Source organism: Bubalus kerabau, chromosome 23 (genome assembly GCF_029407905.1).
Source record: "Bubalus kerabau isolate K-KA32 ecotype Philippines breed swamp buffalo chromosome 23, PCC_UOA_SB_1v2, whole genome shotgun sequence".
NCBI classification, from domain to species: domain Eukaryota; kingdom Metazoa; phylum Chordata; class Mammalia; order Artiodactyla; family Bovidae; genus Bubalus; species Bubalus kerabau.
Window position 1 is genome coordinate 33,701,228 of NC_073646.1, and position 144,179 is coordinate 33,845,406.

The 144,179-nt window shown below is 42.8% G+C and overlaps 2 protein-coding genes across 4 annotated transcripts; both read right to left on the reverse strand.

The window, feature by feature from the left end:
• Positions 1-3,120: 3,120 nt before the first annotated feature.
• On the reverse strand, positions 3,121-17,565 carry NCF1 (neutrophil cytosolic factor 1). The gene is made up of 11 exons (XM_055561576.1): positions 17,138-17,565; positions 12,555-12,635; positions 9,729-9,804; positions 9,412-9,577; positions 8,352-8,407; positions 7,175-7,297; positions 6,315-6,422; positions 5,337-5,454; positions 4,285-4,392; positions 3,603-3,745; positions 3,121-3,384 (listed from the first exon to the last, which is right to left on the reverse strand). The coding sequence occupies exons 1-11, from the start codon at positions 17,207-17,209 to the stop codon at positions 3,257-3,259; spliced, it is 1,179 nt and encodes a 392-aa protein (XP_055417551.1). The 5' UTR covers positions 17,210-17,565; the 3' UTR covers positions 3,121-3,256.
• An 8,289-nt stretch (positions 17,566-25,854) lies between these two features.
• GTF2I (general transcription factor IIi) lies at positions 25,855-107,980 on the reverse strand. 3 transcript variants are annotated; one of them, XM_055562405.1, is made up of 35 exons: positions 107,611-107,980; positions 88,758-88,861; positions 85,488-85,626; positions 82,602-82,736; positions 80,482-80,665; positions 80,284-80,312; positions 77,243-77,297; positions 76,740-76,783; positions 74,197-74,274; positions 67,738-67,797; positions 65,532-65,588; positions 63,421-63,483; positions 55,670-55,780; positions 54,227-54,292; positions 52,780-52,963; positions 48,944-49,002; positions 48,105-48,176; positions 44,282-44,465; positions 43,221-43,279; positions 40,162-40,233; positions 38,855-39,038; positions 37,813-37,871; positions 37,406-37,480; positions 36,223-36,324; positions 35,401-35,466; positions 34,897-35,080; positions 33,845-33,903; positions 33,393-33,473; positions 32,886-32,969; positions 32,332-32,515; positions 30,830-30,858; positions 29,089-29,130; positions 28,275-28,316; positions 27,729-27,804; positions 25,855-27,007 (listed from the first exon to the last, which is right to left on the reverse strand). In XM_055562405.1, exons 2-34 carry the CDS (start codon positions 88,854-88,856, stop codon positions 27,746-27,748), a joined length of 3,000 nt encoding a protein of 999 aa, XP_055418380.1. In that variant the 5' UTR covers positions 88,857-88,861; positions 107,611-107,980; the 3' UTR covers positions 25,855-27,007; positions 27,729-27,745. The 3 variants fall into 3 exon arrangements, with proteins under 3 accessions (XP_055418380.1, XP_055418379.1, XP_055418378.1); XM_055562404.1 differs by lacking the exons at positions 25,855-27,007; positions 27,729-27,804; positions 30,830-30,858; positions 76,740-76,783; positions 77,243-77,297 and having other exon boundaries at positions 28,301-28,316; XM_055562403.1 differs by lacking the exons at positions 25,855-27,007; positions 27,729-27,804; positions 28,275-28,316; ... (2 more) ...; positions 76,740-76,783; positions 77,243-77,297 and adding an exon at positions 30,877-31,856.
• Between the last annotated feature and the right edge of the window lie 36,199 nt (positions 107,981-144,179).

The following is a 144,179-nucleotide window of genomic DNA, read 5'->3' on the forward strand; positions in this document are numbered from 1 at the left end:
CTTCTGTGCCTTAGCAATGGCCCCAGGACGGCTATTGTCAGTTAAATCTGGAATGCAAGATCAATTATATTCTTCTATTTATATTTTCCAGTTTAAAAAATGTTTATTCAATTTATTTAAACTAAAATAAATAACCAATTCACCCATTTCTTCCACCTTGCCACCTCCCACCTCTTACAGCCATCAGCCTGTTTTCTATATGTTGTTTTTTGTCTTTTAGGTTCCACATATAAGAGAGATAATATAGTATTTGTCTTTCTCTGCCTGACTTCACTTAGCATAGTAAATAGTAGTAAATGTCGCTCAGTTGTGTCCGACTCTTTGGGACCCCATGGACTGTAGCCTACCAGGTTCCTCCGTCCATGGGATTTTCCAGGCAAGAGTACTGAAGTGGGTTGCCATTTCCTTCTCCAGGAGATCTTCCCACCCAGGGATCGAACCCAGGTCTCCCGTTTTGTAGGCAGACACTTTTACCGTCTGAGCCACTGGGGAAGTCACTTAGCATAATGCCCTCAAATTCGTTTTGTTGCAAGTGGTAAGATTTTATTATTTTTTATGGCTGAATAATATTCCATTTTATATTTATGCCACAATTTCTTTATCTGGTCATCCACTGATGGCCACGTAGGTTGTTTCTATATCTTGGCTATTGTAAATGATGCTGCAGTGAACTTAGAGGTACAGTTATCTTTTTGAATTAGTGTTTTCATTTTCTTCATATAATACTCAGATTCTGATGGAATTCCTGGATCATATGGTAGTTCTATTTTTAATTTTTTTTTTTTTTTGAGAAATGAACATGGTGAGAACACACATCATTTCCTTGTTTCTGATCTTAGAGGAAAAGCTTTTAGCTTTTCACCATTGAATTTGATGTTAGCTATGTACTCCATATACGTGGCCTTTACTATGTTGAGGTATGTTCCCTCCATACCTGCTTTGTTGAGTATTTTTATCATAAATGGATGTTGAATCTTGTCAAATGCTTCTTATTCATCTATTAAGATGATCATATGATTTGTAGCCTTCATGTTTTTAACATGGTGTATCATTGACTGATTATTCAACCATCATTGCATCCCTGGAATAAATCCCACTTGATCATGCGGTGTGATCAAAGGTATTGTTGAATTCTGTTTGCTAATATTCTTTGAAGAATTTTGTATCTAGGGTAGTCAGAGATATTGGCCTGTAATTTTCTTGTTTTGTGGCATCCTTTGTCAGGGTAATGGTGGCCTTGTAAAATACATTTGAAAGAGTTCCCGTCTCACTAATTTTTTGGAAGAGTTTGATAAAGATTGATCTTATAGTAACTGTTCTTTGAATGTTTGGTAGAATTCACCAGTGAAGCCATCTGGTCCTGGACTTTTGTTTGTTGAGAGATTTTTTGTTTGTTTGTTTATTTTGCTGATTCAAACTCCTAATCTTCTTGCTAGCAATTGGTCTGTTTCATTTGAGATTTTCATTTCAGATTTTCTATTTCATCATGATTCAAGCTTTGTAGATTGTTTGTTTCTAGCCATTTATCCATTTCTTCTTCCAGTTTATCCATTTCACCTAGTTTGGCATATAATTGTCCGTAGTAGCCCCTTCTGATCCTTTGTATTCTGTGGTATCAGCTGTAATATCTCCTCTTATTTCTGATTTGAGTCCTCTCTCTTTTTCTCTTGCTGAATCTAGCTAAAAGTTTGTCGATTGTGTTTATATTTTCTAAGAACCAGTTCTTAGTTTCATTGATCTTTTTTATTGTCTTTTCAGTTTTTATTTCATTTATTTGTGCTCTAATTTTTGTTTCTTCCTTCTTTCTACTAACTTTGGGCTTCATTTGTTCTTTTTACTTCTAGTTCCTTGGGGTGTACAGTTAGGTTGTTTGAGACTTTTCTTGTTTCTTGAGGTAAGCATTTATTGCTAAGAACTTCCCTCTCAGAACTGCTTTTACTGCATTTCATAAATTTTGGTATGTTTCACTTCCGTTTTCATTTATCGCAAGGTGTTTTTGTTTCTCTTTTGATTTTTTCTTTGACTCATTGGTCATTTGTAACTTGTTTAATCTCCACATTTGTGAGTCTTCCAGTTTTCTTCATGTAATTAATTTCTAGTTTCATACCACCATGACTGAAAAAAGTGTTTAATATGACTTCAGTCCTCTTACATTTGTTAAAATTTGTTTTACAATACATGATTTATCTTGGAAAACATTTACTGATTTTCTGGGCAGATGACCTGTCCATTAATGTAAACAGAGTACTAAAGTCCCTTCCTTTTATTGTATTGTTGTCTGTTTCTCCCTTTGAAAGTGAAAGTGAAAAATGAAGTCGCTCAGTCGTGTCCAACTCTTTGCGACCCCATGGCCTGTAGCCTACCAGGCTTCTTGGTCCATGGGATTTTCCAGGGAAGAATACTGGAGTGGGTTACCATTTCCTTCTCCAGGAGATCTTCCTGACCCAGGGATTGAACCTGGGTCTCCTGCATTGTAGGCAGACACTTTACCGTTTGAGCCGCCAGGGAACACCCTTTAGCTCTGTTAATATTTGCTTTGTATATGTTAGTGCTCCTATGTTGGGTGCATAAATATTTACAAATGTTCTAGCCTCTTATTGGATTGAGCCCTTTATTGTAATGGGATGCCTTTGTCTCTTAATACAGTCTTTATCACAAAGTCTATTTTCTCTAAGTATAGCTACTCCAGCAGTCTTTTAAGTGTCTATTTGCATGAATGTCTTTCCATTTCTTCCCTTTCAGTTTATGGTATATCTTTACATCTAATGTGTGTCTCCCTAAACCTAAATTACAATTTTGGGGGGGCATTAAAAGTGTACACACAAGGTCAACTACAGCCCTGACCCCCACCCCCACCACCCCGCCCCTCCCCAGCTATGCACTGTGTCCATTCTTCTTCAGGACTCTTCTGCAGTGAGGCCAGAGTTCAAGCAGGCGGTCTGTCCAGGCTAGCGCTTCCTCTTGCACTTGGCCTTGTGCAAACTTGGTCTTGGCCAAGGCCAGAAAAGTATGCAGCTGGACTTCAGTTCTTGCAACTTCCCCAACAGAGCTCACAGCCTCCAGTCCTAAGTCTAGAAATATCAAGGGTGTTGCCCGCGGCGCAACTTTTCAAAGCATCAGTTCCCTCCAAGCAACGTTTATTACGGGTATCGAACAGCTGGGTGGGGCGGGGCCAGGGGGTGCTAACCTCAGGCTCTATACACGTATATACAGGTTTAGGGGCTGGGGGTGGGGAGAGCATCAAATGGGGGCGGCCTCAGACGGCGGAGGCCAGCTTCCGCTTGGTGCTCTCGCTGCAGCGGTGCAGGATGAGGTCTGCGCTGGGCCTGGGGGGCACGGCCGGCTGCGGCTTGGGGCGCTCGGTCTTGGGTTGCTGCTGCTCCTCTGCGGATGGACAGCACCAGGTGAGGCCCGCCCCGCCTGCTCGGCCCCGCCTCACTTCACTTTTCGGGCCCCACCTCATGGCCCCGCCTCCACCGCCCGGCCCCTCCCCAGACCCCGCCTCCACGACACAGCTCCGCCTCCATCGCCCGATCCCGCCCCAGGCCCCGCCTCCACCGCCCGGCCCGGCCCTCAGCCCCCAGCCCCCGGCCCGCACTCACTCAGGGCGCTCCTGGAGCTCTGTGGCCCCGGCCGCTGGTGGCGGCGCTGCTGCATAAAACGGACGCTGTTGCGCCGATAGGTGTCCTGGCTGAGGCGCTTCCGTGACCGCTGGTGGATGCTGTGAGCGTTGCGGATGGACGACCTGGATGCAGCAGGAGGGGGACTTTGGTTAGCGGCCCGCGTACGCACCCTTGCCGCAGCCCTACCCGAGGGGACTCTCATGGCCAACCCTGGGGTCCAACGACTAGGCCGAGGAAGAGCAGCCGGTGGAGGGAGTCCTGCCCAGCCCCGATAGGCATGAAGGCCACTGCCCTTCCCCGACACGGACCCCCTGCCCTGACTCAGCGCCCAGGCCCATTTCTCACCCGCCTTTCCCCGCCCGCCTTCAGCCTACTCCCTCCGCTGGAAGCCCTCCGGCCTGCCCCAACCCTCAGGAGCCATCCCAAGGACGGTGGGCATCGGTGCCCGCACTTCCATCTCACACCCCTGCTTCCCTGCTGCTCTTGTGCCGGCCCCACAGTGTGGGAGGGCACTCCAGCCTTCGCTCAGGGAGAGGGCTGGCGCCCCGTCTCCCCCGCCCTAGCACTGTCAACCTAGGGCCTGGACCCACAGAGGGAAGCCGCGGTACACCCTCCTCAGCCCCGCCCAGCCTACCCCCACTGCCCCGGGACTCTTGCTCACCTGCGGGGCGGCGCTCCCCGGCTCTTGATCTGGCTTTGGGCCTGGGCCACGTCCTGCCCTGCCTTCTGCAGGTACATGGATGGAAAGTAACCTGTGACGTCTTCTTTCCTGTAACAGAGGCAGCCCCTGAGGTCTGGGCAGTCGCGGCGGGGGGTGGAGCCTCAGATGTGGGGTCAAGGGTCCCTTAGGGTCATCTGGGGTCAAGGCAGCTGGGCGGTTGCAAACACAGCAGCCAACACCAGTCCCTGCACCTGTGTGCCTCAGTTTCCTCATGGGTGTGACACAGGCCTTCCTAGTTGTGACGCTGAGAAGAGGAGCAAATTAGCAGAGCCAGCTCTCCCGGGACAGGTGTTTGCTAGGAAACCTCTGCAATCTTGTATTTGTCAGTTTTTTCTCTTAAGAGGACTTAAGAGGGAAAGGGATTACAGGGTCTGCTCCAGCAGCTGTCAAATATAATAATTCATTCAGGGACTTCTTCTGGTGATCTAGCGGTTAAGAATCTACTTGCCAATGCAAGGGACATGGGTTCTATCCCTGATCCGCCACTAAAGCACTACTAATGCCTGAGCACCTGGAACCCATGCTCTGCAATAAGAAGCCACCGCAAGGAGAAGCCCGCACACCGCAACCAAGAGTAGCCCTGGCTTACCGCAGCTAGAGAAAGCCTGCGTGCAGCAACAAAGACCCAGAGCAGCCAAAAGTAAATAATAAATAAATCTTTATAAAATGGTATTGTGTTTTTTTTTAAATGTTAATTAATACAATTAATTGTGTTGCTGGAGAATGAATAGATGGACTGGTCAGGGGACGTGACCCCAAGTCACAAAGGAAAGAAGTGCCCACTCAGACAAGGACGAACCCCACAATACGAGCAGGCTGGGGTGGAAGCAGTCTGCTTCCAAAATGGAAACAGCCCAGAGAGAGACAGTGGCGTGGCCTACCCAGAGTCACACAATCAGGTCAGCAATGAGCCCACACAGGTCCAGCCTTGGGCCAGGCTGACTCTCAGGACAGGTGCAGTGGGGGGGAGAGGGAGGGCACGACTCTCCTACCTGATGACCCACCAGCCATCCAGGAGCTTATGAATGACCTCAATGGCTTCACCCTCCTCCAAGGATATCTCGTCCTCCAGTACAGCAGTGTAGGCTTTGATGGTGACGTAGGGCTCACCTGGAGGGGGAGGGGCATAGTGAGAAGGTCCACCCAGCACATGGCTCCCCGCCCTTCCCCTCCTCTCTGGGCCTGGGGCTTCCTCCAGCTGGAGCTCAGGACACCATCTCCTCCAGTTCTCCCCACTCCTCCTGGGGGCACCTGGACTTCTGTCCTCTGCCTGCTGTATTCAGGGGAGCTCGCCCACTTCCACCCACCACCATCCACACCAGAGGCTAGGAGCTCCCATAACCCCAGAGACCTGGCCAGCCACCTGCATACAAGGAGTGGCCAGACAGGAAGTGAAGAGGAAGAATACCCGTCCAGTGGTACCTGAGCCATCACTCCAGCCCACTGTTCACATGTGGGGCTGCCAGCCCTGTATACACATCTTGCCCAGTTTTTAAAGAGAAGCCACAAATCTGCATAAAATTGTAAACTCTTTCTATTAATATTTGAAGATATGGGCAACCAGAACTTTTTAAATCAAACCCCACATGGGCCCCCTCCAACCCAGAGGCTGCCCATTTTCCCATTCTAGTCAGCCACGATACCCCCACCTCCAGGCAGCCCTCCTTCCTGAGACTCAGGTTAGCTCACAGTACCACTTCCCACTGGACCCGGCCCCAGGCCTGCAGCCACCACATGTCCCAGATTGACCTCATCACCCTCTCTCCTCTATTCTACCTCCTTGTTCCCCCGTCCTGACCAAAGGCACCACCTCCTACCCCAACCTAGACTCTGGGGTGTCAGCCCTGCCTCCATCTCTGCCCAAGCCCTCAGTCATGTCTGACCCCAAAGCAGTCACTTTGGCTCCTCAATATTCCTGAGCCCCTCCTGCCCCTCCTCTCACCCCTGCAGCTGGGGAGGGCAGCAGGTACCTTCATAGTTGGGTTCTGGGTCCTCGGCTTCATCAGGACTGTCCAGAGGCTCCAAATAGGACGCTGGGACCCAGCCACGCTTTGTCTTCATTTGGCAGAACCACCAGCCTGTGCCAGGGATATGGGGTTAGTAAGTCTGGGCGGGTCTGGGAGCCTCCCTCAGCCATCACCGGGTGGGGAGGGGTGAGGACAGTCAGACACAGACAGACATCCAACTCTCGCATTCAGACTGATTGTGTGTGTGTATGTGTTCAGTCGCTCAGTGGTGTCCGACTCTTTGCGACCCCCTGGACTGTAGCCTGCCAGGCTCCTCTGCCCATGGAATATTCCAGGCAAGGATACTGGAGCAGGTTGCCAATTCCTACTCCAGGGGATCTTCCCAACCCAGGGATTGAACCCGCATCTCTTGCATCTCCTGCATTGGCAGGCAGATTCTTCACCACTGCGCCACCTGGGAAGCCTGTCACCTTCACCACATTCCATGCCAAAATTACACACACCGGTACACAGAGGACCACAGAACTACAGCTCAGAATCCACTTCATAGGTGTGATGAGAAGTTCGCCTGCCCACCCAGCTGTATCCCGCAGAGGTGCTCCATCACGGCCCCGAATGTGTGCAGATCCCCAGAGCCGCACTCTCAGAGAGAGGGTGATGCCCCCCCGCCCCACCCCCTACCCCCGCTCCGCCCAGTGTGGGGAGGATAGTCAGGGCCCCTGAAGGAGCCGGAGCCCCGCTGTGGGCCAGGCGGGGAGGAGGCCCAGGGCTGCTCTCCGCAGGGGGCAGAGCCTTGGTGGGGGCTTGTGGCCGGGGGCCTGGGCACCAGGGGAGGGAGGTCCAGGCAGGGTGAGGAGGCTGACCGCTCTCGTTCTTCTCCACGACGTCCACCACGTCGCCGGTGGCCAGCGCCATCTGGGAGCTCGAGCCCTTCTCGTAGTCAGCAATGGCGCGGTAGGTCTGCAGGATGATGGGGCCCGTGATGTCTGGGCAGAGGGAGGGCAGGGTGAGTGGACACGGTGGGCGCCTCCTCTCGGGTCTCCCCTGCGGGCCCTGCGTGGATCACCAGGACAGGAACTAATGTCCTGTCCCCACCGGCTCCAGACAGGCCGGGGGTGGACACGCCCTGTGTACTGGCAAGCAGCAGAGACAAGCTAGGCTTCGCAGCCCTATTCAGCACCTTCTGTGTGCCGGACACCGGCCGCACGCTTTACACGCTCTCTCTCATTTGATGAGGTTTGCAAGCAGCCTTTCTCAACATTAATGTGCACAGGGGACTTCCCTCGTGGTCCAGTGGCTAAGACTCCATGCTCTCAACGCAGGGTCCCTGGGTTTGATCCCTGATCAGAGCACTAGATCCCATATGATGCAGCTAAGGGTTTGCATGCCTCTACTGTGCTGCCAAATAAATACGTATTTTTTAAAAACCTTTAACATGCAAACAAATCACCCAGGGATCTGGCTTAAACACAAGCATTGATTCCATAGGTCTCGGGTAGGACCTGAGGGTCTGTATTTCTAACCAGCCCCCAGGTGATGCTGCAACTGCCTTTTAGGCACTGACTGGATCCACCCCTGCCACCAAATTCATATATTGAAGCACTAATCCCCAGTACCTTAGAATCTGAGTGTATTGGGGCCACTAAAGGCCACTTTTGCCCCCAAATCTGATCATTCATTCAGCCAGGACATTCCCTGGCTGTCAGAAGCCAGGGTCTGTGCTTGGCACTGCGGCCACAGAGGTGAGCTCCCAAAACTCCAACTTTTTTTTTTTTTAACTTTTTAGCTATGCCCCACAGCACGTGGCATCTTAGTGCCCCAACCAGGGTTCGAACCCACACTCCCTGCATTGGAAGTGCAGAGTCTTAGCCACCGGACGCCAGGGAAGTCCCAAGACCTCAACTCTTTAGTGCAACCACCAAGATCCTTCACAGCTGTTCTCTCCTCCTGCTCTTTTCCCTGCATACCCCAAGCTCAGGGTCCCTGATCGTGTCAACAGTCCCTGAGGGTGACCACGCTGGGCTGCCCCCAGCCTCTTACCCGCAGCGTTGTTCTTGCCATCTTTGGGCATCAGGTATGTCTCTGGCTTTTTCACCCTGCAGCAGAGAACAGTCTGGGTTAGACCACTGGGCTTCCCCCTGGGATGCACAGGATAGACCTACAGAAGAACTTCCCAAGACAGTTCCCAAAAGGGACGTGGGAAATGGGGGCCACTGCAGAGAGAAGGTAGAGGCTGGACTGGGAGGAAGGGGCTTTGAAGAAAGAAGGAGCTGCTCAGAGCCTGAGGGGGTTGCCCAGCTTCCTGCAGACCCAAAGGAGAAGGCTTGTAGGCCAGCTCCCTTCTGCTGGAGCCTCGAGAGAGAAGCCAATGGGGGTGGGCGCCCTGTCCCACAGGGGCCGAGGGGAGCTGCCCTGCCTGGGACCAGGGTTGTGTTCAGGGGTCCATAAGCACTAGCTGGAGCGCTGCTGTCTGTCTATGGCAAACCCTGTCCTCCAAGCATCCCCTAGCACTCAGTACCAGTGAGGGACAGAGAGAGGGACATTCTGCAGCACATTCCCCTGAGATCTCACTCAGCTTCTCTGATGCCGTCCATGCAGGGCCCTGTGTCCAGGAGACCCCTAGGGCGAGGGCAGGCAGAGAATGAGGTGGCAAAGCAGAGGAGGGGCCTGAGACACACTCAGGAATGAACAGAGGCCACTGAGCCCCATATCCTCTCGGGGGCTCCTTATTTCCCAGTTTATAAGCACTCTCCCGGGCACCCACTACTGCATTTGGCCCTCACCACTGGGTCACAGTTGGAGAAGCTGCTTTCAGAAGGCTCCAGGTCCCATAGCCAGGCAGAGCCAGGACAAGGACTGAGGACCTAGGACCCCCAGCCTGGAGTGCCTCCTCCACCCCACCCCCAGCATCCTGAGGCTCAGAGGGGTGCAGGTAGAAACCTGGCAGGGATGCTGGGGACGTCCTCCTTCGCTTTCTCACTGTGTGACTTTGGGCAAGTTGCTTGCCCTCTCTGATCCTCAGGCTCTTCCTGTGTAACATGGGGAAAGCCCTGCCCTCTCCAGGTTGAGCCAACCACCCCTTCCCTCTCCCACCACTCACTGGCTGTCTGTGGGGAGCTTGAGGTCGTCGGGGCGCACCTTGAAGAAGTTGAGGAGGTGCGGGCAGCGGGAGATCTTGACAGGCAGGCTCATGAGCGCGCTGCAGTACTCGGTAAGAGTGCCCTGGCGGCTCTCGGCCACCCGCTGCCCATCAAACCACCGCGGGGCTGGCGGGACCAGGGAAGGACACCAGAGGACCAGTGAGCATACTTGCAAGGTCAAGTCCAGAGACGATGGGAGTGGAGGGGACAGTCAGAGGGCAGATGAGGGGATCCAGGGCAGGGGAGCCCACCCAGCTGACTCAGCCCCACTCCTCACCTGGCAGGTGCGGGATGATCCTATTCTCTGGGTTGATGTCCCCTGCCTCAATAGGAAACATCTCCTTTAAGATTTTCTAGACAGAAAAGCAGACATGGAGGAATCCGTTTTATTAGAGCATTGTAAAGGCACAGAATTGGACACGACCTAAATACTTTCCAATCGCTGGGGCTAGAAGCTGCAGTCCAAAGAGTCGGACACAACTTAGCAAATGAACAACAAGAAAAAAGCTTCTGGTGGCATCCTGGGTTCTTCTTTCTCTCCTGACTCGCATCAACCCACCAGCCAATCCTTTTGGCTCTGCTTCCCAAATCTGTTCAGAATCTGATCCTTCTTACTATGCCCGCTTCCACCTGGTTTGATTATTACAACCTTCTTAGGTCACTGCCCCCTCTCTCCTGGTCTGTCTTCAATCCACCATCCAGAGGCATCCTCTTAAAACCCAGGTTGTATCCTGTCTCTCCTCTGCTCCCTCCCTCCCTCAGAGCCTCACTGCCTCTCAACTCACTCAGAATGGAAAGAAAGGCTGCATTATTCCCCGCGGTGCCCGTGACCTGCCTCTGCCTGCCTTGCTCAAACTTCTCCTGCCACCACTCTCCCCCGTTCCCTCTGCCCCAGCCACCCTTGGAAGCTCCAGGCCCACTCCTGCCCCGGGGCCTTTGCATGTGTTATCCCCATTCTTCCCGCCCCCCATGGGGATCAATAGCTCATTCTCTCACTCTCTCCCTCTTTCTCCTTCTTCAAGTCCTTGCTCAGCTTTCTCCCCCTCACAAGGCCTCCTTCCTGACAATCGCCCCTCCTCCCATCCTTCCCACCTCCCCTCCCTGCTCTGTTATGCTCCTTCTAAGGACCATCTAACACACTATAGAAATTACTTATTTTGTTTGTTTGTTTGTCTGTTATCCTGACTTCACTGGAACATAAGGTTTACAAGGATTTGCACCTGTTTCTTATAGCTTTCAGCAGCATTGCCTACTGATCAAGAAGAATGTGCCTGGCACTTAGTAGGTGCTCAATAAATAGTGGCTGGATGAATGAATGAGTCTGCCGGGTAATAAAAGGGGTTTATCCTGGGACTTCAATGGCAGTCCAGTGGCCAAGACTCCATGCTTCCACTACCGGAAACGTGGGTTGAATCCCCCAACAGGGAACTAAGATCCTGCATGCCACGTGCCGTGGCCAAAAAGTTTAAAAAAAAAAAGCAAGGGGGAGTTGCTAATCCTACAATAGAACAGTTTAAGTAGGTGAGATGAAGCCCCACGATATATCGTCATGGACTGGTCTCAAAATTGTAACCCAGTGACAGTGATAAGATGGAGAAACAGGCAAAAGGCACGCTGATGGCATTTACCCACACCTCAGAAAGTGCATGCTCCACGCTACTGTGTGTTGTTCCTGGGCTCTGTGTGTGTGTGTGTATGTGTGTCTCTGTGTGTGTGTTTGTGTGTGTGTGTGGCCACGTAGGGTAGGAGCTAGTATGGGCTATGAGATGAAGGGAGACTTCCACTGCTTTTGTAATTTTAATTGAAGGATAATTCCTTTACAATATTGAGTAGGTTTCTGCTGCACAACAACACGAATCAGTCATAATTACATATGAACTGTGCTGTACTTAGTCGCTCAGTCAGGTCCGACTCTTTGCGACCCCATGAACTGCAGCCTTCCAGCCTCCTCTGTCCCTGGGGATTCTCCAGACAAGACTACAGGAGTGGGTTGCCATTTCCTTCACCAGGGGATCTTCCCAACCCAGGGATTGAACCCCAGTCTCCTGTATTGCAGGCAGATTCTTTACTGACTAAGCCACCAGGGAAGCCCAAGAATAGTGGAGTGAGTAGCCTATCCCTTCTCCGGGGGATCTTCCCAACCCAGGAATCGAACCGGGGTCTCCTGCATTGCAGGTGGATTCTTTACCAGCTGACCTGCCAGGAAAGCCCAGAATTGTGTGTATATATTTAAATATATATATATCTCCCCTCCCTCTCGAGCCGCCCCATCTCCTTTATCTAAAAGCCTTGTGCAAACAGCCCAGTGACATCAGCTGTGATTCCAGGTGCTGGTGTACAAGGCTGGATATAGTTTTTCTTCACATTTATCTGCATTTCACTTTAAATAATTCAAATAAGAGAAGTACTTTTGTGGCCCCTCCATTCATCTGACCTGTCTTAGACCAGGACCCAGCAGCCAAGCTCCACACACCGTGACCCCCCATAAGCTCCCCCCAGTTTTGTCCAAACAGCCTCTGGTGCTGGGAACCCTGGGGGATTCTCCCATGTAAACCCTGGTGATAACAGGCACCCACAAAGCAAGGAGACCAGGTTCCACGGGTGTCAGGATTATCCACCCTCCTTCCGGTCCACCAGGGTCTTCGTCAGGCCAGGGACCGTGGGTGAAAGAGCGAGCACCTGGGCTGCCCCCTGCGGGGACAGAGAGAGCAGGGGGCCCTTGAGACAGCCCCCTTGAGTTCGTGCGCAGTGGGTGCAGAGTCTTGGTTTGGGAAGATGAGGATGTTTAGAAATGGATGGTGGTGACGGTTGCGTGACAGCGAACACGCTTCAGGCCACTGGCTTGTACACTTAAAGTAGGTAAAATGGTAAGTGTATGTTACGTATATTTTCACAATAAAAACTACCTTAAATGTTTTCTTTAAATTAAAAAAATATAAGGCCAACAAAATTGTGAGTCAACTATACCTCAATTAAAAAAAAATGCCCCCTTAACTGTGGGCTGGGAGGGGAAGGGGTTTCCTAGTTTCCGTCCTCAAAGGCAGAGCTGGGGCTGGCGTGGTGTCTCCCCTTACCCCCCACCCCACACACACAGGGCACTCACGTGGAATTCATAGATCTCGGCGAAGCGCCGATAGACCACCTTCTCAGACAGGTCCTGCCATTTCACCAGGAACATGTAGACCTGGAGGGGGCGGCAAGAGCAGGGGACCTCGTTCAAGCATGCATCTGGGCAGTCCCCGCCCACAGTGGAAACCCACAGGACTGGGGGTGGGAGGGAGAGTGCTATTCGGGGTAACCTGGGCCATAGAAAGAGCATCAAGTTCACGGACCCCAGGGCAAATTAACTCTCAAATTAACTCAGACTCCTCTCCGTAAACTAGAGGCAGGCAGTAGGACCTTGCCGCTAAGGCTGCTCTGAGAGTAACAGGAGGTAAGATACACAAAGGGCTGGGCTCAGATAGCAAAACTCAGCACAACACAGTAAGATGTTGTGTGGCTGGATTTATATGAAGTGTCCAGGGAGTTCCCTGGGGATCCAGAGGCTGGGACTCCGCACTGTTACTGTTGACGGCCCGGGTTCAGTCCTAGGTCAGGGAACTGAGATCCCACAAGCCGAGGGTGCAGCCACAAAATAAAAAAGAAAAGGAAAGAAAGAGATGTCCAGAAGAGACAGATTTATTGAAACAGAAAGTAGATTTGTGGTTGCCAGTGGCTGGGCGGGGTTGGGGTAGAGGGGCTGAGGCTTGACTGGGAATAGGATTTCTATGGAGTGATGAAAAAAAAACAGATTGTAGTCATGATTGTGCAACTCTGTGAATGTGCTGAAAACCACTGAATTGTGCAATTCACATGAGTTTATCATATGGCATAAGAACTGTGGTGGTTTAGTCTCTAAGTCGTGTACAACTCTTGCGACCCCATGGATTGTAGCCCGCCAGGCTCCTGTGTCCATGGGATTTTTCAGGCAAGAATACTGGAGTGGGTTGCCATTTCGTTCTCCAATATCCAAAAAAGCCATTATATAAAACAAACAAACAAACAAAAACTCAATACAGAAAAATAAGCCTGTAAAAACAGTTTAGAGAACACCACTCAGCCACACAAAAGAGCAGATAACTGATATTTGCAACCACGTGGATGAATCTTAAAAGCACTGTGCTGAATGCAAGAAGTTGGGCATGAAAGGCTACATACCGTTCCATGTCTGTGAGATTCTAGAGTGACCTCAACTAATTCAAGGTGGAAAAAGACACCTCAAATAGTTGCTTCTAGGGGCTGGGAAGGAATGACTGGGACATGAGGTGGAGTGAAGGTCACGGTCAACATTTTGATGAGAGTTTGGGTTCTGTAGGGACTCCCAGGGTCAAAACTCAGTAAAGGTATCTCTAAGATTTGTGGGTTTCATTCTACACAAATTTTACACCAAAAGAGAAAAAACTATAAGCAAATGCTTAACTCTGGCTGTGATATGCATGCTGAAATATTCAGGGCAAAGTGCACTGATATTTGTGGTTTGCCTTAAAGTGCATCAAAAATAGGATAGATTGATGGGTAGATGGATGGTTTGTATCATAAAACAAGTGCTACAGGTAACGTTAATGGAAGAATCTAGAAAGTGAGCCTATGACTGGTTAGATTTTTTGGTTTTGTTCTGCTGTGAAATTTTTCCAATTTCTCTCCATATTTGAAGTTTCTCAGAATAAAATATTGGGGAATCAAAAGAATAGCTACCACTGGGGAAGATTAAAATACTCTAAAAAGTTAGATAGTTGTGAGAGTTGAACAACTTATAATATACCAAAAATCACAGTGCACTTTAAATAGGTGAACTTGCTAATATTTTACATATTTAGAAATAAAGTTAAACCAACAAGGATTTTTTTAACTTTAAAGTGGAAAACAAAACCAAATGAACTTAACAGTATATAAAATGGGTAATAATCTAAATTTTTTTTTAATGGAAAAGACTCCAAGTAGCTTTTAGTTACACCACTGGCCCTGTTCTCAGTCCAAAAGGACAAAAACAACTGCAGAGAAAACTTAACTTTGACCGATTAGGTTAGTAGGTTTATTGTTAATAGTGGTGTGGGTGTAGTGACTTAATACGTTAGTAGTAGGTTTATTGTTGACAGCCGTGTGGGTGTAGTTTCTCTGAAACAAATTTATGTTTATTTTAGAACTGAGCAGAGGAGTGATACACTAATCTCCTTGGAACCCACTGTTCCCACAGCGAGAGAAAGGAGCTACAGATATAAAACGCTGAGAGGCAAGCACGAGACGACATGGCCACTGAAAAGGCAGTCACGAGCCATGACACCTCAGTGGCAATGAGCACACCTAGCTTCCAGATTTTGTGTTCTAATATCACTCTCACTAAAGAACCAGGGTTCTTTACTGAAATAGTTGAGTCCAGGCCTAGGGCTGAAAGAGTCCAGGTTAAGCTGGACCACCTTGTGCCGTAAGAATGAATTCTGGTGCCCTCTCCAAAAAAAAAAAAAAAAAAAGGTGCTCAAAGAATGACATGGTATATCCCAAAAGAGCACAGAAGCCAACCCAAAGGAGCTCCCAGTCACCAAGTCTGGAACATTCTGAGCATCAAAGTAAGTAATGATAGTAATGGACTCTGACCCACTGAATCCATGGATCCATTCGGACATAAACAAGGAAGAAGGGAAGACACTTACGGGAAAATGTTAACTAATGCATGCAGAAGGACCAGTAGAGTTTAAAAATCATTATTTGGCAATCATGATAGTCATTTGATGCAAGCAAGAGTCATCCAGTTTCTGTAAGGCACAGGATACTCACATAGCTTTCCATAACCTCCCCCACAGGTTCGTTATTAATTTTGTTACTTGTTGTAGTCACTAAGTCTTGTTCAACTCTCCTGCGACCCCAATGACTACAGCCCGCCGGGCTCCTCTGTCCATGGAATTCTCCAGGCAAGAATACTGAGGTGGGTTGCCATTTCCTTCTCCAGGGGATCTCTTCCAGATCCAGGGATGAAGCCCACATCTCCTGCATTGGCAGGTGGATTCTTTACCACTGAGCCACCAGGGAAGCCCAGTTATGAATTACAAAGGGGGAAACAGTAGCTTTACAGCAGAGAAACTTGGAAGACACACTTAGGATTTAGTGATCAAACATCACTAATATAGGAATAAATAAAAATCACCTGCCAGCTGATGGGATCAAAGAGAAGAACAGAGAGTCACTTCCGGGGTGTCCTTGAATTATTCGGATCTAAAGTGAAAAGTGAAAGTCACTCAGCCATGTCTGACTCTTCACAACCCCAGGGACTATACAGTCCATGGAATTCTCCAGGACAGAATCCTGGAGTAGGCAGCCTTTCCCTTCTCCAGGGGATCTTCCTAAGCCAGAGATCAAACCCAGGTCTCCCATATTGCTGGTGGATTCTTTACCAGCTGAGCCACACAGGAAGCTCAAGAAGACTGGAGTGGGTAGCCTGTTCCTTCTCCAGATCTTCCCAACCCAGGAATCAAACCAGGGTCTCTTGCATTGCAGGCAGATTCTTGACCATCTGAGCTATCAGGGAAGCCATTGGGATCTAAGGAAGTATCAAACCTGTGTCTCCTGCATTGCAGGAGGATTTTTTACTCGCTGAGCCATTCGAAAGCCCCTAAGACGTATCAGAAACACGGAAATTGAGGGGCGTTCTACAAAATAACTGGTCCCATCTCTTCAAAAAGTCAAAATTGAAAAGGACAAAGACTGATTAAGACCGATCCGGGTTAGAGAACACCAAAGAGATGTGGCAACTCGGATACATAGGATAACCTGGATTGGATCCTGGGCCTGAAAAAAACGTCCCTGACGAGGGACAAGTAGGACGATTGCTGAAATCCTAATCCAGTCTGAGGGATGGATGACAGTGTTTTATCAAGGTTAATTTCCTCATTTCGACACCTTTGGTTATGTAAGAGAGACTTCTTGGTTTTAAGAAATACACACTTGTAATATTTAGGGGGTAAAGAAGCACAATGTCTCCAAATAACTGTCAAACAATTCAGAATATATGTATTCAGAGGGAAAGGGAGGGAGGGACAAAGGAACAGAGAGAGACACACACAGAAAATGCGGATGAAGCAATATTGGAGTAATTGGCATTTTCCGGGGGGCAACATTTCTGTAAATCTGAAATTATTTCAACATTAAAAGTTAAAAAAAGACGAAAGGTCTCTGCATATACTCTGAATGCAGCCCACGTGCCAGTTTATAAGGTGGATCCCTCTCTGGTCTTCTGCTGGGTTTGGAGACCATATGATGGATGGGGTGGCCGGGTCTGAGCCAACACTTCCCCAGATCCCCGGGGGCAGGAAGGGGGATTCTTCCAGTCCCTGCAGTGGTGTTACCCTACAGGAGGGGCCCCAACTCTGATGTAACTGATCACCACCAGCGCGCCCTCCCGGGAACCCCTCCCGGAGGGGCCGGCAGAGACACGTGCCAGCGGGGAGAGCAGGGAGTGGGGCGGGGGCGGAAGGGCATCATCTGAAGGGCTCACAGGGACTGCGGCCCCGGATGCGCAGCCTGAGGCCCGGGGACCGGAGCCTCGGTCACGACCCTGCACCCTCTCCCAGGGCTGTGTGGGGACCCGCACGTGCGCCCCCCACCCACTCCCAGGCCTGTCTCCACGCAGGGCGCTCCCAGCCGGTAGGTACTCACGTAGTGCTGGCTGGGGACGAAGCGCTTCTCGAAGCCCAGAAGGGCAATGTGGCGGATGAAGTGGTCCCCCATGGCTTGGCTGCGCGCGGCACCCTCTCCTCCAGGGTACTCAGGGGTTGGGACTTAAATTGGCTGGAAAGAGGAAGTCGCCTCTGTCGCGGAGGGAGGGTGGTGGGGTGGAGGAGGTGGCAAGAGGGGGCAGGGAGCGTGCAGAGAGGGCTCCGCTTCTTCTTTCGTTTTTGTGGGATTCCTGGGGCTCCCGTGGTGGGACGTGGGCGGCCACACGCACACAGGTGTGCAGGGACACTCTGGCCCCTGTCCCCCCGTGGCCTCTAGGGCCCCACAGGTGGGGAGCCCGACTCCTGGCTCTCTCTTCCTGGCTCCTCTGCGCCAGCCACGTTGGCTTATCTGCTCTGGGAACTCCCCCAGCACTCACACCTCAGGGCCTATGCACGCCGGTTCCACCTGGCCCATCTCCGCAGGCATGTAACTCCCACCCTCATTGTCTGCAGGTTTCTCCTCTGAGAAAGGGCACCTCCTCCGAGAGGCCTTCCTTGACAACCTCACATAAAATAGCAACACTTCATGGGCCCCTACTCCTCTTTCCTTTTTTTTTTTTTCCCCAGAGCACTGACCACTGTTTTATTTTATTTTTATAATGTCTTTCCCGAACAGATTGTGAGCCCGTGAGAGAAGGCTCTGGCCAGTTTTGACATGGGCTCTGGCCCCAGTGCCCCAGAGCTGGTGCCTGGCATGCAGTGGGCCTTCTGCAAGTATTCAAATAGTAACTGCATTGCTCATGGAGTGATGAGCACACTCCAGGGGAGTGTGTACAAGCCTCCCGTGCCCACCCTGGGTGAGTGTGATTGAGAACAGTGGTGGGCGGGCAGACTAAGACCCAAGTTCAAATCCTGGTCAAAGAACGGCCCCTCAGAGCCGGCTTGGTTTCCTCTTGAGTGAAAGAGACCCCATCTCTGCTGAGAATGGGGAGAAGGGGATACAGGATGCAGGGGTGAGGGAGGAGCAGCTTGCTGGGAGAGGATGGGCTGTTGCTGTTCAGTCGCTCAGTCGTGTCCAACTTTTTGGGACCCCATGGACGGCAGCACGCCAGGCTTCCTTGCCCTTCACTGCCTCTCAGGATTTGCTCAAACTCATGCCCATTGAGTCGATGATGCCAAAGCCTGCGGTGCTTGGCCAGGGAGACACGGGGTTCCGGGAGCTCAGAGGTTATAGGGCTGGTTCAAGGTCACAGAGCAAGTGGTCTTAGACCCAGGAAATTTGACTGCAGGTTCAGGTGGGCAGGTCACTTTGTGGCCCAGACTCTCAGATTCCAAGAGGGAGAGATGGTGGCCAAGGCCATCAGCACCAGGAGCACTCTGAGAGCCACGGGTCCCCTGGGACCACCAGGGGCAAGGCTTGACGTTTGGCAGGGGGTGTTATCTTGGAAGCTTGGGGTCCATTTCTTTCCTCTGCTCTGGAAGAGTTGCTTGGCAGGTCCCCTCTAGACACTGCTGCTCCCCAGTCACCCCGAGGTCACCAACCCTGGGTGTGACCAGCCTTGCCAGTCCTTGCTCTGGTCATTTCCACTTACACAGCTGGGATCTTCCTGCATAGAAGGGTGCACGGCTCAGCGATGGGAAAGAACTGTCCCACACAACACGGGTGAACCTTCCAGGCACAATGTGGGGATTGAGAAGCGGACAAAATGCCCCTCCTGCAGGATGCCATTGACCCCAAGCTCCAAAACTGCCAAGGCCAGTCAGTGGGGTTGGAAGCCAGGGTGACCTCCAGGGGCAGGGGCGGGGGCCGGCAGTGAGCGGAGGGGAGCCAGAGGCGGCAAGTGATTCGCTCTGTTGATAAGGACGCCAGTTCCACAAGTGCGCTCACTTCCTAAAATTAGCCCGGCCCTAGGCATGTTGAGTTTCGTGCACAGCCCTTCTCTGTGGGTGCCTTTTACCGCAACAGAAAGTTGGAAGCAAGAATAGACTGAGTGGGGTCCCATGATGATGGCAGTCCTCCCTTAAACCCACAGCACATGGGACTTGGCTTACAGCTGAGTGATGGTCCTTTAATCATTCACTAAATGCCCCCTCCCTGAGGGATGCTCAGCTTGTCTCTGGTCTTCCTCATCTCATGTGGTGCTGCCTTGCGGTCCCCGCACTGAGGTCAGACTCTCAGTGCTGCTCACCTGGGAAGGGCAGAGGAAGTGGCAGGGGGGCTGGCTGCAAGCGGTACCCCCTCCCGGGCACCAGTCCAGGTCATGGCCTGCCACTGACTTCCTTTCTTCTCAGAAGTCTTTCCACTCTTGCATAACCGCCCGGCCAGACTGCCCTGTCCTGCAGACACCAGGCACGACCCAGTGGTCTGAGCCGTCAGCTGCCACCTCTCCACTTCCCTTCTGCGGTCTCCCCGAACCCCGAACCTTGCCTTGTGCCTCACCATACCCGGGGCAGAGAGGAGGGGACCAAAGTACGAAGTGCTAAGAACTCATGTTTACCTTGTAGGACTTCCCTAAGGAGGCTTTTTGTCAGGATAAGATAGGATTTATTTTAATGCATGGGTGAAACAAGTGACCAAATGATTACTTTTTTTTAAATGAGCAAAACTAGAAAGAAAAAAAGATAAAACATACAAAATGAGCAAAATTAGACATCATTAATAAATAAAAGTTTGGTTTTTTTGTGGGGGGATACAAACTTAAATATTTTAGAACTTTCAAATTGTGATATTATAGAACACTGCAGAAAAAAATGAAATTGAACTAAACAAGATTTTAGCTAGCATTATGCAGATTTATGGGGTTGCAGAGAGTCGGACACGACTGAGCGACTGAACTGAACTGATGCAGGATATCCCCCCAGGCATTAGAATACCAGAGCGCAAAGAATCCCCAGAAGGGATAGATAGTTAGGGAGTTTGGGATGGACACATACACACGGCTATATTTAGAATGGATAATCAAAAAGGACCTACTGGAGAGCACAGGAAACTCTCCTCAGCCTGGATGGGAGGGGAGTCTAGGGGAGAACAGATACTTGTGTATGTATGGCTGAATCCCTCTGCTGTCCACCTGAAACTATCACAACATTAATGTTAACCAGCTATACTCTGATATAAAAGTTTTTTTAAGTTAAAAAAATTAAGTGATTATTGATAGGTACGTAAAAAAAAAAAATAATACCAGAGTCCCTAGAATCTCCCCCACCCACTTCCCATCAAGGGCGAACAAAGGACTTAGCCGGGGTTAGGAGTGCCTTACATTTATGATCTCCTCTCATCTCATCTGCACAGTGAGACTCTTGGGAAGACACTGTAATTCCCCCACTTGATAGATGGGAAGACAGGTGCAGAGAGGTTAAACAGGCTGTCACCTCTGCAGAGCAAAAGGCTGGGTCTTGAACCTAGGCAGTCTGGACCCACGCTCTTAACCATCGGCCCTGTGAATGAATGAATGATATTGGGTGGTTCACGAGGGAGGAGCCAGACTTCGACCTCCCTGAAGAGGGAGGTTCTCATGACAGGCCTGACGGGAGGGGAGGCAGGGCTTCCCGGTCTGGCCCAAAGACCTTGGCCTCGCTCCGGATGCTGCCTTCCCCGGATGGACGGGGCTGGGCAGTCCTCAACCAGGAAATCCCCAAGGCTGGGCCACTGGGACGGGTTTAGCCTGAGAGCCGGAGGCCCAGGCAGTGCCCTCTGGGGCCTCCTGTTGGGCTTCCCAAGATGCGAGCACAGCAGCCCTTACCACGCGACAGTTTTCAGAGGCCAAGTTAAGCCTCCTGCCAGGCCTGTGACGAAGGCCTCCCGGGTCAGCCCACAGGCCCAGGTCTCACCTGGCGCCAGGAGGTGCAGGAGGGGTCCCGGAGCTGCTGGTTGAGGGCTTCCTTGGCCTTGAGGTTGGCTGCATGGGGTGGAGGCTTTGAAGGGCAAGCAGGTGCCTCAATGTGGATATGCACGCCAGTAACCACCCGTTCCCAAGGGACCTCGAGTCTTCTTTCTCAGCAGATCAGACCAGGGACGGGCTCTGGCTGGGTTGGGGTGGGCCTTGCGGCCTCATCAGAAGAGAACCAGGAGCCTGTACTCAGCAGTGGAGCTAGGACACAGCTGGTCCACACATCCTGCGAATTCCTTCTCCCCTGGGCCTGATGACACAGTCCTTGGCCTAGGGACACAGGAGTGAGCACCCTGGACACCACAAGAGTCAGCCTGAGCCTTTGGTCTGCAGGAGGCCATGCACACACCAACTGCTGGCTGTGGGCACAGTGGCCTGGAGCCCAACCCACACTGACCTATTCATACAGGGTTGGGTGCCCTTGGCAAGCTCCAAGCCTTTTTTTCATCTGTACCTACTCCAAGGACTGTAGAATATTTAGGGAGGTGCAAGGCAGTTTCTTGCTGTTTAAGCTGGGCCTGGAATGAGGGAAATGTCAGGTGAATGAGAGCCGGCACTGCAGGCTGCTGGGCAAACGGTACAGGGCTCAGACCCAGGGCAGGTGGCCTGTGTTCTGCTGGAGCTGTGGCCGGTGAGCTGCGTGGCTTGTGGGGCAGCCCCCGGTCTAGCCCTGGGAGAGCTCAGCCTTGGTTGTGCCCAGGGTCGTGGGGGCTTTCCCAGGTCAGGTAGGGGAGGATGGTAGACAGGAGCCTGAGTTCCAGGGGTGGGGCCGGGGCTCTCCCTTCTGTACTGTAGCGTCTGGTGGACGTCCTGATACCAAGTGGGTGCTTAGCCAAAATTAAAGGGACTCTACCATCTGGTCCCACTCCAAAGCCAGGTCTTCCCTGGTGGCTCGGATGGTAAAGAATCCCCCTGCAATGCAGGAGACGTGGGTTTAATCTCTGGGTTGGGAAGATCCCCCGGGGGAGGTAACGGGCCAGAATTCCGGGCTTGAGAATTCCATGGGCGGAGGAGCCTGGCAGGCTGCGGTCCACAGGGTCACAAGGAGTCAGACACGACGCAGCGACTTTCACTCGCTTCACTACCATTTGGTCCCGCTCGAGCCGGGAGTCCTGGGGCCTGCCTGCGCCCTGCCTGCTCCCACCCCACTTCCTCACTGGGGCCAGATGCGTCATGTGGCCAGTCATTTGAAGCTCATCAACCATCAAGGCTAAATCCAGCTGCGTGCTACCACCACAGGGGGTTTTGCGGTGAGCTCTTCTGAACTTGAAGCTAATTTCAGTAATGAGAAAAATCCCACCTCCTAAATCCAGTCATCAGGGCTGGGTTGCCATTGTCTCCCCCATTCCGCCCAGAGACTGTGCGAAGGCAGCTGGCAGCATGGCATCAGTCCAGGGCTTGGCCATGGACTCGGCACCTCTGCCCCGTCTGAGGGGCTACAGGGCAGTGCAGACACACAGGCCCGGGGTGAGGCGCTAGTCACCTGCAGACAGCGGGTCTGCTTACAAGGGTGTGTGGTGGCGGCCCGGCTTGCATCAAGCACCAGGGGCAGCGAAGCCACTCTCCTCGATCGAAAGCTCCTCTCTTGCAGGCCAGCGCTTGCTGTGGCTTTTTGACCTGCGCCACGGGGTGGGTGCCTGCTCTGACGTAGCCTTTATGCAAACCTGCACCTGCTCTTTCATTAAGGACTTTTCCTTGCAGTTCTAGACTGGTCGTTATAAAGGAGAAGACAGTTTGTCTAAATCACAGATGATGCAAATCTATAGATTCTTTTGGGATTTATTTGAAATCTTCCTAGAGCCTTGGAGGTAGCTGTCTCTCCTGCTGCCTCTGGTTGGGGTTGAGTGGGGACAGTTCTCACTCGGTCCCCCCAGGCACTGACCAGCACATGGTCTTCGGTAAGGATCACACTCGCTTTCCAGGTGAGGAACAATGGGCATCAGCAGGCAGCCTGAGATCTTGCGGGAAGTCAATGCTACAGAAGGCCCACCAGCCACCTACTCTGGCTTGAGAAACCTGGCAGGAAACACTGTTACACATACGGGTGTTGTATCATAGCATGTTTTCAGTGCTACCTTTCCTGACAACTTCCTCAAAATAAAACCACAAGAGAAGCGGGGTTGAAGGGTGGGATGGGGCAGGAGGGAGCTGACACACAAAACCTTTGATCGGAGTTGGGAGCTGGGAAGACAAGCAGCTTTGCTGTTTTTCATTCAGTTCACAGGGATTTGAAGCCAGGGAGCTGCAGCAGCCAGGCTTACCCACTAATTTGTCAACTGGCCACCATAACCTGAGGGACTTGGGACTTCAACAACCTGCTTTCATTATCTGCCCTTTCAGCCAAAGCTGGCAGTCACGAGGTGAAGTTAACCACCCCTCAGTACACGTGGGAGTAAAACAGAACCCAAACTGCAGGGGCTGGAGAGCAACTCCATGGGGGTGTCTGGTTAGACCTGCACAGCCCCACCTGTGCTCATCCGACTGGACTCAGGGCTGGGCAGAACCGGGACCCGAGCAGAACGAGGGGCCAGAGGTCGCCTCAGTTCCCCATACTCTGTCCCCTTGTCTGTACCACAGGGAAACAGGCATCTGTGGAGAACACTTCTTTCAAAATACACACACTTGGCTTCTTCCACTTAGGAAGGAAGGTGTCCAGAGGTGCGCTGTGGTGTGTGGCAATTACGGTCCACTAATGGTTAAACCAACCAGCAGCTTGAGCTTATTCAGAATGGGGCTTGAGCTCTGGACACAGAAAGGTCTGGTCTCTCAATCTTCCTCTCCAATGGACCTTTTTGGTCCCTGGTGGGGAGGAAAAAAAAAAAAACAAAACGGTAGAAATGTTGCTGGAAGGACGCTCAGAGAGATGACCTACTTCCAAGTAGGACTGGCTGCCTGCTGTAGGAGACAGCTCTGTCCTGGGCACACTGGGCACTCTGCAGTCCACGCCGGGCACACCCGAGCCCAGTCCACACTGCAATCTCAAAGGTAAGATTGTGGCCATGGCTGGATTCTTGGTCTACCTCTTCTCTCAAGTCCCAAGGTGACCTGGGCACACGATACGAATGCACTTCAGGTATCACAGACAATTTAGACCAATGAAACGAGAAAACGTCTTAGGATGTGCTAACCGCTCAACAGGGAAAGCTTACGTGCACTGCACAGTCCGAGTGGTGGGTAAACGTGAAGATTTCTCTTGGAGGTGCCAGCGGCCCCACCTGCAGCAGCTCTGCTGCCCGCCCCAGGGCAGAAGCTGACCCAGAAACAGAGCTCGGCTCTCCCTGCACCCAAGGCCCAGAGCTGGGCAACAGGCTGTAAGTAGTTGGCCCAATTTCACCATCAGGGTCTAACTGATAACGATCCTGCAATGGTACATGCTTCTTTGGTTTTACTGTTGGAAATTTACTCAAGATCACAGCTGTCCAGAAGCATGGCTTGGAGCTCGTCACAAAGCCTATGTCCCTGGTCATTCTGCTATATTTCCTGATAAAATAATGCTGAACCATCAGCCATCATAGGATCAGGATATTGTTTCAGAAACACAGGGTGCATTAGAATTACTGATGGGACCTATGTGAGCTGTAGCTCGTGTTTCAGTCTGTTCTCCAGGAAAGACCTTGGTGGGAGAGTTTTACATCCCTCGCCCTCTGAAGAACCACGCTCTTTTGTCAACTGTCTCATTCATAAAGGCAAAATCTATTCGCTAACACACGCAGTGGAAAGCTTCCTCCTTAGACGGTTCCTGGGCTCCACATGAGCAAGGCAGGGTGACCCCAGACATTTTTAAACAAGCCTGTGGTGCTGAAACTAGGGCTCATCTGACCACTGCAGTTAAGAAGGCAATTTGCTAAGGCAGTCACCTTGCCAGGAGAGGCTGCTGAGACCCCTGACTGTGGGTAAGCAGAGTGAACAGAGGTGTGTGAAAACTTCTAGGAGACACAGTGAGTTAATCAAACGACTTCCTCCACCTCCATGCTCTTCTGCTCACAGACACAGCTTCAACTGAGATTCAACATTTCTTAAAGGAACCTGTAAGCTGTTCAGAGGCAGGATGGGACCAGACCGTATCTTTATACCTAAGTTAGCAGGAGGATGCCACACTGACTCTGAGCTGTGGTCTACAATGCAGACTCATGCGCTCATTTTTAGCTGTAAAAAACCTAAAAAATCCCCAAACATACGTGTATGCATAGATACAGAATTTTCATACTGGAGATATATATACTTATACTGAGTAGGAAAAAGTCCATCTCCTCCCAAGTCTGTGCTCCTGCAAAATTCCGGTTGAACGGTTATGTGTACAAGTGTAACTCCTTTTAAAAAGCAGCCTTTGTTTGACTATGAATTCCCAGTGACTGGGACGGGATGTGTGGGTGGTGGCAGCCAGACGGGGGTTCCTGAAAGGAACCCCGGGGGTCTACTGGAGCAGCTGACTCCCCTAGGTGGTCGGCTGCTAAGTTTGTCGACAAATCAGTGTGGCTTTCCCTGAGGTCACACGGGTAAGGGTCACGGAGAGGCAGAAGGTGATGTGGAGAGACAGAAAGGACCTGGAGCCAGAGTTTCATGTGGGAGGGGCTCACAAGAGGGCTCCATCCGGGGGGGATTGACCTCAAACATCGCATGCAGTTGGCAGGTCACGGACAAACAGGTGGGGGCTCCAGCCCCAGCTCAGACCAGAGGCACAGTGGTCTCCGACTCAGCCCCGCAGGGGTGTCCTGACGAGGCACGGAACCTCTGGACAGCGGTGACCTGACCTCACCTCACAATCCGCCTACCGCCGAGCCGCCCCAGGTTTCCCGACAGTCATGAAAACACCTTAGAAAGAAATGAATTAGTGTGTGAAAGGCATGGATGGATTTTATTTATTACCCTATATCTACAATTTAATTTGAGGTAAAATATAAGCAACACATAAAAATGCCTATTTCTGCTACCATGTAATATAATTCTCCATTGTGAATATTGTGATAAAGCTAATGAAAACTCTATGCCATCACATACTCTAGCTCTTCGTATAGCTGGTATTTTACATCTCTTACTGTTGGTGAAATCTCAATACATGTAAGATTCTCCTACAGATGGCGCAGAATGTCAGAGGGTGCCTGGTCAGCTGACGGACCCCTCGCTGCCCACACTGGGCCTCAGGGTCACCGGTTCAACCGCAGAGTAAAGAAGGCAACGAAACCCCCCTCCCCAAGTTCTGAGCCGAGCTGGGGTGGTGTTCCACAGAATTCCACACCGCGACTGGGCTCACGGCAGTGAGGCTCTACGTCGCTCAGCTTGCCCCAACACTCAGACCTGACCTCAAACTTCTGGTTCGCCATGCATTTTATTTGGATGAAAAGTAAATGTGGATGGAAGAGGGTCTCTGTATTCCATCTATAAGCCACACGCTGAGATTACCGACCTCTTACTGGCTGTTAGCTGGTCCTGATGGTTGTGTTTTCATGATGATAAAAAACATATGAACCATGATAGAGAGCTTAGGAAAAGGTTTAGTCAAATATACAGATACTAACTGTTCACTCAGTCATTAAGGAGAGCCGTGAACAAAAGGGTCATTTAAATGATTTTCTCCAATAGAAAAACTAAAGAGCTGAACTATATCACAGGGGTTTTCTTCACTGCCGAAGCTGAGATGTTCCAGTAGGAGATATCTTCGCTTGATTGGAAAACAAACACCATCGCTGAAGGCTCTGCTGAACACGTAAAAAATCTGATGAGCTCCACCCCTGCCATTTCCCTGTCGTTTTCCAGCACTGCCGTAAAATCCTTATAATACATTCCCAAGGAAACCAGCCATTCCAAATCTACAGTCACTCTGCTCTTTAATTCAATTCACAGAACTGCTGAAAAAGTAGACATTTCTATCTAAAAGTAGAAAAAAAGGTTTGTATAGAAGGTATTTCTGTTATACAAGTATATTACACAGCCTGGGGCAGTAACAGGTCCGAAAAGCTCTTCTCACCCACTGATACTTTAAGCTAAAACAGGAGAGAAAACAGACAAGCGAGAAAACAGGTTAATCTGATTATAGGAATTTATGATTTTCACTAATATCACAACTTAATTACCACTTCAGTCTAGGGACTGGAGGTACATGGCCCATTCCATGACCAAAAAAGTCTCCGTATAAAAAAAACCAGAGGGTCAGCTACAGGTGAGAGATAACTGTACCCTCTAACTACCATGAAAACAGTCAATGCTGGGGCTGAGTGAGGTTCAGCCTGACATGAACACCAAGTCTCACTAACTCCTGGTCTAGGAACGCCCCTCTGGAAAGGTTTAAGATGTTTGGAATGACTGGATCAGGCCAAATCATACCAAGATACACCATGGATTGTGTAGCTCGGCCAGACTGCAAATACTGTCATGGTGCTCAGGGGAGAGCCAGTCTGGCGACACTGACTCACAGCGCATCCAACGGCAAGGACAAGAGTTAACCTACAGACCAGAAACAAACACTTTCCACGGGAGGCAAAGTGCTTTAACATCTCTGCCTGACAGACATGCGTTGATCCAAGGAAACTCTCCGTGCTCGAGCCCGCTAGCTCAGACCACCCAGGATGCTTACACGTGGTCCTCACGTGCCCCGAAGGTGGGCCACCGTTTACGGCTGAAGCAGGGAAAGCACTTCAGCTTACGGATATGCAGGGAGGCTCTCCCAGACACTACATGGTGTCCTGGACACAGAAGCTGATTTACCCTGGGAGGGAAGAGTTCTACCACGTAGGGTCTGGTTCTTGCTTGATTTGGGAGTTTCCATCAGTCTCCTTTATTTCTATCAAGAAAAACAAAAGGGAACCGATTAACTATGCTACGAAGGCAGATCTGCTTGATTATACAGCTACTCATACCAAACTATTCATTACAACTCGATAGGATACTAAAAATGGTAGCAACTAGAGACTCTTCTCCAGCAGCCAACTTCTAAATTTTGTTACTTAGATTTTCAAAGTCACAAATGCCTTATTAATTATGCATGTAATGGCCCCACACCAGCTGGATCCAGGTTACACAGCCGTCATTCAACAATTTCAGAATTCATTAAGAGTCATTTGGGGAAGATGGAAGAAAAGAACCTGTAAGTCATCTCTAAATACAATGCTTCTGGGCATAAACGACAAACCCACTCGACCCAGAAACCAAGGAACAAAACCACCACGTGGTTCCAGGTAAAGAGCTTCTAAACCACAATTAATTCTTTGTCTTTGGCACTTCAATTTTTGACAACCAGGCTACCCTTTTTACCTTCGGTTGCAGGAACCTCCACTTGGGCTGGCTCAGCTGATTCTGAAGAGAAACACACGAAGATTTTATTAAAACACTGATCAAAAGTCGACTTCAGTTATGTAAAAAGCCTAGAGGGAGGAAGCTCTCTAGACATACACAAAGCCCCCATCTAGGATGAAACAATAGCTACAAATTTGGGGAATTAAAAACACGGTTACTCAACTGGACTGTCAAAAATCTGCTTTCCTGAAACCTGCTATCTTACACAATCAATAACAATCTTAACACAGGTCCAGCAGGAAAGCAGGAGGTTCTCTATGTCTTTTCCCCTCCCTTCTGCGGGATCCCTTTAATGACAGTCTTTCATTGCTTTCAGTGAATCACACAGCAGGCCTAAACAAACACTTGCTTCTAAGGAATCTTTAAAACTACAACACATGCATTTTCAGCCAACAGTCTGGCTTACAGCAACCATTAGAAATGAATGGCATAAGGCACCAAGTTAAAAGACAACCTTCTCGTCACACAACCACACTCAACGCCACTGGTCTCAGTGCCTGAGCTTGGCTTGACATGGGAAGGCAGAGCCAACGGCATGCGGTCCAGTTCTCAGTGAGGACCTACGTGTGAGCCCACCTAGGCTTTCAGACAAAGGAGTAAAAGGAACCGAGTCTGCGTGTGCTCCAGTGTGTGCACACATGTGGACATGTGTGCTGTGGAATTAACTTTCCTTAGAGTTAGGTACACATTAGCACGTGAGGCCACACAATCGATGTGATCTGGTTTACTGCGTAAGCAGGAATATTTCCATGTTTCACCCTGCTTAATTTACCTTGGATCACTGGGCCTTCTGACTCATTCTGATCAACCAACTCTGAAAAGAAAGCAGATTCATTTAAGTAATAATGATACACTGCTGCATTTGAAAAGCATTTTTGCATACATTCTCTACTCTGATGCTCTGACTCTGCTATAGGAGACGCTGTTTTCCTTATGAGAAGGAGGGAACAAAGATGAAAAGTTGCGGTAGGTCCCATTCAAGTAACTAACTCATAGTAATTACCATAAAATTCTGTAAATTATTACCACACAAGGAAAAGAACAACACTGAACACTTTACACATACGGTAAAGGGGTAAGGAGCCATAAGATACAATGTCTTTTGAAATTAAAAGTTACATAGAAGAGAGATGAATTGCAATCAAAAAAGTTTTCCAAACAAGACAAAACAAAACCCCCACACCTTATCATGGGGTTGGTCATTTAAGGATCTCTGGTATTAATTAAAGCTGAATGCCGAAGATGACTGAAAAATCTGCGAAGCAAGATTTCCTTTCATTCATTATTGACATCCCCAGATATTGACACACTTGGCCAAGATAGAGAGTATAATAAAACAGAATCTATTGAAAAAGAACTAGTGGCTTGGGGGAACAAGCAAATAAATACATTTTAGGATAAAATGAAACTCAAAACTGGGAGGCAGAAGAGACGAGACCAAATCCGTGACGCTACAGGCAAGGCAGCCAAAGAGCATCGATAGCGTGAAGCCCAGCGGGGCAGCGGGGACAGGCACAACAGCCGCGTGACTCAGCTCAGGCGGGGAGCCAACGACTCCCAGGGCTCAGCTGCGCAGCGGTCCCTGAAAACTCCCGGACACTTTCCCAACAAAGATAGAACAGAGCGCTCAACGTAGATGGATGTTAAAGAGCTGAGAGGATACCATCTGGAAAAATGACTGAAATGCTAATGGTGTATCAATTAAGGACAACTGTCACTTTGGAAAATTTTTAACAAGAAAGGTAACAGAAGAACATAAAACATATTAGCATAATTGTTTCACACAAAAAACCCCAACAACATCACACACACACACAAAACCTGTTTAAAATGACAGGAATATCAGGGAACTGGAAGAACACTTACACTTGTTTGTGCAAGATTATCTGAGAGCCCAGTGACTGCCAGACACAATGCCTCAATATTAACAGAAGCTGCTAAATCATGTTAGAAGACTTGCTTTTTCTAGCCCGGTAATCAGAAAATAATAGTAATAGTAACGGTAAAAACAGGAATAAATATAGATTGTGCTTACTGAACACATACTATAGATCAGGAGTCAACAAACCTCATCACAAAGAGGCGATGAGTAAATGTTTTAGGCTTTGCAGGTTGCTCTGTTGTAATTTCTGAAGTCTGACGTAAGCAAATGGGTCCAGCAGCGCTGTATTACAACTTTATATTCACACAGTGAGGAGCCTGCCAGTCAGTGCGTTAGAGGCTTGACACACAACGTGTCCTTTAAAATGCTCTAAAACTGCCCAAATGGATGCAAGTATCATTACTATTTGATTACACGAGTAAGTAAACAGATTTTCAAAAGCGAAGCAACTTGCCCAATACCACATCCTCAAGTGACCGGTGCTTTATACTGAGGGCTAAAACAACGCCTTTGAATGATTACTGCTGGATTACGTCTGTAAGTGTACACGCAGACCTGCATAAACCCACCCATCCCCCTTTTCTCAAATCCTAGAAAAGGAAAAAAGAAAAAGACATCCAGAAATACTCACGGTTATTAATCACAAGTCCTGGAAATGGTCTAAAGAGAGAAACAGATGGTACAAGTGTTTTTTTTACTCTATGAGAATTTACATGTATATTTTTATTCAACTAACATTTAGCCCATGTTACTTATGTGCTAGAAACACAAAAGCTGTCCACTATCATTTAATCTTCTACTTTTAAACCTACAGACAGATAAGTAATGATTAGGGCACATTATTAGAAAATGCTACACCAAAGATAGTAGGGAAGAAATAGGAACAAAGTAAAGGGAAATAGAGTAATCTTAGTAAAATGTGAAAAGGCTTTGGGAGAGTAACATATGAGCTATTTCTGAGTGTCGGTCCTAAGCAGACAGTGGGAGTTGGACAATGAATGCGTATATTTAACCACAGCTAAGTTCTGGGGAGGTGGAAGAGTGAAGGGGAAGGAGAGGGAGGGACGAACAGGCAGAGTAGCATGGAGACATATACACGACCACGTGTGAGCTAGACAACCAGTGGGAATGTGCTGTATGACTCAGGGAACTCAGGGGCTCTGGGACAACCTAGAGCGGTGGGATGGGGGGCCCGTGGGAGGGGAAACAGGTGTACCTATGGCAGATTCATGTTGACGTATGGCAGAAACCAACACCATACTGTAAAGCAACTATCCTTCAATTAAAAACGAATACATTGAAAAAAAACCAATAACCACGACTGTTTTCCACACACACACACACATAAATAATAGGAAATCAGAGTAATTTTAGTGAAATGAGAAGCAGCTTTGGGAGGATAAGACATTAACTATTTCTGAATGTTGGTCCTAAGCAGACAGTGGGACCTTGAAGTTTGGGGGAGGTGGAAGGGAAGCGTGAAGGGCCCTGGGAACTTCTACTTGGGTGACGGCAAAGGGGACGTGTGTAGCACTTACTGTGACAAGCACATATCAACGAACGGAATCCTCACAGTGCTGTGAGTGCGCAGGTGCGGCAACCATGCCTACTCTGTGGGTAAGCAGCTCACACTCTCAAAGGGAACAACTACCACCTCACTGCACAGACAAGGAGACAGAAGTGGCTTAGCACTGGATCCTTGTCTGACCTGAAGCCCGGGACGAGAGGCCGCAGGCAGGGGCTGGCAACATTTTCCTGAACAGGGCCAGACATAAATATTTCCAGACCACGCTGTCTCTGTCCCAGCTACTTAATTTTATCACTGCAATATGAAGGCAGCCATAGACAATGTGTAAACAAGCAGGAGTGACTGGGTTTTAACAACATATAAAAATAAAAACGTGGCAGGCTGGAGCTGGTCCACAGGTCACGCTGTGCTAACAACACCTTGCCTTAAAAACCAGAGAATGAAGAGTCAGCATAGGACGGAAGAATCTCACAGTGACTAAAGGGCTGTATTAGTTCATCTCATCGCACAGTAAACTTACTACAGAGGATCACATTTTGGAAGATGACTTGGCCTCAGTGATCTGCAGGTTCATTCTTATGACCAAGCAAGTCACTCTCACGTACCTAATGACTGTGAATTTAATGAACTCAGCAGAATCTAAGATCCTTCTCATGGAGCTGATTTCCAGATAGCTGGGGGCTTTGAATGACACTCCGGGGGGCATGCCATCAACCACCACACAGCCAGGGTTAATTGTGATTTTCCTGTAAGGAACCTTCACGGGGAAACCCATCCCAATGGCTTCACCTATAGTGAGACAAATGGCATAAAAGCAGAGAGTCCACCTTAGTGAGGGTTTACAGAAGCACAGATGACAACTACTTGAGCATAATTCAGTTTTAAGATCTAACTGAGTCAAAGTTTTCCTGGCTTATTGCAAGCTGTACTATGCGAATGCCTGCATCCATGCTCAGTCATGTCTGACTCTTTGCAACCCTATGGACTATAAGAGTCACCAGGCTCCTCTGTTCACGGAATTTCCCAGACAAGAATATTGAAGTGGGCGGCCATTTCCACCTCCAGGGGATTTTCCCAACCCAGAGATGGAGCCTGCGTTTCCTGATTGGCAGGCAGATGCTGAGACACCTGGAAAGCCATACACAAATGTAAAACTTACCAAATTTTCGACTGAAGAGGTCATTAACTTGCTCTCTTAGCTGTCGAGCTTTTTCAACTTTTGATAGTCTTTCATTATCATCGTCTAAAAAGGTTAAGAGAAAGCTGTAACTTAACAATGCTGTTTTAATACCAGATACATTTTTAGGTGCTTTATGTAATTTTATGTTTTGGGAATGTTTTTAAAAAAATCAATCAAGATTGAAATGATTTAACAAAACAATTTAATAATAGCACTAAACTGAAAATGCAACATCATTCCAGTTATAAAGAGTTTTGCTTGCCGTTTCATACAAATTTTTTAAACACACTAGGCATCTGGGTAGCGTACAGGTTTTAGCTCATGTTGAATCTAATAATTGCCAAGCACTGTTTATAGATATAAACAGACATGGTGATGTATTTGGTTAATAATTTCTGCAGGGGCTAGGGGAACAACAGACAATGTACAGTATATTCAATCTTCATGAAGCCCTAACAAGCTATAATTAAGGCAGAGAGATCATACCTGGAATTGTCACCTGAATGATATTAAGGTCTTCAACACCTGATGCAGTAGTATTAACACTGGGTGATGAATTGATTTTTCCTGAAAACGGAAACCTCAGATTAAAACATATACAAAATGTAATTAAATCTTCCCTAATGCTTACAATACAGACTATAAAAGACCATATTTTAAGGCAACTTTGTTCCTCATGACGTGTTTTCTTGTTCTGTGACACTGGGCTTCCTGAAAGATGTTTTTCATTTTTTGTCTTCCTCATGCTGTTTTGTGGTGCATCAGACATGTAGAGATCCTTAAGTTATTAAAAAACTTAAAAATCGTAAACTAGACACAACCCCAACTTTGAATGCACTTTCCAGATTTTATTTCAATAGCTACTCTCGCAATAATTTTTAAAATTCCTCCTGCAAAGTAAGTGTCTGACAAAGTGTTTTCTGTAGCAAAATGCTTACTTGGAGGGCTCTTAGATGAGGAGGTGCTCTCCTTAATTGCAGTCTCAAACATTTCTGGCCTAAAAACAAGAGAAAAAGCATGTGTGTTAGTATTCCAATAGGAAAACGTTAAAAATTAAACAAGTAAGTTACTGAAAAAGCTAGTAACTTTCTATACATACACATTCTTAGCAGGAACAGAAATAACATGGATATCTAAAGAACACACACAAAAAGACGAACTATAATTGTGATTTTAACATCCACCAAGCCCTCTTTAAAACTAATGGTTTCAATATATCCTGGAAAGATGCAGTGCTAGGCTTGAGAAGGAAACACAAGAGTCCTGCATGCAGGTAGCATGGAAATATAAAGACAGGCTGTGAAAAGTCAAGCACCAAGACTCTGTCTCTCTTGGGTCTTCCCTGGAGATACTGGTTAAGACTTCAATAACAGGCTTCCAATAAAGGAACGTAGGTTTGACTCCTGGCTGAGGAACTAAGATCCCACATGCCTCATGGCAAGGCCAAAAAGTAAAAGTTAAACAGTCTGTCTCTCTGAGGAAGCAGAGGCAGGGTCTTAGCCTCCAGAGACCTGGCTCAAAGTACAGAGGGTGGCCATTAATAAATAAATAAACCCTAAAATTCCTTTCAACTAATTTTGAACAATTGCTGAACACTGACACATATTTTATTAACTCCAGTTACTTTCATGTGCTTCAGCTGTGCTGGCGTAATTCACAGATCCCAAGCAAACAGAAGAGAGATTTAAACTATTCTGTAAACCGGAGAAATAAAAAGGCTTTAGAACACTGAACCTCCACTTAAGATTCCAGCCGTATCAACCAGTAAAAATATGACTATAAGGAGACTTTTGCAAAATCAAATTGTTATCCCTCTGGTAACTCACAGCCCTCCTTACCTCTTTTGACCACTTACAAAAATTTTTAAATATATATAGAAGTATAAAGAGCTTCTCTGACTCTAGGGCCCCAAAGCTGAATCCACATGCCATCTCCCAGAGTCAAACTGTACCAACTCAGGGGGCAAGCTCGTTTCATCTTATTTCCTTACTTTTTAATGATGAACTTAATTTTGGCTTTGTTTCTGAGTATCTTCTCCAGCCTTGGAATGCCAAAAGTAGACGGTCGTCGGAATGGCACGCCCTCGGGTAAGCCTTCCACATAAAAGTCTTCCGGGAAAGACTCAAATAACGCGAATGGCACTTTCACAGCTTGTTTAAGGCCAAGAGCTTCACCTAAAAAAGCAAAACACACTTATCGTTTCTCATATACATAATTTTTTGAAAAATTAAACCTTAAAAAAAAAGCATTCAAACTACATTTTGCAGCTATTCAAACTACTCTTTAATAAAATCACATGAATTTTAATTTTAGAAAAACATCCTCAATTTCTTGAAGAAATGTGGGAAAAACGATCAAATTCATGCCTGCAAAGCCCACACACATCTGATGATAATATTTAAATGTTGAACATTTTTACACTGATCACATTTTTCTGTTTTATAAAAAAGCTATCTCATATTTTAATAACAATAATACTTCAAAATAAACTTACCACATTTTTCATTGAAAAGATTTTCAACTTTCTGTTTTAGGTCTGTGATTTTGGCATTCCAGGCCTCTGCATGAAAAAAAAAAAATGCAGAAAAAAATGTTAGTAATAGTTACTAGTATACATCCAAGGTTAGGAATTTCTTCATCTTCTTTTATTGTGCATCTTTACTCAGCGCAAAATAAAAAATACATAGGTTTTCAACACAGTCATGTCTTGATAACTATTCTAATCCTAATGCATTATTTAACTGTTTTATTATATAACTGGGATTCCATGGTGACAATAAAGGAACTGGGGTTCCCTGGACAGACGATAAAGAGTCTGTCTGCAATGCTGGAGACCTGGGAAGGTCCATGGATGGAGGAGCCTGGTGGGCTACCGTCCATGGGGTTGCAAATAGTTGGACACAACTGAGCAACTAATTTAACTTATTATATTACTAATATGTCAGCTACAAATTAACAAAATAAACAAAGAACAAAATACACCCCCCCAAACAATTATAGTATCTACTCCATGCCAGATACAGCTCTACCCTATTTGTCATCTTAAAAATCACCCTATGGAACCGGAAATAATGTTATCCCCATCTACAGGCAAGTAAACGGAGGCACAGAGTGTGTAAGCAGCTTGCTCAAGGTCATGGAATCTTCAGTACTAGTGCCAGATTTGAACTCAATCTGGCTCTGTAGTCTTCGCCTTTAACTGTTAATATATACTAATTCACCAAATAAAAAGACAGTGCAACTAGTAAAATACAGTAGTTTACTAATTCCTTTTATTTGAAGTAATGAAATCAAGAAAAATGAAGTATATATTTACCAAAGGAAAACTCTCTCCCTCGAGGCTTGAAGGGAACATTAGAACCATTCGTCTGGGTAGGGGTTCGAACGGCTGAGGTTTGAGGATTGCTATTATTAGGGCCTAAAGAAGGATAAAAAACAAACAAACAAAAAATAGTCAGCACACACAATCAATCACCTGCTAGTGAATTCTGCACAACCTGCTCTTGAAGGCCAACCTGTGCTGGAAAAGTTGAGTCCAATGAGGACATAATCAGTCTGCAAAGGAAAAGGCCACTGCTGTGAGTTCTACAGACCTCTGTCTGTTTTTCTATGTCCGTGCCTACAACGAGGCATTTTCCCCCAGAACACATCTAGCTTTCTGGCTGATATGAGGAACTTTCAGCTCACTTCATGATTCATTACACCATTTTGAAGCCACTGGTCACTTATGTTTGCCTTTAGGTTTTTCTTTCAGCCTCTGAACATAAACACAACTTTAGATACAAGTATATCCTCTACACTATGAAGCTCTCCTTTGGATTCTCTAGCTATTTTTGACATATCTTTTCTTTGAATTCTAAGAAATACACAGAAACAATGCTATGGGTTCTGAGTTGTTTTCCACTAAAAGCCTGACTATGGCCTCAGAATTCAATAAAATATGAAGACTCAACATTCTAATCTTTAATTACTTCAAGCTACTGAATAAAAACCAAAGCTTTCTTAAATGGCATAGTGATAAAAGCAAGGTATTTCTGAGAAGCTAGATCTCTCCACCCCATCACCCTGAAGGCAGGAGCCTTTCATTAACCCACCACTGCCCTTGTACATGAATACTTAGAGTGGCATTACTCATAAATAGCCAAAAAGTAGTACAACCCAGATGTCCATCAGGTGATGAATAAATAAACAAAATGCGGTCCACATCCACACAATGGAATATTACTCGGCAATAAAAAGGAATGGACACTCATTAGGATGGATATTATCTAAAAGCAGAAAGTAACAAGTAGTGGCGAGGCTGAGGAAAATTTCATCTACTTGAAACTGCTGATTAAAAACATTTAGAACTCTAGACTTACCACAGGTTAGCCTTCCACACCTAAAACAAGTTTTGTGAAGGCCCATTTTCCTAAACATGTCAACACTAGAGTGAAGAAGCAACAGCTGTAATCAGTGAACTGGAGAGTGGACAGAAACGGGCCACAGCGCAACCTCACCTTCCACAGTGACCTCAATTTCAGGAACTTTCGAATTACTCCCAGGGCTTCGTGGTCTTTTCGGGGACTGCAAAGCTGTAAAGTGAGCAGATACCATTTCTTTTGGATATTGTAAAAAATCCATAAGGAATACTCTATAAAAGCAGAGTACTGAAATTCAGTTTGGCTCTTGTCAAAGAAACCTGAAGAGTCAAACTGATGGTATAACACTCCACATGAGTCTCAACAAAGCTGTGGACACATGAGTGAAGGATGACTGCAATATGAAACTGCCAATGAAATGTTTACTTTTGGGGGAGGCAGGCATTAAATAAAAGATCTTAAAAAGCTCAAAAACAAATCAAAAGCCACCCCCTCCCCAATTTCTGCCACACCGAAGTATAATAAAGGTATACATACTCTCTTACCTTTAGTGTTAATTTTACTAGCCATTCCAGGAGGCAAGTAGGAAATAACTAGTTCAGGTCTAGAGAGAAAACCAAGAAACGTTACAGTGGCCAGTATAATACTGGTCTTCATATCTAGTAAAATTTGTGATGACCAATTTTTTTTTTTTAATGAAGGTTACCACAAAATAACTCTGTAAGGCAAAAGTAATCTCTATCATTGTGGACAAAAAAAAAAAAATCACTTTTCCTTCCCACAACGAGCTGCTAAAAGATTTTAGGAAGAGTAAATGACTTCTTTCTTGATAGCTCAGTTGGTAAAGAATCCGCCTGCCATGCAGGAGACCCCAGTTTGATTCCTGGGTTGGGAAGATCCCCTGGAGAAGGGAAAGGTGACCCACTCCAGTATTCTTGGGCTTCCCTTGGGGAACAGCTGGTAAGGAATCCACCTGCAATGCAGGAGACCTGGGTTCAATCCCTGGGTTGGGAAGATCCCCTGGAGAAGGGAAAGGCTACCCACTCCAGTATTTCAGCCTGGAGAATTCCACAGACTGTACAGTCCATGGGGTGGCAAAGGGTCAGACACGACCGAGCAACTTTCACTTTCATGAAAATGAAAACTAACAGGAGTTTAGTTTCTTCAGCTCCTGAAATTCTGGAGACATATAAACGAGAAACTTAATTGTTGAAATTCAGTTGCCCATAAGTTTAACCAGGAACAAACAGAGCACATTAAAAATCAGCACTTTCTTTCTTTCTTCAAGTATGTATGGATAAGATACTTATAGCATCATAGCATCTCTCAGCAAATGTCAGCACCACCGCTGTGGGGCAAGTACAACTCTCCTTGTACTGATGAAGAAAATCAAGGGGAAAAAAAAAAATCAAATGCAGGTTAAAGAACAGCAGCAATGGAAAGGTGAGGTCCCAGGATCATGCTACACTTTCTATCATGGACCTCAAAGGCTTAGCCATAACCCGAAGTTAGAGAAGATTTTCAATAGAAATACAACTTTATTGCCTAAATTCCAGAAAGGATTGCTTAATGGCAAAGAGAACTTACTTTTTAACAACAAACTTGATTTTATTACTTCCACGGACAATCCTTTCCAGTCTTGGAATTCCAAACCAGGTAGGGCTTCGAAAGGGAATTCCTTCTGGCAAGCCTTCTACATAGAGGAACTCGGGGTTTGATTCAAACACCGGGTACGGTACTTTTACTGCTTCTGTGAGTCCAAGAGCTTGAGCTGAAAGTGTAAGAGAAGAGAACTTACGAAAGGTGAAACTTTATAGACCATCTTTTACTTCTGTCTGACAGCAGTCTCTTTTTATGCTTTTATTATGTGTATTTTTAAACTGTGATACAATGAACATATAACAGTATGTTAGCTTCAAGTGTATGGCATAATGACTTGCTATTTGCATATATTCTCGAGTGATCAGCACAGGAAGTACAGCTGACATCTGTGCATGCTCAAATACATTGGGCCAAAGTTCCCAACAACCTAGCAATTTCCACTTAACACTGTAGGTATCTTACTTAGTACATTGGGGAAAACTGAAGAACAAGCCTAAAAAAAATAAAAGGAACATTTTAACACTTCAAAGGACAGGACAATTAACTATCCCCACAGGACAATCAAAATTGTCTCTGTGCTCTGGGAGGAAATGAACTACAGCCATATGGCAAGTACCTAGCCCTTGAACCCAGCATCTTGTTTAAAAGATAAGAGGGAATCCTTGGTGGTGCAGAGGCTGGGACTCTGCACTTTCACTGCTGAGGGCCTGGTTTGATCCCTGGTCAAGGAACTAGGATCCCACATGCCGAAGGTAAGAGGTGCGCAAGAAGATGCACCTGAGCAGACTGGTCAAGTGTACTCAAGGTTCCTGATCCAGGACACAAACGTTAATATCAGATATTAAAACAATGATGGCAATGTCCCGGGAATACTGGGATCACTCTACGCCTTCCTTCCTTCTCCATGAGACATACCCAATCAACTGAAACACTTGCTGAGCCTTGTCAGAATCCTCAAGACAGCATTCCAGGAAACCATTGTCAACAAATCTACGTTGAAACAGATGATCAAACCCATGTGTCACATGGTGTCAGCTAGGTTACAGGTACAGACAGTGGGACTGAGGTCCCTCCCGAGACCTCCCACACTCTCCCGCTCTGATACACAAGAAATCGGGAGTCCAGGGGACAGAAGGTAACTTGCTCAGTTTAAGCAGCCAATGTCAGAGCAGAAAGAAAGTCAAACCCAGTTTCTGAGATCGTCCCTCTTTAGGTCCTGAACTGCTTTAAAATGTTCATTCAGAACACTGCCTTTCCTTAACATTGTAAAACTAAGACTATGTTTTACTTACCAAATTTCAAATTAAAAATCTCTTCCACTTGCTTCCGTAGCTTGGTAATTCTGACATTCCAATCTTCTTTGACTAGAAAGCAAAAACCAATCTGATTAACCATGTCCCTTATGGGTGCGGACACAATCAGATTGGATGCTATTCTCTCCAGTGATGCCATTTTTTAAAACCTGAGATATAATCAGCATGTCACACTGTAACCGTGTCAGGTGTATATCCAGGGACACTCTTCATATAACTTTGCTTAAGAGCAAAAACTTCTGTTCCTAAGGAAAAGAGTGATTTCCTGCACTTGTCAAGAAGTTCAGGAAGATAGAATTCCAATTTAAGTGTACAATGTAGATAAAGAAGAACTTGTTCAGAAGCATTTAGAATGAATAGTTTTTAAACACTGCTCCTTGGAGGTACATCGAAGAACCCTCTCAGGAGTAGGAGGACCACCTGTGTAAGGACCCAGGCCTCCAGTACCAGGTTCAACTAGAGGAGCTTCAATTGTATTCGCTTTTCTAAACAGGCATTCCTTGTTTTATTGAACACATACATGCCTACAGATTTACACAAAGAAAAACTTCACTCATCACAGCAAGAAATGAATGATAGTGTGATTAGGGAGGTGTCACTGAGCACTATTCACATCTGTAATCTGGTTTATTTCCTTACCCTTTATTTGTAAGACAACCATATCCCTTTAAAAACAACATACAAATAAAGAAAAAATAAGCTATTAGAAAAGATAGGCAGGGTTATTATCACTTGGACAGATTATCGGAGCTTGTTTGGTGGAGGTGAGGATGCAGAGGACAGAGGTGATCTTGGGGACCGTGGAGGATGCTTGGAGGTGTTGGATGAGGAAGGAGGGTGAGAGAGAGTAATTTAGAGAAAAGGGCAGAGAGTGCATGAATCGTCCCACGAGCAAAAGTCAGCCATGTCTGTGGGTGAGGTGGCAGGAAACGTTCTGAGGCTCAAGGTTGGGACCCTCAGAAACTCCTTCTTTTCCTTTATTTTTAACAAGAAAGTACTTTAAAACCTTTTCTTTAAAAGAAAACCTAGCATCTCAAGGGTTTAATATGGTAACTCAGCCATTCAACTAGACAAAGTCAGTCTGATATAAAGCAAATCGGAATACTACTATCCCAATCGGCAGTCTCCCTTCTCCAAGGTCAAGGGCGTCTGTCAACTTGGCGCTCCCCTTCTGCCTCACCCTGCACTTTCTTCTCTGGTGTTTCTATGCCAATACAAACAGATCTCTGCACCATTCCACACAAGCACCAACTACCTTCTCTTTCTTCCCCTGCAAAGCTCAATTACCTGGCTAGTGCACAACTTTCGCACACGAGACCTCTCTGTTTCCCCAGACTGAGAACCAAGTGCCCTTACCTGTGTTTCAGCATAGAGCTGTCACGTACGAGTCAGGCAGGCATCTCTGATGGCAACGACTAACACAACACTTTTGTCAGTTCCTCAAGGACCTGAATTAGCCTGGCAAGACTAACACCCAGGGCCCTGGCAGATCAAATACCGTTTTGTAGGCATGAAGGAGGACAAGCTTTGATTCTTTCCAAGGTCTACGAGTGGCCGAAGGCCAAGTTCTGTTAATGACTGAGAGAATGGAGTGTCTTCAGATACAAGGCCTGTAACTGTCTATGCCAGAAAACAGCAGATCAAGTACTGCTGAAACTATCACTTAATCCTCAGAGTAACTTCTACAGTGCCTCAGACTGTTCCACTGATACAAGCTTAACATCCTCGGTTCAGTCACCATGAGAAATGCTCCTAATAAAATCAGTCATCACAATAATCGCAAGCTTCAACTTGAGGTCTGTCTTGAGAAATGAAGTCTCACACATAGACTTCCTTCACATTCAGACTAATGCATACCACAGCTCTACCTTTGGGAATGTTTTTGTTTGAACTACGTTGCTTAGTAAAGTCTCTGTCACATCCAGTCTCCAATCTGCCGCGAATATCTTGTTTCTTTGCCTAAGCCAAATGCATTCTGAAGAACTTGCTGGACTGATGAAGCTGCATTCAACCTGAGAAATTAAGCATTACCTCTTCTCCCCGGCAGAATTCTGGGCACAGGATGGTCTGCTTCCCTAGTCTAGTTTTTTTTTTCAAATACTTCTCATGCCGTGATGAACACAAAAAGATTATACCATCTGTTGAGCATACTGAGGACTTTCACCAGTTGCACCCAGGAACCTAAAACTCAAGAATCAGTACTCTAGTACAGACAAATAACCACTTTGGACAGCAGTTCACCTTAGCATTAGGAGAATGATTAACTGCAAAGACAAAAGAAAGAAAAAAAAAGGAATGGGAAAAGATTTAACAACAAAAATTCAGAAGAACCCATTATTGGTTCTTAGCAACAGAAGTTCCTAAGGTTGCAGAACCTACAGAACCTAATATGCAGACCTACACGTTATGGTCATTTTATCTGACATTATGGAATGGAAAATAAAAACATCAGAAAGAAAGAAAAGCACAGTTATATACCTCAGATAAAGAAAACAAAACCCTTCTGCTGACTGAGACCGAGACTTTTAAAGCTCTTTTCTGGGCAGGATGTCAGCACAGCTGCTGCGATCACAGTATCTGCCAGTTTAAAACCAAGGTCCTCGTGAAAAGACGAAGGTCTAAATCTCGTGGTCTGGCCCATCAGCCACGTGTGGGCAGCTGCGCACTTGAAATGTGGCCACCTGAACTGGGAGGTGCTGGAAGTATACAATATACACCGGAGATTCAAACAAAGGATGTAAATCCATGAAATGAAAAAGGTCAACTAACACACCATGTACAAACTTTCAGGACATACATGGCTTGCGTTTGTGACACGTATTTCTACTGAACACCATGGATCTAAATTCAAAGCTCAAGTTTGTTCCAAACTGGTATGTTCATCTTGATAAAACAAGGAGTGCCTGTGTTGATCTTCCAAACAACATTTTTTTGAGTGGAAGGGAGAAAAGAGCAATTCTATGGCATTAAAAGTTTAATGAAAGCTTAGAAACTATCTGATTTACCAGCTTTTAAAAAGGATCTCACAACTTTCTTACCTGGTGTATTCGTTCTGGGCTGAGTAACTTCAGTAGTGCTGTGTGTCAGAAGCTCCGGTCTATAAAAATACAATTGGTATCAGGATGAGAGCATTTAAGACCGCCTTTACTTCCCATATGGTTCATTCTACCTTCAACTGCAGTGAATAAAAAATCATCTTGGTGACCAGATTATTCTGAAAATAGCAATTTACAAAGATTCAGGTGGGACCACCTATTCGTCCTCAAAGGCATTTTAGGCTAACTTGTGGCAGAACAGCTGTGTCTGGCCCCATCCCAGTTCAACCTCGAGTTTCTATCCTTCAGGTGAACTAGAGTACAATACAGGTAGATGTATCTGGCTTTGTCACCCTGAAGCTTGTCCCAACAAATAGATACACAAATGCACAAATAGATACACAAATTAGCAAGCAAATTCTACCTCAAGGACAATTCTTTTGTATTAAATGGGCCTTCTGCTCCCATACTCTGCCCTCAAATTATCCATTCTGCTATCTTCCAAACTCAAGCCAGATTGACCCTTTTAAGATCCAGTTCAAATTGTTTTAAGAGGAATCAGCTTTAAAACCTCTTCAACCCTTCACTGACTGTACAGGACATAAAGCTAGGCTTCCTCCCCAGGGCCATCTCAGTGTATCATGCCCTCAAGGGCATCACTCCCTTCCACACAGACTGCGTGGTTATCTGAATATTCAAGGCCATCTGACACCTCCCTGCCCTGACCTACTTATGCTATGTCCTTCATTTGAACCCCCTTTCTTGCATCCTCTGTGCACAAGTGAACCATCTGCATGCTACCCTGGCCCTCTTTCCCAAAGCTGGCGCTTTTCTGTATTGATCAATGCAATAAGCCTCCCAAGGACGGAGTTTCTGTTGGATCCAATTTTGTGTATCTGGTACCTGGTACTACAGAGACATCTGCTTGAAAACCGAATCTAAATGTAATACCTCAGTTTTAAATATGGGGAGTAAAGTCCAATTGGGAGGGGGGAAAGCCCATTTTTATGAAATTAACTTTTCTTAAAGACAACATTAAATGTTTCTGCAAATTATAATCCTACCTTTTAATAACAAATTTAATTCGATTGCCCACTTGAATAATCTTTTCCAGCCTTGGGATCCCATACCACGAGGGACTTCTGAAAGGAATGTTTTCTGGCAGTCCTTCCACATAGAGGTCATTAGGGTGTGCTTCAAATTTCTGGTAAGGTACAGCCTTAGCTTCGGTGCTCCCTAAGGCTTCAGCTTTATGAAAGAAAAGCAATTCAGAAGACTGGAGACTAAATTTTCGTTGAAATTACATTAAAAAAAAAATCCATAATAACGGACATGTCAATTTTTAAATAAGCATCTTTAAAATGACCTTAACAATCACTGAATACAAAAACAGGAATATAGGAATGCATCTTACTATTCTGTTTCTGAATAGGCACAGCACTGAAACTTTAAAATGTAAAAATGTAATTACTAATTCAACTTTAAACCACATCCAAACAGAGGTGTAACAAGAAAGAATCAATTTACAAAATATCGGCATTTGTAGGTGTCCCTTGTATTCTGTGTGTTACATTTAAATATTTTATAATCTGACAGTTGAAAAAGAGAGTGCCTTCTTGAAGAATCTGTATTTCTTTGACTCTCACTTTGACTTTCCTCTCAAATTCAAACGCCTTCTGCCTTAATTCCTTCCTTCGTTTCATCAGTACCAAATCTGAACGGTTCTACTATATTATAGGATCCCAACAACATAAGTAAGGAATGTGTATTTGAAAAACCAAATACAATGTAATTTAGATCAGAGCTGTTTAAATACCTCTGAAAACATGGTAAAGGCTTTCACACTCACACTGGGAGTAATATTTATTACAGTTACTCTGCTAAATATAACAATAAAGGACATAAACTTAATTCTAACAAAACTTCCTATAAAATAAAAAAGAACCAAATTGTTGGAGCTAAGAAACAGCACAAGTTACAGAAAGGGGGAAGGTCAAGTGCATTAGCATTCATCTCATCATGAACAAGGTCTCCTCTATATTAAGTAACCGTTCCTGTCTCCAGAGTCATTCTGCTTAACTTTGCTTAATTTTTTCCTGAACACTTAACACTTTCTAATATACTACATATTTACTTGTTGCGTCGCTATGCGTATCACCCTAATCTATAAACGAATCCTTGGGGGGGGGGGGAAGCATTCACTATCTTCTGTGGGGCTGAGTTCTCAGCACCAGATACACAGGGGTTCATAGGTGCTGATCCGCAGTATAACTTTCAAGACTTGGGTTTGATATGAATAATAATCTTAAGTTTTCCTCTTTCCTTGTCAGGAGGCTTGAAGAAAGCAACAATTCTGCTGGTCTCTCTCTCTCTGAAGTTTAAGTAAAGGCCAGGAGCAGAATTTTGTTGTTTGTAATGTAATAATGCATAAACTCTTATTTATTTTTTAAATTTTTAATTGGAGGATAACTGCTTTACAATGCTGCGTTGGTTTCTGCCCTACAGCAACTCAACTCAGCCTTAAGTATAAATATATCTACTCCCTCTGAAGCCTCCTTCATCCCCCGCCGTCTCACACAAACTCTTATCTATTTTCTTAGCTCTGCTACGATGCCAAAGTATTTCCTACTGGCCAATTTTTCTTTCTGTGACTACACTATCACAGCCACAGCTTTCTTCTTCCATGAGGGAAAAGTCAGCTTACTAGCAAGCACCAATGATCTACTAGGATTGGCTGTTTCTTACAGACCAGGTTCGATTTCTAGAACTAAACGTCCTAGAGGCTAAAGTTTAAGCCTGTTCATGTAGATGCCCGTTATCTATGCCAACTAGTTATGAATTAGGACAATACCATGGTGGCATCTCTAATGATAACGTTCGCAATCTTCTTTCACTAAATGACTTGGAAATATAGTGATTTTTAAAGCATAGATTCTTCATTGTTCCTTAGCTGATTTCTGACCAGATGCACACAGAGGTAAATTTTCATTAAGCTACCCAAGTAGCTTAAGGGCAATCAAGGATAATGAGGGGGGAAAACTTAAATCCTGACTCTTCCTCAAGGCATTAAGAGTCTAAGGGAGCTAAACCATGTAAGTAAAACTGAAGTACACGGATTCTGAAAACAGCAAACAATTAAACGGACTAAGTTTGTAGTTGCCACTTGAAGTGCACCTAAAAGCTGGTTTCCTGGGTCTGTAGAAGCCAGAGCCATACGCCACTCTTGGAAACCAGGGGAGGAGCAAGAATCTGCACCCAGGAGACTTCAACTTTTTGTGGTAAAACTCACATGGTTTCTTTCACAAAACTGAGAAAAGCCCTGTGTCCTCGTGATTCTCTGTGGCACTTCTGGGCTTCCTTTGATCTTTGCAGTGTTATAATTCAGTGAGGCCCCAAGTACACTGTATGACTGAAAGGTTCAGTAATTTCTCATTAGTTTTTAATGACATTGGTCCACTCAGTATTTGTTGATCATCTATCTGCTCAGGCACCAAGCACTGTTCTACAAACAGTCAAGACACACGAGATGTGGGCTGTTGTACAAATTGTATTACAGGGGAAGGAAAAAGGCAGCCATCAGTCCTTTAAGAAAAATTAAAGCGTGATGACATAGGGTGTGCTTCGTGGTTTATGTCAGATGAGCACCTGGTGAAGACCTCTCCAAAGACACTGAGATGAAGGGCAGGCACCACACATCTGCGGGAAGAGCACTCCAGAAACAAGAGCGCTGACAGGGCAGCGGCCCAAGGAGGGCGTGCCCTGACAAAGTAAAGGGCAGCAGGAGGCCCTTACAGCTACCACCCAAGTGAGCGAGCAGGAGGGCGGGCTGGCCGGGATCGGGCGCTGCGGGACTCACTCACAGCAGAGGGAAGTCACAGAGCACAAGCAGTGACAAGCTCCACTGTAAGTGCTCAGTGAGAGTGAAAGCCGGCTGCTTTGGGGCACGGCTTTGACTACAGGGAGACAGCAGTGAGGAAGAGAAAGACACCGATCTGCACTGTGTTGTCCGTGTCGAGTCAGCAGGGGGCCTGGTGGAAATGAAGAAATCACGCGTGACTGCAGGGGGTTGGCCTGGACGCCCGGGGGAGGCTGCTGGCGCTGGGAGGATGGGGAAAGGGACGGGCTGCAGGGGGCATCAAGGACTCGACTTGGGATGCATGGAGTTGGAGGAGCTGCCAGCCAGCTGGGTGAATACACAGGTCCAGTGTTAAGAGTTTTCAGGGCTAGAAACTTGAATGTGAAAGTCACTATTCAATACAGACGATACACCATTTTTAAGGTAGACAGAGTGAGACTAACTGTGGAGAAAGCACAGCCAGAGGGCTCAGGACTGAGCTGTGGAGTAGCGTCCAAAATGTAAAGACTGAACTTCAGGCAAGAGCTGAGGAGGGAATGAAGAGGACAGCCAGTGAAGTGGAAAGAAATGCAGTGTCAGTAACATCTGAAACTCTCCACAAGAATAGTTGAAAATGCTTAAGAAAGAAAGAAACAAAAGCCGCCGCAACGATAAACCAAAGCTAAGGGCTGTAACTGTTTGGGGATACGAAGCACAGCAAGCACCGCAGACACCGCCTGCCTCCAGGACAGGGCGCCTCTGGCGGCCTCCACACTCCCCGGGCACACTGCTACAGGGGCGCCCTGTCTGCGAGCCGCTCCGTGCCGAAAAGCCTGTCCGTAGTATCAATAATTTAGTCCAGAGGACATGGGGGTTCAACACAATGTTCTCTCCCCTTCCACACAGGTTTAAAACTTTTCACAATGTATGTTCAAAAAGCAAACAATAAAAGAGAGCTGGAGATGAGCCATCCATGGTATCTACTTTCTTAAAAAGCAAAATTTGGAAAAATTATTCTGTTAATACTTTAGCTAGGGAGGAAATTAACTTACCAAATTTTTTACAGAAAAGCTGATCTACCATCTTTCGTAACTTAGTGATTCTGGCATACCACTCTTCCTTAACTGTAAGAGTAACATACACAAATTCTTTAGTTTGATGACATTAATAAAACTACTAAATATCATGAAATAAATTATTAAGTAGGCAGTATTGTTTTCCTGTTCTAAAATTATTTCCAAGATTTCATAATGTGTTTATTAAAACAGTGCTGACACTGAATGAAAAGTATAAAAACTCACAAAACAATGACAAAATGAAAATTTATAATTTAATAGTAATATTACATGGTACTATAACATGTCATCATTAAAGCTAAAAAGAGAATCCATTTTACTAAAGAACAGCTAGCAGGCAGTCTTGTTACATTTGGGGCTATGATAATGCTGGCAATCCTTTTATTATACCAACTGTAAGTGATAAAATTGTCATTTTATGTCCCTATCCAAAGTCCTCCACTACAGAGCAAAAGCAATAAGGGAGCAAATCATGACTATATTTCCTTCAAAACACATTTACCCAACAAGTGATGATGCTCATGGCTTTCTGTGCTAAGTCTTTACGTTGTGGGTATCAGGATCAATGATCATTCAACTGATTATCTAGACCAGCATAATAAACTGTTGAACACATTATGCCAGATAAATTTTTCATTTCAATGGAGAACAGACATTGTCCTTTTATAGTCTACCCAAAAATGTGATGTTTACATTTATTTATAATGAGTTATTGAGAAGAAAAGCAGATTATTATTCTCGAGAATCTAGAACAATATTCCTTGTATATCATGTTCTGATTTAACATACAATTTGACATAAGACTGAAGACCTACCTCCTGAAGCTGGTTTATCAAGCTGTAAGTCTTCACGTGTTGAATTCAAAAGTTCATGCCTGAAAGGTGAGAAAAATTACTAAATATTTACCCCATCAATATTCAGCACAAGTAGTAACTGCTAGCACTTATATAGTAATTCAGTTTTCAAGGCCAGTTTTCAAAAGATAGCCTGGACTCCTGAGCATAATTAAATCCTAAGATATTTAAGACAACTTGGTAACTGCACGTTGTTTCATAATGGTCTTCATGGAACATATGTCCTCAAACACACACACACAAAACAGTTAACTTGGTAAATCAAAGGTATTTTACAAAAGCAGAACACCAAAAGAATCAAACTACAAAATTTTAAATGAGATTCTTCAATTTCACTTTACATTCAGGATAACCTTACTTTAACTTACCTATAATCTAGTTATAAAAATCCTAAACAAATTTCAAAACTAACTGAACTAAATATATTTCAGAATACACATGCTTTAAAAATTTTCCCAAATACATAAACACTCCAACGAATTTGCACAATCTGACTTATGTATCACTATTTTATTGTAATATCCTCAAGTAACAGAGCAGGGGCAGGAGAGTGGGATCACAGAGAAGCATGACAATGTATTAACTGTAATCTCAGAAATGCTGAAAACTAATACAGGATTAAGGTAATGGAGGAGCTGTGAAATAAAACATTTGCTGAAGTATAGAATCACCCCTTTCAATAAACAAATAGTATATGTGTATCAAGACTAATCACATTTAACATTTGGGGCAAGGGTTACTAAGTATTTTCCAAACGTGGAAGATGGCTTCCAATAAATGAGGATATCAAAAGGACTTGAACAGAATGTGCAAGGCATGAGTACCTTATGATGAACTTGTACAAAGATTTAAACACCAAATATATAGTTTTATCTGCTTTAATATTAGCAACAAGCAAAATCTACAAACTAATCTGCATATTTTCCTTAGTTATTAAAAAAAATTGAAACTTCTAACAAATTAAAAATGAAGCACTGTAAGAAAATGACAGTATGAGAGTTTTGAAAACTATATGCTTCTTAGTATCTCAGAGTGTGTGTGTGTGTGTGTGTGTGTGTGTGTGTGTGTGTGTGTGTGTGTGTGTGGCGGGGGGGAAGGCTGTTTACGATTCCTGCCCAGGACTAGTGTCAGGGTTTTACAATAAGCCCTTTTTGTTTACCACTCAGTTTCATGAGAGACTATGAAATATTTACTTCCTCCTTCTCATTGCCATAGTCCCTCATCTGTTTAACAAAAGGAAAAAAAAGGCGTGGACAATCAGGTAAACTGCTGGGCTCTACTGGACACACGGTGCTGGACTGCCGGTATCACCATTCGTCCTTCAGAGCATGTTCCCCACACCCAGGAGCCTCCAATTTTAATAAGCACTGGAATCACCGGGGGCCCGCAGCACAGACAGGCTGGATCCAGAAGGTCTAGGTAGGATCTGAGATTCGGTGTCTTCAAAGCTCTCGAGTGATGCCAATGCTGTTGGTCTGCGTGGCTGCCTACCACATGGTCCCGTGTGAGCAGAGTTACACTTGACAGCACTTGATTGATCATGGAAAAATGGAGGCCAAAATCTTTAAACTATCATTTGTTTGAAAGTAGAGTATCTGTTAATAACAAGCTTCTCTGTAGAGGATGGCTCACCTATTAACTGAGGGGTCTCCAGTGTTTTTCATCCTTCGTTAAATTCTGTTGTTCCCTTATTTAATACCAACGCAGAAGAACGTCTGCTTGGTTGTACTCTTTGGTCAAGGTGTTTGTTAATGTCTCCATTTTCCCAGCCAGAATAAAGAATATCAACATTTCTGCAAATGACTATCCTGCTGCTGTTCTGACCTTACTATTTATAGCCCAAAGTCAGGAAAAAATTAAATCAGTTATAATATGCGCATAACTCAAAAAGACATCCATATTAGAACTTAAAAATCAAAGTCACGTATATAAGTGAACCTCTCCCCACCCCCGCTGAAAAGTGAGGACTACAGAATAAATCCATCACGGTGTTCTTGTTCCCAGGCCTGCGCCTGACTGAGGAATAAGCATTTGACACAAACTGAACCAAAGAGAAGTTGGGTTTTCCTGCTCTCACAGGCAGCTAGCACCTCTCCTCAGGAGATGCATCTGGCTGCAATTCCTGGAACTGCTGCATCCAGACTCAGAACTAGTCTAAGGAAGCTATCAGCGTAAGGAGGAAGAATCTAGAGAGAAGCAGAAGCAGAGCCTCACTGTTCTAATCCTCCAATCTCCCAGCTAGGTGAGATAAGAAGCTTACTGACAATATCAGTCCAACCTGAAGGAGGGTTTCTGTTATTTACTGCTGGAGACATCCCAACTGCTACCCAACCTCTTTTATGCTGGAATCTCTGTTTGTCTGGCTACAGAACTGAAGGTTCAACTCATTTTCACATAGAACTTGGAAAGAATGACTTAACAGTGTTATATCTGTTACCTCTCAAACCAAGGATATGACATCAGTGTAATTTTCATTCCTTATTGTGACATGGTTTTGTTCTCTGGAACCTAGTACCTTCTGCCTTTATCCTTAGGGCACTGAAACTTTATGAAATGTGACTAGGCATATATCTTTGTTTTCTTCTCATTTCTCCTGCCCCACATGTTTTTTTAGGCTTGGAAAATAAATGCTATGCGTTTTTGACACTTTCCTTCTCTTTTCACATTAAGTCAGATGTCACATGCATTTGAGCAAACTCCAGATCAATAGTGGACAGGGAAACGTGGTGAGCTGTAGCCCACGGGGTCACAAAAAGTCGGACATGACTTAGCGATGCAACAACAAACAGATGTCACTAGATAAGGACTCACTAGTCTTTCTCATGTCTCATGTACATAATCATCTTTATAATTTATAATACTAACAAATCTTCTAGACTTTTCATTGAAAATTCTAGTTCAGCAATTATATTTAATAATTTCCAGAGACAATTAGTCTCCAGTTGTTCCCATTTACAAATGCATCTAATACTTGCTTCATGTAGCTAAGAGAAAGTTTCCATACATCTACATTTGCTGAATATATTGATAAATGTCCTGATAGCTATTTAAAACTTTTATTGTAATATTAATAAAATTTTAGTTGGTAGAAAATATGGAAATGTGTTATGTGGTTGCCATTTTTAAATGGAAGCAGATACACTTCCAAATGATACACGTACTTAAAAAAAAAAAACCTTCTTGCTACAACCCTTATGTCAGTACTGAAGAACTTATAGCATTCAGCTATTTTCTTTCTTTTCATTCTTCTATTGTTTATTTTTACAACCTACTTTATTTCCACATACGTTTTTTAAAATTCAGACCTAAAAAGTAAGACAGTCATACTTCAGTGTTTTCTTTAGTATACTTAGCAAAAAACTGGAAAAGAAAGTACTGGTTGTGTATGAGTCAGGTTTGGACAGGTGTTCATATTCCAAAAGCCAACTCTGTCAAAACTCACACAGACACACTGAAAAGCAGAAAATAAAACAACAACTTACTTTAAATATAGCCCCTAGTGGCTAGTAGACTTCCCTGGTGGCTCAGACGGTAAAAGTGTCTGCCTACAATGCGGGAGACCTGGGTTCGACCCCTGGGTTGGGAAGATCCGCTGGAGAAGGAAATGGCAACCCACTCCAGTATTCTTGCCTGGAAAATCCCATGGACAGAGGAGCCTGGCAGGCTACAGTCCATGGAGTCGCAAAGAGTCGGACACGACTGAGCAACTTCACTTCACTTCAGTGGCTAGTGAATATTTGTCAACAATATAAAAAGATGCAATAATCAAGGTCAAAGAAAAAGTTTAAGAGTCTTACTTCTTAATCACAAAACGAATCCTTTCCTTTGCAAGTAATATCCTCTCAAGGCGAGGGATTCCGTAAGTTGATGGCCTTCTAAAGGGGATTCCTTCTGGAAGTCCTTCTACATAAAGATCTTCCACGTGGGACTGGAAAAGAGGGTACGGGATCGTCACAGGACCTTTGGCTTTTATAGCTTGAGCTTTAAGGGTAAAAAGAGAAAGGAAAAAATTATGAAGTGACAAGGATTCAGCACAGATGGCAGAAAAGACTAATAATCGAATACACAGATATTACTCTGCAATTTTTATAACTATTTTAAAATTCCATTTATTATCTTGGCATCAAAAGAAAAATAGCACAAAAGAACTGAAAGGAAAAGAACACCAAAGATGTCAGTACTTTACTTAACCCAAACTGCAAGGATATATTAACAATATATTATTTTGAAATAATATAGAGGCAGACCTTCCTTTGAAATTTTAACTACAAATGAATCCAGAAAAATATACCAGTTAATATCAGCCAGTACAAACAGCATATAATGAAGAAGCAATATTTTTAAAATATGCTTTTGTAAAAAGGATTTTTCAGTAAAATAACTGAAGCAGAACATTTCTCCGAAATGTAGAAATTATAAGATTTATGTATCCAAGAGGGCTTCCCTGGTGGCTCAGATGGTAAAGCGTCTGTCTGCAATGCAGGAGACCTGGGTTCAATCCCTGGGTCAGGAAGATCCCCTGGAGAAGGAAATGGCAACCCACTCCAGTACTCTTGTCTGGAAAATTCCATGGATGAAGGAGCCTGGTAGGCTACAGTCCATGGGATGGCAGAGTTGGACATGACTGAGCAACTTCACTGGTTCACTTTCAACTTCACTATGTATCCAGGAGCAAAATAATACAACAGGTGCAAAAAGCCAAAAGGATGGGAAGTGTTACACATCAAATATAATGAACAGACACTGATACTTTTATTAAACTACAAAGAGTCAGTTTGTCTAAATAATAATGGACTTGTAAATGCAGTTGGGTGTTACAAAGTACATAGACTGTTCTTAGGTGTGACAATAGAACAGATTAAGAGAACACCTTCCTCTCACTGAACTCAGCGAGAAGTTTTGAGAGATGACATGACACGATGGCTTGGACACCAGAGTTTTAAAATGCTTTGCATCAAAGTCTACAACAAATATATATAAATAAACTCTCAAATATGCAAGCTGAAAGTTAAAAGGAAATATGAGTTGACAATTAAATAAAGGAAACTTGTGTAAAACTTTGCTATAATCTAGAAACAAAATTTCTAAGATTTGGATAGCCACCATCCAGGGCCTTCTCAGGGACAGATTAAAAAAGGCAGGCACCACACTGGTAGAATGGGACTTGCTCATGTTAGATGAACAGTCCAATGTTAAAAAGCTCGAGAACAAATTGTCACAAGAATTATTGAGTTGAAGACTTACCATACTTTCTTTCAAACAACTCTTCAACTTGTTTACGCAGATCAGTAATTCGAGCATTCCACTTCTCTGAAAATTTAGAGAAAAAGTTAAAACTCAATAATAAATCCCTGTTTGGGGCACTAATATGCTCTTTAACATGACCCAACATCTCAAGACTTATTTTCTACATAATATATCCTAATTTGAAACAGTCTATATAATTTTACTGCTTTCCTAAGAATTTTTTTTTTTTATGGTACTTATAACTGGTTCAATAAGAGATTGGAGTTAGGGTGTTTAAAGTTTATTTTCAAAACCCTTCTTACTGAGTACTTCTTTTTAAAATCATAAATTCTGTAAAGCAGGCGGGCAGAAAAGACCCATACAATTAAACACTACAAAGTGAGGCAAAAATGAGAGAGAGAGAGTCACCAAGACTGTGCAGGAAACCTTCCAACACGTGTCGGAGTTGTATGGAAATACGAGTTTATGCATAGTTGTAACTCCTAATAGCATGCGAAAAAACACATGTACACTTAGTATGGGTGTGGTGCACCGCATGCATGCTCAGCCGTGTCTGACTCTTTGTGACCCCATGGACTACAGTCCACCAGGCTCCAATTTTCCACAAAAGAACACTGGAGTGGATAGCCATTTCCTTCTCCAGGAGATCTTCCCCACCCAGGGGCTGAATCCGTATCACTGGCGTCTCCTGCATTGGCAGGTGGATTCTTTACCACTAGGGCCACCTAGGAAGCCCAGTAATTATGACTATAAGACAAGTTAAAATATATTAAAGTGCTATTTTTTTAAATGTATACGCTAACTGTTCTGTCTATTCAAAATAAGGATCACAAACCCAATTTTCCACTAATATTTCACTTAGTCCCTTCAAATGAATACACTGTCTCCATTGGGATTTGATTAGATCAGAGGCTAGTAGTTACACAAAGCAAGGAAAATTAATATCAAAATTGTATCTGGGGCTTATTCGTTGAGAATCCACCTGCCAACGCAGGGGATGTGGCCCTGTCCCTGATCCAGAAACTAAGATCCCATATGCTGCAGGGCAACTGACCCCGTGAGCCACAACTACTGAAGCCCAGACCCCTAGAGTTTGTGCAAGGCAAAGAGAGAAGCCCGTGCACTGCAACCAAGCCCCACCACAGCCAGAAAATAAAATCAATCTTAAAAAAATTATATCTGAAATTAAAAAGTGGTCTAAATCTCAGACAGATAACTGAATTACTAAGTCAGTAACAATGATTTTTAAGCCTGCCCATTCTTTTTCTTTTTTTTGGTGGCTGTACCATGGTTTGTGGGCTCTTAGTTCCCCTGACCAAGGACTATAAACCTGGGCCCAGGCAGTAAAAGTGGTCCTACCTACTGGATCACCAGTGAATTTCCTTAAGCTTACCAGTTCTAATTAACAACGGAAGATACCACACTTAACCGGGATCTTACCGAAGTTGAACTCCCTCACTTTCCGTTTGCCGGCATTCGCAGGTTCTGTGACGGGTGGCTGGGGAGGTTCACTGCTCTTTGGTCTCTTGGCAGGTGGAGGATAGTCATCATCTTGAAAAAGAAAACCATCATCACTGGAGGGACAGGCAAAACGAACGACAGCCACTGCCTGTAAAGATCTCAACACTTGAAAGACGTGGGGGGTTTAAGTATGACTGGAACGTCAGTTGTTAATTTCTGTATTGCCATTTCAGCATCATTTTCTTCCAGTTACATTTCCAGCTTTCCTACTCTTCTGGGAGCTGATCAAGTGAATCATCCTCAATTTCCTTTGTCTTCTTTTTTCAATTTGCTTGAAATTAGTTTGAATTAAGTCATTAGAAATTTCCTTTTCTCCTAACTCCTCTCAGAGGGCTGTCAAGAATTATAGTGTATTTTAAGTCTTTCATGAAAAAGGTTTCAATGGAGACAGCTAAGGAAACCATACAAATATGTAAGAAAGGGGGAAGAATATGTAGCTTGAATGGAAAAATATTTAAACTTATACAATATTCAAGCACATAAAGGAGGTTAGATAACTAACTGTACAGATAACTTTCAATATACAAAACTAGAAGAAATAAGATTACATTATTTGTGAAACAAGCATTGTTGATTCATCCGATACAATACCTATGTATGGAGATCATATACTTAAGCACAGAACATAGACCACCCAAGAAATCTGTAGTAAGCTTTCTTTGCAGCTATGACTACAACTCAACTCTGCTATGATGCTTCAGTATATCTGGTGCTAGAATTAAGGACATTGGGTCAAATAAGAAAAGCTGTCACTGTCTTATTCTTCTGATCCCTGGAAAACACCAGTGGGCACACAACTAAGATTTCTATTCAAACACCATCTGTAAATTATTGAAAATATCATTTTAAGAAATCTACACTTAAACGTGGAATGAAGAAGAAAATAATTATTGAGTTAAAGGAAACAGCAGTAACAAAGAGATACCATAAGATACAATAAATCACCCTTTTCAGGGTAATTTTCATTCTCATTTTATAGCTAACAAACAGGATCAGAGAATGTTACAGACTTAACTATGTTATGAGATCATGAATATAATTCTTTAAGCTATTAACTAATAGATAAGCTCTCAAAGAATAACATGAAATCTAAATTTAGTATCATACGCCATGTTGCCTGGCACAGCAATGGGTGACTTTTATATACTCTGTATATTAATCAAGGGAATCTACGCGTAAGCCTAAAATACTTAAATGTCATTCCTCTCATAGCATCAGAGGACAGGGCACACTGATTCTCCTGTTCACTGACTGTGGGTTCTTCCTTTACAGGCTAATAGGGACTGGTGCCACAAACCCTGTGGATACCAAAATCCACGGATGCTGACGTCACTATAAAATTAGCATATTATTCACATATAACCTATGCACATCCTCCCTTATACTTCATATCATCTCTACATTACTTATAATACCTAAGACAATGTCAGTGCTGGACAGATAGCTCCCTGGCACGTGGCTAATTCAAATTTTGCTTTTGAGAACTTGCTAAAAAGATTGTTCCCCAATACTCTTCATCCATAGTTGGTTAAAGCTTGGAGATATGGAGGGCCAAAGAAAATGTCAACAGATTTCTAAAAACCTGAAATCATTTACTGACCATTCAAACCAACAGGAGAAAAAGGTGTTGAGTCACTGGGGCCAGATAAAGTCATATTAGGACTTATTTACATGCTAGTAAATCTGGAAAAGGAAATGGCAACCCACTCCAGTATTCTTTCCTGAAAAATCTCAAGGATGGAGGAGCCTGTAGGCTACAGTCCATGGGGTCACAGAGAGTTGGACACAACTGAGCAACTAAGCACAGCACACGCTGGTAAATATAAAAGTACTACTCTAACGGATACTACTTCAGACAAAAGTTTTCATATAAACAACATACGACACTATAAAACCTTTCAGTATTCAATTCCACTGTAGGAAAGCACGTTCAAAACCAGAAAAAAAAAAATCTGTAGTAAAGAACAATTTTAAAATGACGAACTACCAGTAAAATAAAAACTTGACTATGAAGAATTCTGGGCTCATAAGTTAGTACAAGGATTAAAAATAGTCAAAACATTCCCTAATAGGTTTGAACCTAATTATTTAATGCCCTATGTAGATGTATTTTGGAAAACATATTAGGTATCTCTAATGTTTGGTTTCTGAAGACAGACAGACAAAATCCTTCTTTTCCAATTTTCAAAGAGATTTTTAGAAGCCAAAGAATATTTTTAGGCTAGTTTGCAAAGGATAAAGTGAAATATACTTATCTGACCTATGAATATTGTCCAAGCATTTTAACTGTTCAGTGTATTTCTTTATGAACATTAAGCAATGATATTTAAAACAAAAACTATTTTCCTTACAGGCTAATATAGCCTAAATATTTCTATAAATTGAAATTTTAAATGATTATTAATTAAATTAGATAAAATGAAAACTGAAAGAGTATAAAATAAAAAAGAATATATAGCTTATGATGGTAACAAAATTCATCCCAACTGTAATCTGAAAAGTTTGACACTGAGGTGAAGGGGAAAGGGCAAGAGAGCTTTGCTTTTCTTTAGTGTCCAAAAACCACATTTCTTCAATCAGATTAACTTACTTTAATACAAAAGGATTTAATAGTCTAAATATATTTTATAAAAATAACCTCCTTGACCATAACTAGAAAAAAGATAAATCTAGTAGAGTATTTTTTAACAAGTTAACAAATGATTTAACAAAGACTATAAAACATTAAAAAGCATTTATCATATTTCTCTCGAGACAATAATGAAGTCAATCTATTAAATGTGAACAGATGAAGTTATTTGTGATAATAAAACACCACAACATAAATTCTATTAAAAGACTAACCCATTTCATATACTTACTACATAAACATAAAGAGTGCTTTAATTTATATGAAATATGGAATTATGTCAAGAAAAGCTATGAACTCAAACACACCTATTTTTTTTCTCCACTACTACAGCAAAAAACTGATTCTGGGAAAGTATGAGGAAACGTTACTCTTGACCTCACAGTCCATTTCACAAAGGATTAAAATTATTTCTTTGTCGCAGAAATCAGTCTGCCTCTAACAATCAGTTCAGCAGGGAGCACTGTTTTCTAATTATCATGGCGCTTCCACATTATAAACAATCACTTCTGTGTAAAAAAAAAACAACCACGCATCTCTGGATGCTTCAAATTTAAGCCCAAACTAAAAATGTTTATACCTTCAAAACTAGAAGCTTATAAAATGTATTTCAAGGTATTTTAGCATGCAAAAGCTGCAAATGAGTGAGGAATATGGCCTAGCTATGCCGCAATGCTAAAAACAAGCCTCCCACCCCATGAAAGAAGGGCAGAGATAGTCCCCAATTCAAAATTTCTATCGAGAAAAACCTGGTTTTCCTTTTTGCAACATACTACTTACAGATATGCCCATAGAGAACACAGAAATCAGAGCTCAAATGTGTTACTGAATTTATCTAATTCTTGATGAATGCATTAATATATAAAAACTCTTTTTTCTGATACTTATTTTCAACATGATCAAATTGGTAATTTTATCAAATAATCTGACACCTATTCAAACTAAAAGAAATGAAATAAAAATAAATCAGGTACTCTTTCTCTTGAAATTATTTGGAGCTATTAATTACCCTCCACATTTCAAATTAATTAAATGGCATTTTTCACCCATGGATCCAGGTCCTAACGCCTCCAAAAGTCTAATTTTTATATAATAATTGGATGTCAACTAAGTGATTTGTTAGCAACTATAAAATTAAAAACAAAATATTCAAATGATAACACACCCAATTATATAGATTCTACAAACTCTCAAGTAACATTTATAAGAATAACTAAACAACGACCAACCAAGACAATTGCTCTATCTTCAAAATACCCTCAATTCAATCACTCCTTGTTCCTACTGTCACCACGCAATTCTAAAGTATCTCCCTCTGAGTAACTATAATCGCTTTGCTTCCATTATGATCTGCTCTCTCAGTCTTTACAGTAGCCCTGTTTCTTCAAAAAGAAAGAATTTATTACTTCCCTGTTCAAAACCCTCCAATGGACTTGCCTATCTTGTTCATTCCAAAATCTTTAACACTTATTCCAGCCGTCAGTACATACAAGGTGTCTGATATTTGTGGACTGATAAATGAACGTCTGAATAGCACAATCCTGAAAATTATGTGCGACAGTCAAAAATTTCTAAATTTCACACACAAAAAAGGATACCATGAGAGGATGAAATCCAACTACCGAAACCCTAAAGCAGTGTTATCCAAAGAGGGGTCCATGTATATAATATGCGGTGTTATGAACTGCATTCCTATGTGTAAACATTTATGTAATTTATTTACCGAAGAAAACTTTAAATTTCAAAGAGTTTTACTTAAGAAGACATGAAATTTAAAAAAATTGTAAAACAAGAAGACATGAAACCCTTTTAATCTATTTAAAAGCAATCTGAAGACAAATAATAATAATCAGGGGGCTTTGCCTCAGCCAAATAAACACGGGTGAATGGCTCAAGTTGCGGAAAATGTTTGAAAGTGAACTGCATATAAGGAAACCTCTTTTAAAGAACAATACTTCCCATCTTAAGCTCATTCATGACAGCCAGACTTCAAATAATTCTGAGGCAAGATTTTCTCTGCCCTTATCAAACACACGCCTAAGCCAAAGACCTGACAACAGTCTGATTTTACCCAAAAATGAAGTCATGGTGTTCATGAAATCAAGGCATGCACAGCCATATAACTCTAACTCTCTTCCACACGTGCACCACTGACTTCAGTAACAAACGGATCAGCACAAATGGAAGGGAAGCCTAGCATGCTGTGGTTCATGGGGCTGCGAAAAGTCCGACACGACTGAGAGACTGAACAACAGCAAATGGAAGAGCAGATTTCAGCTCAGGGGACTGTTTCTTGCAGGATAATGTGTCTGCATCGGTCTCAATTAGACCCTTAATAACAGTCACATAGTGGCAAATAAAGATATCAAGGCTAATGTGGAAAATCTTACAAAACTCACTTGAAGACTAAGTTTCTTTTTTCTTTTCTATAAACTTTTTGGGAAATGCAGGAATATACAATAGGAGAAAACGAAAGTCACCACCACGCAAGCAGGATTATCTTATTTCAAGTACAGGGATTTTCCTAAAGAAAACTAACATAGTCCTCTAGGTACACTTCTCCTTTTAAAGGTGCCTTGTTCGGGAAAGGAGGCTCCTCCCCGCCACCCTGCTTCTAAGCGTATTACATTAGAGGTCTTTCTTCAGATCTCAAAGTTACCATTTTAATGCATGATATATTTTTCTAATATTAGAATGTATCAAAATTTAATTTTCTAACCATGGATATTTTTCTAGTTTCTACCATATGTACTTGTCTTTCTAGAAAAAAAAAAAAAAAATACAATATACTTATCAAAAAGATGTGGATGTGAGTTCTCATTTGACCTTCCTTGTTAATATCACAGACTTAAAATTTACCTTCCATAATGTATGGATAACAATTAATTAGCAATTTAATTAGAGTTGGTATATAGTTTGTGAGCACACATTCCATGGAAAATGTTACTAGGAAAAGTAATTACTTTACACAGACCTGGTATTTCTCTGGTCTTCTGAACATAAAGCAGCAGCCTCAACAGCAAAATTCTACTAGTTGGAAAATATGGATGATAAATCAACACTTTGGAACTATGTCTTAGTTTAAAAGAAATGGGATTTATCATTCCCTTTAAAGAATGAAAACTGAAAAGACTGACACACGTTTCAGGTTTGTAAGCTATTGATTTCTTAATTATTTTGACATCCCTTTAAAGGTTTACACTATGAAAACCAAGTGTTTATTTTCTAAGCAATTCTAATATAGCCTTTATGGGTTTTAAGGTTTAAGATAAATCAATGTGGTTACTAGTCCTATTTTAAAGGTTTATGCTAATACTTTTATAAAATATTTATTTGGCTGTGCCAGATCTTAGTTGCAGCATGTGGGATCTAGTTCCCTGATCTGGGATTCAACTCAGGTCTACTGCATTGGGAGTGCTCAGTCTTAGCCACTGGACCAACAGGAGAGTTCCTATGCTCATCATTTTAATCATCATCTACTTTTCTTATCTCTATAGGAAGGAAAAGGTTCTGAGTATTTATAATATCTAGACTTTAACTTATAATTTTAATTTGTAATATCTAGATATTATATAATCTAGATTTTCTTCTCATAATTGAGCTTCTAATTTAAAGTCAATTATTATTTCCTGACAGTCCAGGGGTTAAGACTTCACACTTCCTCTGCAGGGGGTGGGGGGGCACTGATTCAATCCCTGGTTGGGGAACTAAGATCCCACAAGCTGCCTGGTGTGGCCAATGAATAAATGAATGAATGACTAAATGAATAAATTAAATTATTAAATGCTAGACTAGAAACAATTCAAAGCAATTTTAGGTTAGTAAAATTATGCTAATGATAAAATATGTATATTAAATTAACTGAGATGTTAACATGCAAAACAGGAGAAAATTTCTGATACTGGGCGAAAGCTACCGATCAGCTTATAATTTAGAAGCAATGAAGACAAACGTTTTCACTAGTCTGAAATAGCCAAACACCATAGATAACCAGTGGACACCAGGAGAGGACAGGCTATTATAAACAAAGAAGAAAAGGAGAGACAGAGATGGCAAAGCAAGACAGGTTATGCAGCAGTTAAACAAAATAGTGAAGTACCAAGATGTAAAGTTACGAGAAAAACACTATGGGAAATGTGATATATGTGTATTTCACTTGCTCATTATAAAGCTGTACACTGAAAGCACCTGTGAATTTTTGCCAAACTAAATGTATGTGTACACATCTAGCTTATTTTTAGGTCTCACAATAAAGTGACATCTACCGCTGAGTACAGGGACACTGGAGCAGGGCGGGGGTTAACAACATTTTTGCTTTAGAAAAGAATCACTTTGAGGAGAAAAAAACTTACAGGAGTCATGTGAGATAAAAAAGAAAAAAAATCAGTACACTTAATAATTATGAAATATAAGGCATGCTCCTGTTAATAATTAGCTGAATCTTTAAATAATGCAGGATACACTGGCTCATCTGAATTCATGCGCTATCTCCGAAGAAGAAACTAGGTCTGAAGCAACTTCATATACATTAGTTTAGAATATTTTTACAGCTGCTGCTTCAAAAGTTTTGAAGGACACGTTATATGTTAGCATTTTAAGGGGAAAACCCGCTTTAGAAATTGAACTATTGATACTTTCTCCTCCACTTCACTAAGGTTGACAACCGGGGTCCCAGTACTAAGTAAGTCTCCTATGTCACAGCTCAGTAATAGGTTATAAATCTATTTCTGTGTGCACCCGGTCTGGTCATAGTTTTCTCTTTTTAAAAATTCTGTTTCCCAATGGTAGAAAGTACCAGTATATAGCCTGGTCCACCACTCCTCTTCACAGCTTACTTTTGCTGTCTAAAACTCCCAGAGCATTGGGTGTACTGTGGGATGTGGTTACTTTAGTCACACATACACATATATGCTTCCATTTTTTTTTTTCCCACAAGTTTCCTTTAAAAATGAATGAAATGCATACTTGGCAATGTGAATGTGACAAATAATTTTTATGACCAGAAGTACACTTTTGGAATCAAGGCTTTTAGATAACTAACCTTCAATAGTCACCTCAACTTCGGGGTCCTCACTTGTTTCTGAAGGGACATGTTGAGTAGAATCTTGAAAAAAATAAAATTCTAAAATGACATTCATTATAAAGCACTTTCTATTATGTTCCAACATTTTACGGATTTGATATTCCAAAAGCAGCCTACCATAAAATTTTACTGTCATTTGAATTCACCTCACACGTGTTAAATCAAAGTCTCTGACCCTTTTACACAGGGAGAAGAGAAAACAAAAAGTAGGAAAACTCTGGAAAACTATTAGACAATACCAAGTTACCTGCATTAAAGGACTCAAACTTTCTAGAGGAGTAAGATGATAATGAAGTTAAAATTGTTTTCCTGCTGTAACTAGAAGGTGCTAGGATATATACAAAGGCTTTATTATGTTAAAAAAAAAAAAAAAACTATTTCTCCTCTTCTTTCAGAAATACCAGGAGTGGCTTATATTGTTCAATAAAACCACAAAGTTTTGCGGCGGGAAGCTTCATATCAAACAGTGACTGCCGTGACCAATAGAGACGGGACCGCAGCGTCGAAGGAACTGTGCTGTGACGCACTTTATAAGATTGAACATTGTGTTACTACAGAAAACAAACGTGCATCAGAATGCCAGTGCTGGAAGCTCAGCTAGAGAGTATCTTTATCAACTCTCCTTTCATTTTGCAAAGGTTGAGAGATTAATTGATTTGCCAAAGATTATGTTCACTTGTTAGTCAAGGAATAAAGACTAGAACCTAACTTCAACTCGATGAACACTGCAATGACAATAAAAATTTCCTCAAAAATAAAGTGATTCAAAGCCTAACATCTAAATCACATTGCCCAATGAACACCAGTATGATTCACCTTGTAAACAGGTTTTATTTCCTTGTTGTAAATACTGCCTATCTAAAACAAGATTTTGTTACAGAGGAAATATCTAATTACCTCCACACAGTAAAAGAAAACAAACCAAAAAAAAATTCACCAACACTATCATCTATTAAAAAAATTCAACAAGAAATTTAAAATATTATTTTAAATGAGCATCTCAGTATTTCTGCAAGAAATGTATTCCATTGAAGTGAAGTGAAGTCGCTCAGTCGTGTCCGACTCTTTGCGACCCCATGGACTGTAGCCTACCAGGCTTCTCCGTCCATGGGATTTTCCAGGCAAGAGTATCGGAGTGGGGTGCCTTTTCCTTCTCCAGGGGATCTTCCCGACCCAGGGATCAAACCCAGGTCTCCCGCATTGCGGGCAGATACTTTACCCTCTGAGCCACCCGGGAAGCCCATCAGAACACTCCAATTCTAAATCTGAATTTAGAAAGATCAGTCAACTTTTCAGGGACCTTTGGAACTCCCGCCACTCAAAGAGGGTAAAATATCAAATTATGGATTAAAAAAAAAAAAAAGCAAATATAAAGAATAAAAAGGTACAGAATAGACTCCTTTTTTAGTCTTAAAAAAATAAGGCTTGACATGACCAGCTTATATGAGAAATAATAATTCTAAAATAAGATCTAGTTGCCTTACCACTTGTTTTCCTTGGGAGAAACCTACAAAAATTCTTTTGGAACTATCTAAACAGTTTACAAATTAGGAAGCCATTCTGCATGATAACGGTTTAACTCAAGATTCCAATAACTTAAAAAGCTGTGGCTGAATATTCATTCAATCCTGCAATCAAAGGAGGATGGCGGGTTGACACAGCGGTCCACGGGGTGGCTGTAGGTATAAAAATGAGCAGCCAGATCATTGCTCTTTTAGTAATCTTATGTAGATGACATTACCCTGATATGAACAGAGCCAGTAATAATTTAAATTTTAAATATTAAAACCATTCTTTCCAAATATGGCATAAGATGACCATGAAAAAATGGGCAACATTTTGCATCATGAAGAATTTTACTTACCACTTAAATTTTAGTCCCCACATGTTTTATTATTCAATACAGTAAAAGAGCAACATCTTTAGGGCTAAAAAAAAAAACACCTGTTGGCTAAGAAGGCATACCATAACAATCATTTTATTTCCAAATAAGGTTTTAAGGATAGTATTCCCTGTAGTACAGAACAACATAATATAAACACAGCAAAGTAAAAATTCCCAAATCTAACCTTCTGCTGGTACTTCCATTTCTGTTCCTTCATTGCCCTCTGAAGAATGATGGCTTCCTAAAAAGAAGATAAACCCATATAATAAACCAATAAAGACTGATGCTGGGAGAAGAGAAACTAGGTAACAATGCAAATAAAAGCACAAATACAAGCTGATTCTTTTAACTTCTTAGCAGTTAATTCAAACAATATTATCTAATTCAGAAAAACTTGTTAACACTTCTGTATGAAAACTCAAAAGAATTATTTTAAAATGCAAACATATAGAGTAAACCTAAGTAGATTTGGGTATTTAATATTAGATACTAGAACTACACAATATAACTACTGATAGATATTCGAATTTGAGAACTAGAATAATTTGTTTCAGAGTGCCAAGCTCATCTGCCATTGATGCACACACAAAAACACACATCAGAGTCAGTTCTGTCTTTGCTCCTAAGACTCTATCAAGTCTAGAAACACAAGTTCAGGTTTGGCTGCGAAACGTTTCTTGCTTTCCATTTGTACTATGGTGGAAGCTATGGAAACTAAATCCCCATTATTTAATCAAAGTTGCACTTAAAGGAAATGCAGAAGTTAAAACTTAAGATACTACCTTTAGTCTCAAAAGCATTTTAATTCAGGTAATATAATCTGCCTGCTTCTACACACTGGAACATAAAGCAATGTATCAGGTTAGGCATTCAACAGTGAACAGGCTCATCCTACTGGAGAAACTTTACTCATAAACAGGAAAGAAGTCATCCAAAACCCAAGAGAGCCAATTAGGTTAAGTGCCCAAACTGCCCCAGACTATTGATCCTCTGTTCTTAAATGTCTGAGGTACTAACATCGAGAAGACTGAAAATCACTGCCTTCGTGTAGAAATAAAAATGTATTACCTATAGGGAAGAATAAAGCAAGGGGGCAGGAGGAAACATCAGGTCTATTTTGTCATCCACTGATAACTAATTTAAGAAACTATACTAAAGGTAACCCCCACCCCCAGACACAGGTTTTATACACTTTTATCTTGATCTTTAAAGAGCACTGACTACAGTTTAAAAAAAAAAAAGGCTGTCATTCAGCACCTTCAAATTTAAAGTACCATGTTAAGACCAAACATTTGGGGTTTTCCATGTCTAATCTTATGGAGCTCTAATTATCTTGGGATTCTTTTCCATTTATTTTATGTTCTGAAAACTCACCTGAGCTCAAAACAATGGGTAAATCTATAAATCTGTAGCCAAGAATTATTCTTTACTTAACTCCTTAAATTATGCTTTCTCAACACATGGCTCCCCTCTCCCCATTAAACATTAACATTTGAATTTATGGAGCACTGGATTCTTTGACTGTAATGCCAAAGAAAACAAAAATGTGAGGTCAAAACAAGGAGAGATAATGGAGAAAGGACCAGTACTTAAAAAGGGAAGGCTGGCTAAGAATAACTAAGGTGATATTCTTCAGGTCATAACACAGTAAGTAAAGGATGATTCTGTGTGTACTTTTTGTTCTCTCAAAATGTAAATCAAGCAATTACATTTATATTAAATGTAGAGCTAAAGAAAAGACATATTGGGACTTTCCTGGCGGTCCAGTGGTTAACACTCTGTGCTCCCAATGCAGGGGGTGTGGGTTCAATCCCTGGTGGGGGAACTAGGACCCCACATGCTGCATAGAGCAGCCAAAGAAGGAAAAAGAATGAAATCTAATGCACTCAAGCCGGAATAAGCAGAGGTAAAGTAAAGCCATCACAAATAGCCTACGGTCATCAAGGGAGGGAACACTACACAGAAATTCCCCAAAAGACATTCAATCAATAAAATTAGGGATTTACAAATGATATCTTACAATCTTTCTAAACATTAAGTATCAACATGACCTTACTGATATTTACATTACTAACTATACAATATAAGCCTTATTTCTGACTATTCTGATATAAGGTATAAATGTGTACTTTACCTTAAATATGAAAGTGTGTCATGTACCCATTTCGAGATTCATTACTAGATTCACAAAAGGGAAAATTGGTTTTCAAAAATTGTTGCTTGTGAAGTTCATTTATGTTTCAAAAAAAAAAAAAAAAAAGGCCAATACATTTCCTTTTCCATTTAGAAAAGTAATAATACAGATATAAATACAAAAACACAGTCTGTCCAGTATAAAGAAACATTACATAAGAACATCATGTGGGAAAACGGAAGTGAAAAAGTTATACCTTGCAAAGACTTCGAAAGGGGGAGTTTGTCATCAACATCATCAGTTTCAGAAGGGCCTGCTTTGGGACACAAAGATAACACTTCAAAACGAATCCCAAAAGTAGATTTTGGGTCACTTCAGCAAACAAATTTGGGTGAGAGATATGGAATACTACAGCCTTTTCATGGGTAAAAAAAAAGCAAAAAAAAAAAAAAAAAAAAAAAGACTGACAAATGAATGGTGTCAAATTATGGTCTTAGTGAATGGAAAAAGTGTATTCAGATAAAGCCATATACAGATAGTCAAAAGAAATTTTGAAAATGACTAGCCACGAACTGAATGGGAATGCTACGTCTAAATGGTGGGTATGCGCCATGTTCGTGGCAGCAAACTGGCACTTTCACTTCATAGAGGCAACAAGCACAGATACATCTCACAAGCTGCACTTGATTCTTCCTTGATAAACATTTGTCTTAATGCTTTGCCATACTAAAGAAAAATGCAGAGTCAAACTGTTATACCTTCCTTAGAATCTCTAAAATCATGCAATTAACCTATCAATAAGCTTGAAACTCCACTGAAATAGAAATATGACAATTATTCATTCAAAAATCCTCCTTTCTCTACAGATCCATAAAAATTTTTAATAACATGGTTTTCCCCAATAATATACAATATATCTCATCTTAATTAAACCTTCACAGAAAGCTATAGATATTAACAACACACTTGCATGTATTATGCTTTCAGTGACAGTAATAGACTTAAAAGAGAACAAAACATTGTGTTCTCAACGGCTACTTAACATAAACACATTCTTATCTGAAATGAACACAAACCGCTTCACTTTCTCTGAATATTTTTTGGAAAACATCCTAAGACTTTTAAAAGGCTTTGGAAATGCATGAGGAATTTCATGAAGAGGCACAAAAGTATACATTATAAGTAAAGGACATAGCATAGAAAGTAATTTCACAGAACACAGAAAAATTATTTATATTTGGAGTCGCAACGAAGAGCAAAATGTTCGATGAGAGACCTGACTTCGAATGCCAGATTCACTGCTTCCTAGTCATGTAACCCAGGCTTAAAATATACAGAAAAAATGTATTGTATGATAGCAAAATTTATTGACTTCATAATACTGCTTTAGCTGCTCTTCCACAAGTCTAGCTAAATATCATTATCAATATTGTTCTGCTCTAAACTATTTTAATAAGGTCCTCTTTAAGACAAAGTATATTTCTTAGGATTCCCATGGTATAGGATTTCTATTTTAAATAACATGCTTATTATTGATTTCTAATTCATTACAATATTTTCTGGCAATTTCTTAAGGCTATCCATAAACAATTGTAAAGTTTATTTTTGTAAAAGTTCCATATTTTGTAAATAAACATTTATTCGCTGGTTTTGGAATTCTGGATATACTTGAATTGGCTTATGTTCATCAACTGCAGAGTTCAAATACTCTACTTTATAAGCATTCGTCATTTGTTAAAATCTCCCATATGACTGCATTCACAAATTTATCAACCACATCAAATTGAATCAATTTTTTACTTTGACTTTTGAGGCTACATTTTTAGGTAATAAAAGTTAATGATTATCCTGTGAACTTAGTAATTTATTAGTATATTGACTATATAGTCTTACTCTTTATACTTGTTAATTTTTTCTTTTTTGGCCTCAAATTATTATTACTAAACTTGGTTTCTTTTGGTTAATATTTTCCCAGCTACCTTCATCTATACTATCAAATTATGTTGATATACTATCAAATTATGTTGTTTAATTTTAGACATGTTTTAATAGCACATGACTTGGACTTTCTTTGTCATTAAATGAGTCGCACATGCGCCCTCACCACTTGAGGAGTGTCTACCCGTTTTTGCAGACAAATCACGCTTTCCCAGTGCTCACATCTGAGCCATCTTAGAGGAAGACTGACAGGTACACAGAGATGTGTTCAAGTCTATTTTGGAATTTGAAAAGTTTCGCAGAAAACATGAATGGTTTTAAAGTACAAGAAAGAACAAATGAACTGTAGTATAATCACATATGTAACTACTGCAATGCCAGTATTACATCAGTACTCGGGACTTCCCTGGTAGTCCACTGGGAATCTGCCCACCAGTGCAGGGGACCTGGGTTCGATCCCTGGTCCGGGAAGATCCCACACGGCACGGGGCAACTAAGCCTGTGTGCCACAACTACTGAGCCCTTGTGCCTAGAGCCGGTGGTCCGCAAGAAGAGAAACCACAGCAGTGAGAAGCCCGCACCCTGCAAACTGAGCAGCGTGTGCTCGCTGTAGCTAGAGAAAGCCTGCGTGCAGCAGTCAAGACCTGCTGCTGCCAAAAATAAATAAAGGAAATAAGCCAGTCATAAAAAAAGGACAAATACTAAAAAAAAAAAAAAAACCAAAAACCTGTACCTGACAAAAATAGGTAAATCTCAAAAACCTGTACTGATACAGGAGAACATACATAAAACACATATAGAGTATGATACCGTTTGTGCCAAAGTTAAAAACTGAGAAAATACATAAAATATTATGTGCCTGGATACACATACAAAGACATTCTGTGGAGCTGTATACTCATTTAAAGTATAAAATCATTATCAGGAGGGGCAAACCTCAATTTCAGTGAGTGGTTAACTCAGAGGAAAAAACGGGACTAGGAAGGGCCTGAAGAGGGGGTCAGTAACACAGTCCGCATGTCACCTCATGTGAGAGTCTGTAAACCTGGGAACGTGTACATCATGTTTGTGGGTTTTAAACATTTTTAAAAAGCATTTTAGAATACAGTAGGCCATCTGAATCTGTGCATTCAGCATCTGCAGATTCAACCAACCACGGATCAAAAATATTTGGAACAGAGAAACCCCAGAAAGTTCCAGAATGCAAAATGTGAACTTCAAGCATGCTGGCAGTTACTAAGATAGCATTTACATTGTGTTAGGTATTTCAGTAATATAGAGATGATTTAAATAAAGAATACGGGAGGATGTTCGTAGGTGACATGCAAATACTACACCATTTTATATAAGGGACTTGATCATCTGTGGATTTTGATACTGGAGGGGGTTGGGGGGTGACTCTGGAACCCATTCTCGTGGGTACTGACTGTACAACACAGCAGTGCAAATAAAGCATCTGTAAGTACAATCAACAGCATGTCTCACAAATTACATGTTTTACAGAAGAGGCCTGATACATGCTGATGGATTCTATTTACAAAAACTACAAAAACAGACAGAACTAACTTAGCTTGTTACCATTCAGGACACTGGTAACAGGGCTGGAAAGGGGGCTGCCAGGAAAGGAGCCAAGGGAAAAGGCGCCTCCAGCATACTGACCCCTAACAGGCCTTGAGAACACATGAGGCTGGAGACAGACAGAGGCAGGTGAAGGTTTCAGTACTTTTGTGGTGGACAGAACAAGGAGGGAGAAATGCCAGCAAGAATACAGCAGACCTGAACGATCATTTGTTAAGCAACCTTAACAAATCTAAAATAACTGAAATTATACAAAGAATGTTCTCCAATTGTAATGGAAATATAACTAAAAATCAGTAACAGAAAGCTATCTGACAACTGCACAAGTATCTGAAGAGACTACACTTTCCATGCAAACCGAAGGACAATGAGGAAATGACAAGGAAAATTAGAAAATGTTTTGAACTGAATGAAAAGAACTATTAATACTAATATGTCTAAGTTTATAGGGTGCAGTTAAACTAATGCTTAAGAGGTAACTTTATAGCATTAAGTACTTACATTGGAAATTATCTGAATGATTTACGTTCCCATGTTAAGAAACATAAAACTAAATTAAAATTAAAGCAACAAAAGACACATAAGAGCAAAAAAGAGAAAAAAAATTACGGAAATGTTGCAAAAGCTAGATGTTTGAGTAAAAAAGAAACAAAAAACAGAAACAGTTCCAGAGCCAGAACCAATTATAGTAAATAGTAACAATGAAAAACATTAAACACTTAGATATAAATCTTATAAAATATGTATAAGATACGTATGCTGAAAGCTAAGCACTGATGAATCACAGAAGAGCTAAACAGATAACATCCACATATCATGCTCATGCATCGGAAGACTCAATATTAAGATATTCAACCAAATTTAGTCGATAGATTCAGCATAATCTCCACCAAAATGCCCAAGGGCTTCTATAAACTGTAGTCCTCAAGACAATGCAATTTTGGGAAAGGGTAGAAACAGAAATATTTATGTAACAGAATACGCTTGAGAAAACGGACAATGTAACAGAATATTCTGAGATGTAAAAGTATTACAACAAAAAAACAATAGTCTTTTCAATAAAAAGGTGCTGGAAAAACTGGATATCCATATGTGTAAGTTTGAACTTGGAATTCTGCACACTATATAAAAATTAGGTCTAAACCAATCATAGACTTAAATGTAGAACTATAAAAGTGCTTATAAAACACAGAAGAAAATCTCTGTAAACTAAAGATTTTTTTTTAGGTATGGTACTAAAGTACAATTCATACAAGGGAAAAATTCCCCACTAAGTTGGACATCATCAAATTAACCTATTTGCAAATCCCATCACAAAGGACTTTTATTCAGAATATACAAAGAACTGCAAAAAATACCAAAACTGCATGGACTGTATCTCTCAGGCTAGATGAAAATCAATAGTCTGGCTCCCACCTTCTTCAACTGCACTTGATCTTTTCAGCAACCTTTTCTTCTACAAATATCAGATTTCCACTCCCATTACTCAAGCATTACCTTAAATCACTCACGCTCCCTATTTTCAAGGGGGAAAAAATCTTATATAATCCTGTCTAGTAACAGCAAAGCTAAAAAGACAATGCCACAGATAAAGACAGAATTTTATTTTTAAAAATTAAATATAATGTGCTTAAAAAGACTTTATTAAAGTGTTTATTAAGTATGTTAGCAAGGTATCAACAACTGCTAAACAGCTAAATATTTTCCAAAATTTTAACTTTTCAATTAAAAACCTTTAGATTTATCTAAACCTTTTAGCCATGTGATTACTACCATCATGGCAATAAAACAATCAAAACTGACATAAAAATTATGAAATTCACTAGGAGACAACTGAATATATGTACATAGATTTAATATAAATGTAAACATGATTACAAAGCAGAATAAATTTATCCCTAGCTTTTACAATACTCCAGAACTGATAAAAACTTATTATTTTAAATGAACTAAACCTATTAGAGAAATGCAAATTAAAACCGAAAAGAGGTATCACAAGACACCCAATAAAGTGGCTAAAAATAATGCGGACCATACCAGCGTTAACGAGGACAAGGAGCCACAAGAACTACCGCCCCCCTGATGGAAATGCCCAACAGTAAAAGCACAGTGGGACACAGCTTAAATACCCACCACAGGTCTCAGCTATTCCAGTGCCAGGAAAGCTACTCCAGAGAAAGGAACGCTATTTCCAAACAAATGTTCATAGCAACTGTATTTTTAATAGCCCCGAACTAGAAACAACCAAAATGTCCATCAATAGACGGAGGGATAAATTGTGGTACAGAGGAACAATGGAGTAACATTCAGCAACAAGATGGAATTAGCTATCGACATATGCAACAATGTGGATGAATTTCAAAACAATTACATGGAATTTGAAAGTCACAGCTCCCCACCCCAAGAAAACAGTACATACTTTATGATGATTCCATTTATATAAATTTCTTAAAGCTGCAAACTAAAATAAAATGATAGAAAACATCAGCCATTGGCTGGGGAGAGCTGTGAATTACAAAGAGGCTCAAGGAAATTTGAGGGTTATGGACACTTCATTATCTTGAGTGCAGTGAAGACTAACGTTTTTGGGTTTATGGGTATACATAAAACTAATCAGATCTTATACTTTAAATGTTTAATGTACTTTATGCATCTATGACAATCAAACTTACCATAAACTAGAGATGTTCTTCTAAACTAAAATCCATCAATGCAGAAAAGCAAACTGCATTGTAAAATTATGACCTTTAATTCCTTCTTGATTATCACTCAAGAAAAGATACAGAATAAAAGGGTAAATACCTAAAACTTAGTAATATCTGATCTTTTACAGATTTTTAAAATAATAAAAATAATGTGAAGTTATTTTTGTTCCACAACCAGATATTCAAGGTTTAGAAGACCTTTTACGCCTTGCAAATAACTCTGAAAAGTGAAACTGAATTCCATCTTAAGCCACAACTTTTACTTGTCCTTTTTAAGAATATTAATGATTATTCAACATTTCCCGTGTAGATGGACTTTGAGTGCCCCATTTTGAAATCAATTTTATTCCAGTGAGAAATTACAAGTACACCTGCCAGTCAAGAACCAAAGGACCAATCAATAAAATAGTATCTAAGAAATTCAGGCAATTAACAAATTTTAATTATAACCACCAATATCTTCTGGAAAGAAAAACTTTATTAAATAGTACTACCTTGAATGTTATACTGATAGTAATCAGGATCTTCAGATTCTTCTTTCACTGTCACAGCGGCCATTTCCAGAGAAATGCCTATAAAAGCAAGTTAAATTATATAATTATACTTTGAGGCATTCAGATTGTATAGGGAAGTTTCCTGTGTTCTGCTATTAACGCAAAATAATGCATTCAGTTCATATTTTAAAGGTTTGCAAAAGACAAAAGCTTGCAAGGTATCACAGGGACAAAAATAATCTAAAACCCAACTAAGACAAAGTTTTAACCACCCTACTAACATTCTGGGATTATTATTTAATGCTAAATCTAAGTTCCAACAAGTTATCTTTGCAATTAAAGAAAATTAGTCACAGTGCTTTCACTCATAGTTAAAAATGTTTTTATAAATCAATGAAAATCACCTGTAAACATCAATTTTAATGACCCAATATTCCAGAGTAAAGATGGCATACTTTTTAATGATTTTAATAATGAGATACACTGAATTTTTTTTCCCTCCTAACATGTCCCTTTATTAATAAGGGTAACAAATCATACCTTTTAGCCTAACACTTTGCCCACAATGAGGATACATAATTTGAAGTAGACCTTTGTGGCCAGATATAAATGAGTGTATACTGTACAATTCCATGTAGAGGAAAGCCAAAATTAGAGAAAAAAAGTCTAGGTTGTTAAAACTCAAGTAATGCCAATTATACCTCAAGAAAGCTGAAGAAAATTAAAATGCATAAGCCTTAGGTTAAAAAAACACACTCAAGCAAACAGCTGACTTTCAGAGAAGAGTAATGAGAGGGGAGGAGGAGAGACCCTTCTTGGGGTGTCATTAATATTCTGTATCCCAGTGAATGTTAGGTCACAGGCATTTTTTATTCACTGGCCATATATACACTTATATTTGGCATATATTATACTTCAATTTTATTAAAAGTTTTAAAAAAGATTCTTAACAAATTCTTTAGTGAGTTCTTAATAAAAGGTATTTTCCCCACATGTTCAAAAACAAAGTGTAAGGCAGAAAAAAATAAACCTATTAAAAAAAAACCCTTTATAAACAAACCACTATGTGTATTATTAATCTACAATTAAGATGGTTGAAAAATTCAAAAAATATCATTTTTCTCAAGTCATCAAGTCTATTTTTGGATCCAAACTATTCAGGAGACAAATACATAAATAAAGGGGAGAAGATTTACAAAATGGTGATTTCAGTACAACAAACTAAAAACTAAACCGAGATTTCCTGTGACGTGAGAGAAAAGAGGGAAAGAAAAAAGCTTCTGTGAAACAAACTGTGTAACAAACTCACATACTTATTCCCAATAAGGAGAATTCAACACTGCCTTTCTTGCAGACCCCTCTAAAAATAACATACATAAAAACTCTCATTCATTCAGTCTCTCCTCTCTCTCTCTCTCTGTCACACACACACACACACACACACACACACACTTCTTCTAACCTCAACAATTCATTTCAAACACCATTAGATTGCTCTGACCGAGATATGCAGCTGCATCAGGAGTTTCAATGGCCCAAAGCAGGGTGGCAGAAGGAGACTATTTCTTTGAGGGGGCAGTCTCTCAGGCCAGGGAGACTGAGGAAAATGGGGGACAGGCAGTAGTGGTGATAGCCCAGCCAAAGTGTCAAAGGGTCAGCAAGACAAAGAGGTTAGCAATGAAACTGCGTGAAATGAGATATGCAAACATACTAAACAAGGTTTCCACAGCTCTCAGAAAATTCTCCAGGAAAGGAAGGAAACAAAAAAAAACCCTTGGGGTGTCCAAGAGAGGAACTGAAGATATGGGCATGAAAAATCATAGATGGGAATGGATAAACATACATATGTAAATAAAAATACACATAAACAGATACTCCAGCTCTGCCTACTTAGGAGCAATGATATCCCACCTGCGGCAACAACATCTAACACCAACAGATGATTTCTTAGCAAAAGAAAAGAAGTGAGTGAGGGGAGAAGAAGACAGACAAGAAAACACTAGCATTGCAATAAAACAAAAAAGAGAGGCAATAACAAGCGTTGGTCCAGCGATGGAAACCAAACCCTCACACACTGCTGCTAAGAACATAAAATAACAGTCACTAAGGAAAACAATTCATCGGTAGCTTAAAAAGTGAAGCAAAGAACCACAATTCACTCCTGTGAATCTACTAAAAAAAGGTAATGAAGACACATCTCCGCACAGACACACATACAGATTTTCATTCAAACAGCCAAAACTGGCCAAGAACTCAAATGTCCAATGAACGGTGAATGGATAAAGAAGTAGTATATCCCGTAGAAGGGAACAATGTCCAAGTATGAACTATTTATATACGCGACAAGGTTTTAGAAGATGTGCCTCAAATCATCAACAAGCAGCAGCAGCAGTAATATTAACAAATAATGTCACCTTTTGGAATAAATTTGTTCTACTTCACATCAAAGCAGTAAGTAATGACTCCAAATACAAGCTTCTAAATTAAGGCAAAGTCTTCTTTACTTACATTTCACAACTGATTCTAAAAGCACTGGTACATACCAGAATCTTCTGAGGGTTCTGTTTTTACTTTGACGGGGCCACAGCTGAAAGGAAAAGAAAGCCTGATGAAGCTCTGCACGGTGAGGGCCACCTACACACGGCGCTCAAATGCCTGGATGTCACAGGATAAACTCGCTCGCCTGACCCAGCCACTGCAAAAGTGACTCACTTTAAAATTCACATATTTATTTCCTGCATCGATGACTTGTTCACTGAATTTAGAAATCTAATTCCAGTGAACATTTTGGGAGGGAAAAGTAAAATAAAACAACATGGTCTTACTAGAAGGCCTTCCTATTCACAATGTGGTCACCAGACTAATTGCACCAGCTTCATTCAGGTTAACTACTGCCATTCATAACTACTAAGTCAAAAAGTGCATTTTCACAGGCTTCCGAAGGATTCAAATGCAGGCCTTTTTAATATTCTAATACATCAATAACCTAAACACTAAAACTTGCTGAAGTGTGGAGGTTCATTAGTACTAATGAAATACGCTTTACCTTCCACTTGGAGATAACATTGACCTTTCAGCATCTGTAACCATCACACGACCACCTAGGTACAAAAAAAATATTAAGATTTAGATTTTTCCAACACTAATATGAAATATGACTATGCTTCCCAAGGTCCTAACTACAGAATGAACAGGGGAAAGGGAGTTCACAGCTCAGGGTCATTCGAATGAGAATTGCTGTTAGTTTGAAAGAGTGTCCTTCATTCTCCCCTCTAAGGAAGATATTTAGGGATGATAATCATCTAACAGCTTTTAGCCCCTCAACCCTCCACAAACCTCCCATTAATGAGAAAGCTCCTATTTTTATCAGTGAAACAAGTACACCAGTATACAATTACTGAATAAGACAATACCGATGTATACAGGAAGTCAGATTTCTATTAGGAGTAGATCTGGGGACGTCCCTGGTGGTCCATAGAGTAAGACTCTGCACTTCGACTACAATGGGCACAGGTTCAGTCCCTGGTTGGGGAACCAAGATCCAGCATGAGTACATCTGACTCTGAAGAACTGGACAACAATGACGCTAACAGGACAAGGTCCTTCTGAGGGTGATGAGACAGGGTGACAGCTGTGCACCCTGTAGACACACTGCAACCCACTGACTTGTACACCGCAAAAGCGGAATTCTATGTTTGCAAAAATTAAAGGAAACACTGCAACCCACTGACTTATACACTGCAAAACGCGGAATTCTATGTTTGCAAAAATTAAAGGAAAAAAGAACAAGACTGACTCCATCAAAGGCTGACGAAGATGCAGAACTACCAGTTCACACGCTGCTGGTGGGAACATAAACCAAAACCACCACACTGAAAGCCACTTTGGCAGTGTCTTAAAAAGGCAAATATATAACTAGCTACTGTTACAATCTCGCCATTCCCTTTGTCTACCCAGGAGACATGAAAACCATGTCCACATAAAAACTTGCACTCAAATATCATAGGGGCTTTCTTTATAAAATCCAAGAAATGGAAACCCACATGTGCATGGGCAAGTGAATCAGTAAACGAATTGGGAGTATCTGTACCGTGGATACTAGTCAGTAATAAAAAAATAGTATCTGTTGATACATGAAACGCGGAAAAATCGCAAAGCAAGAAGCCAGACAAACAAAAAAGAGCACGTACTCTAAGATTCCATTTCCATAAAAAAAATAAGAAATCTCCGCTGACAACAACATGAGTGACAGTCTGGGGACAAGGCAGAGAGGAGGAGAGGAATGACGACGGGGTGCGAGGAAGCAGGGGTGAGAGAGGTTTCATTATCCTGGTTGCAATGACAGTTTTCACAGTGTATACATGTGTCGAAGCTTAGCAAACCGCACACTTGAAATATGTGTGGTTTACTGTATGTCAATCACATCTCAATAAGCCTGTTAAAAGTTTTTACACTGGAAAATGCAATCCCATTATAATTGCAACTTTTCAATTACTTTGAAAGTCGGTATGGCAAAAGAGCCGAGCCATACAAAGCCACCCACCTGGACAACTCATTATTATAAATAAATACTCCATAGAAATATTGTTTAACTAACCACTAGGCCTCAATGTTTCAGAACATGTTTCTAGAATCACAGACTTCATAAAATACAAATGGCAAACTACAGCTAATCTGCAATACATCAGGGCAAAAAAATACTGATCAAGAAAAAATGAATTTTAACTTAAACATGAAAACCAAGTCTATACTTTCTCAATCTCAAAAAGGACACATACAAAAACCTACAGCTAACTCAATGGTGAAAGCTCGAATGGCTTCCACCTAGTATGGAGAACAAGGTGATGTTTGCTACAGCCACGTCCTACTCAATACTGCACTGAACATCCTTGCCAGAGCAACAAGACTAAGAAATACAAAACATTCAGACTGCGAAGTCAACTGTCTTGATTTATATACAACATGATTCGCTCTGTAGAAAGTCCAGAAATAAACAGGGTCAACTAACCAAACTGCCAAAAAGTCATTCCATATACCATATGGACTGTATACTTGAGATGGGTGAACTTTATTTATGGCACGTCAATGATACCCCAATAAAGCTTCTAAAAAATTAATCTTTTCATCGTAGTGAGAATAACAGAGGCTATAAGAGTTGATTCATTGGAAAAGACTCTGATGCTGGGAGGGATTGGGGGCAAGAGGAGAAGGGGACGACAGAGGATGAGACGGCTGGATGGTATCACTGACTCGATGGACATGAGTCTGAGTGAACTCCGGGAGTTGGTGATGGACAGGGAGGCCTGGCGTGCTGCGATTCATGGGGTCGCAGGGAGTCGGACACAAATGAGCGACTGATCTGATCTGATCTGATCGACCAGAAAACAATATATGCTTGGGTATCCATATGTTATCTTGTCCTTTCACGTTTACATCGCTTAGAAGTTGTCAATGACAGTGATTATTTTCTTTGACAAGTCTCAAAGGGGTGCTAGTCTTTTAAATACCCCTTTTCCCTTCAAAAGGAATGTCTGGACTTCCCAGAAGGAAGTCCTGTTGAAAACCTGTTCATTTTTCAACGGCCCATCTTCCCTCTTCCTCGTAAACCCCTTCCTGGGCTTCCTCCCTAGAACCTCCACTGACTGTTCCTCCAGGGTGCACACCGTGCTCCTCCTGCGCTGACTCTACCCTTAGACCACCAGCACTGGAAACCTTGAATGTTCACACATGGCTGTGCATCCCCTCCCCTCCCAATCCTGTGTTCCATCTCTCTGTGCCCGCTCAGTGGACTATGTAAATTAAATCCCTCATAATTCTGGGGTATGAGGACAGATCCTTACATCCTGCAAACACAAAGCCTTGAATACATCATAAAGCAAGCGGCTGAGCTGAAAACAGTAAGTCTCTGGTTTTTCAGCTCAATAGACTTTTCACTGGTTTATATAAACATTGTACCACTCCACTCTAAAATGTCTTACATCATATTCTCAAAGAAAATAAAGGAGATGTTGTTACAATGTATTAAATTTTTGACACAACAGGTTTAGTAATTGGTCTTGTTATAATGTAAGCAAAGCAATCACTTACCTAGGTGCTTCTTTGGCTCTAGGAAAGGTCTGCAGTAAAACAGAACGAAATATTACATGTAAACACAAAAAGTTATCAAAAAGCATAAATTCAAATGGTTTCTATAGTAAACAATAATAAAAACATATTAACTTAAGGTGAAGAATTGTTCAACTTTATTTGAAAAAGCTATTGAGGACAAGGGAGAAAGTACTTCACCTTTTAATGATAAATGAAATCCCTGCTTTGTTCTCCAAAATCCACTTCAGGGTTGCGAGATCATAGTTTTCAGGGTGTTTGAAGGCTACTCCTTCTGGAAGCCCCTGCACCACCACGGCCGACTGATCTCGGAGCATCTTTTCATATGGAACAGGCACCACTGTTGACTTGCCTAAAGCTTTCCCTGAGGTTAAGAGATAGGGAAAAGGCAGAGAGACAGTAATCATTAAATGGTAAAATTTGAAAAACTTAACCATGATCAGTTATCATGGTTCAATAAATGGCATTAGTAGGTTTTTTGGGGTTTTTTTCGCCATGTTGCTTGCAGAATATCAGTTTCCCAATCAGGGATTGAATCCGGGCCACGTCAGTGAAAAACCCGAAACCCTAACCACTAGGCCACCATTCATGCTTTTCAGTTCAGTTCAGTTCAGTCGCTCAGTCATGTCCAATTCTTTGCGACCCCATGAATCACAGCACGCCAGGCCTCCCTATCCATCACCAACTCCCGGAGTTCACTTAAACTCACGTCCATCTAGTCGGTGATGCCATCCAGCCATCTCATCCTCTGTCGTCCCCTTCTCCTCCTGCCCTCAATCCCTCCCAGCATCAGAGTCTTTTCCAGTGAGTCAACTCTTCGCATGAGGTGGCCAAAGGACTGGAGTTTCAGCTTTAGCATCATTCCTTCCAAAGAACACCCAGGGCTGATCTCCTTCAGAATGGTCTGGTTGGATCTCCTTGCAGTCCAAGGGACTCTCAAGAGTCTTCTCCAACACCACAGTTCAAAAGCATCAATTCTTCAGCGCTCAGCTTTCTTCACAGTCCAACTCTCATATCCATACATGACTACTGGAAAAACCATAGCCTTGACTAGACGGACCTTTGTAGGCAAAGTAATGTCTCTGGCTTTTGAATATGCTATCTAGGTTGGTCATTTCCAAGGAGTAAGTGTCTTTTAATTTCATGGCTGCAATCACCAATATTTGATTTCAAAACTATTTTCAAATACTAGAGGGCCCTATTCCTATGTAAGCAGTGGTCTAAACTTGAAACGAATTCAAAAAGCCAATATGGAAAACATATATTGATAAAATACACACATAAAATTCACACAAAAGGAAAGGAGCAATGGCCCACTGTGGTATAATACAATCTTTTCATATACAATTCAGCCTTAGAACGTGGAACCCTGACAAATCCTACTGTTACCATAAAACACCAGGCAATTTGGGGCTAATATTCTCAATGGCACCCACTCCAGTACTCTTGCCTGGAAAATCCCATGGACAGAGGAGTCTGGTAGGCTGCAGACCATGGGGTCGTGAAGAGTCGGGCACGACAGAGCGACTTCACTTTCACTTTTCCCTTTCATGCATTGGAGAAGGAAATGGCAACCCACTCCAGTGTTCTTGCCTGGAGAATCCCAGGGATGGGGGAGCCTGGTGGGCTGCCATCTATGGGGTCGCACAGAGTCGGACACAACTGAAGTGACTTAGCAGCAGCAGCAGCAGCATTCTCATTAAAAACTTATTAGATAAACCCTACATTCACAAAGGAACGTATCCTCTCAGCCATCTGTGGGTATCAGACAGGGGACCCAAACATGCTGGAAACTCCAGTCCCCAGAGTTGAGTCTTACCTACAACTTCACAGCATAACCTTTATCCTCTCCCCCTTTCCTCTTTCCCTAAAAAGAGCTGTTTATTGCATAACTAGACTAACGAAAAGTGCTTTTTTCCCAGGGACTTGTTGAGATCAGCACACTTGTCAAAAATACACAGGACTCTTCAGGTCATTATGCTGTGTCACTGCAGGTTCTCTGGTGGGGGGTGCGGACAGTGGTGAAGTTAAGCATCTGTAGAAGAGGCAAGGGGTAGACAGGGAATCTCTGCACCCTCCTCTTTAATTTTGCTGTGAACCTAAAACTACATTAAAAAACAAAAAAAACAACTCTAACAGCTAAAGAAAGGTCATTCATAATGTTAACCCAATATCTGGGAATCAACTCATTCAATTGTGAAAGTGTGTTTCATGATTGTTGAGTCAATTGCTTAATCTGCCCTTTAGAAAAGTCAACTATATAACATATTTTTTTAGACAATTCAAGTGTATAACCCTACCATAGCAAAAGCAGAAATAGTCCTCAACTGTTTTTCTGAGTGTTTCTATTTCCACAGCATCGACACTCATCCGATTTGTCTGGGCTGTAGATTTTATTTTATGCATCTCTGCAGCCTTTTCTTCTTCTTCAACACCTGTAAAATATTAATGCTATAAAAGGTCCATATCCATTATCTTAATATTTGATTTTTGCTAAGAATATTTTTTCCAAATGCTAACACTTATGATTTGACAGAAAGGAAAGAGAAGAGGAGGAACTTTAAAAATAAGAACCTAAAAGACAAATGACTTGAATGGAAATTATAAGAAACAGAGATCATCTCTGAAACAAGAGCAGCTATAGGTGACAATTCTACCAAGTAAAAATTAGGTACTAGTAATTTTAAAATGAAAAGATACTTTAGAGTAACTACAAATTTAATACAGGAAGATTATCACCACAAAATCTTTCTTGTTGCCAAGTCTAACACAAAAGGCTCTATAGACACTTGACGTGTGGCTACTTAGCACTTGAAATGTACACAGTCCAAATTAAGATGTGTTGTAAATTTATAATATAGCCTGGATTTCGAAGATTTAGTACCAAAAATTGTATGCAAAATACCCCATTAATAATTTTTTTGAAGAAGGAAATGGCAACCCACTCCAGTATTCTTGTCTGGGAAATCCCATGGAGAGAGAAGCCTGGCAAGCTACGGTCCATGGGATTGCAAAGAGTCAGACTCAACTTAGCAACTAAATCACCACCCATCCTTCAAGGTACTAGACATTTTTACATTCACCTATTCATTTTAAAATCCTCTAGGAGATAACAAAGTTCATCTTCCTAATGACTTATAGGGTTTCTACAGTGAATAACAAGATTTGGATTAAACAAATTAGTGGTGGGGGAGAAAATCGAATAAAACAGAATTGCTTAGTATGCTTTCTGAAGGACTGAGTGTCTGTTATACAAGAAAATATCATATGATAATGATAATGACCTTTAATTGAGACTTTTTTTAGAGATTTCATTTGTAAGGGGTCTAATTCTCAGAATGCCACCATCAAAATTGAAGCTCACAGAGAAGTAAAAACAGAAAGCAAATAGGTCTAAGAATATTCTGGCATAAATTATTTTTATTTAATGAAAAATGTAAACCTTTAGTGTATCTCTCGGATGACCTAGTGCTGCTCATAGAAGGTGCTGGCACTGAAGTTTGATGTGCTGTGCCCCTGGTTCTGGATGTCCCTTGTTAAAACCAGGAAATAAGATGGAAAAATATATCTGGGTGGAAATGTCACTCTGTTGATTTGTGAGCTATAAATATTCACCTTTTAAAAATAATTTAAAAGTATAAACAAACGATTAATATGTAAGTTGATACAGAGGCAAAAAATAAAAAAAAACAAACCCATGAGCCATCCTGTATTTTGGTTGTTGCTTTAATAAAGGATTTGGACAGGTGAACAAAAAAATAATTTTTATACCGATTATATATGTTGAATGATAATGTTTCAGATGTCAGGTTAAAATATATCCACTAAAACAAATGATGCGTTCTCCTTACTTTTTATTAGAAAAATTTTAATTACCTAAGTGATTCACATTATTTTATTTCCATAGGATACTGCCTTTTAAAACCCTGGAAAAGAGCTTAGAACTCTCTTCTAAGAATTTCTAAACTGACTCATAAACCCATTGATTTGGTTTCGGAAGACAATTGATCTTATCTGTAGAACAGTTTATAGGAAACGAGTATTAGGTACTTAAGCATTATATACCAAAAGATTATTCTCTGTGGCATCAACGTTTTGGTAATAAAATAAGTATGAATACTAACAGGCAGGGACTATAATTTGCAACTGAGGACAATTCCCCTAATGCTTAGTTCTAACCACTGAAGAAGCCCATTAGCAAAGCATATAGGGAACAGGGATGTACACACAGCTGCCAGTGGGATTACAGTATTCATGGGACAGATGGCAACTGACACACACATAATCAAAGCAACATTATTAGTACAAATTCAAATACACAAACATAATCAAAGTCTTAAAAACTCTCAAAATGGTAAGAAATAATGAGGGAAAAAATTTAAACAGATTACTACCATGAAGCTTAAAAGATAATGGGTGCGGGGGAGGCAGGTACAGTGGAGGGGAGAGATGTTTTTTAAAAAACGTAATTAAGAATTGAAATTAATGACTTAAGAATGAACTTTTATTCAACCATTATCTGCCTTAATGTATCACGAATTGGATCTGACTTGATAATGGAAATCTAAGTTTGGATCTTAAAGATAAAAGCTATGGACAGTGTTAGGTTAAACACAGATATGAACACTGTCATACTATGGGAGGGTCTAGGTTTTAACACCCTACAGTAAATTTCTCTAATGCGTTTGTTCCAATATCAAATAAACACATTACCTGGATGAGCTTCTGACTGGAGGATCACAAACCTCACTGAGAACGGGGGATAACATGACTCCATTGAGGGGTCAGGAAGACCTGTGGAACTTTCTTCATGCTTACTCAAACTTAATGCAGAGGAAAACTTTTTTTCCCCCAATACATCAAACATCTATCAGAGACAAGACTTTCTTATCTGAATTAAGAAATTTTAATCACTGATATTTCTCTACCTTCTAAGGTGTTTCACTAAGCCAGAGTCAAGCAAGGAGCACAGTACAATAAACAGTGACTATTTTTCTTAAGCTCTTCGGTATTTCCCCTTATGTTACCATGTCAGTGATTTCCTTTGAGCATTATGAAATGTCACCACGGACTTCAGAAAAGTCTTTTTTGGGTATAAATCTCAATCAGCTTTAGAAGCGAAAACAACGAGTTCTCCATAAATATAAACATTTATGGAATATAGAAGATAAAAATATAATACTTACAGTATTTTACAAAATCTTTCTGAAAGTCCTTTCTAGTGTTGACAAAAGCACGTCCTCTCTCGGTTCCAACAACAAACACATCTGTTTCATACACTGCGATGCACGCCACTTCCGCCTTGGACTTGGCCAGTTCTTTACACTAAAATACACAAATAGTAAATCTTATGTTATACACAGACGTTTAAAAGCACTCTTTCAGCTGGATGAATAAAAAAATCTTATCACATGACCAGTCTTAATGCCTCATATGGAATAAGGTAAAGTTCCTAGTTTCTGGCCTTAAGTTATCATACCTAGAAGAGAGTTCCCGTTTTTTTTAAAGAGACCGCTATTTCTAAATTGTTTACAACCCTGATTTTTAAGGATTCACAGAATTTTTATGAAAAAAGGGCAGAAATCCTTTGTAACCTGTTATAGGTCAAAAACCCAAGAGACAGACTCAGATGTGCACACAGGCTTGCTGGCAAGCACTCCCAGTGACAACCACCTTGTGAGGTGAGGGGCAGCCGGGTTCTGCAGAGCAAGAACGGACAGCTGCTGCAAGGCGCTGCAGGCACTCGGGAGCTGGGTCCGGCCTCCCTCAAGAAGGGGAGACCCTGGGCAAGGGAGGCTCTGACACAGAGAAGCCAGCAGTCCTGCAGGGGAGAGGGGCCCAGGAGCCACACTACACTTCCATCACAAATGCCCCCCTCCACAAGTATCGCCACTGGAAACCCATTCAGAAAGGTACACATCTACTGAGTACATTCCTAAGACACTAAATATTCTTTAAAATCTTTACGAAAGAGTATACAGCCTTCCATTTGGTGGATAAACAATAATTCATTTAGTGCAACCTTTATAGAAAATGCTGCTGATTCCAATTATCATTCTGAAACACAACACTGAAAAAATCATCTGGGAACAAAATAGTTATGTGTATCTTGACTGACTTTCTTAAAAGACAGTCAGAGACATGAAACCACAGTCCAAAAACTCTCAAAGTAACAACTTTTAAGGTCCTCAAAACCTACTGAAAATTGCTTTCTAAGAAGGGTCATCAGTTGACACTCCCATCTGTACTTCTAGAAGGGCTAACTCTCAGTATCCTAGCAAACATTACTGTGCAACTTTCCCAGAACCATTTTTAAAAGTAAAAACCATTATTATACTTTAGTATAATCAATAATCCAGGGAATTCCCTGGCAGGCCATTGGTTAGGGCTCAGTGCTCTCACTGCTGGGGCCCAGGTTCAATTCCTGGCTGGGGACTTATCCCACAAGCCACAAGGTGTGGCCAAAAAAAAACAAACACAAAACAAAAACCCCCCACTAATCCAATGATTAGCATAAAAATCAAAGGGTATTGAAGAATATGGAACTTGAGACAGTTTTCTGTGAATCAGCTTACCTTCCATGCTATGTTAGTGTTTCTCTATTGATGCATAAGGTGCCTCACAAATATTAGGCACAGAAAAGCTTATGGACTTAAATACATATTTACATACATTTTCTCCTGGTTTTTTCATCTTAATATGACTACCTTTAAATTTTTACTCATCTAGAATTTAACTTAACACACGATAAAGACTTTCTTCCCCCAAATAGCCTATGTTCTCAGTATCACTTGTTGAAAACTAAAGCTTCCTCTGGTTGTTTTTGATTTGTACCATTACCACCCTCTAATTTCTTAAATGGGAATTACTTGCATAATATCGCTTTAAAATGGTATCTGGAATAAATCATTTTATACCTACTTTCATGATCAGAAAGCTTCTGAGCCATGATAAAGCCACAGCAGAGAAACTGTGACCTGGAGGTGAGCCAACAATCTTCTCAGCATGACGAACACTGCTGTACTGAGGTTGTATTATATTACATTTCTGTGAGATGGACCCTGGCTGCTCACCTGTAAGGAACTATTATTTACGTACGTTGTGATAAATGAGGGTGCATTCTTGCTTCACTATCCATTCTTAGTTGGGACAACCCTGTCACCAAACGCAGCGTTTATGAAACAGCAAAGCAAGATTCACGTACTGTCTAAGGATTTAGATCAAAGAAACCTATGGGCCAAAGGAAGAGGGATGAAGCCAACCTATAACCTACCATACTTCACAGTACACAACTGGGAACAGGAGAGACTTTTACTCCTGCTGGTGAGGAGGAAACAAACATTGCCAAAGGTGAGGAAACTGTGGAGACAGCCTGAGGAAGAGAATGGGTCCTACGCAACATTATGTCATCCTACGTAAAGATCAGTATTAAAGAAAATGACTTAATATCAACAGAGTAGATTTAATCTCTAAATTATTTAACATGACAGCCACAAATGTTGACTGATTTTAAGACCAAAAGCGAGAAATAAGTGACATTCAGAGAGAAATAGTATATATGGTCACTAACCACTCTAAAATTGCTTTCTTGAAGGAGATAATTTTCTTAATTCCTATGTAGTAGAAATAAGGGGGGAAAATGCCCTAATGGAAAAATAAGAGATTCCACTAGTATTCTGCTATGTATACATATATATATGTATATATTATATTATATATATATAATACTTAAAGTCAGTAAATACACTGCCTCCTCCTGCTTAGAATATATAATTTCACTGTGTCAGGAAATACCTAAGTCTGATAGTTTTTAAATCTATGAACTCATACATATTCATAAAAACATGATAAGCAAACTATAGTACTATGATAGTAATATAGAAAAGCAACAAAATAATTATTTTGCAATTATGTATAAGTAAGTTGTTTTTTTTTTTAATAAAGTTACACTACATATTTGGTAAAGGGCACCGAATTCAGAAAATTGTGAATGCAAAGCACAATATAATAAAGAATAGATGTAAAATAGTGAAGATGCTCTTAAGGCCCCAAATTGTGATAATGTTCTTTACACCGATACATAAGACATCAGCAACACACTACAATATATATACAAACTCACTCAGACTAACTTCAAATATCACACTCAAATTCAAAGTTAAGGTTTGCAAAACAAGGGATTGCCTAAGATATTAGGAGGTAGAAAATTGAAATTAAATGTAAAAAATTACACATTCAGGTAAGTTAGCAACATTCTGAAACATGGTATGCAGTAATATTTGATTTGAAAAGCTTAAATCCCATTAACTATTATTCAAGCAAAAAATCTGTATATACTAAAAAAAAAAAAAGAAGACGACGACAAAGTGTATGTTTTCCAAAAACCAATCAATCGAATTTTCACAAGCCCAATGTTGCCCAACTGGAAACTTTACACAAGTGCAGAGCCATCTCACCATGGACTCAAGAGCAGACATGAGGAACGTCACCACCATCCTGCTCTCTGAGGACTCCTCGTCTTCGACAGGCAGGGCAGACACTGCTACTTGGGCCATGATCCCTGGGAAAGAGAAGCATCAAGGAAGTGAGTGCTAGAAACTCAGCGTCCTGCTCAATGTATGTTTAGAGCTGGAAGGGTCCTCCATGAGTTGCCTAAGAACGAACAAGAACGAGAAGTCGTGTTCGACTCTTTGGGACCCCATGGACTGTAGCCTACCAGGCTCCTCTGTCCATGGGATTTTCCAGGCAAGATCCAGAGGATCTTCCTGATTCCAGGATTGAACCTGGGTCTCTTGCATTGTACACAGATGCTTTACCATCTGAGCCACAGTTTTCTTGCAATAGAGAAAAAGTAGGAGACTCAAAAACCAAGTATTCTAAAGACTGCCTGGTGGTCTAGCAGCTAAGACCCCATCTTCCAATGCAGGGGGTGTGGGTTTCACCCCTGCTTGGGGAATTAAGATTCTGCATGCCACAAAATGCAGCCAAAAACTATAATAAAATATACTTTTAAAAAAAAGTATTCTATTTGCCCCAAACTCCCATTATCCTATAAGATACAGAACCTATCCCCTAATTTTTCATCTAGTTTTATTTCCATAAAATTAGGTCAGCATCATCTTCCAAAATAAATTTAGATGTCACCCAGAACTAGTTTCCCAATGACAGAAAGAGGTAGTGCACTTCACAATCCAGGCAGTTTATCACAGTTCAACACACATCACCTCCCTTTCTCCTGAGGGCCCTGATTACAGAAAAGTGGATGAAGCAGACAGGGTGGGGCACAGGATTTCTTTCTTTTGGGCTTCCCTGGTGGCTCAGAGGTTAAAGCGTCTGCCTGCAATGCGGGAGACCTGGGTTTGATTCCTGGGTCAGGAAAATCCCCTGGAGAAGGAAATGGCAACACACTCCCGTATTCTTTCCTGGAGATCCCATGGGCGGAGGAGCCTGGTGGGCTACAGTCCAAGGGGTCGCAAAGAGTCGGACGTGACTTCACTTCCACTTTTCACTAAGAAGGAAACAGGCTGCAGGACAAATAACGTCTACGATTCCTTTATAACACTTTATCTCTAGAAAACTTTAGTATCAGCAAAGAGGCTCAGCTGAATTTCAAGCACTATAAAAATCCAACACATAAACCATTCAATAGGAAGTGTTAGCAAGGATGTGGAGAAACAGGAACCCCTGTGCTATCAGGAGTGTAAAATGGTGCATCCATTGTGGAAAACAGTTTGGTATTCCTCTAAAAAATTACCCGGAATTACCATGATGCAGCAATTCCACTTCTGGGCATATACTCAAGAGAACTGAAAGCAGGGATGTGAACAGGTATTTGCACACTCATGTTCACAGCAGCATTATTCACAAGAGCCAAAAGGTGAAACCCCAAGGGTCCACCGTCAGATGAATGAACAAACAAAATATTATACATCCATATAATGGAATGTAATTCAGCCTTAAAAAGGTATGAAGTTCTGATACATGCTGTAATCGAGATGAACCTTAAAAATATTATTATTCTAAGTGAAAAAATCCAGACACAAAAGGACAAATGTGTGATCCACTCAAAAGAGATTACCTATCAGACTAAGAGACAGGAAGTAGAATGCTAGTTCCCAGGGACTAGAAAAAGAGAGCACTGAGAAGTTATTATTCAATACATACAGAGTTTAAGTTTGGGACAACAAAAAAGTTCTGGAGACAGACAGTAATGGTGGTCCCACAACACTGAGAATGTAACTAATGCCAGGGGAATTTTAAACCATTAAAATGGTAAATTTTATACATTAATATATATAATAAAAATTTTAAAAGGCAAACATACACCATATAAAGACATTCTAAGAAGCCAAAATCTAAAGCAAATTTTTAAAAATTCTAATAGCCAGTCCAGATTTGATGCAGGATACAGGATGCTTGGGGCTGGTGCACTGGGATGACCCAGAGGGATGGTATGGGGAGGGAGGTGGGAGGGGGGTTCAGGATTGGGAACACATGTACACCCATGGCAGATTCATGTTGATGTATGGCAAAACCAATACAATATTGTAAAGTAATTAGCCTCTAATTAAAATAAATAAATTTTTAAAATAAGTAAATAAAAATAAATAACAAAAAAATTCTAATACTAAAAGAATTGTTTTCCTATAAATAGTATGCAAATTAGATGCCTATTAAAAAACTATCCCTTTTCAATTCAGTTAATTCTAGGTTTTAGCAAGAGACCAAATAATGAAATGAAATTAATATGAGAGGATAACTGAAAAATTAAGGACCAACAGTAATTCTATAAAACAAATCAGATCAGATCAGATCAGTCGCTCAGTCGTGTCCAATTCTTTGCGACCCCATGAAGCGCAGCACGCCAGGCCTCCCTGTCCATCACCAACTCCCGGAGTTCACTCAGACTCAAGTCTATCAAGTCAGTGATGCCATCCAGCCATCTCATCCTCTGTCGTCCCCTTCTCCTCCTGCCCCCAATCCCTCCCAGCATCAGAGTCTTTTCCAATGAGTCAACTCTTCACATGAGGTGGCCAAAGTACTGGAGTTTCAGCTTTAGCATCATTCCTGCCAAAGAAATCCCTAATACATATATATAAATTAATTTACTAAAGACACCTGGGTATTTCTTAACTATTGTTGTTATTCAGTTGCTAAGTTGTGTCTGACTCTGTGTGACCCCATGGACTGTAGCCCACCCAGCTCCTCTTTCCGTGGAAGTTTCCAGGCAAGAATACTGGAGTTGGTTGCCATCCTTCTCCAGAGGATCTTCCTGACCCAGGGATCAAACACGAGTCTCTCGTGTCTCCTGTACTGGCAGGTGGATTCTTTACCACTGTGCCACCTGGGAAGCCCAAAGTTATATTTAAATTTACTTAAATCAAAATGGACAAGGCATACTGTTTTTCTATAATAACTTTCATTTAGAATATATTAATACTATCATTTCTGAAAGTTCATAGCATTTCTGAATAATCTCACTTTTCCTTTAATTCTCTAGCAAGAGAAAAAAGATGTGTTCTCATGTTGCAATAAATTCTCAAGGTCATATAGTCACCCTCAGAGCCAGAATATAACATTAGAACAATTTCCTGCCTATTGCTGCTTCCACCTCTCACCTTCAATTGCCACAGATATGCTATGATATCCATCACATTCAAAGTGTGTTAAGAACTGGGAGGATCGCCATCCTAAGAGCCTGTGGGGAAGCCACAGGAGACGAGAGCTCCCGCTTCATTAACAGAACTTCTCGGGACCATCTCAGTACTCTTTGATGGGAAGAACCCCGGAGGCGGCGGAGTCCAGTTGGGCTCCATGGGGAAGGCCGATTCTGTCTGGGGCTTTCTGCTCTCTAGAAATGGCTGCATCTGGATCACTTCCCTGAGAGCCCTTAGTCAACACGGCGCGTGGAACTGCGTCCACTCCTCCGCCCTTTGCGAGAAAGAAACTGTCATCGCACCGCCGCGTTAACAGCGACCGCGCGAGGATACACCAGGCCGGGTGGCGACACGAGCTTCCAGAGCACGAGGCCTGATGGGCGGGCCCTTCCAGAGCCAGGAGCAGGAAAGCCAGGCTGGGGCACCCCCACCACCAACCAGCTCCGAGACCCCCGTGGGCTGCCCTCGGCCGCCTCCTCTCTGATCAGAGACACCCAATCACTCACCTCCCAGGAAGGGTCTTGTCACCTCTCACCCTATATAGTCAGTTTAAAATAAGAGCAAGATAGACAAAAAAGAAATAAACATTTATTAAATATAGCTATCATGTTTTATTAGTCATCTTTTAAATATTCACAACCGCCCTGGGAGAAAGGAAGAGTAAGAGCAAACCGGAAGTATCCAGGGAGCCTAGGAAAAAAAGAACGTCGAAAGGTAGAGCACCTCACAAAAAGGAAATAGGCACTCTTTTTCTGGTTTAAACAGGGGTGGGGGGTGGGGGGGTGTGTGTGTGTTAAACAGGGAGGCTGTGTTTGCATGTCTCTCTTGTGTGTCTGTGTCTGTGTGTCTAGAAATGAGCAACAACAAAAAATCCCCAGGATATGATCTGTCATATCAAAACTCAGAAGTCTCCCAAATAAAGAGACTATGAAACAAAAAAATTTCAAGTAACTAAAATGGGACAGTGAGTTCTCTGGAACAAAAAGGGAAATGACCAAAACGACTGTGTCCTCCTATAAGAGTAAATACAAAAATGGCAGATGGCTTTTAATCTTTTTAAACACTAAGAAAGAAAAAATGCACTGAAACAATTCAGAATGTGAGCAGTGTGCAGAGTTCAGATTTCCTTTTATTCAGTATGTTTATCATTCACTGGGCATCTGGACTAAGGACTGTCATCCTTTGGTTGTGGCAAATTCTCTGCTATTATTTCCTCGGGGCTTCCCTGGTGGCTCAGATGGTAAAGATCTCCTGCAATGCAGGAGACCCAGGTTCAATCCCAGGGTTGGGAAGATCTCCTGGAGAAGGAAATGGCAACCCACTCCAGGATTCTTGCCTGGAGAATCCCATGGACAGAGGAGCCTGGCAGACTACAGTCCATGGGGTTGGAGTCGGCTATAACTGAGTGACTAACACACACACACACATTATTTCCTCAGGTACTGGTTCTGTCCCATTTTCTATCTCCTGTCCCACACTGAAGCTCAGATTAAATGAATCTTAATCCTAAATCTCTTACTCTCTTCTGTGTGTTTCTCATTTATCCTCCCTGAACTAAACTCTGGTCTTCTGACTTATCTTCCATTTCACTCATCTTTTTCTTCATTTGTACTTATTCTGTTAAAACTACCCACCAGGTTTTTTGTTTGTAATTTTCATTTATATAATTTCTATTTGCTGCTATGTCACATTTAACATTTTCTTCACCCCAAAGATTTTCAAGCTTGACATATTTCTTTAAACATAGTAGTGGGAGTTGTTTCATAGTCTAGGATAATTCAAAATCTCAAGCCTTTGCAGTTGTATTTCTGATGTTTCTCACAGTTATACCTTCAAATGTATGGTTCTTGTTCCCATGTATACCTGTCTTTTACTGTATGCTGGTCATTTTACATCAAAACCTTGTTTTAAACATGAGACCTGGTGTCTGGGAACAGTTCCTGCCTGGGAGATCACCATGAGCCAGGAATTCACCTTCCTCGGATCCCCTAGATGTTAACCCAGACCACAAACAGGGATACAAGCTGCCTTATTTCTTAATCAGTCTTATTCAATCAGGGGTCACCAGTTATTGAGGGAATGGTGACTCTGACCCCTGAATTTTCTGCCGATTCTGTGCTTTGGTTTCAGCCTCTTCATCCCACAAGGTTTTCAAAACTCAAGTACATATGGTGAAACTGGCAGATGCCCTCAGAGCAAAACAGATTTCCATTTCTACTATTAGTTCCCTTAAAAAAGAATTTTGGGGGCCACTGTGCAGCTATGGGACCTTAAGTTTCCCGACCAGGGATCACACCCTTGCCACCTGAAGTGGAAGTGAGGCATCCTAACCACTGGGTCCCCAGGGAAGTCCCCCATCTTCCCGTTAATATTAGCTTTCTCATAACAGCTCTTCAAGATTCCTACCAACTTTTTGGTAGTTTTACAAAAGTTTTGCTTTATAATTCTAGAGCATTCTTAGTAGTCCCATCAACTCTGGGAACCACACCTAATTTACAATAGTCTTTATCTTCAAGAACAATTTATGAATTAGCCAGAACTATTATTAAACTGCAAGGTTACCCAATTCAAAGCACCACAAGTAAACAAAGGAAATTTTCTTGTTTTATTCAGCCTAAAGGTGGCACTGACTCCATACAAAGCCAGTCAAGGAACACAAGGGACATCATTAGACTTCTATTCCCTCCCCGCAGACCTTACTTCTCCTTAAGAAGATGGGTTTTTTCCTAAGACGAAGATGACAGCCATGCGAATATCTTTAAAGTTTGACCACACACCTATTCTGTGATCCCTGTACCTTCTTGCTACCCTCTGCACAGAAGGTCTGGGGATTTGCATCCCAAGCCCACTTAAGTGGCTAGTCAGAACAAGATTACCTGGGATACACTGTGATTGGCAGTCCAGCCAGAACTGCGTGGAATGGGAAGGGAAGGGAAGCAGTTATTTAAAAGACAAAGCAGGACACTGTCATCAAGAAAGGGGTTGATAAAAGTGCTCACAGACACAAAAATCATGGCTACCAGGGTCCGTTCCACCTCCTTTCCCGTTTTTTCAGTTTCTTTACTTCTTCAACTCCAAATGTTTTTAACTTCATCTTTTGTTTCCCTGATTTAATTCTCCTTTATGAGTTTCAAAACTGAACTTAACCGGCCCATTGCTGTTTCGTCTTTTTATCTTTTAACCTGTCAGCTATTGTTTAAAAGAAGCAACGCCTTCTTTTAGGTCTCTGAAAACAGACTCCAGCCATTCTGTAAAGTCTTCTTGGGTTTCTTGTTGGATCCCTTTCAGGGATTAGGTTTGTCTGTGTCCTTACTGCACTGATCTCTTCTACCTCAAAATAAGCCGATAATTAATTCCATGTAAGTGCTTGGGTTTTTTATGGTTTATTTTTGCTGTAACCAGTGTGCCTGCTACTTATTTATTTATGGCCACTTGCTCCGCACAGCCTGCAGTATCTCAGTTCCCCAACCAGGCAGGGATGGAACCCACAGCCCTTGCAATGGAAGCATGGGGTCTTAACCACTGGGCCACTAGCGAAGGCCACTGGGCCACTTCCCCCATGGAAGTGTTTTCATTGGACCACACTTCCAATTTTAATTTATTGATCCGTGCCATTAATGCTGAGCAGCACAATAATAAAGAGATTTTATAGTGAGTCAAACAGAGCTCTATAACATTTTGACATAGGTCATTATCACTCTAATGAAAAAATCGAGACTCTAAGATTTCTGATTGTGTTGATTTCTAAATATTACTAAAATTTCAAATTAAGCAATAACTGCTTCAAATTAAGGTTCAGGTCAGATTGTTAAGTCAGTGGGGGGAGAGGGGTCATAACTCTGATCTTGGTTTTTTTTTTTAATTACATTTATGTCTTATTTCTTTTTTGTGATGTTATAGTTATTTTCAACAAGCATTTTTCCATTTCAATCTTAAAGCTTACAATCTTAGATCAAGAAGAAAATTCAAGATATTTTAGTGCAACCTCTTTGTTCCATTATATTAGAAATGAGAAACCCAACCCAACAAGATTAGCTGTCTGGATAAAGTCATAGAGACAGCTAATTTTATAACCAGGGACTAGAATTGTATCTCCAAATTCTAACTTTCATGCACAAAAATAACCCAAGAAAGGCAGGTTAAAAGGTGATTAGAACTGTACTACTAGGCAATCTTCCTAACGCAGCAAATTAACTGGCACTTAGAAGCAAACTGAAGCAAAAGTGTAATATCCTTTTTGTCCAAAAGGCAAATACTAGAGGAGGAGGCGATGGCACCCCACTCCAGTACTCTTGCTTGGAAAATCCCATGGACGGAGGAGCCTGGTGGGCTGCAGTCTGTGGGGTCGCTAAGAGTCGGACACGACTGAGCGACTTCACTTTCACTTTTCACTTTCATGCATTGGAGAAGGCAATGGCAACCCACTCCAGTGTTCTTGCCTGGAGAATCCCAGGGACGGGGGAGCCTGGTGGGCTGCCGTCTATGGGGTCGCACAGAGTCGGACACGACTGAGGTGACTTAGCAGCAGCAGCAGAGGGACACTGAAGGGTACATGTGAACATACAACAGCACTTTCTGAAAAAAACAAAGAATATTGTTCAAAGAAATAAATACGAATGATTTGCAGACCAACTGTCTAGATGAACGCGTAACTTTACGTCACAAAACTCTGCTGACAGGCACTGTCAGGCACACACATCACATTAACAATGACAAACAGCCATGAGTCGTTTAAGCAACGCTGTATTTTAGTAAAATCCAAAAACCAAGATCCATGGTCAACTAGGAAGAAATGGATTTGAACTCAGCCAGGCACCAGGCTCAATATTTTCTTCTCAAAAATTTCATTTTCAGTTTTCTATAGTCAGTTTAAGTTCTCTATTATTTTTACTTATCATAAGCAACTAAGAGCCACACTGTACATTTAGTTAAGTATGATGAAATAAACTTTACGACTACAAAAATCAATACGTTTCCCAACTCAGTGTTTTATTTCTAGAGCCATAATTACTAAACCGCAGATACCTGGATCAATTAAGACTGAGAAAACATTAAAAATCAATTAACATACTTACCCCTAGGATATTGGCCATGGAAGGCTACAGACAGTATTTAGGACAGATAATATGGTATTCAATTCTGCAATTAAACAGGTTTAAGAGTTTAAAAAAGGGGGGGGAAATACTTTAATTAACCAGGAAAATCTTCCACTGAAACTTAATTTTTCGACCTGCACTCCAACAAAATGCAGCATGGCTTTCCTGTGCTGTGGTTGCTTCCACTGGACCAGTATTTAAGATAAGCTATCTCTTCCATGGTTTTTTCTGGTTGTTGTTTGGTAGCTTCAGCTGGTAAAGAATCTGCCTGCAATGCAGACACCCCAGTTTGTTCCTGGGTCAGGAAGATTCCCCTGGAGAAGGGATAAGCTACCCACTCCAGTATTCTTGGGCTTCCCTGGTGGCTCAGAATCTGCCTGCAGTGCGTTCGACCCCTGGCTCGGGAAGATCCCCTGGAGGAGGCACGGCAACCCGCTCCAGTATTCTTGCCTGGAGAATTCCACGGACAGAGGAGCCTGGCGGGCTACAATCCATGGGGTCACAAAGTGTCAGACACAACTAAGTGACTGACACACATCTTTTTAGTTGTCTCCATTATTCGAGATCTAGTTTCAGGGTTTTTTTTGTTTATAAGGTTAGCTAAAACTCTAATTTACCAATTCATTTAATTTTACTAAGAGCCACAAAAGCCAAATTTCAACAAAATTGTGACTGAAGGCATCATTACAAACTTGACTACACTCATCTTCAGCAAGAAGTGTAAAATAACTTTCAGTATCACTTAATTCTAAGAACAGTAAAATGGAATTTCAAACTTTTATAAAGTTCTGATTTTATAAAAGTATTTTTTTAATGAAGAGAACTAAGAAAAGGCTAAAATTCATCGTCTAAGATACTATATATTTTGTCTTAAGATGGTGCCTAAAATAAAAGGCAAGGACCTAATAGCTGAATCAGCTGATTTTATCCTAAACAAGATTCAGTTCCATTAAAATTAGTATAGGTTATCATGAAATTTTACATATTGGCAATCTATTAGGCTGCCTAAAAATTTCTACCTCTGAAACTTGTATTTAACAGCTCTATGTTCTAGCTACAATATCCTAAAAGCTAAAGTTTTTTTTAGGAGAGAAAACTTACTCATCCCTAAAATGTCAGTATACATTTAGTGAAATCACTTTGGGTTATGAACAAAGATTTTATAAATATCTTAAATTTTTTTCAGCATAGTACCATTTGTTCTGGTCTTCCCAGGTGGCTCAGCAGTAAAGAATCAACCTGGCAATGCAGGAGATGCAGGTTCGATCCCTGGGTCCAGAAGATCCCTGGAGGAGGAAATGGCAACCCACTCCAATATTCTTGCCTGAGAAACCCCATGGACAGAGGAGCTTGGCGGGCTACAGTCCATGGGGTAGCCAAGAGTCAGACGCGACTGAGCACCCACGAACCATTTGTTCTAATTATGTCCACCCAGCAGTTTCTAAAGAAAATGTATTTATAGTAATTCATTGACTCCATTAGTTTAACTTCTGAAAGATCTCAAGAAGGTAACTTAGTATCTTGACATGTTTATTGTGACAGCTGCCAGACACATTTTACAAAGCAGACCTTTTCTAACATAACACTAGTTGATACTTAGAAAATAAATTGCCTACAATCACAGAATTATTATATTACTAGAGTCTCATCCATATCTGACTGTTCTTAATTCCCAAGTTCTTTTCAACTACACTATACACTGTAACCCAATTTTTAACATTTTTCAAATTCCACTACCCACAATATTTAAATTTCATTGTTTTCAAGGACTTAGGTTAACTCCTCTACATGAGGTTTTTAGGTTCAAGCACTAAATGTCATCCCTAAAAAAGTTTAAAATTCTCAGCCTAAATTTTTAAAATTCCAGCATTCCTCTATGCTAAAAAGACAAGAGATATTTTCATTATCCCTAAGTACTGCCTCACAAAACACTTACTAGGCAAAGGAAAATATAGCATATATCATCCACCATCTTAACCAAGTGTTCAAAGTAACTCCAGTCACGGGACAAATAAACATCATGCCCAGCCAACAAAACCCAAGAACACTGTGATGTTCCTGTCCAAAACGCACTGGACAAACCAGAGCTGAGAGTCATTTTATGAAATGACTGCTCTGTAACCTTCAAAAAGGTCAAGGGCATGAACATCAAAGACAGAGGAACCGCTCTACAGTGAAGTATATTATAAAGATGGAACAACTGGATGCAAAGTGTGATACTGGGGATTCCCTAGTGGTTCAGTGGTTAGGACTCTGAGCTTTTACTGCCGAGGCCACAGTTCAATCCCTGGACAGAGAACTCAGTGTGCTGCTGGACTAGGCCCTTTGCTACATACGGTGGTGTTTGGCAAAACATGAATGGGCTTGCAGGATGAAGGGTATGTGGGAAATTTTTGTTTGTTTGCTCTTCTTATAATTATTTTGTTTAAAGTGTTTCAAAATAATTTTTAAAATATTTCATGCATATTAATTAAAACACAGCCACTAAAAAAAATCCTACTTTTGCCTGACTTCAAAGGGGTTCTAACTTTTGCTTTTGCATTCACAAGTGAAGTATTAAAACTGGGAGAGTGAAGGATGTTACACTGTGATTACTGATTAGAATTTGTCCCCATCAGCTAAATAAAATTGCTTTTTTTTTTTGGCTTCTTGCATTTTAAGGAAGGAACGATTAGAATTTCATGTCAAAAGTATAAACACGCACACAACTTTATCTAAAGACTGTCAGAAGAAACTTCTCCTACAGACTATGTATTAATCAAATGGTGTATCAGGGTCTTTCAGTTTCAACAGTACTGTGTTTGGGTTTGAGGCCAGGTCCTCCATCCAGTTCTGCACAGTCAGCACTCATGACACACTGGGTAATTCAAGATGGATCAAGGCTGATTTTTACGTCAAGGCTTTTAAGTTTTTATAGTAGGCTACGCTTACATTTTAAGATGTGTTAAGTTGCTTTGGTTGTGTCCGACTCTGCGACCCTATGGACTGTAGCCTGCCAGGCTCCTCTATCCATGGGATTTTCCAGGTAAGAATACTGGAGTGGGTTGCCATTTCCTCCTCCAGGGGATCTTCCCGACCCACGGATGGAATTCAAATCTCTTGTCTCCTTCATCGGCAGGCAGGTTCTTTACCACTAGTGTAAATTATTAATTTCTGCGGAAATAAAGTTGGTAATTTTATCAGTAAACATCAAGTGATCTCTCAAGACAAAACAAAATACATTGCAAAGGTTAGGATTTGAAATGATCTCCAAGTGTTTACTTTCATACTTAAAATATTATACCCTCTCCACCCTATTGCCAAAAAACTGTTGAGACAGCTAACAAAAATAGTCAAATTTTTTTCTTTTTTAAAAAGCCAGGGGGAACTTCTCAGATGGTCCAGTGGTTAAGAACCCACCTTTCTATGCAGGGGACAGGGGTTCAAGCCCTGGTCAGAGAACTAAGATCCCACATACCTTGGGGCAACTAAGCCCACACACTGCAACTAAGACCCTTTGCAGCCAAATGAATACATAAAATATTTAAAAACGGAAAAGCCAGGGGACTTCCCTGGTGGTCCAGTTGTTCGTGACTCCAAGCAGGAGATCTGAGTTTGATCCCTGCTCAGGGAACTAAGATCCTACTAGGGAAAAACAAACAAACAAACAGGTGAAGGAAAGAATGATAAAATAATTAAATGAAGTCAGGGAAAGTGGATCTTTCCCAATAGTGGATCACAAGTTCAATACTGAGTTTCACAGTATACAGAACAGTGTCTTTGCAAAACAAACACACACCTTATCAACTATTCAGGAAAATCCACAACTTTTCTCAGCACTAGTTTGAAATTTTTCACACATGTATAAAGTATACTTTTATACTGATAGTCCAGAGTTTTTTAAAAGCAGCAGCTTTCTCTACCAATATACAAAGAATGTACTCCTTTTACTTTATGTCAAGTTTAAAAAACATTTGGTTTACTTGTTAAACTGGCTCACTTGTTTTTTTCTAACTTTGTATGAATTGGAGGAGGAAATGAAAATCAAGTAACTGGAGTAAAAGCTCCATCTTTTCTCTTTTTAATGTATTGTCCACAGAAAGCAGGCAACAGAGCCAAGCAATTATGAACGGCAGCTTTGGAATGAGGCCAAAATTCTGAATTAAAGGCCTAGCTCCAATATTAGATATGGCTGGCTGTGGGATTCTTTAATCCCAAATCTCCTAAGTCTAGAAACGACAATAAATATGTGAACTTAACTCACAAGGTTCCTATCAGAATCTGTCAAGTACCTGACAGAGTGCTAAACATAAGCAGTCAATAAACTGAATAAGCACTTAATTTTAAATATAATTAAATCACTTATTCCTAAAATACACATATATGGGGACTTGTCCAGACTCTGCGCTTCCACTGCAGTGGCGGGCCTGGGTTTGATTCCTAGTGGGGAAACTAAGATTCCACACAGCAAACTAAGATCTGTGCAGCAAAGCCAAATAAAACAAATCAAACAGTCAAATCCCTAGAGACAAAAAGTAGAACGGTGAGTGCAGGGGCTGCAAGGAAGAGGGAATGGGTTAATGGGCAGCTTCAGTTTAGGAAGATGAAAACGTCCTGGAGCTGGGCCTTATGAGGCTGCTCAACCCTGCGACTGTACAAACCGCACTTAGCACCGCTTTGCCGTGCGTCTATTTTACCTCCATTTACAAATCACCATCAGCAACTATCTGACAGAACGAGCTTTTCATGGTGGAAATGGCCGACACAAATTCCTCACAAAGGGACAAACTCATTTCTCAGCAGTTTTCTCTGCTATTGAAAGATCTGTTCAGATCCATCTAAATTCTGCCCCAAGGAAATCGATAAAAAGAAAAAGCAACGATCCAGCAATCCCACTAAGCATACACACAAAAAGCGTGAAAACAGGCAAGACTCAAAATACTTGTACAGCAATGTTCATGTTACAACACTGTAAGGCCCAAAAGGTAGAAACAATCTGAATGTCCATCAACAGATGAACAGAAAACAAAATGTGGTGTATCATGCAATGCAGCACTGTTCAGCCATTTTAAAAAAAGGAATGACATTCTGATACACACAACACAGATGAACCTCGAAAATATTACGCCAAGTAAAACAGCCAGACACAAAAGGACAGGATCGCATGATTCCACTTACATGACTATCTACAAGAAGCAAATTCACAGAGACTAAAAGTAAATGAAGAGATTTCCAGGAACTCCGGGGAAGAAGGCCTTCTATCTGGGGCAATGAGAAAGATTTTAGAAATAGTGGTGATGGTTATAGAATGCTGTGACTGTAATTAAAGGCACTGAATTTAAAAGGCTTAAAAATGCTTTAAATGGAAAAAAAGAAAAAGAACAGGAGAAAAGTGGGAAGCTAACAATTTCCCTGAACCCCTTTAGGCACTTTTCACACTAATCCCAGCACTAGGGTCAATCTCTTTGCACTTTCCTTCCTTATAAAGTGGGCATTTTACATGCTGTCACCCTCCCCTTTGTCAAATTATCATTTCAATAAAGTAATCTAAGTGGTTTAAAGACTGAGGCTAAGAATACTACTGTTCACATTTACGTTATAGTCAATACTAAGAGCTTTTTCTAAATATATTAAATTCTTAATAATGAACAAGATATAAGCAGTTTTCTCAGATATCATTTAACTGTCAGTTTCTAGTGAAAACACGAAGATGAGAGAGACCTGACGACAATTAAGACAGGTAAACTTTTCTTACCTTCTTTAATTGCCCAATAACAACAAAGAAATTCCAATTGCCCTTCAACACATTTATGAGTTTGTCTCAAATATAACAGCCCAGGGCAGGGGTGGGGTGGGGGGAAGGTACTGCTTTGAAAACTTGTATGATAGCTGAAGAAAATTGGTGGAGGGATTCTGTGTTGGGTAACCAGTTCTAAAGGCTATTTTCCAATTTTAAGTTTACTAATTACAAGGCAGACATTAATCTCCATTATAGAAATTCACATTATAGATAGCTGTCTACTAACCAGGGCTCATTTTAACCAGATACCCCAAATAGGACCAAACACTTGACTACGCTCTGATTCTACAATTATACCAGAATACAATCACATACAGGTTTCCCTGGTGCCTCAGATGAGAAAAAATCTGCCTGCAATGCAGGAGACCAGGGTTCAATCCCTGGGTCAGGAAGAGGCCCTGGAGATGGAAATGGCAACCCACTCCACAATTCTCACCTACGAACTCCCATGCACAATCACAGACAGTACTTTAAGCTGGGGAACAGGTGATGTATTTCCTTTGCCATCCTACAAAGACAAAAACACTTTGTCAGAGGGGGAAAATCCCTGAAGAACAATTCTTGCCCTCACAGAATTTACATTCTCCAGAGTCTATGGAGATTAACCTTGTAATCAGTATAACAAGGACTGTTATCACATGCAGTTTTTATTTCCTTAGGAAATTCAATTTCTATAAAGGATTAAACATAGTATTTAATTTTAATTCATTCAATCTTCAGAACAACCCTAAAAGAGAAACAGTTTCTATTATCATCATCCTTTTGATACATAGGGAACATAGGGAAACTGGGATACAAAGATGTGAAAGGGAATTAATTGTTCAAGGTAACACAGATGGAGTAATTTCAGAACCTATGTTGATAGGCACCCACTAAGCCATACTGTCTCACTCGGCCGTAAATTCATTTTACCTCTGAAGTTACACTTTTTAAATAAGCGAATTCTTTTAAAGTCCTCCATAATTTTTCAACTTACAACCAAGGAACATGAGTCAATCTGCCATCAACTCTGACAATCCCTATGCAACTTTTTCTTACTTTCCCACTAGGTCAAAGTGGGAAAAAGCAGAGGAGTAGTGACAGAAACAGGCATGGAGTATGAAGGCGAGGACTGCAGAAACAAAGAGGAAAAAAAAGAAAAAACAAAAATGGGAAAACTGCATCTGGGAGCATTCCTGTAAAGGAAAGCCAAGAAAGAAGAAAATGCTAAAGGAAGAAAAAGAAAGAACAGAAAAAGAAGAATATTAAGATGCATTCAGTACTTCTGATTTATACACCTAATTTTTTCCAGTATTATATACACACATTCTCTCAAATACTAATTCTTAGTTTTACTACCCCCACACAAGTAGCCTCAGCTACACATTGGTTAATCGAGTATTGTTCTTCATATTGGGGTTTCCCTTGTGGCTCAGCTGGTAAAGAATCCGCCTGCAATGCGGGAGACCTAGGTTCGATCCCTGGGTTGGGGAAGGCTACCCACTCCAGTATTCTGGCCTGGAGAATTCCATGGACTGTAGAGTCCATGGGGTCACAAAGTGACCGACACAACTGAACGACTTTCACTTCACATTCTTCACACTGCCATACTGCCACTTAAGCTCACTGATTACAAGGAAACCCAACTCTACAATTATAATGAACAACTGATTAATTACATTTCCTACCTTCTTTTAGTAACAATGAATAAGCTTAACTCAAATAAAGGGAGACAACTTTTGAAGAAAAAAGGTACCAATGTAAGGACCTTTAGTAAACTGCTATTAAAAATTTCTTGGTAATTATCTTTCAGGTGTGTGCGTGTGTATTCAGCTCTGTCTGCCTCTTTGCGACCCCATGACTGTAGCCCACCAGGCTCCTCTGTCCATGGGCTTTTCTTGGCAAGAATACTGGAGTAGGTTGCCATTTCCTTCTCCAGAGGATCTTCCCGACCTAGGGGCTGAATCAAGTTTTTGTCTCCTGCATTAGCAGGTGAATTCTTTACCTCCGGGCCACCTGGGAAGCCCTTATCTTTCAGGTAGATAACCTCTAATACATTTCAGCAAAAGTGAAATATTAATACTATTCTCAAAGAGAATTAAATCACCAAGAATTCTTCAAAAAAATGCTTTCCCTTAGACATACATAAAAATCACTTAATGAGCATCTGTTTAAGCCACTAAGACAATTTCATGTTAGTTACACCACAGCAGTCATGTGAAGAGACTGCAATATTCGAAAAATTCATATTTTCAAAGAAGAATGAAACATGATAGAATTTAATTAGGTGGAATGCAAGGTAAATAGCTGGTCACCAGTAATAACAAAAAAGGTGAAGTGTTTGGAGCTTTTTCAGTGTTTTGATTTACTTGAGCAGAGACTTTGTCTTTTATATTTTATGTTTTGGAACACACCATCGATCTAAGGATCATCCAAATAAAATGATAGAACATTACCAGAAACTAATCCCATTCCCCTTATCTAACTTAAGATTACTTTCCCAAAACAGAAATCCATTATACTAAAATTTAAAATCATTGTCACAAAGACTTGTGCCCCAAGACAATGAAAGCCAAAGCCTATGCTTCAATGACAAAGTCTTTTAGTCACTTTCTTAAAAGTTAGTCAAATCATTGGTACATGGAACTGGGGGTGGGGGGAAGAGTTGGGGAGTTCCAGCTGCTCTGCCTGCCAAGTTAAACAAAAATTCTTAACTCCCTGTTTGCCAAGTAATCTATAGTAAGCAGCCTGAATTACTTTGATTCTTTAAGACCTCGTTTTAAAGTAAGGAAAAGCATGCACCTAGAATAAACTCCCCTCACAACTTAATTTCATACCAGAGTGAATAGTTCTCACAGTGTTCCTCCTCAGAGCAGCAGCCTTAGCATTAACAGCGAACTAGACAGAAATGCAAATTCTCCGGCCCATCCCAGACTCGCAGCATCAGAAAGTCTGGGGTGGGGCCCAGCAATTGTGTTTTAACAAGCCCCGCAGGGGATGCTTGGATTCTGAGAACCAATGGCCTAAGGGCTAAGAGTCATACAGGTTCAAGGTTTACTGGCTTGGTGACCAACAGGTAATCACCCAGCTTCTCTAGACTTGTTCCTCTTTTAAACAGTAGAATTAGGGGGGTGTTATGAATATTAAATAAGAAAACCACGTTAAGTTTCTAAGAGCGATGCCTGACATATAAAAACATTACTCAAGCACTAACTGTCGCTACCAATATGAGCTTTGACGGTTGTAGACTGTAAGGGGAATAAAGACAAAGACAGAAGAGGCTTAATCCCTAACTCTCCAGGAGTTTAAACCTAGTGACCAGGCCAAGGCACGCGTACACAAAGCAGAACCAACCAAACTCCAAGAGGAAATAAAGAGGGGCTGACCGTAAGAAGAAACAACAAATTCTGACCCAACATTATAAGAGAAGGCTTTAAAGAAGTGACTGCATATGAGCAATAAGAGTTCCACCGCCTCAAAGGAACAAAAAGTCATTCCAGCCTACAGGTGTGAGCCAAGATCACAAGAAGCAAGCGAAACGAAAAGTGCACGGTAGCAGATTGCAGTGGCTGGAAAACGACCAGGAAAAAATATGCTGTAGGACATAAAATCGGTCACCCCAAATCCCGGGGCTTAGCTGGGGGTGGGGGTAGGGATTGGAGGCGTGGGTAAGACCCGGCCTCCGCCCGGCACTCTAATGCACACGCTCGTCTGCAAACTAAGTTCCCCTTTTGTTTTCTGAGCACCCAGAGACCACTTTTACGCACAGCGGCCCATCAAGCCATTGTCTGCAGCAAAGTTGAACGCAAGAAGCTGAGAAGCGTGCCCGGAGCCCCGCATTCCAAGTGGGCGCCACTCCAACTAGACCCGATGTCTGAACATTCTCAGACACCAACAAGCACAAAACCATGAACACTTTTAAAAAAAAAACACAAAAAACCGTTTTATTAAAAGGCAAAATTTGGATAAGCACAAAGTCGGGAGTAACGAGGGCAGGGGGTTTGTTTTGGGGGGTTGTGGTGTGTTTTTTTTTTTTTGTCTTCTTCTCTGAATCCCCTCTGGATACTGGCCGAATCCCGATGGCTTATTTTCCCAAGCTTGCAGGCTGAGGTTTTCCTTCCGGTCATTGTGCTTATTTCCCCCAAAGAGCAAGGCCCCGCTGGGGTAGGCGCGCCGGCCCGGCCCCGGGACAAAGCCCACTCCCGGGCTCCACCTGGGCGCGGGCAGGGGCGGGGAGGGGCGGCGCTCCGCGGCCCGCCCGCCGGCCGCAGTTACCAGGCAGCGCGGCACCGCCCACCCCCGCCGCCCGCCGGCCAATCCGGCGCGTCTGCTGCCCGGGCGCACGAGCCCCGGAGACACCAGTCCGAGCGCGACCCCACGGCTGGGGCCTGGCACCGAGCGCGCACCCGCACCTCCCGAGCCGGCCAATCAGCGGGCCGGGCATGCGCAGCCCGCAGGCTCGCTCGCGCGCGGGGCCCTCACGCGTGAGGCGCCCCCCCCTCCCGGCCGCCACACGCCGCGCCGGTGCGCGCGCCCCTCCCCCATGCACCCAGGCGCGCGCGTCAACTGTCGTCCCCCGCGACCGCGTCTGCTCCTGCCCCACCCCCAACGCCGGCGGCCCGGGGCTGGTGGGGGGGCGGGGTGGGCCCCCCCAACACGGCCGCCGACGGTCCCCACCCCATCCCCGCTGTCCGTGCAGTCCCCCCCACGGAGGGACGGGGCGAGTCTCAAAAGCCCAGCTCGAGATGGCAACCGGGGCGGGGTGGGGGGGAGCGGGGATGAGGCGACGGGGACTCACCCGAGTGCAGCCGCCTCCAGGCAGCGCCGGGGCCGGGGGGCGCCGAAGGGAAGCGAATGTGGGCCGCGCGCGCACGAGCTGTGGCCGCGGCGGAGCAGCCTGGGGTTGAGACGGACCGATGAGCGGGCAGGAGGTGAGAGGGCGAGGGGGCCCGAGCGTCTCGGCCGAGCTCCTGTCACCGCCGCATGGCCGCCCTTGGCAGGGCCTCGCTCAGCGCCTAGATCCTCTCACAGGGGAACCGAGGATAGGCCGGGGTAACCGCTGCAGGCGGGCGGCCACGGCTAGAGAGCGCGTGCGGGGAAGCGGGGGGGCGATCGGTGGCCCCTTTTCTCTGCTCTCCGAGCTTCTCTCTCTCACCCTCCTCCTCCTCTTTTTTTTTTTTTTTTTTTTTTTTTTGTTCCTAGAAGGCGCGCTGCGCGTGCGCACCCGCAGCACCGCCCAGCGGGAGTTGTAGTCTCTGATTCGTCCCCATCAACGCGACGGCGGGGGGCGCTGGACTACGACTCCCAGGAAGCCTCGCGCCGACCAGCCCGGAGCCAGAGGACGCGGCGAGCTCGGCGCCCGGCCCTCTCGGGCAAGGACTGTCAATGGAGGCGCGGGTGGTGGGAGCGAGGAACATGGCTGCACCTGGGGCCTGCGCGGCTGCCCGAGTGGGGGAGGGGAGCGGGGACGCAGGGATGAAAATCCAGGCCGAGTCGGCTCCCTTGCCAGGCTTCAGCCGGCCGCAGCCACGGTCCCATCGCTCGCGCTCACTCTTGCATCCGAGATTCCCTGCAAATTGGGAGGCTGGAATACAGCAAAAGCCGGGAGCCCCAGGCCGGCCTGCCGCCTTCCCTGCTTCGCCAAGGGACTTCCTCCGCCCTGCACCACCCTCCGGGACACAAAGAACTCCTGTTAGTTTTTAAAGCTTGCCTCGAGAGACTCTTGCCGCAACTTCGGACTGGGCGAGGGAAGGGCACCATTCTGTTTTTATTTACCCCTCCACCTCCAGGCTTTGCTCACTTTTCACTCGACATGTAGAAGGAAACTTAAGACGGAAAAGCCATGGAGGGCGAGCAGAAAACGTGATTTGCAGCCCGTTTTGTTCTGTCAACCGCTAAGCAATTTTCCTCAAACCCCACCCCCCCGGTATTTTTTTTTTTTTTTTTTTGCATCTCAACTTTCATTAGCTTGCGAATTTCGAAAATGGTGAGATATTACTGTTCACCCCAAGTTAGAAGTTTAAAAAACTCGAGGCCAGAGATTTTAGATGTTTATGTAAAAACACAAAATCGGGTGATTATGTGATGTTTCTCCCTGCCGGAGATTCGGGCCACGCCGGCCATCCTCCCCCCTCCCCCTCCTCCTCGGTAGGTGGCGACCACGGCGCTTTTTTCAGCCTTTGTCGCTCGCAAGAAAACTTTCCGAGCAGCTAGTCTTTTGATGTAGGGCCAAGACCTTTCCTTTGAATTTGGGTTCGCAGATTAGCCTTCCCCATCTTCTTCCGTAGACCGCACCCATAAAGCCTCATCCAGAATGTCCATGTTGGATTTCTTTTAAAATAGATGGAGAATTTAAAGATCCCTGCGAAGCAATCCGATTCCAGAAGACGTCTATATTTTCCCTATTTCCCCTGCAATCTTTTACTGTCATTTTGTCCTCGATTAATTCAATTAGGACTCTTTCTTTGTCAAGTTTCTGCACAGCATTTAGTTTTTCATAAGAACAATTTTCTTTTTGCACTCATACTTCATTAACATTTTGGAATATTTAAATTCCATCTTCCCAATATCAAGTACAACTGACGTACTTAGGGATAAACATTAACTCTTGAGAAGCCTACAATTCAGCTGGTAATAGCAACCACCACAGGAGCTGCAAACTCAGCTGCTGTGAGCATCAGTTGAGGATGTTTTATGGAGAGATAGGAACCCTGAGGGCTTACCTGGTGGCTCAGACGGTATAGAATAAGCCTGCAATGCAAGGGGGTCCAGGGTTTAGTCCCTGGGTTGGGAAGATCTCTGGAGAAGGGAATGGCTAAAGCGTCTGCCTGCAACGCGGGAGACCTGGGTTCAATCCCTGGGTCGGGAAGATCCCCTGGAGAAGGAAATGGCAACCCACTCCAGTGTTCTTGCCTGGGAAATCCCATGGACAGAGAAGCCTGGTAGGGTACAGTCCATGGGGTCGCAAAGAGTTGGACACGGCTAAGCAACTTCACTTCACTTCACTTCACCCACTCCTGTATTCCTGCCTGGAGAATTCCATGGACAGAAAAGTTCATGGGATTGCAAGAAGTCCAACACGACTGAGGGACTAACACAACTTTTTTTGTGTGTCCTGAACGGATTATTGGGAATACTGAGAAATTAAGGACAGTGATGGGATGATGCACTGGGTGTGGTGAAGTAATGGAGGAGCACTGGAAGGGTGTTAGGAAGTAAGACAAGAGTTCATTTAGTCACTATTACCCTTGTCATTGGAGAAGGCAATGGCAACCCACTCCAGTACTCTTGCCTGGAAAATCCCATGAGCGGAGGAGCCTGGTAGGCTGCAGTCCATGGGGTCGCTAAGAGTAGAAAACCACTGACTGACTTCACCTTCACTTTTCACTTTCACGCATTGGAGAAGGAAATGGCAATCCACTCCAGTGTTCTTGCCTGGAGAATCCCAGGGACGGGGGAGCCTGGTGGGCTGCCGTCTATGGGGTAGCACAGAGTCGGACACGACTGAAGCGACTTAGCAGCAGCAGCAGCAGCACCCTTGTCATTAAAAACTTACGTGGGAGATAGTCCCCTTTTTATGCAGTTAACAGTTCCGTGTGAAATTTTGCTGCTGCTTCATGAACAACTCCAGCTTCCTTGAGGTTGAGGTTGAACTGTCGAATCCTAAAGCTGGTCTTAAAACTTTAGGTGGCTTTGAATTGCCTCTGGACAGAAAGCTGGCCCTTTGGGGACAATGAGCAATGTATAGAAGTCAACCTTTTTTCCCGTGTACTGCTATTAGCAGGTTTAACCCTCAAATTCATACTTACAGTCATAAATATCACACATGTTCAGTCTTAAGACCTGGCTCATCTTGCGTGTTAGTGGTGCACTTGCTGTTGGTTAACCAGTTTTTCCCTCACCTCATTGGTACAGTGAAGTCGCTCAGTCGTGTCTGACTCTTAGTGACCCCATGGACTGCAGCCTACCAGGCTCCTCCGTCCATGGGATTTTTCCAGGCAAGAGTACTGGAGCGGGGTGCCATTGCCTTCTCCATCATTGGTACAGGTGCTATGTTAATGGTGATCAGAATTACATGCCACTTGAGATACCAACTCAGCACAGCCAGCTGTTTTCCAACACAATATTACACTGCTGTTTTAGGGGTTGAGCAACAAATGAAAAATACCAAAAAGAAAAATTGATTTGTATATTTCGGAATGATTTCTTATGGAATCCTCCTTTGTTCAAATCACACTCAACTTTTGTTTAGAATCACATTCAACATAACACGATGTGTGTACCAAGACTGAGATTGCAGTCTGACTGCACCATGCGGCATGTTGGATCTTAGTTCCCTGACCAGAGATCAAACCTGTACCAGTGTAAGCTCAGAGTCCTAACCACTGAACTGCCAGGGAATTACCAGCTGGCAGAATCTTGCAGGTTATTTCAAATTATTTCATATACATCTCTTTTTAATGTTTAACCTAGCATATGCAGTCCTGCAGGTGAGTGTCCAAAAACAGGACACTCCATTCTATTGCATACAGTAGCCCCTCCTTATCTATGAGGATAGTACTGAATTCTCTATATACTATGTTTTTTCCTGTATGTACATACCTATAATAAAGTTCCTTGTTTTGGGGGCATTTTTTGGCCATGCATGAGGATCTTATTTCCCCAACCAGTGGTTGAACCCAAGTTCCCTGCAGTGGAAGCACAGGATCTTAACCATTGGACCACCAGGTTAGTCCCTTATAACAAAGTTTAATTTATATATTATGCAGGGTGAGAGATTAATGGGCTTTCCAGGTGGCGCAGTGGTAAAGAATCCACCTACCAATTCAGGAGATGCAGGTTCGATCCCTGGGTTGGAAAGATACCCTGGAGAAGGAAGTGGCAACCCATTCCAGTATTCTTGCCTGGAAAATTCCATGGACAGAGGAGCCTGGTGGGCTACAGTCCAGGGGGTCGCAGAGAGACACAATTGAGCGAACATACACAAGAGATTAATAATAACTAAGAACAATATAACAATACGTATTGCAATAAAAGTTACATGAATGTGGTGTCTCTCTCTTTCTCGAAATATCTTATTACACTATACTCACCCTTCTTATGATGAGGTGAGCTTCCAGGTATCACCAGAGTTAATCTGTTCTTCTGCATTTTACGCCTTGGTGCCTCCTTTGCACTTTTATGAATAAAGGTTCTATTGGACATCTTCTTCCGGAAGAGCCCGGTTTCATCACAGTTGAAGACTCTCTTAGGATAACATCCTTTCTCCTTAATCAACTTCTTCAACTCCGCTGGAAACAGGGCAGCAGCTGCTTCCTCAGGAGGCACAGCCTGTCCAGTAATTTTTATATTTTTCAGTCCAAACCTATTCCTGAATCTGTATAGCCATCCCTTACTGGCAGTAAAGGGCTTGGTGTCACTTGTTTCAGGGGCTCCCTGGCTGAAGTCCTCATAGAGGGTCAGTGCTTTCTGACGCAACACGTTGCTGTCAATAGGAACATGCTTTCTGTTCATGTCTTCCACCCACAAATCTAATGCCTCTTCCATCTTAACTATGCACTCATCACGGACTGTGGCTGTAACTTTTGCAGTTCGGGGCGCTACAGCAAAACTAGCACGAATTTCTTTTTCCTTCTTCATAATTTCACGGATAGAAGATTCGTTCTTACCATAGATCTTAGCAACCTCAGCATAAGATTTTTTTTCTTTCCTTACTAAGTCGAGAACTTTCACTTTTTCAATCAAAGGAAGCACTTTACGGCTTCTCTTTGGCATATCTGAACCACCAGCATCACTACTCTTGCGCTTTGGAGCCATTATTTAGTAAAAGAAGGGTTAACTTGAGCACAAGCTCTGCTGATACCTCGGCAGTAGATCTGATAACCCAGGCAGCTACCAAGAGACTACCGGGCAGGATACGCTGGACAAAGAGATGATTCACGACCCGGGGCAGGACGGAGCGGGCGGGCGTGAAATTTAAAACTTATGAATTGTTTATTTCTGGAATTTTCCATCTGCAGCCAGCCCTCCATATCCGCGGGTTCTGCATCTGCGGATTCAACAAACCGTGGATGGAAAATATTCCAAAACAAACAAACAAAAAAATGCCAGAAACTTTCAAAAAAGCAAAACTTGCCTTTGCTGGGTGGGCGCCCAGCAACGATTTACATAGCATTTACATCGTATTTACAATGATTTACATAGCATTTATATTGTATTAGGTATTATAAATCCAGAGATCATTAAAAGTACAAGGGTGGGTGTGTGTACACTGTATATGAATCCTACAGCCATTTTATATAAGGGACTTAAGCTTCTGCAGATTTTGGCACCTGGGGGTTTGGGGAAGGTGGGGGGTCCCTGGAACCAATCACCCTTCTAGACCAAGGGATGGCTGTAATGTTTTCCAAATGCCTGTAACTGAAACCGTGGAAAGTGAAACCACAGATAAGGGCGGGGTGGGGGTGGGGGGTGGGGGGTGGCTGCTGTCTGTGGGAGACAAAAGCCAAGTCAGAGGAGATTCAGAGATTCAGCCAGGCTAGAGATAGATCTAAACCAAGTGTGAGCTCTTCCACCAACTTAAATGCATCTTCACACAATCTCCAAGCACACACAGCCTTGTTAACTGCTTTTAAATAGCAAGTCACATGGAAATGTTGAAATGCCTTCACTAGTTCTGAAAAATCATCACCATCTTGGATTTTTAATACTGGTGTCAGGAATCTGCTTTCTCCATTATCACAGGACCCATCCCCCTATCAACCACCTTTATGACAGAAATGCACCTCCACCACTTGGTCAAGGTCACTGTGATTGAGCTTTTGTTTGATTTTTTGTTTTTTTTTTTTTGGTTTGTTTGCACAGCTTGCAGGATTTTAGCTCTCACACCAGAGACAGAACCCAAGCCCTGTCAGTGAAAGCTCCAAGTCCTAACCACTGGAGTGCCAGGAAATTTCCTAGTGCTCCTTTTAAAAAGATGTTTGGTTGGAATCCAAACTGAATAATTAATTTTTTGTGACCCTGTCCTATATTTTATATTGCCCCAAACCATAACTCTAGCAAAAGCTGAGACACTCTTGACATACCCATTTTTCAAAGTAGATCCATCTTTCGATGAACACTAAACAGAGGTCTTTTTCCCTATAATTCTGTTTGATGCGGGACCAATAAATTTCGGGTCCAGTTTCTTGGGTGCTCTTTATGGTATCAGTTCAGTTTAGTCGCTCAGTCGTATCCGACTCTTTGCGACCCCATGGACTGAGCATACCAGGCTTCGCTGTCCATCACCAACTCCCGGAGCTTGCAGAAACTCATGTCTATCGAGTCAGTGATGCCACCCAACCATTTAGTACTTATATAGAGAGAATGGGATGAAAAATATATATCTTGATTAAAATAATAGTTTGATCTTTTAGATCTGGGTTTCGTTAGGAATTGCACGCCTTGTCCAGATCACATGGGAAGGGCCAAAATGACATCTTTAGCTTCTGCCTGGGTATCTGCCCTCTAACAGATAAATCCTGTGTTATTACAAGCATGCTTTTTTTAAGGACTGTTTATAAAACACTATTTGTGAACAGCTTTTTGTTTGGACCATTTGAATATTACAACTGTGGAAACAGTATCTTTGACAGAACTCTTCCAAAGGTGGAAAAAATAAATAAACCCAAGTTATAATTTATTCATAATAATTAATAATGTAGATGTGACCTAAATAGACCTTCTTCTAGCTCTTGCTATGCCTTTTTGTGCAAACATCTGGCCTGTGCTGTGAATCTAATATTCATGTAACACCAATTGAAATGAACAGTTTTATGTGTTGGTTTGGTGGCTAGGTGGTAAAGAATCTGCCGGCAACGCGGGAGACCTGGGTTTGATCCCTGGGTTGAGAAGATACCCTGGAGAAGGGAACAACCTACTCCAGTATTCTGGCCTGGAGAATTCCATGGAGAGAGGAACTTGGCAGGTTACAGTCCATGGGGTCGCCTAGATTCGGACACGACTAAATGCCTTCCCCTTTCACTTACTTAGCTGGATTTAGATGACTGTTGGGTTTCCCTGGTGGCTCAGATGGTAAAGAATCTGCCTACAATGCAGAAGACTTAAGTTCCAGAAGACCCCCTGGAGGAGGATCCAGAATTCTTGCCTGGAGAATCCCATGGACAGAGGCACCTGCCACACTACAGTCTATGGGGTCACACAGAGTTGTTCACAACTGAAGCGACTTAGCACGCATGCATGCAGATGAGTGTTATCTTCTATTTAGTTTTAATGTGACTTTTGCTGTAATTGTTGTATAACTTTTTTTTTTAAACTTCTTTTTTAAAACATAAAATCACTATAGTATTTTCACTGACCCCCTCAAGGATTTGGGGGAATCAGGTAATATGTAAGTGAAAATACTTTATAAAATCTTAGTTAAGTGTTCTATAAATATTAAGTGGTATAATTTAGCATTTAAAGCAGTATTTTAAAATATCTTAAGAACAAAATGTCCATGTTTCTTTTATAACTACTTAAGGATTTTTTAAATGCTTTTTATTCTACGATTTAGGAAAATATATTCACAGATACTTACATTTATCACTGGACATGATGAACATGAATTTGAGCAAAATCTGAGAGATAGCAAAGGACAGGGAAGCCTGGCATGCTGCAGTCCACGGGGTTACAAAGGGTTGGACACAACTGAGTGACTGAACAACAATAACACTTATTCGATTCAGTGAACCTGTAATCATATCTGACAGATCAGGTGATGCAACTAATAAAATAACTGGTATTATAAGCAGCACTTCCTTTTAGAATATTATCTCTGCCAGGAAGATTGTACCCGGAAACCTTTGAGTAAAAAATCCAATCAAATAAATTATTTCTAAATAAAATGTATAATTGATAGCCTTGCAACGTATCATTTGTAAAATCAGTGTTGGACTCAATACTGAGAAAAAAAAATAGCCCCATTCTTTTCCTTTGCTATTTTTGTTTCAAATATCAGCTTCACGTCTGGGTGCTTGATTCTTATCTTTGCATTTACCAGGTCTATTTTTCTGGTGAATCAAAGCAATCTTTTTAACCCCCTCCTGAACCTGTGTTTATTATAATTAAGGCAAATACAATGGGTAAGTTTTCGTCTAAGAATAAAGGGAGTTCTGAGGAAGGAAATGGCAACCTACTCCAGTATCCTTGCCTGGAAAATCCTATGGACAAAGTAGACTAGTGGGCTTCAGTCCATGGGGTCGCAAGAGTCAGACACGACTTGGCGACTAAACCACCAAAGGGAGTTCTTCCCTGATGGACTAGTGGCTAAGACTCCCAACTCGGGGACCCCAAGTTTGATCGTTGATCAGGGAACTAAAATCCCACAAACCACAACTGAGAGTTTCCATGCCACGACTAAAGATCCCCGATGGAGCTGCTAAGACTGAAGATTCCATGTGCTGCAATAAGACCCCACACAGCCAAATAAATAAAATAAAAATTTAAAAATATTAAAAGAAATTAAGAATAAAAGGAAATTTATTAGCGGGGAAAGAAGAAGCCAAAAATGATACTGTTCAAATGTGAAGTTAGCCCATCATCAGTGGGTCAAGTACTGTTTCCCCAGAAGTGGAATGGCACACCAATCATTGTCTCTCTTTCCCCAGAATCTAAGGAGAGAGGTTAGCCAGTCTTTGGGTTGTACCTGGGGTTCTTGGAAAGACTGATGTTGAAGCTGAAACTCCAATACTTTGGCCACCTGCTGCAAAGAGCTGACTCATTTGAAAAGACCTTGATGCTGGGAAAGATTGAAGGCAGGAGAAGGGGACAACAGAGGATGAGATGGTTGGATGGCATTTCTCAATGGACATGGGTTTGGGTAGACTCCAGCAGTTGGTGATGGACAGGGAGGCCTGGCGTGCTGTGGTTCATGGGGTTGCAAAAAGTCAGACACGACTGAGCGACTGAACTGAACTCAACTGGGCTTTTTGACTTCCATGTTTTCCAGCAGACTGTGCAGTTCAATCCCAAATGAACTCAGATTGATCCCAAAGTGAGCAACAGCAAAGAGGCTGAGCACTTATTAAATTCTGGAAAGACTGAGACAACGTTTCTGTCCTTCAGAAATGTATAATAAGGGGAAATACTTACTGAGCATTCCCTCCATGCCACATGCTGTGCTCAGCACTTGCGATTACCTCACTACATTGACAACTACCCCCTGTGGTAGGTGCTTAGAACTTCCTCATATGCTAAAAAAGGCTCAGAAAGGTTAAATTACTTGGCTAATGATATACAGATGGCAAAATCCAGATTCTAAGCTAAATCAGCATGTCTCCAAGTCTGGATTCTTCACTGTTGATGTCTTTGCAGGCTAGAGTCATCTCAGTTGGGCTGATGTGACAAATGAATCAAATACAAGGTACACTCAGATAAACACAATGAGACAGTATGAGATGGCTGGTGATAAAGCGAGCAACTTTATTTCATTCTTGGCTGCTCCTGTAGGCCATGTGGGAGCTTAGTTCCCTGACCGGGGATCGAACCCTGGGCCACTGCAGTGGAAGCTCAAGAGTCTTAAATCACTGGACTGTCAGGGAAGCCCTGAAAGCAGGTAATTTTAAATGGAAGAGGTAGTGTTTGCAATGAATATTAAAAGATGAGTGGAGAGGGAAATGGCAACCCACTCCAGTATTCTCACCTGGAAAAGTCCATGAACAGAGGAGCCTGGTGGGCTGCAGTCCATGGAGTTATATGACTGAGCACACACGCATGAGCGTGGAGGGAGATGGGTTGGTTGCAATAAACCGGTAGAACTGAAAAGAAAAAAGATGACTACTTTCCTGGCAGTCCAGTGGCTCCACCCTGCCAATGTAGGGAGTAGGGGCTTCGATCTCTGGTCAGGGAACTAAGATCCCACATGAAGAGACTAAGAGTTCCCATGCTGCAACGAAAGATTCTGCATGCCACAACAAAGACCTGGTACAGCCAAATAAATCAATACTTAAAAAAAACAATAATTAAAATAAACACATATATCTCAAAAAAAAGAATTTAAAAAAAAGAATTTTTTTTTAATTGAGAAACTCTCTTAGATTTCTGTGAAACAAAATGCATGTTTTATGGCAAGACAAGAGAAATGTAAACAGAAAAACTCTTGTCTGCCTTCCTCCTTCTCTGACCTCCTATCTCTGCCCACTGGGCATCTGTGTTGTATCTGCATTTTGCATCAGCCACACCTCCCGCATCCTCAACATGCTCAACCACAAAAAGCAACCTTCTCAGCATCAACAAGACAACTCCTTAAAAGACATCATTCCTGAGGGATGGGTGGGAGTTTGGCTTAGTAGATGCAAACTATTACATCAATATACAGGATTGCTAAACACCAAGGTCCTGCTGTGTAGTGCAGGGGACTATATTCAATACCCTGTGATAAACCAGAATAGAAAAGAACATGAAAAAGGATGTACAGAAACGTATAATGGAATCACTCTGCCGTACAGCAGAAATTAACACATTACAAATCAACTATGCTTTAATAAAATCAATTTTAAAAATCATAAGTCATTTGATGTACATTAATGAAATGTCCCAGAAAACTTACACAACTGTGCTTTGACTTCTAACAGGCAGACAGATCTCAGAGTTTTCTGAGATGCTCTTCCTGGGTTATAATCCTCAAATTTGGCTCGAATAAGTTTTCCATTTCTTTCTTAGATTGACTGCTTAATTTTTCATTGACACGTCCCATACCTCTAATCAGAGGCATCCTGGGGGGTGGGGCAGGCAGGGAAACCTATAGTGGTATATCTGTTGTTGTTATTCAGTGGCTAAGCCATGTCCAACTCTTTTGCGACCCCATGGACTGTAGCCTGCCAGGTTCCTCTGTCCATGGGATTTTCCAGGCAAGAATACTGGAGAGGGTTGCCATTTCCTCCTCCAGGGGATCTTCCTGACCCAGGGATCAATCCCATGTCTCCTGTGTCTCCTGCATTGCAGGTGGATTCTTTACCCTCTGAGCCATCAAGGAAGCCCATATGGAATACTGTTCATCCTTTAAAAAGGAGAGTCTGCAGTATGCAAGAACATAGATGAAGCTTGAGGACATTACGCTAAGTGAAATAAGCCAGTCACAGAAAGACAAATACAGCTCTTTCACTAATGTGAAGTATCTAAAACAGTGAGACTCGTAGACTCACAGAGTAGAATGGTGGTTGTCAGGGGTTGAGGAAAAGGAGAAATGGGCAGATGTTAATCAACAGGAATAAAGTTCATTAAGCAAGGTGAACAGGTTCTAGAATTCTGCTGTAAATTACTGGACCTGTAGTCAACTATAATATACACTGGAAACTTTAACAGCACAGCTCTCACGTCACATATTCTTACCACAATAAAAAATTTAAATGATTTTTTTAATGTAAAAGAAAAAAAATCCATGGACCTAAAATTTTGATCCACACTGTGTATTGTGTTCACTCTCCAGATAGCACCACTATACATATGCAGTGTGAAAATGCCCATTTCCTCCACATCTGCCCAAACTCAGTGAAAAGGGAAGATTTTTCAGCGGTTCTAATGTGCACACTGTGAACGAAGTTGGGCATCTTTTCATATTTTTATTATCCATTTGCATTTATGTTTTTGCAAACTAATCATTTGCATTTTCACAGTTAGGTCCTTTGGTCTCTTTTTTTCCCTTTATTTCTTGCATGAGTGCTGTTTATTTATTTTTAATTGAGGTATGGTTGATTTACAACCCTGTGTTAGTTTCAGGTATATAGCAAAGTGGTTCAAATATAGACATGTTTTATATATATATATATATATATAATGTCTATTCTTTTTCAAATTCTTTTCCCTTATAGGTTTTACAAAATATAGAGCTCCCTGTGCCATAGGGAACTGTTCCCTGTCCTTGTTAATTATCTATTTTATACACAATATTGTATATATATTCATTCCAAACTCCTAATTTATCCCTCCTCCTTCCTTAACTGCTTTTCTAAATGAAAGCAAATTTTGTGTTTAAGGGATTACAAATATTTCCCCAGTTTGTCTTTGTGACATTTTTTTTGTGTTGCTGTTGTACTGAGAAGTTTCATTTTTACGTGGTCCGAGTTATCCATTTCCCCCCTATGTCTTTGGTGTTAACCAATGGTAAAAAAATCCTCGCCCACACCAAGAGAGAAGAGCGAGAAAGAAGGGTGAGGGGAGGGACAGAGCTGCCTGTATACACAAACACCCATATGTTCTCCCCACAGCAAGATTTCTGTATTTCTCTCATCTTCACCCTCCTTTGCTTGGCCTGCCTGGGGTTTTCCAGTTCACTGCCCCATTTAAGGCTCTTCCTCTGGGTCCCCGCGGGTCCAGGTGGGGCGCGCGGACCGTCCTCGCCTGGGACCGCCTCCTGGGCTCCCAGACCCCGAAGGCTTCTTCACTTCCCTCGCAGCCCCGGACCATCGTTTTCCAGGCGCGCGGCCGAGGTAGACCTGGTGTACCCCTCCGCTGGCACCACCGGCTGACCGGCTTCATCGGTGGCCCGCAGCGCGCTGATTTCGAGCATCCGTGCCAATCCCGGAAGCACGTGGCCGAAGGAACTGTTTCCTAGGGTACTTCGGTCCTGAATGCGGAGGCGGAAGAAAGGGCTGAGGGTACCGCTGAACCGTGCCGCAGTCTCTCCGGCCGCGGCCAGTCAGCGGGGAAATCCCCAGCCAGGCAGGGATTTCCCATTCCCTACAGTTTGCAGGCAGAACATAAACAGCTTAGAACAAAAGCACCTTTGGTCCATCGCACGTTTCTGCTTCTCATTATAAACTGTGACTAGGTGAATGGGTATTTTGGTTTTTCTAGTTCAGTCTGCGCGAGCTTGTTTAGCATGGCTTCACCTCCTTAATCCTTATCCGAGTCCTGTTCAGACAAACAGCATCATTACCTAAAGAGTGAGAAAGATTTCCCTTTGACATGTCCTTTCAGTCTTTATAAGTAGCTGAAGAGTAAGTTTCAGTTTAATATGGATTTCAGTTTTGTTTTATTGTAGTAAAATAGATACGTATAACATAAAATCTACCATTGAAATCATTTTAAGTGTATAATTCAGTGGTATTACATGCATTCCTCACGTTGTGTAACCATCACCCTATTTCCAGAACTTTTGTCATCATCCCAAACAGCTATCCATTAAGCGATAACCCCCACACTTCTCTTTCTCCCTGCTCCTAGTAAACTCTATTCTACTTTCTGTCTCTTTGACTTTGCTTATTGTATTTTCCTATATATTTATTTTTACTTATTTATTTGGTGGCGCTAGGTCTTGGTTGCAGCTTGTGGGATCGAGTTCCCCATCCAGGGATCAAACCTGAGCCCCCTGCATTGGGAACACGGTATCATAGCCACTGGACCACCAGAAAAGTCAGTGAACTTGCCTACTTTGGATGCCTCTTCAGAGTGGAGTCATACAACATTTGTCCTTCTGTGACTGGCTTCAATCAACATATTTTTAAGATTATATGTTGTTATATGCTTCAGAAATTCATCCTTTTTATGGCTGAATAATATTCCATTGTATGTATATACTATGTTTGCTTATCTATTCATTGGCTAGATCATTGCCATCTATTGTAATGCTCAAAATTCTCCAAGCCAGGCTTCAGCAATACGTGAACCGTGAACTTACAGATGTTCAAGCTGGATTTAGAAAAGGCAGAGGAACCAGAGATCAAATTGCCAACATCCTCTGGATCATCAAAAAAGCAAGAGAGTTCCAGAAAAACATCTATTTCTGCTTTATTGACTATGCCAAAGCCTTAGACTGTGTGGATCACAATAAGCTGTGGAAAATTCTGAAAGAGATGGAAATACCAGACCACCTGACCTGCCTCTTGAGCAAACCTTATGTGCAGGTCAGGAAGCAACAGTTAGAACTGGACATGGAAAAACAGACTGGTTCCAAATAGGAAAAGGAGTTCGTCAAGGCTGTATGTTGTCACCCTGCTTATTTAACTTATATGCAGGGTACATCATGAGAAATGCTGGGCTGGAAGAAGCACAAGCTGGAATCAAGATTGCCAGGAGAAATATCAATAACCTCAGATATGCAGATGACACCACCCTTATGGCAGAAAGTGAAGAAGAACTAAAGAGCCTCTTGATGAAAGTGAAAGAGGAGAGTGAAAAAGTTGGCTTAAAGCTCAACATTCAGAAAACTAAGATCATGGCATCTGGTCCCATCACTTCATGGCAAATAGACGGGGAAACAGTGGCAACAGTGGCAGACTTTATTTTGGGGGCTCCAAAATCGCTGCAGATGGTGATTGCAGCCATGAAATTAAAAGACGCTTACTCCTTGGAAGAAAAGATATGACCAACCTAGATAGCATATTCAAAAGCAGAGACATTACTTTGCCAACAAAGGTTCATCTAGTCAAGGCTATGGTCTTTCCAGTAGTCATGTACGGATGTGAGGGTTGGACTATAAAGAAAGCTGAATGCTGAAGAATTGATGCTTTTGAGCTGTGGTGTTGGAGAAGACTCTTGAGAGTCCCTTGGACTGCAAGGAGATCCAACCAGTCCATCCTAAAGGAGATCAGTCCTGAGTGTTCATTGGAAGGACTGATGTTGAAGCTGTAACTCCAATACTTTGGCCACCTGATGCGAAGAGCTAACTCATTTGAAAAGACCCTGATGCTGGGAAGGATTGAAGGTGGAAGGAGAAGGGGAAGACAGAGGAGGAGATGGTTGAATGGCATCACCAACTCAATGAACATGCATTTGGGTAAGCTCCAGGAGTTGGTGATGGACAGAGAGGACTGGTGTGATGCAGTCCATGGGCTCGCAAAGAGTTGGACGCGACTGAGCGACTTAACTGAACTGAACTGAACTGATTGGCTATGGGCTGCAGTCCATGGGGTTACATGACTGAGCATGTGTGCATGAGGGTGGAGGGAGATGGATTGGTAGCAATAAACTGGTAGAACTAAAAAAAAACAATAATAATGCTGCTATGGACATTCATGTGCAAGTATCTGTTTGAGTCCTTGTTTTCATTTTTTTTTAGATATAGACCTACAAGAGGAATTGTCCAGTCGTATGGTAATTCTGTGTTTAACTTTATGAGGAATCATCAAACTGTTTTCCACAGGGACTGCCCCGTTTTACATTCCCACTTAACAGTAATTGGAGGATTCCAATTTTTCCACATCCACGCTACCACTTGCAATTTTCTTTTTTTATTAGTGTGTGTGTCTGTGCTTGCCAGCTTTTAATACTAGTTATACTAGTAGGTGTGGGGGCTTCTCAGGTGGCACAGTGGTAAAGAATCTGCCAAGCAGGAGACATGGGTTCAATCCCTAGGTTGGGAAGATCCCCTGGAGGAGGAAATGGCAACCCTCTCCAGTATTCTTGCCTGGGAAATCCCATGGACAGGGGAGCCTGGCAGGGTACAGTCCATGGGGTCACAAACAGCTGGACATGACTTAGCAACTAAACAATGACAAACAAATACACTAAGTCACCACCACCACCGGTGATTATAAAGTGGTATCTCATTGTGCCTGTTTAGACTTGTATTTCGCTAATGATGAATGAAGTTGTGCATCTTTTTAAGCGCTTATTGGCCATTTTGAAATCACTGGAGAAATTGAGTCCTTGGTCAATATTTTTTTTTAATTATTCATTTATTTTTAGCTGCGCCGGGTCTTCATTGCTGCTTGGGGCTTTCTCTGGTTGCGGTGAATGGGGGCTCTTCTTCATTGCAGCACCCAGGCTTCTCATTGTGTGGCTCCTCTTGCTGCACAGCACAGGCTCTGGACTCTTGGGCTTCAGTAGTTGCAGCACATGGGCTCAGTCGTGGTGTAGGGCTTGGTTGCTCCAAGGCCTGTGCGATCTTCCCGGACCAGGGATCAAACCGGTGTCCCCTGCATTGGCAGGCAGATTCTTATCCACCATGCCACCAGGGAAGTCGGGGCCATTTTTCAATTAGGCTGTCTGTTTTGTCCTTGACGTGTAGCAGTAGTTCTTTATATATTCTGGATATCAGTCTCTCATCAGATTTATCTATTGCAAGTATTTTCTCCCATTCTGTGCGTTGTCTCTTCACTCTTTTTTTTAAAAAAGTTTTTATTGGGATATAGTTGATTTACAATGTTGTGTTAGTTTCAAGTGCACAGCAAAGTGAATCAGTTACACATATATTAACTCCTTTTTAGAGTCTTTTCTCATACAGGTCATTACACTGTATTGAGCAGAGTTCCTTGTGCTGTAGAGCAAGTTTTTAATAGTTATCTATTTTATATTGGTTTGGTCAAAAGTTCGTTCAAGGTCCATAACATCTTACTGGAAAACCAAAACGAACTTTTTGGCCAGCACGATATATAGTAGTGTATATACTCCACTCCCAACCTCCCAACTGATTCCTTTGCCCTCTTCAGGAATGAAATAACATGTACTTTGATGCACAAAATTTTAATTTTGATGAAGTCTAATTCACCTGCTTATTTACTCGCCAGTGCTTTTGGTATCATATTTAAGAAACCATTGCTAAATCTCAGGCCATGAAGATATTCCCCTATGTTTTCTTGGAACAGTTTCATAGTTTTAGCTCTTACATTTAGGTCTGATCCATTTTGAGTTAATTTTTGTATGTGGTTCAGGGTCGAGGTCTAATTTCATTCTTATGCATATGAATATTTAGTTTCCAGTTTCCCAGCACCATTTGTCAAAAAGACTGTCCTTTCCCTATGGAATGGCCTTGGGGTTATTTCTGGGCTTTCTCTGCTGTTCTGTTCCATTGGTCTAAATGTCTGTCCTGCCATTATCACTGCTATGATTACTGTAGCTTTGTAATAAGTTTTGAAACTGCGAAGTGTGCATCCTTCAACTTTTCTTTGTTGACCAGTTTCTGATTTCAAGAGAAAAGCCGAAACCATAAGTAAATAAAAATCATAAAAAATAAGTAAATGGAATCATGATGTGTACATACTGTTTTGTATTCTTTTCCTCCCTCAATATTGTGAGATTCATCCACGTTGTTCTAAGTAGCAATTCTTTGTTTCATCATAGCTTGATGATAGGTGTTTTTCGCTTGTTTGTTTTGCTTTTCTAGCCATGCCTCATGGCACTTGGGATCTTAGTTCCCTGACCTGGGATCAAACTGGTGCCCCCTGCAGTGGGAGCTCAGAGTCTTAACCCCTGGACCACCAGGGAAGTCCAAATAGGTTTAATTCTTGTAAAAACATAAAGCAAAATATTGGTACTAATTTCTAAATTGCATTGTTCTGGGTGGGACCATGTATTAATAGTAAAACAGCACAGTTTTTTCTGTTTCACCAATGAATTGGAAAGCAAGAGAAAACAAGTAACACTCAGCCGCAAATTAAAGGTTAACTTTGTTTTCAAGTAAAGTGAAATGATCTCTGAGCTATTTCCTGACATATCGCAGACAGACATAGGAAATGAAAGATATTTTTTTCTTTAGAACTCAGACTAAGAAAGTCCATTCTCTCAAAATCAAGTTTCAGCAATTGAAACGGACAAAAACTTATTCATAACAAATATCTGCACATTTGCTATATTTCAACATTGTTCAAGGCCCCAGAAAAGCCCTTAAATGTATGAACTGATAGGAAAAGTCATGTTTGGCCCTTTTCATGTGTGATGGCCACATATTCCAAATTTAGATTCTAGCAAAAATGCAAACAGTGCCGGCATAAACCTAGTTAATAAACCAACCAGATTTTTTTCTAATACAATACAAAACACAGCTGTGACTATAAGCCTACTAAAGAACTGCAAATCCATTAGCCCAAGCAATCCCTCAGATCTATAGCTGGCTGCATTTGAGAGGGAGTGGGCAAAGGTTCTCTGGTTTAGGTTCCTCCAGGGTGGGGGGTGGGAGAGTCCAGAAGAAATGGGGCACGTGCTGTATATATAGGTGCATGCTGGCGCAGAAAGCAAAAGGGGGAAAGGTAGCTTGTACTCATTCATTTATTCACTCACTCACTCATTCAGTGTTACTATCCAGTATACATTTCCCCTCTTCGTGAACTTTTCTCCTCTATGACCTTCATTTTTTAAAAATGCCTATTTATTCATTCTTGGCTGCATCAGGTCTTAATTGTGGTGTACAGGATCTTTGATGTTCCATTGTGGCGTGTGGGCTTAGTTGGCCTGAGGCACGTGGGATCTACGTTCCCTGACTAGGAATTGAGCTGGTGTCCCCTGCGTTGGAAGGCAGATTGTTAACCACTGGACCACCAGGCAAGTCCCTCTATGAGCTTCATTTATTGTCCCACCCTCTGGGCTTCCCTGGTGTCTCAAAATCCGTCTGCGATGCAGGAGACCTGGGTTCAATACCTGGGTTGGTAAGATTCCCTGGAGAAGGGCATGGCAACCCACTCCAGTATTCTTGCCTGAGAAATCCCCATAAACAGTGGAACCTGGTGGGCTATAGTCCATATGGTCGCACAGAGTCGGACATGACTGAGCGACTAAGCACAGCTGGGTTTAGGACAACAATGCCTCAGCACACAGTAGGCCTTTGGTGTTTGTTGACTGACTGAAGGAAGGTAAAGCTCAGGCTCTGAAACCTTAGACTTAACCCCACCACATCTTGCCTCTGAGATATTCAGCATCCTTGCCTAAACTCTCTGAGCTACATGTCCTTATCTGCATGTTGGAGAGAACACCATCTATTTCTTAGGGAGACTATGAGAACTTATTTAGGTCTGCCATATTGCCTATATCTTTGCGACCCCATGGACTGTTGCCCACCAGGCTCCTCTGTCCATGGAAGTTTCCAGGCAAGAATATTGGAGTGGGTTGCCATTTCCTACTCTAGGGAAACTTTCTAACCCAGGGATCGAAACCGAGTCTCTTGTGTCTCCTGCAGTGGCGGGCAGATTCTTTACCACTGTGCCACCTGGGAAGTCCACCATATTGACTAACAGGCATTCAAGAGAATATGCTTGAATGCTTTGGAGGATGCAGGGAGAAATATGGGCCTGTCCTCTGGGAGTCTACAGACTGGTGGGAGCTCAGAGTCATAAAGAGGTCATCACATAGTATGACTAATGCACTGTCAGGAGGCCCAGAAGAGGTAGGGAAGGGACCCTTGAGTCAGGCTTTGAAGGACACATGGAAGTTTCTAGCAAAGAAGATGGAGGGTGGAGGATATTAAAGGCAATGTGAAAGTGTTAGTTGCTTAGTTGTGTCCAACTCTTTGCAACCCCCTGGACTGTAGCCTGGCAGGCTTCTCTGTCCCCAGGATTCTCTAGGCAAGAATTCTGGAGTAGGTTGCCATGTCTTTCTCCAGGGGATCTCCCCAACCCAGGGATTGAACCCAGGTTTCCCAAATTGCAAGCGGATTCTTTACCACTGAGCCACCTGGGAAGGCAAAGAGAAGAGCATGTCAAAGGTACCGAAGTGTCAAGGTGCACAGCTCACAGAGGGGGCAGCAGTCAGTGCCAGCCGGGACTTGGGGCCAGGAACAGACCAGGCTGCAGAGGGACTCACAGCTGACGACAATGGGCCTTCTGTGCCGCCTAAGAAGTGTGTGCTGGACATGCTAGTCAGGATGCCTGTCATTCCAGCTGCTATTTCCAGGCGAAATTGTGCCACCCACTCAGGGAAGCCGGACTAAGCCGCTTTAAACGGACAACAAAACCTTCATTCAAGTATTTTATTTACATGGAATAAAATGATTCCTTTTTGTGTGTTTAGTTAAAGGAGTTTTGACAAATGTGTTTACCCTTGCAACCCCCCGCCACCATCAACATACAGCACCTTTCTATCACCCTGAAAAAAATCCCCTCCCGCCCCTCTGCACGTGTTGATCCTCTCCCCCGAACTCCAGGCCCAGCCTCACCTGATCTGCTTTCTGTCACTACTGTGCCTTTTCCAGAATTTCATAGAAATTTATATTTATTTTTATCGCGATAGTGGGATCTAGTTCCCTGACCAGGTGTCGAACCCCAGGCCCCTTGCATTGGGAGCACGGAGTCTTAGCCACTGGACCACTAGGGAAATCCCCGCTATGTAGTTTTTGTGTCAGACTTATTCCCTTCACTCAGTCGAACGTTTTGGAGATGAATTCACGCTACTGTAGTATCAGTAATCCGTTTCTCTTTACTGCTGGATACTAATCCTTTGTACAAATGTACCACTCACTGTTCATCCATGATGAACCTTTGGATGGTCTCCAGTCTGGGGTTATTATGGACAAAGCTGGATGTTCCTGTGTAATCCTTTGTGTGGACATATTTTCACTTTTCTTGGATTAATAGCTGGAGGTAGAACTGTTGGGTGTTAAGGAAAATGTGTGTTTAACTTTTAAGAAGCTGCAGAACTGTGAGAGAAGAGGAAGGAAGTGGGGGGTGGTGGGTAGAGGGGCAGAGAGATAAGAGAGAGGAGACAGGGACTTTCCTGGTGGCCCAGGGGTTAAGACTCTGCAGGGCACGTGGGTTCGATCCCTGGTCGGGGAACAAAAAAGAAAAAAAGAGAGGGAGAAAGAGTGAGCTTCTCTCAGGCCAGGGGGGCAGTTAAGTTAGAATGCAAGGGGATCTTTTGAGGGAGGGAGGCTCCCGCAGGGCAGCCCCACAGCACTCACTCACGCACGCTCATCTGTGTCCCCGCCGCACCATCGTGGCCGCAGCGTCCCAAGGAAGCCAGGCCTCCTCCCAGTCCATAAAACCACACGGAATATTACATGGCACCCTAGGCGCCCCCATGGAAAAGCCCCAGGCAGGTGCAGCCAGGAGTCCCTGGAAGCCAGAGGCCGAGTGCAGACTGGGGGCGGAGCCAGTCTTGAGGCCCGGGATCTAGGCCTCGGGAAGCAGGCAAGGTGGACAGGGTGGGAGGTGGGCAGGCAAGGTGGGGCACGGCGGGAGGTGGGCTGCCTGGAGAGGCAGCGCCCACTCGGCCTTGGCAAGGCCCTGGGCTTGAGGCTGGAGGCCAGGAGGCCCGAGGAGGCGCCTCTCCCATGAGCTCACTTGGCAGGCCCGGGGGAGCCGCCTGTTCTGGCCCACTGGAGCGCTGGCGGCCAGCACAGGGGGCCAGTCCCTGCAAGCCCTCTGGGAGGGAAGAACTATCTGGATGGATTCACAGCAGCAAAGGGAGAGGGGAAGAGGAACAGCGCAGAGCCCTGTGAAGGCCCCTTCCCACCCACAGGCCTGACATCCCTCCTATGCACGTGGGAAGCCACAGGCTAGGAGCCCTGAACCGGGTCCCTGGCAGCGCGGGACACCCAGTTGGACGGCCTCTGTGGGGCCTAATCTGGCCCCGTCACCAACAGACCAGCCAGCCATGGCTTCCACCCCTGAGCAAACTAGCCAGAACCTTTCCTAAAGGAAGAACACAGTGGCTTTCAGCGTGAAGACAGTAAGAAGTGTTCCCCATGGGGCTTCCTGTCGCCATCCGCAGGGCACCGGCTCTCCGGTTTCTCTTGGATCTAGTCTGCCTTGACCCTGGGCCAAATTGGCCTGGGAGATGCAAATCACATTGGGAGGCCTAGGAAGCCAGCCTCAAAGCCAAACCTGCAGAACCAGAAGGAGCCCTCTGCGCAATTCCCAGGCCAGAGTTCTGAGCCCCAAGGCCTCTTTGCACACCTGGCCCTGGGTGTGCTCTTGGAGGTGGCTGCTGTTGCCTCTGGCAACTGGTTGCCTGTCAACTTTCAGCTCCAGGTTGTGTCCCAAGAACCTTCTCTGCAGGTCCATTCTTGTGTAACTTGAAAGACCTTGACCCTTCCCGGCTCCCACAAGCACACCTTTATTTTCTGCTCACTCAGACGAAACACCTGTGGCAGCAGGCTTGCACAACAGCCCTTCGATGGCCCCCACAGACGGACTCTGTCCCAAGCTCAGGGTTGTGGGAAGCGTGTGGTCTGCAGTCTGTGTGTAAATCTGTTTTACATACTTACAAAGTTCAAGTTTTCTGATTGTCTGCCCTCTGGCTGTGAACTGGATGGGACACAATTATAGTTCAAAACATTTGCCTGAAAAAAAATTAAGAACAAAACCAAACATTTGCTTGCACAAAAAAGACAAATATTGTATGATTCCACTTGTACGCAGTACTTAGAGTAGTCGCATTCACAGAGACAGAAAATAGAATGGTGGTTGCCAGGGGCTGAGAAATGGGCGGGCGGTGGGGAAGAGGGGTTGTTGGATGGGTTTCAGTTTTGCAAGATGGAAAGAGTTCTGGAGCTGGGTTGCACAACACCATGAATATACTTAACACTACTGAACTGTACACTTAAAAATGGTTATGAGGGCATGTCTCATGTTATGTTCACTTGACCACAATTGAAACAGTTTATGGGGGGTAAGGAAGAGAAGGATTGGGAGTTTGGGATTAGCAGGTACAAGCTATTATATATAGGATGGATAAACCACAAGGTCCTATTGTATAGCACAGGGAACTGTATTCAACATCCTGTAATAAAGCATAATAGAAAAGAATATGAAAAAATATATTTACGTATAACTGAATCACTTTGCTGTACAGCAGAAATTAATGCAACGTTGGAAACCAACAATAAAATTTTTTTTAATTTACTTTATCTGCAGAAGATCGTGACTGTTTTATGGCTTTGTAAGTCTCACAGAGGATGACTTTATGTGTGGGGATAGTTGTCAAAAATAAGCACTTTGTAGGCACAGAGTATGAAGAAGTTAGGATGCTGAGGGGAGAGGGAGTGAAACTGGTGAAGGGAATTAAGAGTTATGAGCCTCCAGTTATAAAGTGAATCAGCCACAGGGATGTAAAATAGCATAAGGGATATAGTCAATAATATTGTAATAACCTTGTTATTACAAAGGGGCAGACGTTGTCTGCAGACTAAGTCTATTATCAGACTTATCATGATGATCACTTTGTGCTGTATGCAAATGCTGAATTACTGTGAAGTACACCTGAAACTGGGCTTCTCAGTGGCTCACCTGCCAGAGCAGGAGACATGCGAGATGCAGGTTCGATCGCTGGGTTAGGAAGACCCCCTGGAAAAGGAAATGGCAACCCACTCTAGTATTCTTGCCCGGAGAATTCCCATGGACAGAGGAGCCTGGCGGGCTACAGTCCATGTGGTCTCAAAGAGCTGGACTGAGCAACTGAGGACATACACACATCTAAAATATTAGAGTGCATCAACTATATTTGAAGTAAGAAATGAAAGAAGAAGTAGTGAGGCTGGGCCAAGGATGTGGTTAGGATGATACAACAAAGGCGCTACAGACACGCAGTGTGGCCGCATCCCAGGGGATGTGTGGCCTGTAATAGAGAAGTACCTGGACCCCAGCAGCCTCAGTTTTGCTTTTGGCCACAAGTTGCTGCCTTGGTTTCCAAGGCTGCAAGACACTGTTGATTCTGAAGAGGGGATGTTCAATGCACATTTATTGTCTACTGGGACATTTTAGGACCACATTTTACAAGAAGGCCTTGTTTCATTTGCTGTTAATCCTGGGAAGTTATATGAAGCTTTTTGTTTTATTACAGAATAGTGTTTTTTTTTTTTTTTAATTTAGGACTTATTTTGAAAAATAATGAGTTCTATTCAAATGTATGCAGATACCTTCCAGAGAAAGGTAATATAGCAAATTGATCTTGATCAGATAGTATGGAACAACATTTCTGGATTTTTATTTTTTCTTTTTTTTTTTGGTCATGCTGTGCAGCATGTAGGATCTTAGTTCCCTGACTACATATGGAACCTGGACCCCATGCATTGGAAGTGTGGAGTCTTAACTACTCACTGGACTGCCAGGGAATTTCCTGGAATATTTATATTTGATGACTCTATTAATTAATGCCTCTGACTTAAAAGTAACCAAAAACTGCTAATATTTTTACTAGAGGGACTTACTAAACACGGTCACAATAAATGAAGTACTTAAAATTAGTTAAAAGCTCTGAATCTAAGCATCATTTTGAAGAAGAGATGAGGAATAGAGGAAGGTGTTGAAATAATGTACCGTGGTAGTCATCTAGTGCCTTTGGTTATTTGGACATTAATTTCAGAAGTGTCCCTATAATTATATTAAATTAAAGATCTCTCAAATTACAGGCCATAGATATGCACTTTCAATGTTGAATAATTCTATAAAGGTGCTAGTTAAAATGCTGCTCTAAGACTAGAATGAAAGGATGTCCATTTAACTCAGTGAGGTCAGGCCGGCTTTAGCCCCCAAGGGATCTGTTAGGTTGAATCTGAAGCAGCTGTTTAAGAGATTCATTTAAGCAAAAGCTTTGGTTTCTTGGCTGGCAGTGTCCCCAGCAAGGAAACCACGTGACCACTCGGGGTAAGGCCAAGTCCCGTCAAGGACATTCAGAGGTTTATGAAGTGGCTGCTTCAAGTCCACACCCCACCCCAAAAGGACTGTGTCCATTGCCCCGGGCTGGGGTGAGGGCTCCCTGGTGACTCTGATGTGCAGCCAGGGAGGAAAACCAGCCAAGAATTGATTGACAGGAGGGTGATGACTTTGGTTTTACTTCCATTGTCTGTCCTGGATTGGAGTCCCACAGATTAAAAAAAGCCAGTGGGTAAAAATATTTTAGTGACCTGGTAAATGGCTGCTCTAAGTCCAGCTAACATGTATAGCACATGAAGCATTTAAAGTGTTTTCAAGGATGTTCTCTGCTTCGGAGGCTTCCCTGGTGACCCTGCAGCAAAGGATCTGCTTGCAATGCAGGCAACACGGGTTTGATCCCTGGGTCAGGCAGATCCCCTGGAGAAGGAAATGGCAACCCACTCCAGTAGTCTTGCCTGGGAGATCTCATGGACAGAGAAGCTTAGCGGGCTACAGTCCATGGGGTCACAAAGAGTCCGACACCACTTAGTGACTAAACATCAACAACAACAACTCCGCTTTGCTCTCTACAATCCTGTGAATAGATATCGTTGTCATTATGTTTGTGGTTGAATAAAGCTGGTTTAGAGAGATCAGGTGAGGGGCCCAGCTGGCAAGGGGCGGAGCCCGGGCTCAGACTGGCTTCATCCATCTGTCCCTTTGTTCTGAGACTGAAACAATTCTCTTCTGTAAGGGCCCATCCATTCTACCTTTTGTTCTCTGCTGCAATTCAGCCAGCTTGGTTCTTTTTCTTATTCTTTCTCTTACGTGTAAATTGAGATCAGTGTAATTGCCGAGAAACTAGGAATTAAGAGGGCAGCCATCCTGAGAGTGAAAAGTGAGGGACACAGTTGGTCGGTCTTGAAGCATGAAACACTTCCAGATGCCAAAATCACTTACCGCCCGCTTCACTTTGTTTGGCAGGGCTAAAATTAAATACCGCTTTGCAGTAGCTGCGGTGGGAATTGAATTTTTGCATCTTTTGTTAGACACTTTGGAAATGACCTTGAAAAAGAGGAGAACCTCAATTCGTGTTCCTTGGGAAAAAATATTGTCAAGAGAAGAGCAGCAACACTTGAAAACAGTTTCCATTTTTTAAATCAAAGGACTCGTAAATCACGGATTTTATTTCAAGACAGGCAAGATTCAAGCGCAGGAAAGAGAGCACTTCATTGGTAAAAATGTTTTTAAAAATTTCAAGTGAGATTATTTGCTGCAACTACTTGAAGAACTGCTGCCACCTCATGGAAAATTTTGATAAACTTCCAGTTCAGTGGAGAATCCACGTTTGCTGTCTTCCAGGATCTTCTAGTCACCGCTACTGGGACCAAAACCTCTGAAAATCTTTGATCTGCAAACTGAAACTTTTATTTATTTTTTTGTTATTTTTATTTCTTCTTATTATTTTTAAAGAGTTTTTTTTGATGTGGACCATTTTTAAAGTCTTCGTTGAGTTTGTTATAATATTGTTTCTGTTTTACGTTTTGGTCTTTTTTGGCTATGAGGTGTCTGCGGAGGGACCCCACCCCCTTACCCCCTCACCCCCCCAGCCCAACAGGGATGGACCTGTAATCCCTGCATTAGAAGGCAAAGCCCTAACCTCTGGATCTCCAAGACTGTTCCTGAAGCTTTTATATCCTTGGAAGTCACTTCAAGAATGGTTAGCATGTCATAGAATCAATGGGATTAGCTAGTAAGTAACAATACTTATTTTCAAAACATTTTAAATGAAAAAAAGTTTAATTTAAAAATTTAAATAGTTACTTTTAAAATAAAGAAAGATGATTTCAATTGCAATTGAAATGAGCAGAGAGGACCTAATGATGAACTGTGTTCCCTTAAGCCCTTCATCTTTAATATTTTAAGAACACTTCTGGAACAAAGAGACCAACGCTAGCTAAACATGGCCAACCCCTTCACACCTGCCTGGTCTCGTACACGCATGAAACGACCTTCCCACCACTGGGTTCAGGTGAATTCTTTTTCAAAGCTCCACTAAGAGATGCTCCTTCCTGGAAACATCCTTCAGCCCATCCGGGCAGAGTGGGTCATGTTTCCCTCTTTGTTTCTGCAGGAAACTGTGCCCACTCTTAGGGTCATATTTACTCTTACCGTATTTACTGTTGTAGCACCTTATTATTCTTCCTTTTACTGTAATAGTTTTGTGGAGAGAATGAATAGTGTGAGAGCTGGGAGTTCTCACTCCGAGTTCAAATGCTGGCTTTGCCTATTACTAGCTTTATAGCCTTGAGCAAGTTTTCTCTGACGCAAAGGGGAGATAATAATAGTCTTACCTCAAAGGGTTATTATAAGCTTTCAATGAGCTAGTATCTATTGGGTGCTTAGAGCAGGGCCTGGCACAGAGGCAACCCTCTGGAAGTGTGACCTCTCATTGCTCCTGTCCACATTTTTTTTTTTAATTTATTTTTTAATCGGAGGGAAATCACTTTACAATGTTTGTGTTGGTTTCTGCCATATAACAACACCGATCAGCCATAATCATACATATATCCCCTTCCTCTTGAACCTCCCTCCCCTCCCCTCATCTCCCCCCTCTAGGGCATCACAGAGCACCAGGCTGGGCTCCCTGTGTTATATAGCAACTTCTCCCCCCTCATCTCCCCCCTCTAGGGCATCACAGAGCACCAGGCTGCGCCCCCTGTGTTATATAGCAACTTCTCACCACTGTCCACATTTGTTTTTTGAATTTTGGCTGCACCGTGCTGCATGTGGGATCTTAGTTCCCCGACAAGGGATCAAACCCAGGCCGCTGCATTGGAAGCACAGCATCTTAACCACTGGACCACCAGGGACGACCGCACTGTCCACATTGTAATAGCCCATGTGCAGGTCTGTCTCTCCCTAGGACGGGCTCTTTTCATCTGATTCCTCCATTTAGAACAAAGTGAGTCGATCAGTTGTGTTTAGTGAATGCAGGCATACACAAACCGAGATGCTTAAAAGCTCATTTTCCACACAAATACTGTCCCAATAGTGATCTCTGACGGAGCGTGTGTGTGTGCTGGGACCAGAGCTCTCTCGCCCCTGCCCTGGCATGTTCCAGCTCCACTCTCCAAGTCCAGTTCTAACATGTACACGTTACACCGGGCTCCAGGCCGCCTTGGGCACCAAAGTAGACACAGAAAACATGTAGCCCAGAACTGAATCTGTGCCCATGATGGTAACGCATCTGGGTCAGAAGCCCAACGTGGGAACCGAGGTTTCCTTTCCAGATCCTGAGCTACAGACACCCCTGGCTGCCCCCCAATATGTCCATTTTCCCCTCTTAGTTTTTTTTTCTCTTTCTTTTTTTAAAAAATGTTGTATATGAATCACTGGTGGCTCAGACAGTAAAGAAACTGCCTGCAATGCAGGAGTCCTGCGTTCGATCCCTAAGTCAAGGAAGATCCCCTGGAGAAGGGAATGGCTACCCACTCCAGTATTCTTGCCTGGAAAGTTCCGTGGAGCCTGTCGGGCTACAGTCCATAGGGTCGCAAAGAGTCGTACACGACTGAGCAACTAACACATTCTTTCACTTTATAAGTGCAATGAAATAGTAGTATATATACATAAATACAAATATATATATATTTAATATATAAATATAAATGTTTGGATGTCTATCATTGAGTCTTTATTCAAATTCAGTTAAAAAGATCTTTATTGAGTTTGTTACCATACTGTTTCTGTTTTACGTTTTGGTTTTTTGACCACGAGGCATATGGGATCCTAGCTCCCCAACCGTGGATCAAACTCACATCCCCTGCATTGGAAGGCGATGTCTTAACCACTGGACCACCAGGGAAGTCCCTCTTAGTTATTGCGTTAACCTCCTCGGGCCATCAAGATAAAGTACCATAAACTGAAAATAAAAACATCAGAAATGTATTGTCTCATAGTTCTGGAGGCTAGAAGTCCAAGATCAAGGTACCAGCAGGGGTGGTTCCTTCTAAGGGTGGGAGGGAGCACCTTCTAAGGGTGGGGGGGAGCACCTCCTCCAGGTCTCTCTTCCTTGGCTTCCAGTGGTTTATCAGTGGTCTCTGGAATTCCTTTGCTTTCACGTGGCATTCTCCCTGTATCTCTTCATATTGTCTTCCCCAGTGCTTGTCAGTTTCTGTGTCCAAATTCCCCCCTTTACTTGTGCATTTAGGGTCTTCATTGCTGCGAGAGGGCTTTCTCTAGTTGTGGTGAGCAGGGGCTACTCTTCATTGCCCTGCACGAGCTTCTCATTGGAGTGGCTTCTCTTATTGCAGAGCACAGGCTCTAGGCTCAAGAGTTTCAGTAGCTGCATGCCGAGGGCTGTAGAGCTCAGGCTCAGTAGTTGTGGTGCAAAGGCTTAATTGCCCCAAGGGGCATGGCCAAGGGAACCTGGGGCCAGGGGATGCACAGCAGGAGCCCTGTCCTGTGACCTAGCAGGGCTGGTGGAATGTAGCGCTGGCCCCGGGCTCCCAAGTGACCCTGGCTTTCAGGAGCAGGGCTCAGTTACCTCTCCTGCTCTGGGGGTGGGGTGGGGCTTGACTTGCAGCTGGATCCCACCGTACCTGCAGCTAAGAAGGGCTGCGTCACACAGGATCCAGGTGTCCAGACCAAATCACAGACAAAATCATGCCGCTGATCTATGGCTTTCCAGTGAGTCTTCAATTTCTGGAGCCTTCATGCTCCCCACCCTGTGGCACCGAGGGGTGGGCGTGTGGGCCACAGGGGTTCTGTCCTGGCCCCGCCTCCCCCAGTGCTTCCTCCTGGCTCCAATTTCCTCTCTGTGGCAGCCAGGGGCTTCCTGTCCTCTCTGGCTGTCTGAACAACTTCCTCATCTTGCAGCAGGTGTCTGGATTGCTTCTGAGAAACACAGACAGGCTGGGAGCAAGCGGAGAGCCTCTGGGATTGTTCAAAGCTGTTCATCAACAGCTCAGCTTGATGAGGGCTTGCTAGGCTCAGCCATGGGTAGCGGGGGAGTTGAACTGAGCCTGTCTGAACTGAGCTCTGCTTCTTCCTCCATCTCCCCCAGCTCAAAGACCACCTTCTCTTTGCAGATTAACAGAGTCTGGCTGCCAAGGTAAGGTTGCCAGAAAAATACAGGAATTTGAATTTCAGATCAACAACAAATAATTATTTTTAGTGTTAAGTTCTATCTCAAATATTGCACAAGATGTACATAGACTAAAGGATGATTGGGTGTTGATCTGAAAGTCACATTTAACGGAGCACCCCAAATTTTCATTTGCTAAATCTTAGGATGAGATGCCTCTGGCTTTCAGTGTTCAAATCAGATTTCTCACAAAGAGAACAAAATAAAAGAAAAAGAAAAAAAAAATCTGGTGGAGAGAGTAGTGTCTGGCAACAGCTGCCACTGCTCAGGGTCTGAGGGTGAAGAGACCTCTTCCCGGTGAGGGGGCACCCCTGAGATACAGAGAGAGGCCCAGACTGGGAGTGGGCGCCCAGGTTCAATCATGACTCAGCCACCAACTTCCTGTGGGTCACCCTGGGCAGGGGGAGGCCTTGCCTGGCTTCCAACATGCTGTCTGTGGCCTCAAGCACCCATTTATTCATCCCAGTGGTCCCAAGAAACCCTTACGTGTGTCAGACTCAGGCTTGGGAGAGAAGCGTGACTCCTGGAGCTTTGAGCAGCTGGCCAGCAGTTGGTATGTGTAGGATAGAGAAACGAAAAAGGATCCTGGGACTTCCATGGTGGTCCAGGGGTTAAGACTTTGCACTTCCAATGCAGGGAGTGAGAGTTCGATCCCTTTTTGGGAGACTAAGATCCCACATGCTGTTAAGTGTGGCCAAAAACTTTTTTTAAAAAATGAAAAAGGATCCCCATGATCCAAGGAGATAGAATTTCCTCTTCCCTCCTCCAGATAGAGAGTTATTCAGCTCCCACTGGGCCCTGAACCATTCTTTTACTGGTGCCCGTGGCCGCTCAGTGATCTACAGGGGCTGCCTCTTGGCAGCATCACCTACTGTGGCATTTAGAGTACTTAGCACTGGCACCACCATCACCAGCAAAAAGCCCTCTCGCCAGGTACTTTTTCTTTACAATGAGGGAGTTTCAAGATGCTCTGGAGGGACTTGCAGGATTGGGTTGGATCAACACAAGCTTGAGTCTCCCAGACACCCACCTATAAGTGTCTATGGGCTTCTGATCACCTGGGTTTGGGCCAGGGAATCTTTGATGGCAAGCTGAGGATGGTATGGTCAATATTACATGTTTTTCCCAGGATGGATGGATGGTAGGAAAAATGGTCTTTTGTGTGTCTGTTGCTCAGTTATATCCGACTCTTTGCGATCCCATGGACTGTAACCCACCAGGCTCCTCTGTCCATGGGATTCTTCAGGCAAGAATACTGGAGTGGGTCGTCATTTCCTCCTCTAGGGGATCTTCTCAACCCAGGGATCGAACCCACGTCTCTTATGTCTCTTGCATCGGCAGGCGGGTTCTTTACCACTAGCGCCACCTGGGAAGCCCAGATGATGGGGTACATAGGGCCAGATACAGAAGGGTCCAGAGCGCAGGGACTTCTGTCCCAGTGGAGTTTGAGGTGTGCTAACCTCCTGGCATGTGGAGGCATTCTGGTTCATCCACTTGGAAGCTCTCTGAACCTGTACCGTAGAGATTTTTATGATGACTCCATTACGTAAGCAAGACTGATGAAATCATTGGCTACTGGTGGATAGTCAAATCCAGCCTAAGGTCTGTTCACCTGTCAACCAGCCCCCTTCCTTAGGGGCGGTCCAAAAGTCACCTCATTAACATAACATATGCTTCAAGGGCTTGTTATGAACTACAAAAGACATTTTGTTGTTTCATCAGGAAATCCCAAGGGTTTTAGGAGCTGATACTGGGAAAACAGATTAAAGCCAAAATATATATTTCTTCTCATATAGCAATATCCCACTGGTTGCATGATAATTCTATGTTTAACTTTTTGAGAAACCCACAGAACCTTCACCATTTCACATTCCCACCAGCAATGAAGGAAGATTCCAATTTCTCCACATCCTCATCAACCCTTGCTATTTTCTGTTTTATTTTTTATAATAGCCTTCTTTGGCTCACAGATCAATAATCTATTTGAAATGCAGGAGACCCGGGTTCGATCCCTGGGTCGGGAAGATCCCCTAGAGAAGGGAAGGGCAACCCACTCTGGTATTCTTGCCTGGAAAATTCCATGGACAGAGAAGCCTGGAGGGCTAAAGTCCATGGGGTTCGTCACGACTGAGTGACGAACACAGCTAGAAGGTGGTACCTCATTGTGGTTTTGATTTGCATTTCCCTAATGATTAATGTGAAGAAAGCTGAGCGCTGAAGAATTGATGCTTTTGAACTGTGGTGTTGGAGAGGACTCTTGAGAGTCCCTAGGACTGCAAGGAGATCCAACCAGTCCATTCTAAAGGAAATCAGTCCTGGGTGTTCTTTGGAAGGAATGATGCTAAAGCTGAAACTCCAGTACTTTGGCCACCTCATGTGAAGAGTTGACTCATTGGAAAAGACTCTGATGCTGGGAGGGATTGGGGGCAGGAGGAGAAGGGGACGACAGAGGATGAGATGGCTGGATGACATCACCGACTCAATGGACGTGAGTTTGAGTGAACTCTGGGAGTTGGTGATGGACAGGGAGGCCTGGCGTGTTGCGATTCATGAGGTCGCAAAGAGTCCGGACACGACTGAGCGACTGAACTGAACTGAACTGAATGAGTAATGATGTTGAGCAGCTTTTGATGACTTGATGGGCCATTTGCATATCTTCTTTGGAGAAATAGCCACCTAAGTCTTCTGCCCATTTTTCAGTTGGGTCGTATGTATTTTCTTTTGAGTTGTTGGAGTTCTTTAGATTCTCCACACAGCAACCAGAGTGAGTTTTTAAAAAGCATCAATTGGATGGTATTGCTCCCCTGACGAAATAAAACTATTTGGTGGCAGCCAGGGCACTGTGGATGAAGTCTTGCCCCCCCAGCCCCATCTCACACTCTCTCCCCTTCACCCATCGTTCACCCCACCTCTACAGAAAGCAGCCTGCGTCCTCCCCACTCCCCTCCCCAGGGCCCCATGCCCTGCTCCCTCTCTCTTGAGGCGTTTGCCTGCCTTCTGCTCTTTGCTTGGCTGACTCCTACTGACCTTTAAGGGCTCAGTTTCATCCTTGACTCTTCCCTGGCCAACTTCAGCCTTGGTTCCTTATATCTTGTTCATTTCCTTCACAGTTCTGATCTTGTAGTTACATGTTGGCTGTTGTTGTTTTTTTAATCCGAGGATGAGATCGTTAGATGACATCACCATCTCAATGGACATGAATCTGTGCAAACTCTGGGAGAGAGTGGAGGACAGAGGAACCTGGCATGCTACAGTCCATGGGGTTGGAAAGAGTCAGACACGACTTAATGACTGAACAACAATTTATTTATTTATTTGGCTGTTCTGTGGCACATAGGATTTTAGTCGCTGAGCAGGGCAAGCTCTTGGAGAAGGAAAGAGTGTCAGAGACCTCCCTCCTCCTCAAAATGAGGCTTCAACAACCTAACAAATGGGAGAAACGATTTGCAAATCATACAGTTGATAAGGGGTTAATGTGGTACTAGTGGTAAAGAATCCTCCACCTGCCAATGCAAGAGACAGAAGAGATTCCGATTTGATCCCAGGGTTGGGAAGATCCCCTGGAGGAGGAAATGGCAACCCACTCCAGGATTCTTCCCTGGAAAATTCCATGGACAGAGGAGCCTGGCAGGCTACACTCTATAAGGTTGCAAAGAATCAGACACGACTGAGCGACTTAACACGTACAACACACATCCAAGGTATATAAAGAACTCAAAAGTTAATAGCAAAAGTAAACAATCTGATTAAAAAATGGGCAGAGGGGGAATTCCTGGTGGTCCAGAGGTTAGAACTCCATGCTGAGGGTCCAGGTTCAGTCTCTGGTTGGGAAATTAAAATCCTATAAGCCACGAAGGTGCAGGCCAAAAAAAAAAACCAAAAACGACAGAGGAAGTAAGACAGAGAAAGACAAACATCATATGATATCACTTAAATATAGAATCTAATAAAAATGATACCAATGAACTTCTTTTCTAAAATGGAAACAGAGTCACAGATCTCAAAATCTTTAGAAAATTGGCATTAACATATATACACTACCGGGGACTTGCCTGGCAGTCCAGTGGTCAAGATTTTGCCTTCCAATGCAGGGGGCATGAGTTCAATCCCTGGTTATGGAACTAAGATCCCACATGCCTCATGGTGTCACCCTCCCACCCCACCCCACCCCCCCCAAAAAAAGAAGAGTGCATTTCAGGGAATCCCTTGGCAGGCCAATGGTTAGGACTTCTCACTCTCACTGTGGGGCTTCCCTGGTGGCTCAGATAGTAAAGAATCTGCCTGCAATGTGGAAGACCCAGGTCCAATCCCTGGGTTGGGAAGACCCCGGAGAAGGAAATGGCAGGCTACAATCCATGGGGTCGCAATGAGTCAGACATGACTGTGCAACTACCATTTCACTTCACTTCGCTCTCACTGTGGAGGGCTTGGGTTCAAGCCCTGGTCGGGGAGCTGATTCCACAAGCTGTGCAGTACTGCGAAAAGACTCCCAAAACACAAAAAACAAGACACATATACACAGTACTGTATAGAAAACTGATAACTAACAAGGACCTCCTGGATAGCACAGGGAGCTCTAGCCTCATTTTGAGGGGGAGGGAGGTCTCTGACACTCTTTCCTTCTCCAAGAACTTGCCCTGCTCCACAACTAAAAGATCCTATGTGCCACAGCTAAGGCCTGGCACAGCCAAATCAATAAATAAATTGTTGTTCCGTCATTAAGTCATGTCTGACTCTTTCCAACCCCATGGAGTGTAGCATGCCGGGTTCCTATCTATATCAATATTCTGCTACCATGCCATCAATATTCTGTAATAACCTATATGAGAAAATATATAAATATACACGCACACACAATGGATTATCAGCCACAAAAAGAATGAAATCCTCCTATTTTCTACAACGTGGATGGACTTAGACGGTATTGCTGTTGTTCAGTTGGCAAGTCGTGTCTGACTCTTTGCGACCCCATGGACTGCAGCATGCCAGACTCTTCTGTCCTTCACTATCTCCTGCAGTTTGCACAAATTCGTGTCCATTGAGTTGGTGATGCTATCTAATCATCTCATTCTCCGTTGCTGGACACAAAGTCAGACACGACTAAAGCGACTGAGCGCACATGTGCGTTTAGGAGATGTTAGGAGCTACTGTTTCAGGCCGTGTGTTCAATAAACTTTTTTTTTCACCCCCAGGGGACAATAGCACATTGTGTGGCGTCTTCTGAGAGCACCTGCTGGGCCGGGACTGCCTGGGGAGGCTGCACAAGAAGAGGACCTTCCTGCTGGACCACAGAATGGGGCAGACCCTTGTCAAGCAAAGCAAAGGGGGCGGGCCAGCCAGGCTGAAAGCCGGGGCAGAGGCGTGGAGGTATGTGAGCCTCTAGAATGTTCTGAGAACAGCGAGGACATGGTTTGGCTGGAGCCCAAGGCACACTGGGACATACAGAAGGAGCTGTAAGGGGCTGGGCCCCAGATGCCAGAGCGAGGCCGGAGGATTTCCTCCCGGGGCCAGCGCGGGAGGGAGTGTTCAGAGCTGTGGTTGAGGAAGGTTCCTCTCTGCGGCACTTTCTCAGATGCCAATCCCAACATCTGTGAGCCAAGGACTCGGCTATAATTGGGGATTGTGACAACACGTCTAATTAACAGTTTTAAAAATATGTGTATGAGCCTGCGTGTGAATGTGTAGACGTGTGAGTGTGTGTGTTGTGTTTTCTCTAGTCCTTCCAGCTGTGCCTCCTGCTCATGTCCCTTTCCTGTGGACTGAGAAGAGTGTCTTAGCAACTTTCCTGGGCAAGCCTTGAACTGGCTGGTACCCACTTCCCCCCACCCCTTTTTAAATGTACTTCTGTTCTTCATCAAACAAGGAAGAAACCAGAAGAGAACCCTTCCAGATGGAGGTTGCCCACTGCTTTTCTGTCCGGAGTTGGAGAGGGTCAGCTCCATGTAGGACCCACCCTGGGGCAGTGCTTGGTGGCCTGAATTCTCTGAGTCAGCCAGGCTTAGTTTTGAATCCTGGCTCAGTGCTCAATTTTTCCTAGTTGTGTAACCCCAGATAATAGCCCTTGATCTTCTGTGAACCTCAAATTCTTCATCTGGAAGAGGAAGAAGGAATATTTACTTTGCAGGGCTGCAAGGATTAGCATTGCACACAAAAGGTCTTACCTAATGGCTCTGACATTGTAGACGGTTAGCACAGAGTGGTTATTTTATTATTATCTGCAAGAGTGTAAGCCAGGTGGAATGTTTTTGGTACCTCTTGTAGCACCGAGTGTTTATCCTGGCTCCCACTTCCTGCATCTTAAGTGGGTGTTTCAGGGACACGGATGTTGAAACAGCGGGCTTCTGGAGTCCAAACACTTGACCAGAATTCAAGCAAGCAGGCTTTCATGGTGGAAAAATGGGCAGAGGCACCTGTCATGGTTCCCCAGAGACGGACTTGGGGTAGGGTGGTGGCGGCAAGCTTACTGGATTCACTAGGAAGGAGGATTTAGAGTTATAGGAAAGAAATTTCCTTGTAGTCCAGTGGTTAGGACTCCATGCTGAGGGCGCAGGTTCGATCCCTGATGGGGGAACTGAGATCCTACAAGCAGTGAGGTGCAGCCAAAAAAAATTAAGGGAAGAATCATAATACATGTTTTTTGTTTTCCTTTTTTTTTTAAAGGAGATGAAATGTAAAACTTATGAAGTAGAGAGTATCTGATTTAGACTAGGTGGTCTGGAGATGCCCCAAAGGAGGGGACATTTCAGTGATAGGTAAAACGGGAAGGCATAGCTACGTGGGTTGGGAAGAAGAGAGAGGCTGCTTTGTGATAGAAAGGCGGTGCTGGGGAGACAAGATCAAGGGGGCACAGAGGACAATCAGCCAAAGAGAGTCTTGGGGATGCTGGGGTCTGCTTTAATCCACATCTCAACTACTACCTACCTTTCCACTCCTGCATCCTCCAACCTCGACCCAGAAACCTCTAGC

Bases quoted from the DNA above. Each gene is read 5' to 3' on its own strand.
- NCF1 (XM_055561576.1), bottom strand. From the start codon at position 17,209: ATGGGGGACCACTTCATCCGCCACATTGCCCTTCTGGGCTTCGAGAAG. The intron at 6,423-7,174 runs GTCAGCCTCCTC...TCCCTGGCACAG, and splicing joins CGTGGAGAAGAACGAGAGCG to GCTGGTGGTTCTGCCAAATG. The intron at 4,393-5,336 runs GTAGGAGAGTCG...CCTCTGTTACAG, and splicing joins GATGGCTGGTGGGTCATCAG to GAAAGAAGACGTCACAGGTT.
- GTF2I (XM_055562405.1), bottom strand. From the start codon at position 88,856: ATGGCCCAAGTAGCAGTGTCTGCCCTGCCTGTCGAAGACGAGGAGTCC. The intron at 80,666-82,601 runs GTAGGGTTATAC...TCTTAACCTCAG, and splicing joins CTATTTCTGCTTTTGCTATG to GGAAAGCTTTAGGCAAGTCA. The intron at 67,798-74,196 runs GTAGTACTATTT...TGTGTCCCAAAG, and splicing joins CTATCAGTATAACATTCAAG to CAGGCCCTTCTGAAACTGAT.